The 144,179-nt window shown below is 45.1% G+C and overlaps 1 protein-coding gene across 2 annotated transcripts; it reads right to left on the reverse strand.

Moving 5' to 3' along the window:
* Positions 1-486: 486 nt before the first annotated feature.
* Positions 487-64,510, reverse strand: LOC115199107 (semaphorin-3aa). 2 transcript variants are annotated; one of them, XM_029761676.1, is made up of 16 exons: positions 63,871-64,510; positions 38,610-38,770; positions 35,627-35,689; positions 21,114-21,233; positions 20,280-20,373; positions 20,043-20,162; positions 16,838-16,980; positions 16,208-16,322; positions 15,990-16,059; positions 10,970-11,114; positions 10,079-10,298; positions 9,302-9,393; positions 8,871-9,070; positions 5,292-5,359; positions 4,385-4,530; positions 487-4,125 (listed from the first exon to the last, which is right to left on the reverse strand). In XM_029761676.1, exons 1-16 carry the CDS (start codon positions 63,977-63,979, stop codon positions 3,307-3,309), a joined length of 2,685 nt encoding a protein of 894 aa, XP_029617536.1. In that variant the 5' UTR covers positions 63,980-64,510; the 3' UTR covers positions 487-3,306. The 2 variants fall into 2 exon arrangements, with proteins under 2 accessions (XP_029617536.1, XP_029617537.1); XM_029761677.1 differs by lacking the exons at positions 35,627-35,689; positions 38,610-38,770; positions 63,871-64,510 and adding an exon at positions 21,528-21,660.
* Between the last annotated feature and the right edge of the window lie 79,669 nt (positions 64,511-144,179).

Below are 144,179 nucleotides of genomic sequence, written 5' to 3' on the forward strand. Positions count from 1 at the left end.
GCCCAATTCTGATCTATTGACACTAATTGGTATTTTAATCAATCAGATCAGATCTTTAGCCAATAATATCAGAATTGGGCTGCCTCTGTGTAAAGACAGCCACAATGATTCAGCACATACCTTAGAACTGAGTCACATCTTCTTCCATGGTCTGGGTTCAGATGGTATCCTCTGGTGAAGGAGCAGGCTTCACTGTCTGTTGGAAAGTATTTTTAAAAACGTTTTTAAAGAAGATATAATACTGTGTAATTCACCATAATATAATTCCGCTAAAAGTATGTTTTTCATCAGCTCAACCTTTTATCTGTGTGTTTGAGTGTGCAAACTGACTGCTCCCAGTCCCACCTGTGACTAAATGTGATAAAATGGCACGATTTGAAATGACTGTACAACACAAATAAAATACATTTTGTCAACTCAGATTCACATGCATCATACTGTACCATATATAACTGGACAGAAGTTACAAAACAACAACAACAAGGCTAGGTTTTACAGGAAATGTTTAATTAGACAACTGAACGCATGCCAGGAAGAGCCATGTTACAGCAGGGGTATCTGTTCTCTCCTCGTCCACACTGTGAGAGACCGGAAACATACCACAAACCACCAGGAAACCTTGCTATCTGCTGTCCATTATTGCATTGACACATCAGTCTTGTTGTATACTGAGGGGGAAACACATTGTTGTATGAAAAGTTGAAGGTCTTAATACATGTTTTGGGGTTGGAGAAACATCACTAGGGTGTATTCATTAGCAGACACCATAGCAAAACGTTTAGCTATAGAAAACGATTTGCAACAAAAATGTGCGTTTGTTATTGGACAAGTTCAGGTTAGTCCCTCCCTGTTTCGGCCTGTTTGCTTCTGTTTGGTTCCTAGTGAATACACCCCTGGTACATGTTGGTATCTTTGTTTTGGCAAAAAGGAAGAATATTCACATCTCTCTTACACATGTTGCCTACGGGACTTTTACCTCTCACAGGAAACATCTAGAGACAATAGAAAAGATGCACTTAAGTAGCATTCACATGCAGCTTTAACTCAGCGTCCTCAGACTAGGTTTAGATTGAACCTTTTCCTTACTAGTTCTTACATAGAAATTCACAGCTAATGTTTATCAGGTTTTGGGTAGTATTATCTTACATAAAATGAGTATTTGGGATGAGCGAATGAAATAGGTGGATGGGATTCCAAACTCCAACGAAGAAAACTCCTGGGTAGAAAAATCCCCCATTTACGAAAAGACCAGAAGAGACAGACACGTAGAAGAGGGCTTGAGAAGCTTGTGCTTATCATCCTGAAGGCTCTCAGTCTGGATAGTGTAAAACACACAACAATCCCCTGCTCCCACTCTCAGTCTGGATAGTGTAAAACACACAACAATCCCCTGCTCCCACTCTCAGTCTGGATAGTGTAAAACACACAACAATCCCCTGCTCCCACTCTCAGTCTGGATAGTGTAAAACACACAACAATCCCCTGCTCCCACTCTCAGTCTGGATAGTGTAAAACACACAACAATCCCCTGCTCCCACTCTCAGTCTGGATAGTGTAAAACACACAACAATCCCCTGCTCCCACTCTCAGTCTGGATAGTGTAAAACACACAACAATCCCCTGCTCCCACTCTCAAACCCGTGGTTCACTTCCAAAACACGCCCCCCGGAAAAAAAGGAGGTCCTCTGTCTGTGTTTCTCAACGTGCCGCAGTTTCTTTTCTTGATTATTGATGAGCCAAAATACCAGAATATCAAAAATAAATGCAACCCTTTCACAAAACAATGAGAAATAAATAATCAGTGGTGTTCTGGTTGTATATATTTACATACATAAAGAGTCGTTTTGTTGTTGTATGTATATGTACAGAATCAATAAGCAGTCTGTTTTCCAGACTGAGCACGAACATATGACTGGAATTAGAAGTTCACACGCAACTCCAGGAGAAAGCAAAGAAAGAAAAATAACTTAAAGGGACAGGTCAAAAATTCTACTACATAATTGTTTACCCCAACAGGGGTGCAGTGGTTTGTAGGGAGAGAGAGAAGTAAATATCAAATTAAAACAGAAAGTCGATTTTTCTTTCATAAGACTCCTTTAACATAAAAAAAACCTTACATAGCGAGTAACTAGCGAGAAATAGCTTATTCAAATCATGAACATTGATTGACTACGACATGCACAATGCTTTTCAAGCCTTGGGAGGAAGAGAAGCTTGATTTTGCTGCACAGATCACAGGCTATTGTGGATTTTGTCGTTTTATATTGAATAATTCTGTTATTGAACTACAAACAATATGCAGGGCATCGTTGTGGATTGTTAACCAGCTAACTGTGCCCCATTTAATCTGTTTGACCTATAAGACAGTCAAGCTCTATGTACAAGCCCAAAGTGCTCATTCATGAGAGTCATTGTGAATCGAATCAGTTGAATAAAGTTGAGCAGACGAACTGCATTGTGGGAATTGCAGTTCACTCTCTGAAAATGACTGTGCTTCTTTTGATGTATTTCGGTTCTAGTTTGCAATCAACAGGACAAATTATTATTTTTCCTTATAGTTCTTCCAGTCTCTATATAGTGGACAATCCTCTTCCTTCTGCGCATGTCAACAAGGCCAGTAATGGACGTCCCTACTGAACTTTAAAGTCTTAATCCCTTCTGAAATGTCTTCTGAAATGTCCTGTAGGGGCCATTGTCCAAACTTGCCCAGAGGTCTGAATATGTAACATGTATCATCCTCACTTAAAATGAATGTTTTTTTAACCCCATCCCAGTCCTATAAGGAAGTAGTGTCTGTACAGGAGGGCTAGATAACTCGGTCCCCCTTGCAACACGGACCTGGACTACACAGTTCCTCAAATTGTAACCCCTGGGCCACTATATCCACATGGTTAGCATGTACAGTACGCATACGATTCCAGTTTAGCCTCAGTCTTCAATGTCCTGTTAGTCGCCAGTCTTCTCCAAGTCTTCACAGGGTATTTGCAGTGTGTGTGTGTGTGTGTGTGTGTGTGTGTGTGTGTGTGTGTGTGTGTGTGTGTGTGTGTGTGTGTGTGTGTGTGTGTGTGTGTGTGTGTGTGTGTGTGTGTGTGTGTGTGTGTGTGTGTGTGTGTGCTTTATATGTATGTTGTAGAGCATTCCATTGGGACGGTATTTTTCTGTCTACATATTATGTGTGAATGAGCATATGTCCATGACCATGAGTATTGCATTATGTGGGTTCCTACAGTATATCTTTATGGGATAGCAAGTCTATATTTTAATGTACAATATGTGTGTAAGTGTGTGTGTTGCTGTGTGTGTGTCTCAGACACTCCGCGGGGGTCTCTGTTGCTCGTGGGTCCTCCTGTTTCGCCCCTTCTTATTCTCCTGCATCCGCCTCCACTTGGCCGTGTGCTGGGGTCCACCTCTGGCCCCACTACCAGGCACCTGGGTTCCCCCCAGGGCGCCTTGGCCCTTCTGGGTGTTGGGCGTAGCCTGAGAGTTCTGGGCATTCTGGTTGTTGTTTTTAGGGGCCTGTGCCTGGGTCAGCGTACCCACATGGTGTTGCACCTTCTGGGGGTTCGTGCTCCGGGGGCTCCCTTCTTTGTTCTGCTGCTGCTGCACCGTAGGATGCCCGCTCTGCTGCTTCTGGGCATTGGGTGCGCCTGCGCCAAGAGGACTACTTTTAGGCTTTAGGCCTGAGCTTGGAGCTCCGCCGTCAGGCCTAGCCAGACTTTGGTCATTGGTGGTGATGGTGGGGGTTTTCAGACGCCGCTGCTTGCGCTCCTTCCGCCACACACGCTCGCAGAACTCCTCCACGCTGTTCAGGTCAGGGTGGTCGAGGAGGGAGAGGAAATCCCTGTACCACAGCTTGTGTTTTGTCGAGTGCCCTGTACCAGCAGGCCCACCTGCACCACCAGACCCACTACCTGCGCCACCAGACCCTCCAGCTCCACCCTGAGGCCCACCAGGCAGCAGCTCACCCAGCCTCTGTGTGGGGATGACCTGGAGGGAGAGGCGGAGGAGGGGCTGGATGAAGCCGTGCTCCACAGCGTGGCAGGTGTAGACGCCTGAGTCGGCCTGGGTGAGGATGCGGATGAGCAGGCCCTGCTCCGTGCGGATCACCCTGTCCTCCGACTTGATCTGGACAGAGAGATGGAGAGGGAAATGAGGGGGAGGGGAGGAAAGGGAGGGGGAATTGAAAGGGTGGGGTGGATTCAATATCCACTCAATATGGTTACATTTGAGTGCATGGCAATTGATTATTAACAAACTGAAGCAATTTCGGGTAATCATTTGTGAAGGTTTAGTGTGATTGCAAAGTTATTGAAAATGATTGGGACGTTATTGAGAATGATGGTGAATAGGACACATCTTGCATGCAGAGTGTGTGTGTACCCACCTCATGTTTGCGGTCCTCGTTGGGTCTTTGGAGCTGCCAGTAGATGAGGGCTCTCTGGGACTTGGGACTACACTCCAGGAACATGCTGCTGTTCTCCACTCCGTACACACTCCTGTCCTCCACATGACCCAGCCCGTCCACGTCATCTACACAGACACAAGGATAGGGTTACCAGAGAAACACCACAGTGGGTGTGTGTGTGTGTGTGTGTGTGTGTGTGTGTGTGTGTGTGTGTGTGTGTGTGTGTGTGTGTGTGTGTGTGTGTGTGTGTGTGTGTGTGTGTGTGTGTTGGGGGAGGGTGGTGCATGCTCCTGAGTGGCACAGCGGTCTAAGGCACTGCATCTCACTGCTAGAGGCATCAGTACAGACCCTGGTTCCATTCCAGGCTGTATCACAGCGGTCTAAGGCACTGCATCTCAGTGCTAGAGGCATCAGTACAGACCCTGGTTCCATTCCAGGCTGTATCACAGCGGTCTAAGGCACTGCATCTCAGTGCTAGAGGTATCAGTACAGACCCTGGTTCCATTCCAGGCTGTATCACAGCGGTCTAAGGCACTGCATCTCAGTGCTAGAGGCATCAGTACAGACCCTGGTTCCATTCCAGGCTGTATCACAACCGGAGTCCCATAGGGCGGCGTACAATTGGCCCAGCGTCGTCCAGGTTAAGGGAGGTTTGGCCGGGGTAGGCCGTCATTGTAAATAAGAATTTGTTCTTAACTGACTTGCCTAGTTAAATAAAATAAATACAAATACAATGTATGGGTTTTATGTGGGCACACGTGTGTATTGGGGTGAAGGTTGCGTGTGTGTGTGTGTGTGTGTGTGTGTGTGTGTGTGTGTGTGTGTGTGTGTGTGTGTGTGTGTGTGTGAGATGAAAGCGTCAAATAAAAATCTAAAGAGTTTGTACCATGATGCTGCAGGTCAGAGCACTGGGAGAGGGGATCTCCATTCCTGATGTCCTGGCGTCTCGTTCTCCTATGAAACAACCAAAGAAACATTCACACGTTAGATTGTGTTCCCAGTGAGTTAATAAACGTCCCTCACACACAACATATCAACCTGTTTGTGTTGGTCAGGCCACTCACTACTCTGTTTCCTCAGACTTATTTCCCTCCTCAGTTCCATCGGGAAGGAGCCAGTGATTGAGGGCTCTATGTACTGTGACGTTTCTACCACTAGAGGGCAATCTTAACCAGTGGCACAACTGACACGTGTGTGCAGTACAACTGAAGAACAGAGCAGAACTGTTTATTTCACCATCAGTCCTCTGTTAAGTCTGATGCTATTGAGTGGGTGGATAAATAACAAGAGAAAAAAATCACATTTAAAAACATGTCAACCTTTTGCTTCTATTAAAGGAATGATTCATTGTGATTTATCATTCAGGGACATGTCATTACTAAACATGAAAATCCTGACTATGTCCTCCACGACTTGAAAGACCCTTTAGTCCATACAGTGTGTGTGTGTGTGTGTGTGTGTGTGTGTGTGTGTGTGTGTGTGTGTGTGTGTGTGTGTGTGTGTGTGTGTGTGTGTCTTTCTGCTCCATGTACTGTACATGTTCATGCCGATTGCGTGTCCGAGTCATATTATAAGCCGTGTTTTTACAGCTGCGTTGTGGACATTTTCACAACCTTGCTTTGTACTGGCTAACAGATAACATGCTTCCCTGTGCTCCCTATGTTTGTCCTGGTTCTATGGTTCCCTGGTTCATCACCACTAAGATCATAGGCTCTTACGTGTCATAAAAATCTGAAGGGAGAGAGGGGAGCACAGCCAAAGGTGGAAGTCTCTAGGTCTCGTGTCAGGGTTTCTATAACCGTACAGGACATTTATAAGAGAGAGAGAGAGAGAGAGAGAGAGAGAGAGAGAGAGAGAGAGAGAGAGAGAGATTGGAGGAGCTGCAAAGGTGAAACAGATGGAGGGAGGTTTGGTTCAGGCTGATCATTCCTGTATTGGATAGTCAGATTGCTCTTCTCACTCTCTCTTGCGTTCTTTCTCTCTTTCACAAACGCACACACACACTCATGCAACAACTCACACCCGTCCAACCACACACACACAAATATAAACAACATGTACACACACCCATTTACCCACCCACACACACACATAAATACACTTACACATACATACATCCCCTCCGACGCACACACCCTGCTCCTACCCAACACACAGACACACAGACACACAGACACACAGACACACAGACACACAGACACACAGACACACAGACACACAGACACACAGACACACAGACACACAGACACACAGACACACAGACACACAGACACACAGACACACAGACACACAGACACACAGACACACACACACCCTGCTCCTACCCAACACACACACACACACACACACACACTCTTCCTACATTTCCTCCCAAGCATTCCTGTCTTTGGCTGTCTGAACACGTGCAGGGCAGTCCGAGTGCCTGCTGAGCTGAGCCCGGACGTCTGGTTCTCATTTAGCTGGAGAATAAAATATTTGGAGAGTACTGGAGCGCCCCAGCAGCCCTGACCAAGGGTGTACCACCACCCCTCTACTGCCCTCCTTCTGAGGCTCCTAGTCAATTCTCTCATACTTCCCTAGCGTAGATGTTGATCTTAGGTCAGTTTTTGTATTTGGTGTGTGTGGCTATGTGGGTGTTTTATAACTCTTGGCTGTAGGGTGAAGTGGTTCTAACACTGCTACTGGCCAGGACTGTGTGTGTGTGCGGGGAAGCATGTTTTTACCACCCCTGAGCTGTGGAATGCACAACAATCACACAAATTGAATGTGTGTACCAGTGTATTTGTGTACGTGTACAAAGGCAAGAAAAGTATGTGAACCTTTTGGTTTACCTGGATTTCTGCATAAATTGGTCATCAAATTTGATCTGATCTTCATCTAAGTCACAACAATAGACAAACACAGTGTGCTTAAACTAATAACACACAAATTGTTGTATTTTTCTTGACTATATTGAATACATCATTTAAACATTCACAGTGTAGGTTGGGAAAAGTATGTGAACCCCCTAGGATAATGACTTCTCCAAAAGATAATTGGAGTCAGAAGTCAGCTAACCTGGAGTCCAATCAATGAGACGAGATTGGAGATGTTAGTTAGCGCTGCCTTGCCCTATAAAAAACACTCACAACATTTGAGTTTGCTATTCACAAGAAGCATTGCTTGATGTGAACCATGCCTCGAACAAAAGAAGACCTAAGATTAAGAATTGTTGACTTGCATAAAGCTGGAAAAGGGTATTTACCTAAAAGCCTTAATGTTCATCATTCCACGTTAAGACAAATTGTCTATTAATGGAGAAAGTTCAGCACTGTTGCTACTCTCCCTTGGAATGGCCCTCCTGCAAAGATGACTGCAAGAGCACAGCGCAGAATGCTCAATGAGGTTAAGAAGAATCCTAGAGTGTCAGCTAAAGACTTACAGAAATCTCTGGAACATGCTAACATCTCTGTTGACGAGTCTACGATACGTAAAACAAGAATGGTGTTCATGGGAGGACACCACAGATGAAGCCACTGCTGTCCAAAAAAAACATTGCTGTGCGTCTGAAGTTTGCAAAAGTGAACCTGGATGTTCCACAGCGCTACTGGCAAAATATTCTGTGAACAGAGGAAACTACAGTTGAGTTGTTTGGAAGGAACACACAACACTATGTGTGGAGAAAAAAGGCACAGCACACCAACATCAAAACCTCATCCCAACTGTAAAGTATGGTGGAGGGAGCATCATGGTTTGGGGCTGCTTTGCTGTCTCAGGGCCTGGACAGCTTGCCATCATCAACGGAAAAATGAATTCCCAAGTTTATCAAGACATTTTTCAGGAGAATGTAAGGCAATCTGTCCACCAATTGAAGCTCAACAGAATTTGGGTGATGCAACAGGACAACGACCCAAAACACAGAAGTAAATCAACAACAGAATGGCTTCAACAGAAGACAATACGCCTTCTGGAGGGGCCCAGTCAGAGTCCTGACCTCAACCTGATTGAGATGCTGTGGCATGACCTCAAGAGAGCAGTTCACACCAGACATCCCAAGATTGTTGCTGAACTGAAACAGTTCTGTAAAGAGGAATGGTCCAAAATGTCTCCTGACCGTTGTGCAGGTCTGATCCGCAACTGCGTTTGGTTGAGGTTATTGCTGCCAAAGGAGGGTCAACCAGTTATTAAATCCAAGGGTTAACATATTTTTTCCACCCTGCAGTGTGAATGTTTACACCATGTGTTCAATAAAGACATGAAAATGTATAATTGTTTGTGTGTTATTAGTTTAAGCAGACTGTGTTTGTCTATTGTTGTGACCTAGATGAAGATCAGATCAAATTTTATGACCAATTTATGCAGAAATCCAGGTATTTCCAAAGGGTTCGCATACTTTTTCTTGCCACTGTATGTGATATGTGGGCATGTGCGTGTGTGTGTGTGTGTGTGTGTGTGTGTGTGTGTGTGTGTGTGTGTGTGTTCTTACCGCTTGGCGGTAGGGAAGTAACGGGAGCACTCTGTTCCATCCCAGGCACAGTAGGGGTCACGGGCCAGACAGCACTCAGCGCAAGCCTTCCCGTACACCTCACAGCGGTGCAAAGGCATCTGGGAAACGCCTAGCGCCGAGCCCAGGTACAGCTGTTGCTGTTTGGTGGAAAGCTCCATTGCTGTGATGGGGGTGGGCTCCTGCAGAAAGACACAGTTAGAGAAGATATAACACTCTGATTCATTTAGACACCCCCCTCATAACTCCCAATGGATTTCCCCACTCCTCCCTTTTATTTCAGAGCTAGACATTGATCATGTACCCTTCCCTTCCCAACAAAATGACAGATGTTCTATTAGACTTCCTTGAATATTTGCCTTGTAAATGCAATCAATTATGACCATAACCAGTTTCCCAGTGTGTGACCGTACCCTGAACACGGTCATCTCCTCCAGGACCACCTCTTCCAGGTCATGCCAGCTCTCTCTTGGGATGGTAACCACCTTCAGGACCGTGCCCAGGTCTACAACAGGAAACATACGTCAGTATTCAGTTATCTATCTGACCCTAACCACCTTCAGGACCGTGCCCAGGTCTACAACAGGAAACATACGTCAGTATTCAGTTATCTATCTGACCCTAACCACCTTCAGGACCGTGCTTAGGTCTACAACAGGAAACATACGCCAGTATTCAGTTATCTATCTGACCCTAACCACCTTCAGGACCGTGCCCAGGTCTACGACAGCACACATATGTCAACATCAGTGTTTATTATGCATGAATTATCAGGTAACATACCTTAATTGTACATATTCTAGACATTCATTTCAGTTGTCCCTTACATACTTCATAGTATATTTCCATGGAGAGAACACAGAAGGAATTATAGTTCCACTTCAATGCATGTCCTTGACTTCACATTGCTTGTATTCAATACACTACAATATAACTGTACAATCACTCAAGGTCAAAAGAAGGAGGCAACAAATCATTGCAGGATTTCCTTTTTTAGTTGATGTCAAGGTGAGCTTCGCTCAAGGGGACATTTGAATGGCTTTTGCGCTCACGCAGCGTAACAACCTTGAGCACAAATCCTAAATTCCCCCCCAAAAAACATGGACTTTTTAATGAGCATTCAACCAGTTGGATTGCTAATTTTAATAAAAAAGGATAATCTAAAAATAAATGAATCATATCTCACTGACCTGTTCCAATGAACATGACGTCGTACTGTCCGTCCTCGGCCTCCACCTTGTCCACCACTAGCTGGGAGAACTGGTAGTCCACATCAGTCCTCACCACGATGGGACGACCCCCGATGGGGTGCACAGGGTTAAACATGGCCGGGTGGCCCCGCGCAAAGGTGATCACATCATCAGGGAGGTCCTTGGTGGAGTCAAAGCCCCCAAACGTTTTACTGGGGCACTATGAAGAACAAGAGGCTATAGGTCAGTTTTAATACATCTATGTGTCTGGAACTGAGGTCATAGCAGGGGCACTATGGATAACAGGAGATTCTAGAGTTAACAAGTCACATTTAATACATCTACGTGTCTGGAACTGAGGTCATAGCAGGGGCACTATGGATAACAGGAGATTCTAGAGTTAACAAGTCACATTTAATACATCTATGTGTCTGGAACTGAGGTCATAGCAGGGCACTATGGATAACAGGAGATTCTAGAGTTAACAAGTCACATTTAATACATCTATGTGTCTGGAACTGAAGTCATAGCTGGGGCACTATGGATAACAGGAGATTATAGATTTAACAAGTCACATTTAATACATCTATGTGTCTGGAACTGAGGTCATATGTATTTCATGTTGAGCCGTGTTATAATTAGTAGGAAATATGGTTATTGAGATTATTGTGATGAATACTAATGTTACGTTTCCCTTTTGTAAGTCACATTACCTTGCTATAACTATTGATCTTCACCACTTCTATAAAACTAGACATGTGTGTCATCAGTCACTTGCAACTTCCATACGTAAATATGGGTTCTAAGTATCAGATTAAATGACTTTGTCTATCAGCTTCTAAGTAGCAGCTATGAGGTGCTATAACCTGTCATAACCACCATATGACTCACCGTGCCAGGGCGGGGGTAGGGCACCCTCCCCTGGAAGGGTACCCACTGGTAGGTGGGCCCATCTCGGTGGGCATAGGGACCCAGGAAGACCCTCCGGATGTCTGCCATGTTGTACATACACACTGCCGAGCCTTTGAATATGTTACTGTAGAGGGGGAGTAGGGAGGGAGGGAGGGAGAGAGAGAGGATGAGAGGAGAGGTAGAGGGAAAGAAAGAGAGAGGGAGAGAGAGAGCATGAGAGAGAGAGGGGGGAGAAAAAGGCTGTGAGACCCATCACCATCACAACATAAGACAATAACAATATCCAGATTTGATATTATAGCTGTAGAAGAGGACAGAATCAAAGCTCACCCTGACATACAACAGACAGACCAAGAAGAATGTTGTCATCATTTAATGGAGAGGATGACGGTGAGGAACATGGCTGTGATAGAATCCAGCTTCCAGAGAATGGACAGGAATTTAGGCCGGTTACCAGCGAGCGAGACCGTAATTCACCTCTAATGGAACACAGTTGGCGGGAATGATGGGAATGCTGTGTTGCAGTATTCCGCCACTGTAGGTTTTCCAATGGACAATTCCATAATGTGTTTCAAGTGGTAAAGTGTATCCGTGTGAATCGTAGGGCTGGACAGAATCATTTACAAGAAATTATTCAAGACCATAAAAATTCCTCTAGAATGAATTGAAACAAATCCATATACTGCCATAAAATATAAAATAATACATTTTAATTGACTAAATGCACATAATACTGATTATTTATGGACATGCAGTAGTTTATTGGTACATCTCAAACTGTACCCTATTCCCCTGTGGCTTGGGTAAAGTAGTGCACTGCGCTATACAGAGAATAGTATCACTTGAGATTAGAGCTGGGCGATGTGAAAAACAATCCATATCACGATAAATTGCCTGAATTGATGCGATAACGGTAAATAGAACAATTATGTTTATAACAGCAGTGGTCAACTGCACAAATATTACAAAAATAAAAAAGTGGAAAACATATTTCTTTGCAACAAGGCCTATTGAGCAAATGACACTCACTGGAGTATCTGACGTAGGCTTTGGAAAAGCAGCTGCGATTCGGCGACCAGTGCAGCGAGTGCCGCTGGCTGTTGAGAAGCTTTCTTGACATGGACATAATGCTAACTATCACACGGCTAAACTTTGTTTAACCAGCCAAACAGCTGCTCTTAGTGAAAATCTTTCTAAACCCGAAAATGGACACAATTCAATGGTTATCAATCAACAAAGAGGTAAGAATATGTAGGTTATAAGAATATGCTGAAGGCTCTAAGAATATGTTGAAGGCTATAAGAATATGTTGAAGGCTATAAGAATGTGTTGAAGGCTATAAGAATATGTTGAAGGCTCTAAGAATATGTTGAAGGCTCTAAGAATATGTTGAAGGCTATAAGAATATGTTGAAGGCTCTAAGAATATGTTGAAGGCTCTAAGAATATGTTGAAGGCTATAAGAATATGTTGAAGGCTATAAGAATATGCTGAAGGCTATAAGAATATGTTGAAGGCTCTAAGAATATGTTGAAGGCTATAAGAATATGTTGAAGGCTATAAGAATATGTTGAAGGCTATAAGAATATGTTGAAGGCTATAAGAATATGTTGAAGGCTATAAGAATATGTTGAAGGCTATAAGAATATGTTGAAGGCTATAAGAATATGTTGAAGGCTATAAGAATATGCTGAAGGCTATAAGAATATGTTGAAGGCTATAAGAATATGTTGAAGGCTATAAGAATATGTTGAAGGCTATAAGAATATGTTGAAGGCTCTAAGAATATGTTGAAGGCTATAAGAATATGTTGAAGGCTCTAAGAATATGTTGAAGGCTATAAGAATATGTTGAAGGCTATAAGAATATGTTGAAGGCTATAAGAATATGTTGAAGGCTATAAGAATATGTTGAAGGCTATAAGAATATGTTGAAGGCTATAAGAATAAAGCTGAAGGCTATAAGAATATGTTGAAGGCTATAAGAATATGTTGAAGGCTATAAGAATATGTTGAAGGCTATAAGAATATGCTGAAGGCTATAAGAATATGTTGAAGGCTCTAAGAATATGTTGAAGGCTATAAGAATATGTTGAAGGCTATAAGAATATGTTGAAGGCTATAAGAATATGTTGAAGGCTATAAGAATATGTTGAAGGCTATAAGAACATGTTGAAGGCTATAAGAATATGCTGAAGGCTATAAGAATATGCTGAAGGCTATAAGAATATGTTGAAGGCTCTAAGAATATGTTGAAGGCTATAAGAATATGTTGAAGGCTATAAGAATATGTTGAAGGCTATAAGAATATGTTGAAGGCTATAAGAATATGTTGAAGGCTATAAGAATATGTTGAAGGCTATAAGAATATGTTGAAGGCTATAAGAATATGTTGAAGGCTATAAGAATATGTTGAAGGTTATAAGAATATGTTGAAGGCTATAAGAATATGTTGAAGGCTATAAGAATATGTTGAAGGCTATAAGAATATGTTGAAGGCTATAAGAATATGTTGAAGGCTATAAGAATATGTTGAAGGCTATAAGAATATGTTGAAGGCTATAAGAATATGTTGAAGGCTCTAAGAATATGTTGAAGGCTATAAGAATATGCTGAAGGCTATAAGAATATGTTGAAGGCTATAAGAATATGCTGAAGGCTATAAGAATATGTTGAAGGCTCTAAGAATATGTTGAAGGCTATAAGAATATGTTGAAGGCTCTAAGAACATGTTGAAGGCTATAAGAACATGTTGAAGGCTATAAGAATATGTTGAAGGCTGGCTGTATTGGGTGCAGATGACTGAACTGCTCACTTTTGTGTCTCTTCAATGAATATCCCATAGGCCTCTACATTATGGACAAGGTACGTGTATGAAAACCATTATCAAAACAGCTTTTTTCATTCACATTTACCACAAAAACCAAGGTATGAATACTGTTGTATGTATGTTTTGTTAATCATCTGTATAATGACTATTTTTGGGATTCACAGACTTCACCCTCCCTACACCTCTGATGAATATATCAGGAAACCTGTTAGATCACCATGCACTGATAAATCATTCTGGCTATGGGTACGGAGAACAACAACACATTAACATCAACACGCCAGAGGATATACACATTGGACTTGGGCCTCTGCTGGGAGTTTACCTCATATTTAGATGTATTAATTCTGCTTTGCTACTAAAATCGTAAAAGACACTGACAACTACAATATGATGTTATTGTTGTTATTGTTATGCATATTATTATGATTATTAATAATAATAATACTACTATTAATAATCATAAAAGGGGAGGGGAGTTAGTTAAAAAATGTACTCCAAAAGGTTCTTCAAAAGGTTATTAGAGGAACCATTAAAAGGTGTTGTTAAAAGGGGTTATTTGAAGAACCCTTTTAAAAGGGTTACCCGACAGGTTCAATTTGAAGAACCCCTAAAGGATACTCCAGGAACCTTTTCTTTTTAGAGTGTTCCGCACAAACTGATCTGGGACCTTGGCTATGAAGCACAAACTGATCTGGGACCTTAGCTATATAGCACAAACTGATCTGGGACCAGGCTAGCAGTGATGTGGGGGGTACAGGAGCATCTGTCCCCCCAGAACCCCAGATATCAGTAAACCACTAAAGATTAATGGAGGAGCTTTTGTAAAATGTTAATTAGGGAGAAATGTAATTAACCGCTGGGCATACACAAACACTCCAATCCCTGACACGCCTGAATGGTGGACATTGAATATTGAATACACACACACATAGACACACACACACACACACACACACACACACACACACACACACACACACACACACACACACACACACACACACACACACACACACACACACACACACACACACACACACACACACACACACACACACACACACCACTGGTATCAGTACCATCGATCTATCAGCAGCAGCCTATGGGCCTCATTAAGTGGAATATTAAAAGCCAGTCCCCTGAATCCCCGGCTCTATTCATCTCTGAAACAGGCCACTTACAAAAACAATTAAACCAGTCTAATTCCTCAAAGCCTGTAATTGAATTTTCAAGTGCTGTGTTACACTACATGTATTAGAGATGGTGGAGAGGAACAGACCCGCACAGTGATTGGTTAAACAAAATGATGGGCCTGTTTTGTTTGTTAACGAGCTTGGCCTCTCCCTCTCTCTCCCCCCCTCTATCCACCTCTCCCTCTCTCTCCCCCCCTCTATCCACCTCCCTCTCTCTCCCCCCCCCTCTCTCCACTCACCTCTCCTCTCTCCACCCCCTCTCTCTTCTCATTCTCTCTGTATTCATTCTTATTATTCGGTCTGTGATTAATGATGAAGTGTTTGTCCTAATCGTGCGGCGGCGGATCCAGACAATGCCGCTCGAACACGGCACGCCGAACGCCGCCAGCCGCCTAATCCATCATCTGAAGAAGCACCCCTCGCCACCATTGTTTTTCGCCTCCCGCCGCTTTTAACTCGCTTATTTCATCTCGTACTGCCCAACAGTGTGTACAGTACAATAGAACCACGGCTCTGGAGGCTACCTCTGTCGAGGTTTGAGCGTCGGCCAGGGAGAGGGAGACGTTCCCTGGGGAGCGAGGATTGTGTCCCCCCTCCCCCACCCCACTACATCTCCACCACTTAATCAGATTTAGCTCCAAGGTTCCACAGAGTTTTACAATGAAAGGGGACAGGTAGCAGAGAATGGGGAATAGGCTAAAAGGGATTTTCAATTTGAGGAGAAGGTAAGTGGATTAAAGGAGGCAAAAAGGATTTTATAAAGGATTGTTTAGGGATTACATAAAGAGAGAGAGGACAGCAGAGATATGAGTTTTGTGTGTTTTAGTAATTTGTCTAGAATGGCTTCACTGTTATATAGTACAGATAGCAAACATAGCACATAGCAGCGTATGTGTACTATGATCAATAGTAGTAGTATTGAATACACACACAGGCACAGTAGGTTTTATGAATCATACATATCTAGATCATTACCTAGAAGTGGTGAAGACAGCATAGATCACTGGGTTCTTAGGATCTTTGGAGCTCATCAGAAAGACATCCTCTGAAACACATAGAAACCACATCAGAACATTAGCACAACCATCCCAACACCATACAGTGTTTGAATGAAACGATGCTACGATACGTACCCCTCTCGGGTAGAAAGTACCCACAGAGAGGCTCACACACACACACACACAGTTCCTTACGCAGCTCGTCGAAGTGTGTGTCGATGCCGTTGAGGCCTGGCACTGAGCAGGTCAGTCTGGCCTTGAGGAAGGTGGTCCACTTGTTGACCAGACTCCTGTGACCTCCCAGGTCATTCTGTAGGGACAGGCACACACAAACACACACACACGTTACACACACAAACACACACATGTTACACACACAAATAAACACACACTCACAATACACACACAAATAAACACACACACGTTACACACACAAACACACGTACGTTACACACACAGATAGTCTACAGACAGGCATGAAAATCCACAATATATAAGACTTGTGTGAATTCAGCTTTGGTACTGGGGAACCAAATGAGAATATTACATCTGTGTATGTGACATATTTCTGTGTCCCTGTGAATGGAGCTGTGTGTGAGAGTTTAATATATCCATGATGTGTGTGAGTTTAATATATCCATGATGAGTATGAGAGTTTAATATATCCATGATGTGTGAGAGAGTTTAATATATCCATGATGTGTGTGTGACTGCATGCTAGTTTGTTTCTGTGTCCATGCGTCCATGTGTGTTTGTGTGTCTGTCTGTGCATGCCAGTGTGTGTGCATGGGATGCTTGTGGGTGTGTTTGTGTGTGTGTTGTTACCTTACACAGTTGTCCTATGCGGGCGATAGTGGCCTTGCCAGTGTGTTCTCCATCCATGGCGTTCTCTTTGAAGAAGAGGAAGATCTTATCATCCTCAGGGTTGTCACTCTCTGGGATCAGGTTTACACCTACAAACCTGGGGTCTGACACACACAAACACACACACACACACACACGTTAACAACTACACGGGTACAAACACACACATACACACACACACACACACACACACACACACACACACACACACACACACACACACACAGACACAGACACACACACACACACACACACACACACACACACACACACACACACACACACACACACACACACACACACACACACACACACACACACACACACACACATGATCACACATTCAAACACATATGTGCAAACACAGATACATGAGCACGCAAACAAACACCAGCTTGATAAACAAACAATGACTAATTTTCACCAGGGCTTAACCATGAAACCCTAATATCCACATTAAACCAACCGCTATTTAATTCCACCATGTCCTCCATCCTCCAGTCCTCCATAACCCCTATTAGAAGACACCTCCATCCTCCAGTCCTCCATAACCCCTATTAGAAGACACCTCCATCCTCCAGTCCTCCATAACCCCTATTAGAAGACACCTCCATCCTCCAGTCCTCCATAACCCCTATTAGAAGACACCTACATCCTCCAGTCCTCCATAACCCCTATTAGAAGACACCTCCATCCTCCAGTCATCCGTAACCCCTATTAGAAGACACCTCCATCCTCCAGTCCTCCATAACCCCTATTAGAAGACACCTCCATCCTCCAGTCCTCCATAACCCCTATTAGAAGACACCTCCATCCTCCAGTCCTCCATAACCCCTATTAGAAGACACCTCCAACCTCCATCCTCCATAACCCCTATTAGAAGACACCTCCATCCTCCAGTCCTCCATAACCCCTATTAGAAGACACCTCTATCCTCCAGTCCTCCATAACCCCTATTAGAAGACACCTCCATCCTCCAGTCCTCCATAATCCCTATTAGAAGACACCTACATCCTCCAGTCATCCGTAACCCCTATTAGAAGACACCTCCATCCTCCAGTCCTCCATAACCCCTATTAGAAGACACCTCCATCCTCCAGTCATCCGTAACCTCTATTAGAAGACACCTCCATCCTCCAGACCTCCATAACCCCTATTAGAAGACACCTCCATCCTCCAGTCCTCCGTAACCCCTATTAGAAGACACCTCCATCATCCAGTCCTCCATAACCCCTATTAGAAGACACCTCCAAACAAACCATATGACTCTGATTCTATGTATTATACACTTCAGCATGTGTCCCAAATGGCACCCTATTCCCTATATAGTGCACTTCTTTTGACCAGGGTCCATAGGGTGCACTACATAGGGAATAGGGTGCCATTTGGGACACAACCCTAATAAATCGATTGCAGCTTTCGGAGTGCGAGGAAATCAAACTCCTAAATGACTTGAGCCAAGAGCCTAGGGCTTGAATATCCACAGCTAGAGGGATAGAGCTCTTTACGGAAAACTGATCTGGGAGCAGTCAGTCACGGAGGCGTCGGCACGGGAAAGGCGAGATGGCGTTTCGCCAACCCAACTGAGTTAGAGAGAGAGAGCAACAAGCGGGGCAGTGTTACGGTGGTGGTAAGCTCCACACACACACACACACACACACACACACACACACACACACACACACACACACACACACACACACACACACACACGCACAAGGGTGCGAATATATTTGGCCACAACTGTATATACACACACTCACACAATACAGGATGTGGCCGTGAAAAGGGAGACCCCTGGCCAAAGCAGGACCTTTACCCTGCCAGATTTATACTGTCTCCATGTGAGTGGGAGTCCCAAACACAGATATGCAAGTACACACACACACGCACACACACAGCCATTCAATAAATGCACAGTGTGCGAGCAGACGGATGCACATACACACACAATCCCCCCCAAACACACACACACACACACACACACACACACACACACACACACACACACACACACACACACCACAACGGCTGCACTCATGCCATTCAATACATTTAATGTCGGACAAAGGCCACTTCATTGGTCGTGGGCTTAACTATAAACCCGAGTTAGGAGTGTTAACAGATCGGGAGGATGTGTAAATAAATCAGTCTGTCTGGCCAACCTAGGGTCTGAAGCCTTCTGAAGTGCATACCTATTCACATAGCCATTAAGGATTCTCTCTGAAGTATGAACACCATGCTTACCATTCATACTAGTCTAGAATCTAGAATAGAATAGAATCCATTTTGGTAATCCCCAAATTACAATAACCAGAGAGGATTTATCCGGAGCCAATGGATGGAGAAGCCAACAGACAATAGGAGGATTAAGGTGAGAAGATTACCTTTTGGGTAAATCACTCTTTCTGAATATGTCACGGCATTCATCACCATGGAGTGGGTTTGGGGGGTTCACTGTTCTGTGAATGGGAGGTGGGGCTGTAAAGGGGTGGTGGGGGGTTGAAATTTGACGTCGCTGCCGGAAAACAGCTGAGGGGATTAACTCCATGGGAAAGAATATGGACGGCGGGGGAAAAAAACATAAATTGACCTTTTGTGCGGCAGCCATTAAATCCTTGGCTATGCAGGCAGACTGACAGAGTAAGGGCTCCTCTCCTTCCCACCCCTGGCTAATCTCCCCAGCACCAGCAGCCACACACATTCATATACACACTGACTTTATGAATGGGATCTGATATCTATGTCTGTCTTTGAATGGGAATCATCAGAGATACTCACGGCTTATAGATAGGACTAAGCTCTGTCCGACAGCTATTTAAACCAATGAATGGCGTCCTCTCGCCAATTGACCAATGAGAAGGTTCCTTTGATGCGCTTTAACGGATAAAGTGTATCATATCTATATTATACTATCAAGAGCCCCCTCTCCTATCGACCAATAAAAAGGGCTGATTCATTTCAGCCTATAAAGGTTGTTTGACCTACTGTGTCATATCATCAACGGTTCCCTCTTGTTCATTTCAATCAGTTATACCTCTACAAACACAATTTCATCAGAAGTGTCTTACATGATCTCTCCCTTGGAAAATAGCTCTTTGCTTTAATGTGATCGAGCTGTATAATTAAGGATGAATAAAGAAGATATTAAATCACTGTGTTGTACCATTGAGCCATCTAGAGTCATGTTGCTCAGTCCTGATAGGATGATGCTCCCCCAGGGTACGGAAGATGGCAAAGTCCCTTCCCATGAAGTCTGCCGACGTGCCAGAGTACAGCTCCCCATCTGCCAATCAGAAATCAGGGTCAGTAACAAGCAGCCAATGAGATTAGAGATGTTAAGTGTCAGGAAGTCCACTGGCAAACTCCAACCAATCACAAGTGGGATTAGAGTCGAACTCACCTAGCATGATGGACGCAGAGAGCATCTTGGGGTCGTAGGGGCTTTTCCCCCGGCCGTTCTCGAAGTGGGACATCTCCAGTCGAAAGATGTTGTCCTGAAGGGAAAGATCAGTGTTTAAGAATAGCCCGTAGGAAGCCCATCTAGAACATTCCAAAACAACACGCAAATGACACAGAAGTTGAGCACTATATAGGAAATAGTGTCATAATATTGCACTACAGAAGGAATATGGTTTGCAATAAGTTCACTAAATGGGGAATAGTGTGTCATTAGAGACCTGAAACCACGTACTGTGGAGTAGAGCTGTACCTTATGGACCCTTGTAGATGTTTATTAATAACTGACAGACCCCGTCAATCTATGTAAAATAGCACCATGGTATACACACACACACACACACACACACACACACACACACACACACACACACACACACACACACACACACACACACACACACACACACACACACACACACACACACACACACAGACCCCATTATATTAATGCAGGACAAGATAGTGTTTCCCCCCCTTTCCACAGTTGAACAGTTACACTGTGTGGGAACATTGATTAAGCTGCATCTGCTTATCAAGATGATTGATTAAACTGTTGTGTGGGAGAACGATTTCCGCTTGTTAATGTGGACCTGTGTAATGAGCTTTTTTCCCTCACTTTGCACAAATGAAATCATTGATTACAAACACTGAATGAGTGGGAAATAGTCACAACAGAAAATAATGATCTAGTCCCTTGTCTTGGTGCAATTTAGATTCTACTGGAGGTTAGAGGGGGTGGTGTGTGTGTGTGTGTGTGTGTGTTGTTGCCCCTTACCTCTGCCCGTTTGCCCATCTCCAGGTAGGCACAGATGGGGTGGAAGGCCCCTGTACCACAGATATACAGGTGGGTGGAGTTGTAGGGCTGGAGCACTCGGATGAAGTTGGAACATTCTTTCTGACAGGAGACGAGAGACAAACACCTCATCAACATCTCATCAACTTGGGCTCCCGAGTGGCACAGCGGTCTAAGGCACTGTATCTCAGTGCTAGAGGTGTCACTACTGACCCTGGTTTGATTCCAGTCTGTATCACAACCGGCCATGATCGGTCTCAAAGGGACTCTAACCCGGCCGAACCCTAGGCCGTCATTGTAAATAAGAATTTGTTCTTAACTGACTTGCCTAGTTAAATAAAGGTTAAATAAAAAAACATCTGATCAGTCTCAAACTCTCAAACAACCAACACTCACATGTTAAAGCTGGAATCCTTAATGATGAAACAGCCATGTCTGTTTGGGATATTACAACAACAAAGAAGTTACTGGAAACAGAAGAGCACACTATGTACTGCTATTTGTTTTTCCATGCTGCATGACGCTCCTCAGCTCGGCAACAAAAACAATAACACCGGTGGTGTGGCCAGTGGCGCTGTTACCCCATACTGCGTAGTCCATCGTTAAGTGTCCACATAGCATCTAGCATTTATTGTATATGTGTAATTATATACAGCTACAACTAAGCAAATTAAGCAACGATTTAGTTAATATGCGAGTAACTACTTCGAACCCGTATTTGTCCAGTCTTGCTGATTGCAGTTCAATCGTTATTTTAAGTGCCTTATCTGCAGTTATCTTGATCAGCTGAGCTACCACATTCTGCCTACCAAAGTAGCTCTAGAATAGAGAGGTAACTACAGGACATAGTGAGGAAAATATGTGTGTGCGCTTCAGCTGTCTTAAAGTGCTGTAGGTGCAACCTAAAACAACTTCAGATTTGATCACTCCAGGCATGAATAAGACTTGGTAGTTGACACTACTGGAAAGCTCCTGCAATCTGAAGTAGGAGTTTCCAGTTCCCGTTGCTGTGGTAAATTGCTTGTGAAATGAAGTGGCGTTCAGTTTTGCTGAAGGAAATGCCACCTGTGAGCTAAATCAGGCCATGACAGTGTCCTAAATGCACCCCGTTCCCTCTACAGTACACTCTGTTTGACCAGGGCCCATAGGTAGACCCAGAGGTCATATGGTGCTATTTGGGATGCATCCCATGTTCACATCAGATCTCTAATGACCCGTCCGTCCGTGTGTGTTTCCATGTGTGTCCCGTCCGTGTGTATGTGTGTGTGTGTGTCCGTCTGTCTGTCCATCCGTGTGTGTTTGTGTGTGTGTCCGTCCGTTCCTCCGTCCGTGTGTGTGTATTCCCGTCAGATCTGTAGTGATCCATCTGGTTGAATTTACTGAAGGTATTTGGACTCCCAGCCTCAGCACATGTGGATAGTCCCAGTGCTGGGAGACTGTTTATGCTAACCCTAATGAATGGGATTTGTTCATGTTCTAAGCCTCTGGTAAGTCTTCTACAGGGTTCAGTAGGGTACACACATGCTAAAAAGATGAAGGTACGATTCATTGATGAGGAATACACACCTTGAGTTGACTGACACACACACACACACACACACACATACACACACAGACACAAAGCCCATTCCAGGTTAATACACACACACACATATCTCTTTCCCGGGTCATTAAGTAAATAAATATGGACCTTCTGTGTCAATGAAAATCCTAAACCAAAGGTTTATGTTCCGTCTGCACAGAGCCACCTCTAGTCTCAGGGATGCTAACTGCTCAGGCTTCCCTGTCCCTCACAGCAATGAGACATTTCATTTCTTTCCTTGCTTCGCTAATAAGTAAGCCAGGACAGTGAAAGGGTCAAAAGGTTTTTCAGAAAGGCTGATAGTTCAACAAACAAGAGAAAATAGAAAATAAACCATTCATGGAGTATATCACTCACAGAAGATATAGTATGTATACCTTGGCCTATCTTACATTAACTTAGTGTGTAACCTGTTTCCACCATAAGGTCTTCCTCTGTCAACATGAAATACCAGATTTTGAATAACTAGCCTTTTTGTGTGGTGGCTGCTAAAAGTCATTGATATCTAACTGGACAGGTTGAGTAAAACTTTAACTGTCAACCCAGGATATTATCACTAACCCATAGTCACAACAACAGGTCACCCCAGGAGAGGATATTATCACTAACCCATAGTCACAACAACAGGTCATCCCAGGATATTATCACTAACCCATAGTCACAACAACAGGTCACCCCAGGAGAGGATATTATCACTAACCCATAGTCACAACAACAGGTCACCCCAGGATATAATCACTAACCCATAGTCACAACAACAGGTCACCCCAGGATATTATCACTAACCCATAGTCACAACAACAGGTCAACCCAGGATATTATCACTAACCCATAGTCACAACAACAGGTCACCCCAGGAGAGGATATTATCACTAACCCATAGTCACAACAACAGGTCACCCCAGGATATAATCACTAACCCATAGTCACAACAACAGGTCACCCCAGGAGAGGATATTATCACTAACCCATAGTCACAACAACAGGTCACCCCAGGAGAGGATATTATCACTAACCCATAGTCACAACAACAGGTCACCCCAGGAGAGGATATTATCACTAACCCATAGTCACAACAACAGGTAAACCCAGGATATTATCACTAACCCATAGTCACAACAACAGGTCACCCCAGGATATTATCACTAACCCATAGTCACAACAACAGGTCACCCCAGGATATTATCACTAACCCATAGTCACAACAAAAGGTCAACCCAGGATATTATCGCTAACCCATAGTCACAACAACAGGTCACCCCAGGATATTATCACTAACCCAAAGTCACAACAACAGGTCAACCCAGGATATTATCGCTAACCCATAGTCACAACAACAGGTCACCCCAGGATATTATCACTAACCCAAAGTCACAACAACAGGTCAACCCAGGAGAGGATATTATCCCTAACCCATAGTCACAACAACAGGTCACCCCAGGAGAGGATATTATCACTAACCCAAAGTCACAACAACAGATCACCCCAGGAGAGGATATTATCATTAACCCATAGTGACAACAACAGGTCACCCCAGGATATTATCGATAACCCATAGTCACAACAACAGGTCACCCCAGGATATTATCGCTAACCCATAGTCACAACAACAGGTCACCCCAGGATATTATCACTAACCCATAGTCACAACAACAGGTCAACCCAGGAGAGGATATTATCACTAACCCATAGTCACAACAACAGGTCACCCCAGGAGAGGATATTATCACTAAGCCATAGTCACAACAACAGGTCACCCCAGGATATTATCACTAACCCATAGTCACAACAACAGGTCACCCCAGGAGAGGATATTATCACTAACCCATAGTCACAACAACAGGTCAACCCAGGATATTATCACTAACCCATAGTCACAACAACAGGTCACCCCAGGAGAGGATATTATCACTAACCCATAGTCACAACAACAGGTCAACCCAGGATATTATCACTAACCCATAGTCACAACAACAGGTCACCCCAGGAGAGGATATTATCACTAACCCATAGTCACAACAACAGGTCACCCCAGGATATTATCACTAACCCATAGTCACAACAACAGGTCACCCCAGGATATAATCACTAACCCATAGTCACAACAACAGGTCACCCCAGGAGAGGTTATTATCACTAACCCATAGTCACAACAACAGGTCACCCCAGGAGAGGATATTATCACTAACCCATAGTCACAACAACAGGTCACCCCAGGATATAATCACTAACCCATAGTCACAACAACAGGTCACCCCAGGATATAATCACTAACCCATAGTCACAACAACAGGTCACCCCAGGATATAATCACTAACCCATAGTCACAACAACAGGTCACCCCAGGATATAATCACTAACCCATAGTCACAACAACAGTTCCATTGTTCCTGTTTGTGTTCAACCAGCATTCACTTCCCACATTACAAGTATTTCTGTGGTTAGACCAAACCAACAACCTCTAAACCCGGATACGCTCCACCTTATATGTTTCACAACCATGACCGTTACAAGGGTTACTGTGTAAACGTCTTCTTAATGACTTTACCTTATGGGCTTCCTAACATTCCGGCAACGTTCCGGCAACAACAGGGCAATGGAAGGAGCAATGTCTTCCTCCATCATTCTCACATTGCTATTATATACATTGTAAACTGTCTCATTAATTATCTTACTGACAGACAGAGATGTTTAGGTTTTCTCATGGTCGTTAGACTCATTTCCAGCCAGGCATTTTGTGTCTCTGTGTGTGTGTGTGTGTGTGTGTGTGTGTGTGTGTGTGTGTGTGTGTGTGTGTGTGTGTGTGTGTGTGTGTGTGTGTGTGTGTGTGTGTGTGTGTGTGTGTGTGTGTGTGTTTGTGTGTGTGTGTGTGTGTGTGTCTGTGTGTGTGTGTAATATTGAGTGCATGTTGAGTGTGTGCCAAGGCACTGACAGACATTTACTCAGCCTAGTCAGACATGCTACTCTGCAATTTTCTAGGTGAAAAATGACTTCTCTACACACAAACTGTGTCGTTACCTTAATACCACTGCATCCTCTGGGGAGAGAAGGATCATTATTGGGAATAACTAATTACTTTCCCTTGAAAGGAGGGGGAATTAGTAGGCAGCTTTGTTTAAGGTAGATGGTTGACTGTGTTTTGAGAGCACACAGTGAACCTAACATGCAACAGTCTGCAGATAAAACTATAACTTCTGGACTAAATGAGAATCATTACTCACTCTGCACTGTGTTGAACCATTCAACATTTTCTGCATCACTTGTCTGTTAGGGCTGGGAATTTCCAAGGAGCTCACAATATGATATTATCACAATATTTAGGTGCAGTGTGTAGTGTGATTCTATATGTATTGCGATTCTATATGTATTGTGATTCTATATGTAGTGTGATTCTATATGTAGTGTGATTCTATATGTATTGTGATTCTATATGTAGTGTGATTCTATATGTAGTGTGATTCTATATGTAGTGTGATTCTATATGTGGTGTGATTCTATATGTATTGCGATTCTATATGTATTGCGATTTTTTATGTATTGCAATTCTACATGTATTGTGATTCTATATGTAATGTGATTCTATATGTCTTGTGATTCTATATGTCTTGTGATTCCATATGTATTGCGATTCTATATGTATTGCGATTCTATATGTATTGCGATTCTATATGTATTGTGATTCTATATGTATTGCGATACTATATGTATTGTGATTCTATATGTAGTGTGATTCTATATGTATTGTGATTCTATATGTAGTGTGATTCTATATGTATTGTGATTCTATATGTATTGTGATTCTATATGTATTGCATTTCTATATGTATTGCGATTCTATATGTAGTGTGATTCTATATGTATTGTGATTCTATATGTATTGCGATGCTATATGTAGTGTGATTCTATATGTATTGTGATTCTATATGTAGAGTGATTCTACATGTATTGTGATTCTATATGTATTGTGATTCTATATGTATTGCGATTCTATATGTATTGTGATTCTATATGTATTGTGATTCTATATGTATTGCGATTCTATATGTATTGTGATTCTATATGTATTGCGATACTATATGTATTGTGATTCTATATGTATTGTGATTCTATGTGTAGCGTGATTCTATATGTATTGTGATTCTATATGTATTGTGATTCTATATGTATTGTGATTCTATATGTATTGCATTTCTATATGTATTGCGATTCTATATGTAGTGTGATTCTATATGTATTGCGATTCTATATGTAGTGTGATTCTATATGTATTGTGATTCTATATGTAGAGTGATTCTATATGTATTGTGATTCTATATGTATTGTGATTCTATATGTATTGTGATTCTATATGTATTGCGATTCTATATGTATTGTGATTCTATATGTATTGAGATTCTATATGTAGTGTGATTCTATATGTATTGTGATTCTATATGTATTGTGATTCTATATGTATTGAGATTCTATATGTAGTGTGATTCTATATGTAGCGTGATTCTATATGTATTGTGATTCTATATGTAGCGTGATTCTATATGTAGCGTGATTCTGTATGTATTGCGATTCTATATGTATTGTGATTCTATATATATTGCAATTCTATATGTATTGAGATTCTATATGTATTGTGATTCTATATGTAGCGTGATTCTATATGTAGCGTGATTCTATATGTATTGCGATTCTATATGTGTTGTGATTCTATATGTAGTGTGATTCTATATGTATTGTGATTCTATATGTATTGCGATTCTATATGTATTGCGATTCTATATGTAGTGTGATTCTATATGTATTGTGATTCTATATGTATTGTGATTCTATATGCATTGCGATTCTATATGTAGCTTGATTCTATATTCATTGTGATTCTATATGTACTGTGATTACATATGTATTGTGATTCTAAAAGTATTGCGATTCTATATGTATTGCAATTCGATACTTGATTTTATTTGATGTTTGAAACATTTTGCCTTCATAAAGTACTTATACCCCTTGACTTATTCCACATTTTGATGTGTAATAGCCTGAATTCAAAATTGATTAAATTGACACAATACCACATAATGAACCCCAAGTAAAAACTTATTTTTAGGTTTTTTGCAAATTTATTGAAAATAAAATTAAGAAATATCTCATTTACATAAGTATTCACACCCCTGAGTCAATACTTTGTAGAAGCACCTTTAGCATTGATTACAGCTGTGAATCTATCTTGGTAAGTCTCTAAGAGCTTTCTACTCCTGGATTGTGCAACATTTGCCCATTATCTTTTTCAAAATTCTTTAAGCTCTGTCAAATCAGTTGTTGATCATTGCTAGACAACCATTTTCAGGTCTTGCCATAGATGTTCAAATAGATTTAAGTCAAAACTGTATCTCGGCAACTCAGGAACATCTGGCCTTGTGTGTTAGCTTATTGTCCTGCTGAAAGGTGAATTCCTCTCCCAGACAGAACCAAATTTTCTTCTAGGATTTTACCTGTGCTTAGCTGCATTCCGTTCACAAACAGTGAATTGCTTTGCCACATTCTTTGTTTGGAATATTTTTATTCTGTACAGGCTTCCTTGTTTTCACTCTGTCAATTAGCTTAGTATTGTGGAGTAACTACAATGTTATTGATCCATCCTCAGTTTTCTCCTATTAAACTCGAACTGTTTTAAAGTCACCCATGGACTCATGATGAAATCTCTGAGCAATTTCCTCCTCTCTGGCAACTGAGTTTAAATGTTAATGTAATGTCGTCCAACAATAATATCACGATATGTAACTGTATCGATCCCTCATCGCTATAGTCAACTCTCTCAGATCTCCACAAGTCCACATGGGCTATGGGATTGGGCAATAATCCATAACTGAATCAAATGAGTCACGTTCCTGACTGAATCATACCAAACCTATTGAGTCATATTGTACGAAGCCCAGTGAATCACCAGTAAGACATTTGGGCAGAGAGTGCTGTACTGTTGCATTTGTTCCAGGGCTTCAAATTGGGTGGAGAAATTCAACACTTAGGAGCTAGGAATGCTCTTTTGTAATGTCCTAATCAAGCATTCGTGTCCACAAAAACGCAGCTTTCATCGCCTCGTTTTCTAGAGTAAACATTTTTGCAGCATGCAAATGCCTCATCAATGTGTGTGTGTGAATGCGCGCATGCATCTGTGTGTGTGTGTGTGTGTGTGTGTTATAGAGTACACGTGTGTGTATCTGGTCATGTGTACAGCAGGAATGTCTGTATGTATCTGTGTTTGGGCAGTGCTGTGTTTATATCCCAAAAACCTGCCACAGACTATGACCCAAGTGGAACCTCTGTGATTTATGGACTGAACTACGTAATCCCACATAATCCTAGAGCCCCCTCCCCTGCACTGCATGTACACTCAGCCATGAAATTAGAAGCAGATACAACACGAGGGTTGTGTGTAAACCCCACATGAGATAACACACACAATCTGATAAGTAACACACAGACTGTCTCTCTCTCTCTCTGAGATAACGCACACAATCAGACGGCACACCCACACACACTCACTTCATCTCTCTCTCAAACACACAGACACACACACTGAGTTCAGCTGTGCATGCAGAACATTGGTAGATAAATAAATAGAGTGATGTGATGTACTGCGTTCTTGCCGCCGTGCCAACAGGCCAACAGCGAGAGGAGAGTTGTGTGCCCTCTGAACCAACAAACACACACAGCGGGGAAGGAACGCTTCCAGGGGACCACAAGGTCATGGAAACTACTAGCAACGACAGCTATGCTAGTTTGCATCAATGTCGCTATAATGTTGCTTCCACATCATTTCCACAACAAACATCTTCTAAATGTTTCCATCTGACAACATTGAAACGATGTGGAAAAATATTATTATTAATGTTTATTCATAATTAATGGTTATTATGGGTTATTAATGTTACAGGTAACACACTAACAACATGTCAGACAAGCTAGTTACATGGGTTACTAATGGTAACACACTAACAACATGTCAGACATATTAGTTACATAGGTTACTAATGGTAACACACTAACAGCATGTCAGACATGCAAGTTACGTAGGTTGCTAATGGTAACACACTACATTTACATGTTTACATTTTAGTCATTTAGCAGACACTCTTATCCAGAGCGACTTACAGTAGTGAATGCATACATTTATTTATTTTTTTCATACTGGTCCCCCGTGGGAATTGAACTCACATCCCTGGCGTTGCAAACACCATGCTCTACCAACTGAGCCACACGGGACTGTGTCAACCATACTAGTTACGTAGGTTACTAATGGTAACACACTAACAGCATGTCAGACATACTAGTTACGTAGGTTACTAATGGTAACACACTAACAGCATGTCAGACATACTAGTTACGTAGGTTACTAATGGTAACACACTAACAGCATGTCAGACATGCTAGTGACGTAGGTTACTAATGGTAACACACTAACAGCATGTCAGACATACTAGTTACGTAGGTTACTAATGGTAACACACTAACAGCATGTCAGACATGCTAGTGACGTAGGTTAGTAATGGTAACACACTAACAGCATGTCAGACATACTAGTTACGTAGGTTACTAATGGTAACACACTAACAGCATGTCAGACATGCTAGTGACGTAGGTTAGTAATGGTAACACACTAACAGCATGTCAGACATACTAGTTACGTAGGTTGCTAATGGTAACACACTAACAGCATGTCAAACATACTAGTTACGTAGGTTACTAATGGTAACACACTAACAGCATGTCAGACATACTAGTTACGTAGGTTGCTAATGGTAACACACTAACAGCATGTCAGACATACTAGTTACGTAGGTTACTAATGGTAACACACTAACAGCATGTCAGACATGCTAGTTACGTAGGTTAGTAATGGTAACACACTAACAGCATGTCAGACTTATTAGTTACGTAGGTTACTAATGGTAACACACTAACAGCATGTCAGACATACTAGTTACGTAGGTTGCTAATGGTAACACACTAACAACATGTCAGACATACTAGTTACGTAGGTTACTAATGGTAACACACTAACAGCATGTCAGACATACTAGTTACGTAGGTTACTAATGGTAACACACTAACAGCATGTCAAGACATGCTAGTTACGTAGGTTAGTAATGGTAACACACTAACAGCATGTCAGACATGCTAGTTACGTAGGTTAGTAATGGTAACACACTAACAGCATGTCAGACATGCTAGTTACGTAGGTTAGTAATGGTAACACACTAACAGCATGTCAGACATACTAGTTACGTAGGTTACTAATGGTAACACACTAACAGCATGTCAGACATACTAGTTACGTAGGTTACTAATGGTAACACACTAACAGCATGTCAGACATATTAGTTACGTAGGTTACTAATGGTAACACACTAACAGCATGTCAGACATACTAGTTACGTAGGTTACTAATGGTAACACACTAACAGCATGTCAGACATGCTAGTGACGTAGGTTAGTAATGGTAACACACTAACAGCATGTCAGACATACTAGTTACGTAGGTTACTAATGGTAACACACTAACAGCATGTCAGACATGCTAGTGACGTAGGTTAGTAATGGTAACACACTAACAGCATGTCAGACATACTAGTTACGTAGGTTGCTAATGGTAACACACTAACAGCATGTCAAACATACTAGTTACGTAGGTTACTAATGGTAACACACTAACAGCATGTCAGACATACTAGTTACGTAGGTTGCTAATGGTAACACACTAACAGCATGTCAGACATACTAGTTACGTAGGTTACTAATGGTAACACACTAACAGCATGTCAGACATGCTAGTTACGTAGGTTAGTAATGGTAACACACTAACAGCATGTCAGACTTATTAGTTACGTAGGTTACTAATGGTAACACACTAACAGCATGTCAGACATACTAGTTACGTAGGTTGCTAAATGGTAACACACTAACAGCATGTCAGACATACTAGTTACGTAGGTTGCTAATGGTAACACACTAACAGCATGTCAAACATACTAGTTACGTAGGTTACTAATGGTAACACACTAACAGCATGTCAGACATACTAGTTACGTAGGTTGCTAATGGTAACACACTAACAGCATGTCAGACATACTAGTTACGTAGGTTGCTAATGGTAACACACTAACAGCATGTCAGACATACTAGTTACGTAGGTTACTAATGGTAACACACTAACAGCATGTCAGACATACTAGTTACGTAGGTTGCTAATGGTAACACACTAACAGCATGTCAAACATACTAGTTACGTAGGTTACTAATGGTAACACACTAACAGCATGTCAGACATACTAGTTACGTAGGTTGCTAATGGTAACACACTAACAGCATGTCAGACATACTAGTTACGTAGGTTACTAATGGTAACACACTAACAGCATGTCAGACATGCTAGTTACGTAGGTTAGTAATGGTAACACACTAACAGCATGTCAGACTTATTAGTTACGTAGGTTACTAATGGTAACACACTAACAGCATGTCAGACATACTAGTTACGTAGGTTGCTAATGGTAACACACTAACAACATGTCAGACATACTAGTTACGTAGGTTACTAATGGTAACACACTAACAGCATGTCAGACATGCTAGTTACGTAGGTTACTAATGGTAACACACTAACAGCATGTCAGACATGCTAGTTACGTAGGTTAGTAATGGTAACACACTAACAGCATGTCAGACATGCTAGTTACGTAGGTTAGTAATGGTAACACACTAACAGCATGTCAGACATGCTAGTTACGTAGGTTAGTAATGGTAACACACTAACAGCATGTCAGACATACTAGTTACGTAGGTTACTAATGGTAACACACTAACAGCATGTCAGACATGCTAGTTACGTAGGTTAGTAATGGTAACACACTAACAGCATGTCAGACTTATTAGTTACGTAGGTTACTAATGGTAACACACTAACAGCATGTCAGACATACTAGTTACGTAGGTTGCTAATGGTAACACACTAACAACATGTCAGACATACTAGTTACGTAGGTTACTAATGGTAACACACTAACAGCATGTCAGACATACTAGTTACGTAGGTTACTAATGGTAACACACTAACAGCATGTCAAGACATGCTAGTTACGTAGGTTAGTAATGGTAACACACTAACAGCATGTCAGACATGCTAGTTACGTAGGTTAGTAATGGTAACACACTAACAGCATGTCAGACATGCTAGTTACGTAGGTTAGTAATGGTAACACACTAACAGCATGTCAGACATACTAGTTACGTAGGTTACTAATGGTAACACACTAACAGCATGTCAGACATACTAGTTACGTAGGTTACTAATGGTAACACACTAACAGCATGTCAGACATATTAGTTACGTAGGTTACTAATGGTAACACACTAACAGCATGTCAGACATACTAGTTACGTAGGTTACTAATGGTAACACACTAACAGCATGTCAGACATGCTAGTGACGTAGGTTAGTAATGGTAACACACTAACAGCATGTCAGACATACTAGTTACGTAGGTTACTAATGGTAACACACTAACAGCATGTCAGACATGCTAGTGACGTAGGTTAGTAATGGTAACACACTAACAGCATGTCAGACATACTAGTTACGTAGGTTGCTAATGGTAACACACTAACAGCATGTCAAACATACTAGTTACGTAGGTTACTAATGGTAACACACTAACAGCATGTCAGACATACTAGTTACGTAGGTTGCTAATGGTAACACACTAACAGCATGTCAGACATACTAGTTACGTAGGTTACTAATGGTAACACACTAACAGCATGTCAGACATGCTAGTTACGTAGGTTAGTAATGGTAACACACTAACAGCATGTCAGACTTATTAGTTACGTAGGTTACTAATGGTAACACACTAACAGCATGTCAGACATACTAGTTACGTAGGTTGCTAAATGGTAACACACTAACAGCATGTCAGACATACTAGTTACGTAGGTTGCTAATGGTAACACACTAACAGCATGTCAAACATACTAGTTACGTAGGTTACTAATGGTAACACACTAACAGCATGTCAGACATACTAGTTACGTAGGTTGCTAATGGTAACACACTAACAGCATGTCAGACATACTAGTTACGTAGGTTGCTAATGGTAACACACTAACAGCATGTCAGACATACTAGTTACGTAGGTTACTAATGGTAACACACTAACAGCATGTCAGACATACTAGTTACGTAGGTTGCTAATGGTAACACACTAACAGCATGTCAAACATACTAGTTACGTAGGTTACTAATGGTAACACACTAACAGCATGTCAGACATACTAGTTACGTAGGTTGCTAATGGTAACACACTAACAGCATGTCAGACATACTAGTTACGTAGGTTACTAATGGTAACACACTAACAGCATGTCAGACATGCTAGTTACGTAGGTTAGTAATGGTAACACACTAACAGCATGTCAGACTTATTAGTTACGTAGGTTACTAATGGTAACACACTAACAGCATGTCAGACATACTAGTTACGTAGGTTGCTAATGGTAACACACTAACAACATGTCAGACATACTAGTTACGTAGGTTACTAATGGTAACACACTAACAGCATGTCAGACATGCTAGTTACGTAGGTTACTAATGGTAACACACTAACAGCATGTCAGACATGCTAGTTACGTAGGTTAGTAATGGTAACACACTAACAGCATGTCAGACATGCTAGTTACGTAGGTTAGTAATGGTAACACACTAACAGCATGTCAGACATGCTAGTTACGTAGGTTAGTAATGGTAACACACTAACAGCATGTCAGACATACTAGTTACGTAGGTTACTAATGGTAACACACTAACAGCATGTCAGACATACTAGTTACGTAGGTTACTAATGGTAACACACTAACAGCATGTCAGACATATTAGTTACGTAGGTTACTAATGGTAACACACTAACAGCATGTCAGACATACTAGTTACGTAGGTTACTAATGGTAACACACTAACAGCATGTCAGACATGCTAGTGACGTAGGTTAGTAATGGTAACACACTAACAGCATGTCAGACATACTAGTTACGTAGGTTACTAATGGTAACACACTAACAGCATGTCAGACATGCTAGTGACGTAGGTTAGTAATGGTAACACACTAACAGCATGTCAGACATACTAGTTACGTAGGTTGCTAATGGTAACACACTAACAGCATGTCAAACATACTAGTTACGTAGGTTACTAATGGTAACACACTAACAGCATGTCAGACATACTAGTTACGTAGGTTGCTAATGGTAACACACTAACAGCATGTCAGACATACTAGTTACGTAGGTTACTAATGGTAACACACTAACAGCATGTCAGACATGCTAGTTACGTAGGTTAGTAATGGTAACACACTAACAGCATGTCAGACTTATTAGTTACGTAGGTTACTAATGGTAACACACTAACAGCATGTCAGACATACTAGTTACCTAGGTTGCTAATGGTAACACACTAACAGCATGTCAGACATACTAGTTACGTAGGTTGCTAATGGTAACACACTAACAGCATGTCAAACATACTAGTTACGTAGGTTACTAATGGTAACACACTAACAGCATGTCAGACATACTAGTTACGTAGGTTGCTAATGGTAACACATTAACAGCATGTCAGACATACTAGTTACGTAGGTTGCTAATGGTAACACACTAACAGCATGTCAGACATACTAGTTACGTAGGTTACTAATGGTAACACACTAACAGCATGTCAGACATGCTAGTTACATTCCCCTGCATAAGCTGTGTGCTGACAAGTTAAAGTATAGCCTGCAGGTAACATACACCACATGTATCAATCCATTGTGTCAGGCTACATAAGAGTGACATAAGTGGTTATAAGGTGACTCGCAGAACTTACCCCGAGGTCTTTCCCCGCCCACTTGCACTCGTCACGCTTTGAGGGCGTGGCTGGCCATGCGATCTATGGAGAGGAGGAGAGAGGGAGTGTTATAATTCGGAACAGAGGAGAGAATGTGTCATTGAGAGAGATTATTAACAACAACATCATTGAGTTTTATCTCAATCTCTTCATTCGAAGATTCAATCATGGACACTCTTACTGACAGTTGTGGCTGCTATGTGTGATGTATTGTTGTCTCTACCTTTTTGCCCTTTGTGCTGTTGACTGTGCCCAATAATGTTTGTACCATGTTTTGTTCTGCTACCATGTTGTGTTGCTACCATGTTGTTGTCATGTTGTGTTTCTACCATGCTGTGTTGTCATGTGTTGCTACTTTGCTATGTTGTTGTCTTAGGTCTCTCTTTATGTGGTGTTGTGTTGTCTCTCTTGTTGTGATGTGTGTTTTGTCCTATATTTATAATGTATGTATTTTTTTGTTTTAATCCCAGGCCCCCGTCCCCGCAGGAGGCCTTTTGCCTTTTGGTATGCTGTCATTGTAAATAAGAATGTGTTCTTAACTAAATCATTTAAAAGTGAGGGAGTGGTATACTAAGGAACAGAGGAGAGAATGTGTCATATGAACAGAGAGAGTGAGTCATCATATAAAACCAGAGAGAGGGAGTGCACAATAATTTTCTGGGGTCCATTCAGGGGGTAGTCTAACCAGGAATTTAACCCAGGTTCATGCAAATGATAGTCCAACACATTTGTCATTGCACCAAAGTGTTTGAACCTCTGGATGAGTATGTTAAGTGTTGCACGTAGCTTGCTACCTTGTTATGCTGAAGGGAAGTGAGTTTTGAACAATGAAGTAAGAGACAGATAGCTTTAAAGGGAGTACAGTGTAAGTCACTACCAGTTTAGACTGGCTCCTAGCTAGCAACATCAGGCCTAGTCTTATTCACTTGCTGGGTCAAAATGAATTCCCCCCCAAGTCTTTAGGTGGACCCAGGTTCAAAAACATTTGGGAACCCCCTGTATAAGCTTAGTTTTACACTCCTGAACGTTAAATAACCAGAGCATTCCTGAGGCCCTTTGGAGGGTCATTTACGACGTTCAATTAAAGATGGTGGTCCTTATGGTCTTACCATCTGTCACATTCATGTGTGTGTGTCCCGCCAGTGTCCCCTGAATTATAGAAACAGATCGTGTGTGTGTCCCGTCAGTGTCCCCTGAATTATAAAAACAGATCGTGTGTGTGTCCCGCCAGTGTCCCCTGAATTATAAAAACAGATTGTGTGTGTGTGTCCCGCCAGTGTCCCCTGAATTATAAAAACAGATCGTGTGTGTGTCCCGCCAGTGTCCCCTGAATTATAAAAACAGATTGTGTGTGTGTGTCCCGCCAGTGTCCCCTGAATTATAAAAACAGATTGTGTGTGTGTGTCCCGCCAGTGTCCCCTGAATTATAAAAACAGATTGTGTGCTGGGGCCCTGCCAGTGTCCCCTGAATTATAGAAACAGATTGTGTGTGTGTGTCCCACCGGTGTCCCCTGAATTATAAAAACAGATAGTGTGCTGGGGCCCTGCCAGCAAACACACACACTCACACACACACACACACACACCACGCGGGCACACACACCATGCGGGCACACACACACATCCTTCTATTCATAGCGTATCTCTCTTCAGGATCAGCTGAGCTGTTCTGTCAGACCAAGGGGACCTGCAGTGCACATCTGGGTAATTGCATTAGATTTGCTAAATCACCACTTTTCCACTTATCTTTCTCTGCATTATCAAAGATCTGAATAGGGAAAACACATCCGCGCCAAGGGCCCAAAAGAATTATGTAATTCTCTTATATTTAAATAACCTCTGCAATTCATACTGTGTGTGTGTGTGTGTGTGTGTGTGTGTGTGTGTGTGTGTGTGTGTGTGTTTGTGTGTGTGTGTGTGTGTGTTTGTGTGTATTTCAGCACTTAAGGGCCTTTGTAGTTTCTCCAGTGCCTCAGTGCTTCTTGTTCACATCAATCTCCACGTCTGTGATAGCTGTCAGAATCAGATAAAAAGACTCTTAACTCTCCTATAACCTGTTCCAGGTGGACTGATGGAATTATAAACAGGCCTGTCTGGAAAAAGAGACAGAGATGGAGAGAAAGGGATGGAAGGAGGAAATCACAGTAATGGACTCCAGAGAGATGGAGAGAGGAGCAAGAGTGGGTCTCGAATAACAAAGGGCTGGTGCTCAATCAAAGATGTTTTTTAATTTGAACACACCATGTTCACTAGCCAATCAGCATCATACTCTGGGCTCACTAGTCAATGAGCATGACCTCTGCACTCAGAGATCCAAATGTCCAATTAGGATAGGTTTGGATATAACGTGAACCTAAATCCTGATCATGCAGATCTAGTCAAATGGAATCCGGCTCGCCAACTGGTTTAATTACATTTATTCAATTATATTCCTGTCCCCCAACCATCTGCACAGAGGAAAATCATCCCAATGAAAAACATGTAAATACATAGCTCTGCCATATACAGCTGAGAAGTGCATTCTAATTACTCAAGCATCCTCACTTCCTTTTGCTAATTATTCATACAGATCATCATAGGAAAGTTCAGACAGCTTTCAGCTTTCCAGTATTTATGGGAAATGCGGTCCAAGTCTTCTTCGCTCAGAGTTTGATTTGGCAGTGAGGTCCCTTCCATAGCTCCATAGATTTGCTATTATGTGTTTTCATTGGCAGTTACTAAATGGACGGCTTGGCTATACACTGGACCTCCTGTCTGAATCAATATCCACTCCTTAAAAGTGGGTTTATTTTATTTCATTTATATGTGCCTTTTACTGGAAGGATTGAGAATAAGCGGTCCATTGTATGTCTGTATTGATGCAAGACCCATAGAGCAAATGTTGTTTTTGTGTGGTCTGTGTGGTCATTGTGTTGTCTTCATAACGTTGACCTTGTGTGCGGTCGAAGAGTAGGACTCTTACCTGTTTGTGCTCTCTGTTGAGATTGACCAAGTCGAAGGAGAAGACATGGTCCTCGGCACCCACCAACAGTCTTCCTCTCTCCTCGTCCAATAGGAAGGTGTCGTAGCCGGAGCTGTTGGTGAGGCCGTTGAAAGTGATGAGGTTACTGGACTCTACCATCTCTGAAACACACACAGAGGACAGAGCATGGGTGAGTCTAAAGCAGATAGACAGACAAACGGATGGATGGAAGAGGAAGAAAGGTGGACAGATGGATGAATGGATGGGTGGGTGGGTAGACAGACAGAAAGACAGACTAGGGTTAAACAGTTCCAGTAATTTTCCCCAAATTCCCTGCTTTTCCAGAAATCGTGGTTGGAGGATTCCTGGATTTCCAGCTTATTCTCTCATAATTCCAGGAACCTCCCAACCAGGATTTCTGGGAAATACAGAGAGTTTTGGGAAAGTGACAGGAATTAATTAAGCATGCCTAGAATAGACAGACAAAAATATCTAAAGAGCTTCAATTTAGATACGCTGTCACGTCCTGACCAGTAAAATAGGTTATTTGTTATTGTAGTTTGGTCAGGACGTGGCAGGGGTGTGTTTGTTTTGTGTTGTCGGGGTTTTTGGGTTGTGTTCTATGTTTTGTATTTCTATGTTCTATTTTCTAGTTTTTCTATGTCTAGTTTATTGTTTTGACCTTCAATTGGAGGCAGCTGTTCCTCGTTGCCTCTAATTGAAGGTCCTATTTAGCAGGTTTTTTTTCTATGGGATTTGTGGGTAGTTGTTCTTTGTATAGCCTAGTAGCCTTACAGGACTGTTTTGTCGTTGGTTTTGTATACGTGTTTATTTTGTTTTCCTTCTTCAATAAAAAAGATGAGTATACATATTCCCGCTGCGTTTTGGTCCAATTCATACGACACCCGTGTACGCTGCATGTCCACAGTCAATGTTACAGTTATAACCAACAGCAAATGAATTGTTGCACAACAGAGTATTGTATGACTGTGTTCCTGGTAAAGTGACATAGACAGATGAAGAATTTCAGTTCTGGGAGTTCAAATTTCTCAAGCTAGACACTTCTAATAAGGTTCACCAAAAACTGTCCATTGGGATGTCACACAGATCTGGTCAGGCATGGCGTGAGGCCTCTAAGGTGGACACTGCGTGACCCAATCTCAGCATGGCGCAAAAGCTGCCCAAGCATGTGATTGGCTGAATCATTTATAGGCATTCGGGACAGGGCTGTGTGTGGTCAGTTAAGATGTGTAGTACAGTGAGTGCAGAGGCATAGCGATAAACAGCAGGTGGAGGCAGGACAGTAAGTTCCTATAAACCTGTCAGGTCAACGAAACATCCTCCAACCTGAGACAAACCTCTGAAACGTTTCTCACCAAAGGTAACTTTTGATGACACATGCAGTAGTAACAGCATGTTGAGACTGCTGAGATAAAGCCGAGCCAGCCTTCATTACACCAACAAAAATAACCAACTCAGAAGACAACAGTGTTGCTATGTTTTTGCCTCTGGTTCCTCAATACAAATCAGAATTGCTACTCAACCAAACAACCTGGTTGAAAAACGTTCCTAGAAAACCTAATAGAATGATTAAGATAAGTGAGCATGATGATAAATAATTGATGCGTCTCTAACAGTTTTTCGGGGGTTGGATTCTGCCCTTCTACGTATCTGCTTCCATTCAGACTACACTCCTGGACACACCTGGACATACTGTAGACATATGGACTGTACAGAAATTACAGGTACATTAAAAACCCATGTCTCAGCACCATGCAACACCCTAGCTCTTCCATCACCGTCCCCACTGGCAGTCTGGACTGTGATCTCCTCTGAGCCCTGATTGACGGGCGGCTAGAATATCGCCCTAAATGGCACACTATTAACCCTACATAGTGCACTACTTTTGACCGGGGCTCTATGGGTCCTAGTCATCATTAGTGTACTATGTCGGGAATAGGATGCCACTTGGAACCTTAACCCCAGAGAAGCCATCTGCGCCCACTCTCCCCGGGTATTGTGGGTAAGATCGTGGACATCTGTGTGTATAGAGAGAAGAGGGAGAAGAGAGGGGGGGGGGTGTCAGTGATCCTCTCGTCTGTGTCAACATCGCTCCATATCAAGTGTTCCATGGTATTCCCAATGGGATGAGGAGGGGAAGAGAGAGGGATGAGGGGGGACTGTGGATCACCCAATAAAGAAGCTCACAGCTCATCTAGGTCGACTAGGGCCGCTTCAAGGCTGAATGTGAGGCTTTTCAAGACGTGTGTAGTGGTTGGTGTTACAGTACTGATATTGTGCTGTCTGTATCGCCTTTATGGCAACCTGTGTGTGTGTGTGTGTGTGTGTGTGTGTGTGTGTGTGTGTGTGTGTGTGTGTGTGTGTGTGTGTGTGTGTGTGTGTGTGTGTGTGTGTGTGTGTGTGTGTGTGTGTGTGTGTTTGTGTGTGTGTGTGTGTGTAGTTCATAGGTATGTCATTATACAGTACCTGTGTGAAATTCTGTATGCATGTCCATCAGTCATCTAACAGCTTCTCCAACAGTTAGAGCAGATGCAACCAGAGAAGAAATGTCAAGTAGACAAACAGAGACTGGCTGACTGATCCAGAGTCTGGAGACATCGTCAGTGGCTATCAGATAACCCTTTACTCCTAATCAACCAATCAGTTATGACAGCCCCGGGACAGGAAACAAGTTATAGTGAGCACAAGGAAAAGTGCTTTACAGTGAAGGTAATGCTTGAAGAGGTGGACTTCTATTACATACAGTAAGTAAAGGGGAAAATGGAGAGAGTTGGTCAGAGAGGAAGGGAAGAGATGGAAGTTAATAAGTCACATATTGAACTGTGATGGTTTTTAATGGAGATGGTTTGTCACTGATAACCTGAATACAACTTCTGCTTCAAAAACAAAAGGTGAGGAAGAGAGGGTGAAAGAGGAGTATGGAAGAGGGAAACTTATGAGAGACCACAGGAGGTTGGTGGCACCTTAATTGGGGAGGACAGGCTTGTGGTATGACTGGAGCGGAATCAGTGGAATGATATCAAATACATGGTTTCCATGGTTCCCAGGTGTTTGATGTCATTCCATCTGCTCCGTTCTGGCCATTATTATGGACCGTTCTCCCCTCAACAGCCTCCACTGTGAGAGACAAGAGAACAGATAAAGAGAGCGAGACGGATATACCAAGACAATGGACAGAGACAAAAATAGGAAGAGCAGACGAGATCTGCTCATCTCAAAACAGAACAGAAAGGTATGCAGCTATACTCTCTGCCATTTTGGCTCTGGATCTGACACTTCCCGCCCCTTTAAAAGCCCTCTAAAAGTGAGCGACTGTTGAACTCTGGAGCCAGGAATTTGCACGCTCTCTCCATAATGGCAGCCGTGGAGATCCATCGCGAAAGGTTTCCCCCAGATGGGCCGGAGATTAAACACATGCCACATATTTCAACACGTCGTGTTCTCAGAGTAAGACAAGTTGGGATGGTAGGCTGAGCGAGGCTTTATCGTAGCTGAGGATCGCCAAGGCTGCGAGGCCGATGGAACTGGGGCGAGACACCTAAGAACCCAAGAGGTAAAGACGGACACGCTCGTTTGGAGACATGTTCACACACAGCACACACACAGCACAACGGCCTTTCTCTCAAACAAATGCAAGGGAGCAGATGTACAGTCACACACACACAGAGATATACACACTCTACAAACACACACACAAACCCCAAACACACACACTAGCATGTATTACATACTCTCTGTCTTTCTACGCGCGTGCGCACACACACACACACACACACACACACACACACACACACACGCGCGCGCGCACGCACGCACGCACACTCCTCTTCCCAGACTAAGTTGTAATCCAATCAGTGTTTCTGCAATGGCAGCATTAACCAGTGGAACACTGAGCCCACTCAGCAGTTTCCGCCGCACACACACACTCTGCCCCACACCACCACACTCCCACCTCTCTCAAACACACACACTCTGCCCCACACCACCACACTCCCACCTCTCTCAAACACACACACTCTGACCCACACCACCACACTCCCACCTCTCTCAAACACACACACTCTGCCCCACACCACCACACTCCCACCTCTCTCAAACACACACACTCTGCCCCACACCACCACACTCCCACCTCTCTCAAACACAAACACACACACACTCTTCCCCACACCACCACCTCTCTCAAACACCACCACACTCCCACCTCTCTCAAACACTCAAACACACACACACACATACACTCTGTGCCTGCACCACCACACTCTCACTCGAACAAACACACACACACACCACCAACACACACAAACACACACTCCTTATAACGTCTTTCACTCAGACACGTGCGTACACATATCCTTTCTCTGCTGCCCATCTCACACACTCACTTATACAAACCTCCTTCTCTTCATACACATCCTCTGTTCTCCTGCTCTCCCTCACACACAGAAGACAGGGAGGTGTGGCTGAATCTGGACCACAGACCTGTCTGTCCGTCCGTCCGTCCGTCCGTGTGTGTGTGTGTATACCTGTGCCTGCTCAGGCACACATCTCTCCATGTGTTCAAGCACTCTTTCTACGCGTGGACATGTGTTCGCATTAAGTACGTCCTCGAAACCGATAAACACTCCTGATTCATTCAAATAAATTATTCGCTCCCTATTGTACGCCATTATGGAAAATAACCAGGCTCTTGTTTTATTTTAAAAGCCTCTGGGGGAAAAACTATCCAAATTGAATTCACAAGTGTGATTGTTAGGAAGAGTGCACTTCATCTTTCCATTCTCTAAACAGAGGCCTTTCAGCTGCCTACACCCTCTACACTCAGCACAACGGCAGAATAACCAAACATGAAAGCGGCGAGACATTCAATTATGTTTATATATGTTTATCTGAATGACTCGAGCATAAAAGTAAGGCCCAACAGGAGAAAAGCACTTCACAAAAAACTTGCAACACTAGGTTATAGGAATAATAGCAGCGTTTATTGGGGAGTGTTGGTAGTGGGAGAGAGGTTTTCTGGCGAACAGAAGTAGAGACTACCTGTGTTTGAAATCGCCTCATTTCCTCTTTCAACATTTCATTTCCTGTCTCTCTGCCAGATCTGTGGTTGGCACTAGTTACCACAGCCACAAAGTCAGAAGGCCCGCCTACTTGACCAATCAGATGAGGGAGTGTGATGACCTGTATACCGGCGGTTCGTGGGAAACGATCGATCAGATGAGGAGTTGTGATGATACGTATGCCGACCGGCTTGCAGGAGCAGACGAGATACATGCTTTTATCTTGTGATCCGTCAATGATTTGGTTTTTATTAGCTACAATAATAAAACCAACCGTTCTAAATGCGAATTGGTAATCAAATGTCCTATTAAAACTCAGCTTGCAAGCTTAACATTGTTTGCACTTACTCACAGTTACTTGTCTTAACCCCAAATAGGTTTACTCCAATATCTGCATCAATTTTCTATTTCAAGTAATCCGCAAGTAAAAAGTGCAGTTTCACAGAAAGGTTAAAAGAAGTTTTTTTATTTTTAAAATGGAAAACTTCAGCCCTGTTACATTTATTAATTTAAAGTTGCAATATGCAGAAATCACTCCATTTCCTTGTTGCAAAAAATAGTTTGCCTAATTTCAGCTTGTGACTAAACAAGCAAGTATAGTGTAGTGAATCATTGTACCATCTAGACTGCTGTGAAATATTTTTTCAATAACCAAAACATTTGTATTTTCTGCTGTTTGAAGCTGGTGTACAAAACCAAAAGTATAAGATGCAAAAATTAAACTTAAGAACGAGAAGCATAGAAATAGGGAGTTGCTTTCAAGAGAATGATGGATCTATAACTCACATTTCTATGTGAATTTGGTCGGGTCACCCAAAAACTTACATACTGCAACTTTAACTTAACATAGCCTTGCAGTCCACCTTTTTGTCATGTCCTACCAGTTTCCGTCTCTGTACAAAGACATGGTCTTAAAGCAAAACATAGCAAAACATAATAACATACATAACAATCATAATAATAATTGATTGTACTTACAGTACATGGCACTTTTCTAGACACCCGAAGCTCTTCATAGTGTAAGGGGAAACTCTCAACCCTAACCCCACTTACATAGTATATTAGTATATTTGTATTTCTTTTATTGGCCCATCCACCCCTCCCCCTTGAAGGACAAAAGTAACTTTGTTTTACATTTTAGTTTTTTTATCAGCTATTTTGTTACATATATTGTACATTATTCATACAATTTACATGCATGGTGCTTTTATAGACAGTATTAAATGATAGGAATTGTCACGCCCTGACCTGAGAGAGCCGTTTTTCTCTGTTTGGTTAGGTCAGGGTGTGACATGGGGTGGGCATTCTATGTTTTCTATTTCTTTGTGTTTAGCCGAGTATGGTTCCTAATCAGAGGCAGCTGTCTATCGTTGTCTCTGATTGGGAATCATACTTAGGCAGCCCTTTTTCCCTCCTGTTTTTGTACAGCTCGGTGAAAGCCTGCAGAACGTGACGTTCGTTTTCCTTTGTTTGTTTTGTTTAGTGTTCTGAGTTATAATAAAATGTATCATGAGCACTTACCACGTTGCACCTTGTGGTCTCCTCTCTCCGACAAGCGTTACAGGAATACAGTTTGATATACACATTACACATCAAATGGTACTCATCATGACAGACTCTTGCAATGAGTACCATGGGATCTTTAGTGACCACAGAGTCAGGACACCCGTTTCAAGTCCCATCTTCTTCCATTTTATTGAGGAACATTACATTTTTAGTTAGCACTTCAAAATGATTCAAATGAAATTAATGTTGTAAAAGTATATAGAGTACAATATAGTGATCTGTCTTTGGACTTCTTGTTCATTTCAGAAGCATATTTCTCTTGGGCATTTGTTAGTCGGTCTTTCCGCTGGTGGCATCCATACGTCTTTGTGCCCACAACCTGAAATGGAAAACCATTGAATGGGAGACTTTTACTCTCCCAAATTAGTTGTTTTTTTACTGCCAAAGGCTGAGCATCTAAGTGGGGGAAAAAAGTATTCGATCCCCTGCTGATTTTGTATGTTTGCCCATTGATAAAGAAAGGATCAGTCTATAATTTTAATGGTAGGTTTATTTGAACAGTGAGAGACAGAATAACAACAAAAAAATCCAGAAAAACGCATGTCAAAAATGTTATAAATTGATTTGCATTTTAATGAGGGAAATAAGTATTTGACCCCCTCTCAATCAGAAAGATTTCTGGCTCCCAGGTGTCTTTTATACAGGTAATGAGCTGAGATTAGTGCTCCTAACCGCAGCTTGTTACCTGTAAAAAAGACACATGTCCACAGAAGCAATCAATCAATCAAATTCCAAACTCTCCACCATGGCCAAGACCAAAGAGCTCTCCAAGAATGTCAGGGACAAGATTGTAGACCTACACAAGGCTGGAATGGGCTACAAGACCATCGCCAAGCAGCTTGGTGAGAAGGTGACAACATTTGGTGCGATTATTCGCAAATGGAAGAAACATAAAAGAACTGTCAATATCCCTCGGCCTGGGGCTCGTGGGTTTGCAATCTCGTGGGGTTGCAATGATCATGAGAACGGTGAGGAATCAGCCCAGAACTACACGGGAGGATCTTGTCAATGATTTCAAGGCAGCTGGGACCATTGTCAGCAACAAAACAATTGGTAACACACTACGCCGTGAAGGACTGAAATCCTGCAGCGCCCGCAAGGTCCCCCTGCTCAAGAATACATATACATGCCCGTCTGAAGTTTGCCAATGAACATCTGAATGATTCAGAGGACAACTGGTGAAGTGTTGTGGTCAGAGGAGACCAAAATGGAGCTCTTTGGCATCAACTCAACTCGCTGTGTTTGGAGGAGGAGGAATGCTGCCTATGACCCCAAGAACAACATCTCCACCGTCAAACATGGAGGTGGAAACATTATCCTTTGGGGGTGTTTTTCTGCTAAGGGGACAGGACAACTTCACCGCATCATTTGACGGGGCCATGTACTGTCATATCTTGGGTGAGAACCTCCTTCCCTCAGCCAGGGCATTGAAAATGGGTCGTGGATGGGTATTCCAGCATGACAATGACCCAAAACACACGGCCAAGGCAACAAAGGAGTAGCTCAAGAAGAAGCACATTAAGGTCCTGGAGTGGCCTAGCCAGTCTCCAGACCTTAATCCCATAGAAAATCTGTGGAGGGAGCTGAAGGTTCGAGTTGGCAAACGTCAGCCTCGAAACCTTAATGACTTGGAAAAGATCTGCAAAGAGGAGTGGGACAAAATCCCTCCTGAGATGTGTGCAAACCTGGTGGCCAACTACAAGAAACGTCTGACCTCTGTGATTGCCAACAAGGGTTTTGCCACCAAGTACTAAGTCATGTTTTGCAGAGGGGTCAAATACTTATTTCCCTCATTAAAATGCAAATCATTTTATAACATTTTTGTTGTTATTCTATCTCTCACTGTTCATATAAACCAACCATTAAAATTATAGACGGATCATTTCTTTGTAAGTGGGCAAACGTACAAAATCAGCAGGGGATCAAATACTTTTTTCCCCCACTGTATTTAGTTATTTGATCCTCAAACTTGAACTCGATTCGCCATTTCAAAAAAATTAGGTGTTTCCCGTGAAACTTAATGCGCATCATCACACTCCCTCATCTGATTAGACAGGGAGGCGGGCCTTTGGAGACGGCGTACGTGTCATTACACTCCCTCATCTGAATAGTTGAGTAAGTGGGCTTTCTGACATTGTGGCTGTGGTAACTAGTGACATCCCAGATCTGTTGGCATAGCTTTCTGTTTCCTGGATGGGGTTGACAGGAGGAGTGTATGTCGATGTGTGTGTGTGGTCTTGTTCTTCTATCTTCGTGGGGACCTGAAATCCCCAGAAGTCCCCACAAGGATAGTAAAACAAGGAAAATTCTCCCTTGTGGAGAACCATTTTCCCCATGAGGAAAATGGCTATTTTAAGCTTAGGGGTTAGATTTAGGGTTACAATTAGGGTTTGGGTTACAATTAGGGTTAGGGGTTAGGTTTAGGCGTTAGGGTTAGGTTTAGGGGTTAAAGTTTGGGTTAAGTTTAAGGTTAGGGGTTAGGGAAAATAGGATTTTGAATGTACATCAATTTTAGGTCCCCACGAGGATAGAACAACTAGTGTGTTTGTGTGTGTGTGTGTGTGTGTGTGTGTGTGTATGTTGTGTGAGATTGGGGTGTGTGTGTGTGTGTTTGTGGGAGCTTTGTGTGTGTGTGTGTGTGTGTGTGTGTGTGTGTGTGTGTGTGTGTGTGTGTGTGTGTGTGTGTGTGTGTGTGTGTGGGAGGTTGGGGTGTGAACATGTGTGTGTGCATGCCTGTGTGTGTTGCGTGCGGAGAGTGTATGGAGAGAGAGGAAGAGATTGAAGATAAATCTGAACAGATCTTGCAGATGATTTGGGAGCTACCTGTTTATCTTTCAAAGAACAATAGCAGACTTTGGAAAAGAAAAACGCCCTTCTCCCACCCAACACCAACAGTCTGGTTTGGCATCCATCTCTGTCTCTCTCTTTCTCTCACTCCATTCTCTGTGTGGTTTTGTCAACGCTCTCACGCCGACCTCCGCTGCAGAGCAAGCACAGGTGGTGGACGCATTTCGATGGAAAGGTGGGGGAGGCTTAGAGCAACACATTTTTTGAATGTTATCTTAATTAAGCCCTGGGATATCCACAAGCCTTGATGCTTGGCTTCTCTTCTCCTTCCTCCTTTTTCTGCACTTCTTCTCCCTCTTTTGCAGCTGCTGGTGTGTGTGGCAGGTTGCCGCAGTAACGGTTACTATAACAGAAACGTCCAAAACCGATGGATTAATCCGAGACAACGATTGACAGGCATTGAAAACGGCTGCGAGTGTAAACAGGAACTTGAAATACAGGTGTCTTGCCCTTAGTGACACTGACACACCATTTAAACACAGGAACTATTAATGTCTAAACCCAAGGACTGTTGAGGGTTTAGACACTTCAAAGTGTTCCATTGGACAGAACATCTGGATGAATGTTTCATGCACATTCAGTTGGTTCTCCATTTCATGCACCTGGTTGGATTCTGAGGTCACTCTACTGTACTTATGCATGGTTTGACACACTTTTTCTTTAAAACTGAACCAATCATTATAGCCTTGATTTCTCCATAGTGGTAGCTATTCCTTAGAGAGTAACCATCCTGTATGATTTCTCCATAGTGGTTGCTATTCCTTAGAGAGTAACCATCCTGTATGATTTCTCCATAGTGGTGGCTATTCCTTAGAGAGTAACCATCCTGTATGATTTCTCCATAGTGGTAGGTATTCCTTAGAGAGTAACCATCCTGTATGATTTCTCCATAGTGGTAGGTATTCCTTAGAGAGTAACCATCCTGTAAGATTTCTCCATAGTGGTAGCTATTCCTTAGAGAGTAGCCATCCTGTATGATTTCTCCATAGTGGTAGCTAGAGAGTAACCATCCTGTATGATTTCTCCATAGTGGTAGCTATTCCTTAGAGAGTAACCATCCTGTATGATTTCTCCATAGTGGTAGGTATTCCTTAGAGAGTAGCCATCCTGTATGATTTCTCCATAGTGGTAGCTAGAGAGTAACCATCCTGTATGATTTCTCCATAGTGGTAGCTATTCCTTAGAGAGTAACCATCCTGTAAGATTTCTCCATAGTGGTAGCTATTTCTTAGAGAGTAACCATCCTGTATGATTTCTCCATAGTGGTAGGTATTCCTTAGAGATTAACCATCCTGTATGGTTTCTCCATAGTGGTTGCTATTCCTTAGAGAGTAGCCATCCTGTATGATTTCTCCATAGTGGTAGGTATTCCTTAGAGATTAACCATCCTGTATGGTTTCTCCATAGTGGTTGCTATTCCTTAGAGAGTAACCATCCTGTATGATTTCTCCATAGTGGTAGCTATTCCTTAGAGTAACCATCCTGTATGATTTCTCCATAGTGGTAGGTATTCCTTAGAGAGTAACCATCCTGTATGATTTCTCCATAGTGGTAGGTATTCCTTACAGAGTAACCATCCTGTAAGATTTCTCCATGGTGGTAGCTATTCCTTAGAGAGTAACCATCCTGTATGATTTCTCCATGGTGGTAGGTATTCCTTAGAGAGTAACCATCCTGTATGATTTCTCCATAGTGGTAGCTATTCCTTAGAGAGTAACCATCCAGTATGATTTCTCCATAGTGGTAGCTATTCCTTAGAGAGTAACCATCCTGTATGATTTCTCCATAGTGGTAGCTAGAGAGTAACCATCCTGTATGATTTCTCCATAGTGGTAGCTATTCCTTAGAGAGTAACCATCCTGTATGATTTCTCCATAGTGGTAGCTATTCCTTAGAGTAACCATCCTGTATGATTCCTCCATGGTGGTAGCTATTCCTTAGAGAGTAACCATCCTGTATGATTTCTCCATAGTGGTAGCTATTCCTTAGAGAGTAACCATCCTGTAAGATTTCTCCATAGTGGTTGCTATTCCTTAGAGAGTAACCATCCTGTATGATTTCTCCATAGTGGTAGCTATTCCTTAGAGAGTAACCATCCTGTATGATTTCTCCATAGTGGTAGGTATTCCTTAGAGAGTAACCATCCTGTATGATTTCTCCATAGTGGTAGGTATTCCTTAGAGAGTAGCCATCCTGTATGATTTCTCCATAGTGGTAGCTATTCCTTAGAGAGTAACCATCCTGTATGATTTCTCCATAGTGGTAGGTATTCCTTAGAGAGTAACCATCCTGTATGATTTCTACATGGTGGTAGCTATTCCTTAGAGCGTAACCATCCTGGATGATTTCTCCATAGTGGTAGCTATTCCTTAGAGAGTAACCATCCTGTATGATTTCTCCATAGTGGTAGGTATTCCTTAGAGAGTAACCATCCTGTATGATTTCTCCATAGTGGTAGCTATTCCTTAGAGAGTAACCATCCTGTATGATTTCTCCATAGTGGTAGGTATTCCTTAGAGATTAACCATCCTGTATGATTTCTCCATAGTGGTAGCTATTCCTTAGAGTAACCATCCTGTATGATTTCTCCATAGTGGTAGGTATTCCTTAGAGAGTAACCATCCTGTATGATTTCTCCATAGTGGTAGCTATTCCTTAGAGAGTAACCATCCTGTATGATTTCTCCATAGTGGTTGCTATTCCTTAGAGAGTAACCATCCTGTATGATTTCTCCATAGTGGTAGCTATTCCTTAGAGAGTAACCATCCTGTAAGATTTCTCCATAGTGGTAGCTATTCCTTAGAGAGTAACCATCCTGTATGATTTCTCCATAGTGGTAGGTATTCCTTAGAGATTAACCATCCTGTATGATTTCTCCATAGTGGTAGCTATTCCTTAGAGTAACCATCCTGTATGATTTCTCCATAGTGGTAGGTATTCCTTAGAGAGTAACCATCCTGTATGATTTCTCCATAGTGGTAGCTATTCCTTAGAGATTAACCATCCTGTATGATTTCTCCATAGTGGTAGCTATTCCTTAGAGTAACCATCCTGTATGATTTCTCCATAGTGGTAGCTATTTCTTAGAGAGTAACCATCCTGTATGATTTCTCCATAGTGGTAGCTAGAGAGTAACCATCCTGTATGATTTCTCCATAGTGGTTGCTATTCCTTAGAGAGTAACCATCCTTTATGATTTCTCCATAGTGGTAGCTATTCCTTAGAGAGTAACCATCCTGTATGATTTCTCCATAGTGGTAGCTATTCCTTAGAGAGTAACCATCCTGTATGATTTCTCTATAGTGGTAGCTATTCCTTAGAGATTAACCATCCTGTATGATTTCTCCATAGTGGTAGCTAGAGAGTAACCATCCTGTATGATTTCTCCATAGTGGTTGCTATTCCTTAGAGAGTAACCATCCTTTATGATTTCTCCATAGTGGTAGCTATTCCTTAGAGAGTAACCATCCTGTATGATTTCTCCATAGTGGTAGCTATTTCTTAGAGTAACCATCCTTTATGATTTCTCCATAGTGGTAGGTATTTCTTAGAGAGTAACCATCCTTTATGATTTCTCCATAGTGGTAGCTATTCCTTAGAGAGTAACCATCCTTTATGATTTCTCCATAGTGGTAGCTATTTCTTAGAGTAACCAACAATTGTTTACAGACAGATTATTTCACTTATAATTCACTGTATCACAATTCTAGTGGGTCAGAAGTTTATATACACTGAGTTAACTGTGCCTTTAAACAGTTTGGAAAATTCCAGAAAATTATGTCATGGCTTTCAAAGGTTTCTGATAGGCTAATTGACATAATTTCAGTCAATTGGAGGTGTACCTGTGAATGTATTTCAAGGCCTACCTTCAAACTCAGTGCTTCTTTGCTTGGCATCATGGGAAAATCTAAAGAAATCAGCCAAGACCTCCTTTTTTTAGACCTCCTCAAGTCTGGTTCATCCTTGGGAGAAATTTCCAAACACTTGAAGGTACCATGTTCATCTGTACAAACAATAGTACGCAAGTATAACACCATGGGACCACGCAGCCGTCATACCGCTCAGGAAGGAGACGCGTTCTGTCTCCTAGAGATGAACGTACTTTGGTGCAAAAAGTGCAAATCAATCCCAGAAGAGTAGCAAAGGACCTTGTGAAGATGCTGGAGGAAACAGGTACAAAAGTATCTATATCCACAGTAAAACGAGTCCTATATTGGCGTAACCTGAAAGGCCGCTCAGCAAGGAAGAAGCCACTGCTCCAAAACCGTCATAAAAAAGCCAGACTACGGTTTGCAACTGCACATGGGAACAAAGATCGTACTTTTTGGAGAAATGTCCTCTGGTCTGATGAAACAAAAATAGAACTGTTTGGCCATAATAACCATTGTTAACGTTGGAGGAAAAGGGGGAGGCTTGCAAGCCAAAGAACACCATCCCAACTGTGAAGCACGGGGGTGGCAGCATCATGTTGTGGGGGTGCTTTGCTGCAAGGGGGACTAGTGCACTTCACAAAATAGATGGCTTCATGAGGGAGGAAAATTATGTGGATATATTGAAGCAACATCTCAAGACACCAGTCAGGAAGTTAAGGACAACAAAGTCAAGGTATTGAAGTGGCCATGACAAAGCCCTGACCTCATCCTATAGAAAATCTGTGGGCAGAACTGAAAAAGCGTGTGCGAGCAAGGAGGCCTACAAACCTGACTCAGTTACACCAGCTCTGTCAGGAGGAATGGGCCAAAAATAACCAAACTTATTGTGGGAAGCTTGTGGAAGGCTACCCGAAAAGTTTGCCCCAAGTTAAACAATTTAAAGGCAATGCTACCAAATACTAATTGAGTGTAAACTTCTGACCCACTGGGAATGTGATGATAGAAATAAAAGCTGAAATAAATCAATCATTCTCTCTACTATTATTCTGACATTTCACATTCTTAAAATAAAGTGGTGATCCTAACTGACCTAAGGCAGGGAATTTTTTACTTGGATTAGATGTCAGGAATTGTGAAAAACGGAGTTTAAATGTATTTGGCTAAGGTGTATGTAAACTTCCGACTTCATCTGTATCTACAACTCATGCTTTACGTTCTAACACGATGTGCGTAGGTCAACTCAACCCACCATAGGATATGAATCAGCCACCCTAACAAGACATCCCCAACCACAAACTCTTTACATGAGTGGGCTAAGAACAGATAGAATTTCAGCTTACAGTGATACTCAGCTTTCTTGGGCGAAATAATATATTTCTGAGTAACTGCATGACATTCCTGTTTTTCCTTGAGCTGCAGTGGGAGAGAAAGAGGGAGTAAGAGAGAGGGAGAAAAAGAGAGTGAGAGAGGAGAGAGAGAGAGAGAGAGAGAGAGAGAGAGACAGAAAGAGGAAGGGAGAAGATGAGAAAGGAAGAGAAAGAAAAAGAAAGAGAAAGAGAAAGAGGGAGGGATAGAAAGAGAGAGAGAGAAATAGAGAGAGAAATAGAGAGAAATAGAGAGAGAGAAATAGAGAGGGGGAGAGGGACCGTATGTGGAACCATTTAATTAGTTGGATTCTCCGCCTGACACTGGGAGTAGACCACAGAGAGTAGTTTAACCAGCCCATGACAACAGAAACGGTTCAACCTTAAACCCCCCATGACTGCAGAAACGGTTCAACCCTAAACCCCCCATGACTGCAGAAACGGTTCAACCCTAAACCCCCCATGACTGCAGAAACGGTTCAACCCTAAACTCCCCATGACTGCAGAAACGGTTCAACCCTAAACCCCCCATGACTGCAGAAACGGTTCAACCCTAAACCCCCCATGACTGCAGAAACGGTTCAACCCTAAACCCCCCATGACTGCAGAAACGGTTCAACCCTAAACCCCCCATGACTGCAGAAACGGTTAAACCCTAAACCCCCCATGACTGCAGAAACGGTTCAACCCTAAACCCCCCATGACTGCAGAAACGGTTCAACCCTAAACCCCCCATGACTGCAGAAACGGTTCAACCCTAAACCGCCCATGACTGCAGAAACGGTTCAACCCTAAACCCCCCATGACTGCAGAAACGGTTCAACGCTTAAACCCCCCTTGACCGCAGAAACGGTTCAACCCCAAATCCCCCGTGACCGCAGAATGCACACTCATGCAGGACTAAATGATCCTGTTACCCCAGGCGGGTCATTGTTATCCCTGTTCTCAATTATGATGAAATCATGCACGCACGCACGCACGCACGCACGCACACACACACACACACACACACACACACACACACACACACACAGGCAGTTGCAAAACCACACACAAACACAGCCACTAAGCTTTGCTGAAAGGGAAAGATTGGTGGATCATTAGACCCACTGATGGATTGGGTTTTGGAAGACAGCGGTGGTTGGTGAGGTTGTGTCTGTTGCCCTCCACTGTTAGTATGATATGTCTTTAGTCAAGCATAATGTTCAACATTACTAAGGCTTACCAAAGAGTTTGAGATTACACCAAGAGACTCACGCTCACACAATGAACATATACACAAAAGGTGACACAAACACATAAACAGACTGACAGAGACAGAGGAACAGACTGACAGAGAGACAGACTGACATACTGACAGAGAGACAGAGAGACAGACTGACAGAGAGACAGAGAGACAGAAAGACAGACTGACAGAATGCCAGTCTGACAGACTGACAGAATGCCAGAGAGACAGACCGACAGAGACACAGACTGACAGACTGACAGAGATAGACTGACAGAGACACAGACTGACAACTGACAGAGAGACAGACTGACAGAATGCCAGAGAGACAGACTGACAGAGACAGATTGACAGAGAGACAGACTGACAGAGAGACAGTCGGATACACACACACCCATGCACACACACAGACAGACAAACATAGACTTTTACACAAGCACCACACATGCACACACACAGACAGACAAACAGAGACTTTTACACATGCACCACACATGCACACCATAGAGACGTTAGCCTGGGTGAAACTTGACCTTGGAGCGGCGCTCCTTGTGGCTGACTGACGAGCCTTAGCAGCTGGGTCTGATCCACACACACTGCTGCAATGCAATGTCCACTCAGTAACCAAACCCTCTATACATAAAACACAGGAGTCATCCCTGTCACACACTGGACCCAATGTCCTCACCGTAACCATAGTCAAAATTACAAGTATACATCCATTCCATAAGGATAAACTTCCGCCGTACCTTACTTAATTGTTAACTTATAGACGTACGAAATACCAGACCCGCACTCAGGGATGGCTAACTCTTTCAATCTCCACTGAGTTGGGTATATCTGCCTTACGTGTGGAATGATCTTCAATGCATTTTCAAATTGGAGGAATAGGTGCCTCTGTTTAGGACATTTCAGACAGCTGTTAGGGGACCTTTTCACTGAAGAATGTGTCTTTTATGACTGTGTTTTGCTTTTCACGTATTGGTGTGTATAATAATGTGTATTTTAATGTGTATATTGTATTTTGATGTGTATTGCTGTGTATAATAATGTGTATTTTAATGTGTATATTGTATTTTGATGTGTATTGCTGTGTATAATAATGTGTATTTTAATGTGTATATTGTATTTTGATGTGTATGGTTGTGTATAATAATGTGTATTTTAATGTGTATATTGTATTTTGATGTGATTTGTTTTGTATAATAATGTGTATTTTAATGTGTATATTGTATTTTGATGTGATTTGTTTTGTATAATAATGTGCATTTTAATGTGTATATTGTATTTTGATGTGATTTGTTGTGTATAATAATGTGTATTTTAATGTGTATATTGTATTCTGATGTGTATGGTTGTGTATAATAATGTGCATTTTAATGTGTATATTGTATTTTGATGTGATTTGCTGTGTATAATAATGTGTATTTTAATGTGTATATTGTATTTTGATGTGATTTGCTGTGTATAATAATGTGTATTTTAATGTGTATATTGTATTCTGATGTGTATGGTTGTGTATAATAATGTGCATTTTAATGTGTATATTGTATTTTGATGTGATTTGCTGTGTATAATAATGTGTATTTTAATGTGTATATTGTATTTTGATGTGATTTGTTGTGCTAGACCGGTACGTCTTCAAAAAAGACCTTGGTCTCAGCATTGACTTCCTGTAAAAAGAAAGGTTACATAAAAACGCTCCAAACTCAAAGTCGTCTTCTGTGTAGTTGACAATGAAAGGTCTACATGGAATTTGCTTTGGGGATTGCATGCTTTGCCTAGGCTAAATAAACATATTGGGAGATGCACTGAACTTGACCAAAACTCATCAACACCAAACCACAGCTTGTGAATGTCAACGTAACTCCATAGAGCACACATTTCTCAACACAAATATGAAAACATCCCATTCCAAATAAGGAACAGAAATGAAGTGGAAAGGTGTCTAAAACACAAGCCACACATTGTGTCTGTGACATACCAGCATGTTAACCCTTGCAAGGCTGCCGGCACAGACGTGTGCAGACCAGCAGTCTGGAGTGTTTATGGTCATATTCAATCTCTCCCAGTCAGTTTACCCCACTTGCTTTAACCCTAACGTTGATGTCCGCGCCCCCGCGGACACCCCGCGGACACCCCACGGACACCCCACGGACAAAGTTTAAGCTAGAGATACACTTCCACATCTGCAGTGAAAGGTGACAGAGCTACAGCGGTGTTTGTCAGACCATGAGACATCCCGAAAATCAGTCTTCTCAGGAAATGGTCTGTAGCATCTGTAGTGTATTCAAGATTTAAAAGACTTCTAAAGTTAGATTTTTTTATCAACCCCCTACAAAAATGTCCATTAATTATAATCTACATAATATTTTCCATTTTCTGTTGCTGCAGGATTAAGATACAACATCTGTAGCCCCATCACAAATGTTCAAGCAACACTATAAAACATGCAAGGGTATTGCACAGATCATTAAAAGCTTTGATTAATGACTGTTTGTTCTCCAAAGCCATCATGTCATTGTGTAACCCTGTGTGTTATACACAAGCTGACTCATTCTGCAGTATACAAACTGGCCCACAGTAATGGGAGTTGCCCAGTGTTGTGGTTTGCTCAGAGTACTGACATTATTCTGCCAGGGATGGGGGGGGGGGGGGGGGTATGCTGCTCTTTCCTGCTAACTAGGCTGCCTGGTGCAAACAATAGATGTGGCAATATAGTATTTGTGTGTGTGGGGGGGGGCAGTGTGAGAGAGAGAGAGAGAGAAAGTCAACTGGAGGAGCCTGACTGAAGACTGTACTTAGGGGCTGCGGTATTGTGAGCTGCCTGAGAGCGACTAAACTGAGGGAGGAGGAGAGGAAGGAGAGACGGAGGAGAAGGCAGACGTCTCTGGGGTCGGTCGGTGCGTTGGGAGCACACCTTATAATTATCCACATCCGCTCTGTCAGTGGAGGCCCACAGAATGGACAGATCCACCAGAGAGAGAAGGAGAGAGAAGGAGAGGGAGAGCAAGAGAGAGGTCTCTGTGGAACTCGACGGGGGTTATTATGGGTTAGCTCTACTCCAGACTGTGTTGAGTTGGAGTGCGGTTCCATGCCGAGAGAGAGTGTCTATTTTGAATGGTTCCGAGTGAATTCCGATGGCGGGCTAGCCTCTTCCCTCTATTACAGTTCCACCCATCCGAAACGGGTCACTGTGGGACGACCAGGGTCTTCATTAAGAGGTTAAAGGGCCCAGTAATTACCCCAGAGGAGAGTAATTATCAGGTTGTTTAACAAGCCTTCTAATATTCCCCCAAGCTCCGTGAGAGATGTGTCTTTTTAACAATCACAATAGTTTTATGAGTCCCATCTCTCATGCTGCTATGGTTCATCTCTCGTTCACTGTCTTGGTCTGTCTCTTGCATTCTCTCTCACATTCTCTCTCTCTCTCTCTCTCTCTCTCTCTCTCTCTCTCTCTCTCTCTGTCTCTCTCTCTCTCTCTCTCTCTCTCTCTCTGTCTCTCTCTCTCTCTCTCTCTCTCTCTCTCTCTCTCTCTCTCTCTCGCTCTCTAATGTGTGCTCCCTGTTCACCCACGGCCACGTGGCTTTGCACGACACCAACTCAATCATCTAGTCTGCTGACGACACCACGGTTGTAGGCCTGATAACCAACAACGACGAGTCAGCCAATAGGGAGGAGGTAAGTGAACTGGCATTGTGGTGCCAGGACAACAATCTCTCCCTTAACATCAGCAAAACAAAGGAGTTGATTGTTGACTTCAGGAAGCACAGGAGGGAACAAGCCCGATCCACATCAATGGGACTTCAGTGGAGAGAGTCAGCAGTTTGAAGTTCCTTGGCGTCTACATCACCGAGGACTTGACAAGGACCAGCAACACCACCACTCCTGTCAAGAGGGAGCAACAGAGTCTCTACTTCCTAAGGTGGCTGAAGAAAATTGACATGTCACCCCGGAAACCTCTCCAAATACTACCACTGCACCATCGAGAGCATCCTGACCGGTTGCATCCCGTCCTGGTAGGGGAATTGCTCCGTCCATGACCGTAAGGCCCTCCACTGGGGCCGTGTTCCCATCCATCCAGAACATCTAATGAAACGGTGCCTGAGCAAGGCACGCAGCATCATCAAGGACCCCACACACAGCCCAGCTCCGAGTTGTTCACTCCGTTACCAACAGGCAGACGGTATCGGAGCATGAGCCAACAGGCTCAGAGACAGTTTCTATCTACAAGCCATCAGACTGCTGAACACTTGAACTGGACTGTCCACCTGTACTGACTCTCTGCATCTTATCACACATACACTCACTCACTCACTCACTCACTCACTCACTCACTCACTCACTCACTCACTCACTCACTCACTCACTCACTCACTCACTCACTCACTCACTCACTCACTGCTACCAGACTCTTATTCACTATTTCTAATGGTGCACAATTTAAACACTTGCTCCCACATCCCCCCTTTATCTGATACATGTGGAAATATTGGACTATAAATTGTGCCTTCCTGTATTATACTTACGCTAAAATATTTATTCTGTTCATTTTCTTATATTTTATTGTTTCTTGTTGTTGTTGCGTTGTCGAGGAGAAACTTGCAAGTAAGCATTTTGTTAGGCAGTGTATATGATGCGTATCTTGTATATACACAATATATACAAAAGTATGTGGACACACCTTAAAATTAGTGAATGCGGCTATTTCAGCCACACCTGTTGCTGACAGGTGTATAAAATTGAGCACACAGCCATGCACTCTCCATAGACAAACATTGGCAGTAGAATGGCCTTTTTCAAGAGCTCAGTGACTTTCAACGTGGCATTGTTATAGTATGCCACCTTTGCAACAAGTCAGTTTTTCAAATTTCTGCCCTGCTAGAGCTGCCCCGATCAACTGTAAGTGCTGTTATTGTGAAGTGGAAACATCTAGGAGCAACAACGGCTCAGCCGCGAAGTGGTAGGCCACACAAGCTCACAGAATGGGACCGCCGAGTGCTGAAGCGCGTAAAAATCGTCTGTCCTTGGTTGCAACACTCACTACTGAGTTCCAAACTGCCTCTAGAAGCAACGTCAGCACAATAACTGTTCGTCGGGAGCTTCATGAAATGGGTTTCCATGGCTGAGCAGCCGCACACAAGCCTAAGATGTGCAATACCAGGCGGAATAACGGTCTGGGGCTATTTTTCATGGTTTGGGCTAGGTCCCTTACTTCGAGTGAAGGGAAATCTTAACCCTACAGCATACAATAACATTCTAGACAATTATGTGCTTCCGACTTTGTGGCAGTTTGGGGAAGGCCCACTTCCGGTTTCAGCATTGCAATGCCCCTGTGCACAAAGCGAGTTCCATACAGAAATGGTTTGTCGAGATCAGTGTGGAAGAACTTGACTGGCCTGCTCAGAGCCCTGACCTCAGCCCCATCAAACAACTTTGGGATGAATTGGAAAGCAAACTGCGAGCAAGGACAAATCGCCCAACATCACTAATGTTCTTGTGGCTGGATGGAAGCAAGTCCCCACAGCAATGTTCCAACATCTAGTGGAAAGCCTTCCCAGAAGAGTGGAGGCTGTTATAGCAGCAATGTTCCAACATCTAGTGGAAAGCCTTCCCAGAAGAGTGGAGGCTGTTATAGCAGTAAAGGGGGAGAGGACCAATTCCACATTAATGCCCAGGATTTTGGAATTAAATGTTTGACGAGCATGTGTCCACTTACTTTTGATCATATAGTGTATGACTAATAAAACATGAAACTTGAATGTGTGTGCTTGTTGTAACCTGCAGGGGTCAGTGTTTCCCAGGTTGAATATTACTGGGATGACCGTAATACAGTACAGTATGTCCAGGTACAGTATGTCCAGGTTGCACTGCTGAGTGAAAGACAATGCTGTAATAACCTATACCTTGATCTGCGTTAGAGCATAATCAATTTAATGACATTGAGCATTAGAATTCATATTTGGCTAACGGTGACTTGCTTTGTCTCATGATCCATTCAATGCTTGGGCCGAGTTGCGGCCTATCGACAACCTAAGCAACGTTATTCAAGAAACTGTAAACGATCACCTTAACTTGGACTTAATCTCCAGTTACTTGAGAGAGAAAAAAAATCATTAACTCTGATAATTACTCTGGCACTCTGAGAACAGATCCTTCACTGGGAATGTCTCACTGACTGACCCCACAGGGAAATCATTCACTCTGGACTCGCTTCGCCAGCCTTCCCAGGAGAAAGGTCACTCAATGTGCTTTAGTTTCTCCGTTCTTATTTTCCTGCACAAACTGCTCATTTCGCATTTGTTTGACTGTCCTTCCCGGGGACTGGGACTGTCTGATATCCCTCCTTGGGGAAAGAGCTCTCCTCTCGCTTGATGATCCTTCTCCTGGGAAAATGTTTACTCTGTGCTCGTTTGACTGTCCTTCACTGGAGAATTCCTCCTCGTCGTTTATTTGATTTAATTACTATGCCAGATTCACAGAGGGAGAGAGAATGAATGGTACTTCACTTAACAACCAGTCTCTCTCCCGCCTAGTCTACTGTAAGTCTGCCAGCACCCTTCATTAAAGCAACGCTTCCCTCCCTCTCTCATCTCCTCCTTTCCCTCTTCCCTCTCTCCCTCTCTCCATCAGCCAACGTGTGGGTGTGAACAGAAAGGTTTCAGTCGACAGGCATCAAGAGAGCCATCCAACACCTGTGGACCCCTCTTCCTCTGAGACTCACACATGTACACACACACATTCATGCGTATGAGCATACACAAGAGCACACAAACACACACACTGCGCACAAACTCGCACACACACTGCTCACAAACACACTGCGCACAAACACGCACACACACTGCGCACAAACACGCACACACACACAGACACACACACACTCGTCATCACTTTCAGCCAGGTGTGTAATTATCTGTGTCTGTGTCAGATCTGACACATCCCACCTCGTCTGAATACACACACGCCACTTTCAATCTGAAGAGGAAATCACGTCGTCACACACACCAAGCTGCAGCAAGAACGTTAAAGACAGACAGAGCGACAGACAGGCAGCTACTGATGTGCTTTGGTTGGTCTGACTACACATTTCAATCACCCACTGTTTACAATGCAGTTCAGCTTTGTATCACCTAATGACACCTTTCATCAATGACACATCAGACAGCAACATGGCGACCTGTCAGAAAAACGAGTGGGGGAGATCAGAGAAGACCAGTATTGTTGTTCTAGTCAACTGACAGATGGCTCAATCTTGGAAACCGTTTGAATGAAGCAAAACACCTTTTCCCATGATGCCTCTGGGCTGTTCCTGGTGTAGATTGTTACCTCGGGAGGATGTGACGCGGTGGCGGCGCAGGTGGAGCTGAGTTTTACGGCGGTTTTTACAGCACACTACTTGACCCTTGACTGCACAGAGAAACATCTTCAACATAGTGCCCCCTAGAGACAGACCAGGGTCTTACAGTACATACCACAAATAAGTGCATGTATACTTATACATCCTGTATAGCCATATAATGGTAGCCCAGTGGTTAAGAGCGTTGGGCCAGTAACTGAAAAGTCACTGGTTTGAATCCCAGAGCCAATTAACTGAATCATCTATTGATGTGCCCTTGTGCAAGGCACTTAACCCTAATTGCTCTGGTATGCTGCATTGTATAAGAGTGTCTGCTGCATGTATACTTTGATTAACAAAACTGCTGATAAATGTTATTTAATCTCTGATAAAAAAAATGTTATGTCATGTTCATACAGGCCTTGCTGTGCACAAGTTAAATCTAAACTCAATGAAAAGACCCAAAGATGAATTCACCACTCACAAAATCTCATTCTTCTCTCATTGGATTAAAAATAGCGTGACACTCATTTCAAAGCAGTAACACCCCTCTAAACCAGAAGCACTATTTTCCTCCACAACCTAACCTTATTCCCAGCCTGAGAAAAAAGGACAAATTGCCCATGTTTGTAAATTGTAGGAATGTATATTTTTTTAAAGGAGACGAAGAGAGAGAGAGCGGGGAGAGAGAGAGAGAAAAGGAGAGGGAGAGAAAACGGAGATACCACACAGCTCTCTAGCCGTGTACTTTTGGTCATGTTTTGGACAAGGAACCGCAACAGCTCGCCTCTCAGACGACCGACATTAAACCAAACGTCCCAAAATATGGCAAAAATGTCTGTGTTTTATTTTAGTCCCGAGATGAAAGGTCTGCCATTACAAAGAGCTTGATTTAGTCTAGGGTGTGAGAGAGAGAGGAGAGAGCCGGCTCTGAGGTCTCTCCACAGCCTTCTACCTCAAAATAACACAGAGGGAAGGCAGAATAACATGTTGACTCGCCCGACAAAAGCTCACACGAGCACCGTATGAACGGTACCCGGCCAGATGTGTGACTGATGAGTGATACACTCACCTGGGTGTAGTCCATAGGGGACCTTATTCTATATCATAGAGACGGTCATGAATATTCTGTAGAGGTGTGCCGTGAACAACCCCCTGAATCCAGTGCATATCTTTTCCATATGCAGTATATCTGTTAAAACAGTAAGATGTGTGTGTGTGTGTGTGCAGACTTTCTCCTAAGCAGAAGCAGAAGTACTTGTTGACTTTAGAGAATAGCTGGTAAATCGATTTTGGGGTTAATGAGAACTAGGGAGACCGGATTACCCCCTTAAAGTGTGTGTGTACAGAATTCGCATGTCCGTGTGTGTGTGTGCTTGTTCGTGTCTATGCGTACATGTGTGCCTCTGTGTGTGTGTGTGTGTGTGTGTGTGTGTGTGTGTGTGTGTGTGTGTGTGTGTGTGTGTATTGATGTGTTTCACGGCAGTGCAGCGGTAGTTCTGAAGGGGACAGTGGAAGGGGAAAATAAATGCGAGGGCCAATACATACATTTAACCAAGCCCCCTGCCCGCATTTGGAAACAATCTGACCGTAAGGAGAATACAAGGCTAAGGAGAAAGCATTATTCTAAGTGGGAGAGAGAGAAATAAAGAGAGAGGGGAAGCAGGAGAGTGAGTGAGAGAGAGAGAGAGGGAGAGAGAGAGAAAAGATTGAGAGAATTGAAGAATTAGAGAGAAATGATTGAAGAAAGAGGTACGTAGATAGATGTGCAGACAGAGGAAGATACACCGAAGAGTGAGAGGGAAAGAAAGAAAGAAAGAAAGGAGAGAGTGCACACAAAGAGGAAGAGTAACTCAGACAGCACACATAATATCTCCTGGAGCCATGCTGGCGGCTGTAGCAGAACCAGAGAAAGAACCAGAGAAAGAACCAGAGAGCCGGGGGGGAGAGAGAACATACACACTTACCCCTGTAGGAGAGCTTTAACCTGGGGACACTGTGCTTGGGCTCCCCCTGCCCTGGCACCACCACCCCGCAGAACAGCAGCAACAGTACAATCCCAGGTAGGTAATCCATGGTGCTGGAGCGCTGGCCTCCAGCCCAAGGGGGGCACACACCCCACACTTGCCCAGAGAAGAGTGTCTCCCAGCCGGGTATGCAGAGACCTGGCAGTCCCTCCCTTCCCTTCCTCCTCCTGCAGCTAGAGAAGATCCACAACCTCAGGAGGGGGTTTCAGGCAGGGGGAATACAACCCTTGGTTTCAATCCCGATTCAGAGCACCGATTTTGGGGGATTTCAGCAGCGCAAGGGGGTATCACATGGCTCCCTGTGTGGAGGTCCGGGTGGTAAACCCTCTGTGCTGTTCATATGTCCCCCTGGTAAGGGTTGGGTGATGAGGGGTCCGGTGGGAAGTATGAGGCTCGAGCTGGTTGAGGAAGAATTCTGATTGAAATATTGAAGAGGTATCCAGCAGAGATACTGCTACTATAGATCTCTCTTCTGCTCTGCTCTCCTCTCTTCTCTTCAGTCTCTCTCTCTCTCCGCAGTCACTCACTACTAGCCTCCAATCCTGTCCACGGCTCCGCCAGACAGAGAGGGAGAGAGAGAGCTACACCATCCACAGGAGGGGAGGGAGAGCAGCTGAGCGAGAGAGAGGGGGAGTGTGTATGAGAGAGGGGGGAGGGAGTGAACTGAGCAACGTTGAAGTACTGTGAAATAGAAGAGAATCCTGTGCACATGGTTCTGTCTTCCTCTATTCTCTCTCTTTTGTTTTTCTTTCCTTCCTTCTGCAGTCCCTGGTCAGCCCCCAGCACCCTTACTCTAGAGGTGTGACACATTAACAGACTCACACATGCTTACCCTCTTCTCTACCTCATGCAGTTACAGACAAACTGCATAGCATGCAACTCAGCAGGTAATCTCTGGTCAAACCTGGTTTTGATATGCACTAGTCTAACGCCCTATCCAATGAAAAGCACTGAGCTGGCATTCAGGATTAGTTAAACATGTATATTGTTCCTAGAAAGGCATGCTTTAATGAATAAATGTTTGTTGTACTGCACTTCTATGGAGTGCAGGAGTCCAAACATATGAATTTCACAGCAAATAAAGAATTACATTTGTTTTTTGACTTGTCCAACAAACCAGGGAAAACGGGTTTGATTGAATGTCACAGACTAGAAACCTGGCCCATATGGAAATCTGAAAACATGGCTTTCTAGTAAAGCAGGTCTGTGAGAGATCCTGTCACTGCTAAAGTCATTCTATAGTAAACCTGGTCTGGGTCTGTGGCATTCCCCTTCCCCAACTCTCCACCCCTCTGCCCCTGCAGGTGTGACCCCTTCTGTTTCTTCTCCCGGTTTGTGACGGCAGGCAGCTAACAGCACTGAGGTGATGGTGATAAAAGCTGTGATAAACACAAGCATTTATGTGTCAGCTCACACACCTCAACACCACTGCAACAGTCACAGAACAAAACCACATCCCGGCAGTAGATACTGCATGGCTATAGTGTGTGGGGGGAGGGTGTGTGTGTGTACTGGTGTCTCTGTCCGTGTCTGTGCACCATCGTATTCTCAACACTCCCAGCAATGCTTTGTCCCTCTTAACAACTCCACAGAATATGTGTGCGCACGTACGTGTTCCCAAGTGTGTGTGTGTGTGTGTGTGTACGTACGTACTTGCACCCGAGTGTGTATGTGTATATGTGCACTCCCACTCCCTCATACATCATCACCCCTTTAGTCTTAACAGGCTTTTTAGATGTTTACCCACAACAAAGAATGTGCAGATAGACATAAAAGGATCTCTCTCTCTCTCTCTCTCTCTCTCTCTCTCTCTCTCTCTCTCTCTCTCTCTCTCTCTCTCTCTCTCTCTCTCTCTCTCTCTCTCTCTCTCTCTCTCTCTCTCTCTCTCTCTCTCTCTCTCTCATATCTATTGTGGGGATTAATACCTGTATTAAATACCTGTATTAATCCCCACTGGGAGCAGGGAGGCGAGATATGCCGCAACACGCCTAGACAGCCCGCCCTTTAGGAGATGCGGCCGGCAGCAGCAACAGGACCCATCGCCACCAATCTATTTGTGATGCCTTGGGCGGGACGGGAGCGCAATGCTGCTGAGTAAGGACATCTTAATAAATTGTGACATGTTGTTGACCGCATAATGAGCAGTCATTGACAAGGAGCTTCCAGAAGCTTTCAGCGCCTGCCGGTAAAAATAGAAGAGAGTCACCCTATGCCCCGGTGTGGAGGTACAGTAATACAGGGATGGACCCTATACCCCGGTGTGGAGGTACAGTAATACAGGGATGGACCCTATACCCCGGTGTGGAGGTACAGTAATACAGGGATGGACCCTATACCCCGGTGTGGAGGTACAGTAATACAGAGATGGACCCTATACCCCGGTGTGGAGGTACAGTAATACAGGGATGGACCCTATACCCCGGTGTGGAGGTACAGTAATACAGGGATGGACCCTATACCCCGGTGTGGAGGTACAGTAATACAGGGATGGACCCTATACCCCGGTGTGGAGGTACAGTAATACAGGGATGGACCCTATACCCCGGTGTGGAGGTACAGTAATACAGAGATGGACCCTATACCCCGGTGTGGAGGTACAGTAATACAGGGATGGACCCTATACCCCGGTGTGGAGGTACAATAATGCAGGGATGGACCCTATACCCCGGTGTGGAGGTACAGTAATACAGGGATGGACCCTATACCCCGGTGTGGAGGTGCAGTAATATAGGGATGGAACCTATACCCCGGTGTGGAGGTACAGTAATACAGGGATGGACCCTATACCCCGGTGTGGAGGTACAGTAATACAGGGATAGACCCTATACCCCGGTGTGGAGGTACAGAAATACAGGGATGGAACCTATGCCCCGGTGTGGAGGTACAGTAATACAGGGATGGACCTTATACCCCGTTGTGGAGGTACAGCAATACAGGGATGGACCCTATACCCCGGTGTGGAGGTACAGTAATACAGGGATGGACCCTATACCCCGGTGTGGAGGTACAGTAATACAGGGATGGACCCTATGTCCCGGTGTGGAGGTACAGTAATACAGGGATAGAACCTATGCCCCGGTGTGGAGGTACAGTAATACAGGGATGGACCCTATGCCCCGGTGTGGAGGTACAGTAATACAGGGATGGAACCTATGCCCCGGTGTGGAGGTACAGTAATACAGGGATGGACCTTATACCCCGTTGTGGAGGTACAGCAATACAGGGATGGACTCTATACCCCGGTGTGGAGGTACAGTAATACAGGGATGGACCCTATACCCCGGTGTGGAGGTACAGTAATACAGGGATGGACCCTATACCCTGGTGTGGAGGTACAGTAATACAGGGATGAACCCTAAACCCTGGTGTGGAGGTACAGTAATACAGGGATGGACCCTATGCCCCGGTGTGGAGTTACAGTAATACAGGGATGGACCCTATACCCCAGTGTGGAGGTACAGTAATACAGGGATGGACCCTATGCCCCGGTGTGGAGGTACAGTAATACAGAGATGGATCCTATGCCCCGGTGTGGAGGTACAGTAATACAGGGATGGACCCTATACCCCACATGTCTAGGAGACAGGGATGAATGTGAGAAACATGAGAAACATGTCTAGAAGACAGGGGTGCATGTGTTTGTGGGTGGGTGTGGTGTTGCTGGCCTGTGGTATGACAATGTAAAATATCTTAATCTCACTGTCTGATGGAAAGCACTGTTAAAGTTGAATTGTGTGTTGGGGTTGAATGACGGGAACCCGGTTACCGAGATTTATCGGGATTTCCCGCCAAAAACACTCCCTTTTTCTCGAGATAAATTACTGAGAGATGGTAACTTTTGTTCTTGGTACAGGCAGGCCTACATTTCCTGCAGCATAGTCTATGTACGCTACAGTAATATAAAGACTGCTCTACTCTATGTATTTCCTGCAGCATAGTCTATGTACGCTACAGTAACATAAAGACTGCTCTACTCTATGTATTTCCTGCAGCATACTCTATGTACGCTACAGTAATATAAAGACTGCTCTACTCTATGTATTTCCTGCAGCATACTCTATGTATGCTACAGTAATATAAAGACTGAATTCCATCTCCATCTGGCTTTTGGGGGTCACCTTATTCTTTTATTGTAGCTGCAGAGTTTTAAAACAGCCTATCACTCGAATATAGTTGCTTTTAATCAGTGCACGCAGGCACTCTCTGCAGTCTCTCTCTCTCTCCATCAACTCCCAAGAAATTGTATCCAAAATAGATAATCACATACTAGGTTGATATACAGCCCTATACATAGATGTCCTAGCCTACCTCTTTCAGGTAATACGCTCAATGCAGTATTAGCCTTATGTTTAGATAATTCATGAATTATGCATAATAAGATTCTAACTTATAGCCTCTGTCTCTTGCGCAATACGCACACACCTGTGCTCCGCTGGACTCTCTCATTAAAAAATGCTCCTAGGCTCTTGGAGACCCCTGCAGGAAAAGCTAGAAAAGAATAGCTTGCTGGACATAACGTAAGCTCTTGTTTGCTGAATGTTAAATACAGTAGCCAATAGAACTCACAGGTAGTTTGAAAGAAGAGAGAATGTGTGGTGGCGGTAGGCTATAGCAGGTATTTATTCAGACCCATAACCATTCAATCTTTGTGAGGAGAAGTGAAAGCATTCTGCATCTAATTCTAGTCCTATATTATTCAACGATGTCATTAGAATGATGAAGATAAGGACAACAAAACTTATTTCATTTAACTGTTGAAAGTGAGTTAGGACTGAAGCAACTATAGTGAGAAAGTGGAGGTTGGCTAATAACATCAGGGGAAATATTATGAAAGATATATAAAGTGCTAAAATGGACTACATTCTTATTTCCCCAGACCCGTGCCTCGACACAATTCTGTCTTGGAGCTCTATGGACAATTTCTTCGACCTCATGGCTTGGTTTTTGCTCTGACTTGCACTGTCAACTGTGGGACCTTATATAGACAGGTGTGTGTCTTTCCAAGTCATGTCCAATCAACTGAATTTACCACAGGTGGACTCCAATCAAGTTGTAGAAATTGTTTCAATGGAAACAGAATACATCTGAGCTCAATTTCGAGTCTCATAGCAAAGGGTCTGAATACTTACGTAAATAAGGTATTTCTGTTTTTTATTTGTTATAAATTTGCAAACATTTCTAAAAACCTGTTTTCGCTTTGTCATTATGATGTATTGTGTGTAGATTTATGATGATTTTCTATTTATTTAATTCATTTTAGAACAAGACTAATGTAACAAAATTTGGAAAAATTCAATGGGTCTGAATACTTTCTGAATGCACTGTATGCGTCAGCCTACTAATAATAAAAATAGGCCCTATAATATTTCCAAATTAAAATGAAATTCGCTAGTCTATACTTGTAACTTTTTAGACCGCATGCGCAGCACCAGAATCACATGTTCTCTCCCTGCTTAATCAAGGTTTTGAACGATGTGTGTAATTCCAGTGCATATAATACAGTATAATAATAAAAAAAATACTTATTCTCGGGATGGAACATTGGTAAAATACCAGGAAAATATTTAGCCCTAGTGTGTGTGTGTGAGTGTGTGTGCATATGTGGCTGTGTGTGTGTGTGTGTGTGTGTGTGTGTGTGTGTGTGTGTGTGTGTGTGTGTGTGTGTGTGTGTGTGTGTGTGTGTGTGTGTGTGTGTGTGTGAGTGTGTGTGCATATGTGGCTGTGGGTGTGTATGCACGTGACATGAGCCCATGGATGACCATGTGCTTGTGAGTGTGTGTATCACCCTCCACCAGCCCTTCCACAGAGAAGGACCTAGGATATGACCCACCAGTCACACCCTACACCCTACCTCCTACACCCTAGCAGAGTACTAACTGCACCACTCACATCCTAACTGGGAGTCTGTGACCCCAACTTCCTGATGACACGATGGCTCTCCCATAGAGATGGATAGAGGACTCATCTCTGTATCTGTGCCATTATAGCTTCTGTGACAGCATAGGCAGCGCCATTGAGGCCATTTTAAAGTTGTTTTCTTCTTCACGATTGGCTGATCCCTCCTGATGACCAAGTTGGAAATGACTCCAACAAGGTCACTCTGAGGGATCAGCCAGTTCTGTTAGAAGTCCCATCAAGTTGATTACATTCAAATGTTGGAAGCCTTCAATGGCGCCGCCCATGCTAATACAGTCTTTTGGCCACTAGAGGCCTCTATCATTCTCTATGGTCTCTCCCTATACAGTATTACTAATAACCATGCCGATAAGTGACGTCTGTGGTTCAAGGTTCCACATGGTGTGACCATCGCTCCCTTCCTGTTTCAGGGGTTGCACTCCTGTTTCTGTCCGACTCCCACTCAGGTCACTGGAGGTCTCACTACACCCCCCTCTCAAATGACACGAGTCAGCTGATAACTGTCAGTATCACTGTGTGTGTGTGTGTGTGTGTGTGTGTGTGTGTGTGTGTGTGTGGGTGACAGTGTACGTACGCACATAATTGTGCGTAGGGGAAAGGGTGGTTGGTAACAGTAGCTGGGGTGGTTGGCTGGTGTTATGACAGCTCAACCTTGCTCACTTCCTTCTGTGTGACGGTAGAGTGGAAACCAAGGCCATGCAGCTCCCTTTTATTTGGCATGTTCAGGCAGACACGATGATACCCACAGGATTAGAGTTCCTGCTATACAGGAATGACACAATGAAAGACATACAATATGAGAGAACTATTGGTGAGACCATGATTGATCATTACTACATGTATGTTTAATAAAACGGTTGGTAAGACCTACCTATAGAGTTAGATGATAGACCACACGGTCGAGACCACGCGGTCGAGTACTTTAGCACGTAGGGCTTACCGAAGAACCATGATGCAGTGCAAGGCAGATGTCCCAAAAGGTCCCGGATGTCAAAACATAATTCACAATCAAACATTCGTCAATGTTTTAGTCTACAAAGACAATATCTGCTCAGCTCATTATAAACATAAGCAATACAGTGTATAGTGAACTGGTGTCTTTCGGAGTCAGTCTAAACACAGGAATATATCACAGGAAATGGTGCCTGAAACAACGTCCCCCGCTACCGCGTGAAACTGTCAACCTGGGGCTTATAACGTTATCAAACTCCAGACACGGAGCAGTGTTGGATAGCAGATAACTTTAACAGACTACTGACTACAACATCTGTTTGGAGGATGGACAGATGGAAGGGAATGACGGACATACAGAATACCGGGGGCCGGACAGCTAGGTCCACTCTGACATGAAGGACACAGTTGATTCCAACATAGAAAGGAAACCACATTTGTCAGGACGGACGGAAGCACTGAAGGACATACCAACTGTTGGGTGGCCAGACAGACAGGTCCACTCAGACTAATTCATGAAGGACACAGTAGATTCCAACCTTGAAAGAAAGCCATGTCCATCCACTTACCGTCCAGGTCAAGTGCTGACACCTGTTTCAGCACCACCATGCTCTTTTTCCTCCCTCCCTTAATCTTCCCCTTCAGACAGGGCGGTGGTTTCACTTGGTTTCATTAAAAAGCCACTCCAGAGCTCATTACTAATGCTCCTACTGAACCGGAATGGCCGCCCAACCTCTGCGGAGGGAAATGGGAGTTTCCCTCCCATTTCATCAGTGCTCAAAAGGTCAAAGGTCGACCTTCGTTTTACAATGGGGTCGCACCCCCATCGCGTGAGTGACGGAGGTTGGGTAATGTCTTTCAGCGGCTCTTCCACCTACACACACATTGATGGATGGCCGCACGCACGCGCGCACACACATTTTCCACATCCACTCGGAGAAAGTACATGCAAATGACTGTGAAAATAAACAATCAAAAAGTGTAACCACATTGCACCATGGGAGAGGAACCACAGTGGGTTGTTGTGGGAAGTGTTGCCTCGTTGCGAGCAAGAGAGAGAGAACGAGTATTTATTTATCAGTGAGATGTTTCCATCCATCTCCTTGACGGAAGACTCCCACTGACCTGCTCCCACAGATGTGTAGGTTGCTCCATCCTCCCGTTGATGGGATATGGGAGGTTCAGGAAAAGGATTTACAAGAAAGGAGGATGTTTGAGTGAAAAAAGAGACACTGATTCATAAAATGGAACTATATATTGAGCGTTGTAATAGGTTGACGTATTCTGAGGAGGGGGAAGCTGTGGATTTTGAGTATGAGTGTTCCGTACAGATTGGTTTTCTCCCATGAGTGAAGCGGTTAAAAGGAGTCAGTTTAAACTTTGTGATTATTGTTCCATTACTAGTTTGACATAAAAGATAAGCAAGGCCATGGAGATGTACCTGACAAAGTGACGCTGATCATAAGCATATGGATTCCTAATCAATAGCTACATCATACTAATACACTTTAATATGGCTAAATACAACAAACTATCTTCTTCTACTCTAAACTCTCAACAACACCGTTCTAAAGTATACTGATTTAGTTTAGTGGGACCGGGGACATCCGAAGGACTGAGGAAGCTCAACTCCAGGATGAAAGACAACAAGACCCTTGCTATTGTTTTGCCCAGAAAAGCTTTATCGATGCGGAAAGGTCCAAGAGGGGGGTTCCGAAGGGGGGAACTAATCCATGACCCGGAGGTTCCCTTTAAATCTCATGTATATGTAAGTTGTCAAAGCAGCATCGGTGAATGCAGCGGCGGCCGGTTTAACTCGGGGATGAGCTGAGACAACAGAAGAGCTCTCATTATTCCCCTATGCAACCTAATCAGGCAGCTTAGGCTCGCAGAAATCCCCCTCCCTCCCTGCTCAAGGTGAATAGGACCTCAGAGATTCTCCAAAGAGCATTAACTTCTCCGCTTGGCTGCTGAAATGAAAATGTAACCTAATCAAATCAAGTGGGAGTATTTACACCAGGGTTAATGATGCCACTGATACCATTACAGGGACCTTGTTTTGAGGTGAAACCGCCCGCTGGCACCAGCCATGTTAGAAGCTAGCACAAGGAATGCCTACTTTCTCAAAGTCTATCACTATTTTGGGGGGCCAAAACATTCAATGGTAACTAAGGAATTCAATGGAAGAAGTAGGACAATGTTTACTACACTCACTCTAGTGTTTGAGAGATAAGCAGCATGTTATTATGCACACCTGGTTAAAATGGTATGCAGGTGTTCAGTGCGTAATATTAGAAATATGTATCTGATTGCATGCGCATAGCTAAATTGGCAGGCCCTCATTGGTTGTTGCCCAGGGTATTCAAGTGTGCTTCCTTTGAGCGGGAGCAGATGGACTCAGCTTGGAAACGGTTATGTTTTATCTGCTGTCATGTTGGAAATAAAGCGTCTTTGTGATGTTAATGCTTTATACTGTTGAGTTTCTCTTTGCAATATCTAAAAATAACCCGCTTCCTTTAACTGGGGATGCAACACTCACAAGTGATCTTTAGTTTAGAAACAAACAAGAAATAACGCTTCAGCCAACATGGTCTTCATCGGGTTGTGAGCGTGATCTTATTGCTACAGCTGCTTAAGCCTATTTCTCTGTCCAGCCGCGGTGCCCAAAACTGAATAAGTCATCCCCAATGAACCAGACAAGTCAATGAAACAGACAGATCATTGAAACACAAAGAATGTTGTATGTTGGGATTACGTTAACAGGGTGACAACTAGCACATCTAAATCGACAGCAACATGAGGCGACATGCATTTGAGGTAAACATGCCTTGTATGCTTTGTGGTCATACGATCTGAGCCACTTGACCTGGAGCACTCTGAGAAATACGGTTAAGAATAAGTGGAGTCCATCAATCACCAGTCTTGCGCGTCATAAATTCCACTTGTCATGGTGACAGTGTCTGGGTGTCTCTCTTGGGGCTTGTCTCTGGGTAGACGGGGCAGACAGAATGACACAGCACTCCATCCTGCCATTCCATTAAATATTTACATGCTTGTGAAACGTATAAAACTAACCGCCGGCGCTCGCATTACCGCTCCGGCAGAGGAGTCATATTTAATATGGCTCAGAGATTTTTCCAAGATATGGCTCTCAAGAGAAGACAGGCTATGTGCACACTGCCCACAAAATGTGGTGGAAACTGAGCTGCACTTCCTAACCTCCTGACAAATGTATGAACATATTAGAGACGCATATTTCCCTCAGATTACACAGACCCACAGAGTTCAAAAACAAATCAAATTTTGATAAACTCCCATAGCTATTGGGTGAAATACCAGTGTGCCATCACAGCAGCAAGATTTGTGACCTGTTGCCACAAGAAAAGGTCACCCAGTGAAGAACAAACACCATTGTAAATACAACCTATATTTATTTATTTTTCCTTTCATACTTTAACTATTTGCACATCATTACAACACTGTAGAGAGAGAGAGAGAGAGAGAGAGAGAGAGAGAGAGAGAGAGAGAGAGAGAGAGAGAGAGAGAGAGAGAGAGAGAGAGAGAGAGAGAGAGAGAGAGAGAGAGAGAGAGAGAGAGAGAGAGAGAGAGAGAGAGAGAGAGAGAGGTCCTGCCCGAAGTGATCTTAAGACAGGTGTGGAACAGAGATTTAGGAATGAGGATTTTTAGACAGAGTGAAGGTTCAAATCCCAGGCGGGGAAGCTGTACTTGTATCTCTTGGTAAACTGTCAAAATTGATTTTGTTTAATAGAACACATGGGGGAAACATACCTGAGCTTAAGTCTGTCTGCTGGCTGTCACGATGAATTAGTGTGTCAACTAAGACCTTGAGAATGTGTCCCTGTGAGAAAAATAAGCATGTCACTAGATGCATTATACATGTATTTTAGCACAGTCATTCAGATAATGCAAGTCTGACTCATCGTACATCATCTCACATCTGTAGGGTTGCTCTCGCTCTCCATCATTACATACTTGTTTCCATCCTGAGAAATCTCTGAGTAAAATGGTGGCTTGTTTCCTGTGGATGTTGAACGTCTCCTCGCAGAGTCACAGATGCATGGTGGCATTCGGGTGACTCAACCGCCCTGCACTTCGTCGTGGTGATTCGGCCCGGCTGTGGGAAACAGGCCCACACTTCCATTCCCAGAGAGAAAACATTGCTGTGTTTTATCAAGAGAAGAATAACCAGTCAGTCCAGTGCCGGTACGAGAGGGCTGAGTAACATAGCCCAGGGGTGGCAGAATCTTCCGTCACCTTCCATTAGTTAACTGCCCCTTTTCCTCAGATAAAAAGTGGCTAATTTCAGGGATATTCATTGCAACAACATAATTAACTTATTTTATTTATTGTTCTAGGTTGTTCCCAGAGCCATTAGCACAATATTATCAGTGCAAGTGTCTGGGAGAGGTCTCACCTTTTACCAGCACCCCAAACAACTCACAGGACCTTGGGTCATTCAAGTCTACAGTATGTCTGGCTATTGAAGTGGCTCGGGTCTACTCTAGTCTGTTTTATGCTTTGTTATGCGATCCAGGTCATGTCACTTGGCTACTTCAAAACAACACTGTGACCACAGGGATGTATTCTCCAGTCATCACTCATATTTTGCCTCATATCCACCCAGTTTTACTGCAGTCCTCGGTCCTAGAGGAACCTGTGTGAATATGAACCATCTGTGTAAATAGAGACTTGTGACAGGCTGCCAGTGAGCGATGGGTCCCACCTGTACTGACGCTTTAAAGCCCTGCACGGAATTCTGGGAAAGTCTCTTGGGCATGTTTAAACTGTTGATGTGCACTTACATATGCACTGTAATATGTGCACACTCATGCAGATGAATAGAGTACACTAACTCATACACAGCCATACCAATGCACATACACACCTACACAAACACAGACCAACAGACCACACATACATACAGAAATGAGTCTCCAGCCAGGTTAGATAAACAACTTCACAAGAGTCCAGACAGAGTCACTGGCAATTAGAGTAACGGTGGAAATGACTCTGCATGCGTCAGTTGCCGCGGGAGATGACTGAAGGACATCTCTGCATGCTAATGACTGATGGCTCCTGCCATCGCCTCTCTCTCCCCGGAGCAATCACACTCCCGCAAATTGATGTTTCACATTTGATGTCCCTCAGACACCGTGTAAATCAAGTGTTATTGACAGACATGAGGGATGAAATGCAAAGCGGTGGAACTTAACGACTCCATCAGAGACAGGTCCATTAAGACATCCTAGGTGACAGATGTTTGTTGACAGATGTGTTGGGTACAAACTCTGTACTTGTTAATAAGCTGACTGTATGAATGCTGTATTTTATCAATGTCAAATTGATGCTCCAATATGCTTTCTTGTTAATTTACACAATATGATAATACTTTTTCACATGTTAAACTTTGTTCAAGGATCCGAGAACAAGCCTGACAATTTAATCAAATATCCATAGTAATTCATCAATCCATAGTAATTCAAACTCCCAGAGGGTACGCCCTTCTCTATTACAGAACTTTCTATAAGCTGTCAGAAGTCTTCTTATTCCCAGGTGACCAATACAGAAGAACTTCCTGGTTCCTACTACTTTTCCCTATCTGCTTCCCAGACCTCATTCCTATACGACATCAGGGTTTGCCTCCCTCAACTCCAACTGGCCGGGAACTGGGAACCGCTCACACTACTGGTGTCTGACCATAAAACATATTGGACAGATGGATTCAAAGCACTATCCTCAGAGTGATTAGGTTTCATTATACCAAATGAAACACCCCATTAGGCTTTATTGTCCTATAATAAATGTCTTGAAAGAGTGTCCTCATGTACAAAAAGGTGGGCCCAGGGATCACAAGGAGGATGACATTGATGCTGACTTTGGGAAATGTGCATGCTAACCAGAGAGAGAGAGAGAGAGAGAGAGAGAGAGAGAGAGAGAGAGAGAGGGAGAGAGAGAGAGAGAGAGAGGTAGAGAGAGAGAGAGAAAGGAGAGAGCATTCTGGATTGAAAATGAATGTCCCTGGCATGTATCTGTCTCACTGATCCCGAGACCTTGTTAAATTAAATAAGATGGTATGTCGTTTGTGTCTTCTGTTTCTGGACTATGTTCAGTCCATCTGGGGCCTCTTCGGGAGTGTTTTACCCCTTTTTCTCCACAATTTTGTGATATCCAATTGGTAGTCGGGAGTGTTTCTGCGGCAACACAAAGACCCAGATTCAACAGCCCTATAGCTGGAGGAGACACCAGACACAAACCAACACATTCAATTTACAGTGCAACCAGAGCTGTGGTGGCTGTGGTCGCATTCAAACACTTTTTCTACCAGTTAACATGACAAACAGAGGCCTTTTATGACAAAGTCCTGACAAGCTGACGGTAACTGATACCCATCTAATAGGATAATCCTCCATCCCAATAATTGACCACTTTGGAAACATAACATTTCCTCAGCCACGTCGGTTTGCGAAGCCCAGAACGCAGTGATATTTTGTTATCAGCACAAGTCCAGAAATTATTAGGGCTTTCAGAAATTGTAATAGTGCAATGGGGAGTTGGGGTGGGGTGGTGGGGTGGTGGGGGCTTGCTAGAAAACCGACACTGCGGCCAAATGCATAGTCGTCCCCAGCTGAGCTTCATGGCAGAGGATCAATCCCATTCCTCTCTTAGAGTTTGAGTTCCTTTTCTCCTTTTCTCTCTCTCGCTGTCAGCCAGACGTTTGAGGGGAACTGATGCACGGCAGCTTTGAAAACAGCCTCTGGTCCTGCTGGTGAGAACTGGGCCTGTCAGCTTCAGAGACGGACCGTTCATCTGCTCCACACACGCTGTGCCGCTCGCGCTGTACTCAGAACAGCCCTTATTGTGTCAACCAGAAAGAACCAACAAGATACTGTACAATACTGACATTCCAGTTCTTCAGATGTGGAGATTTGAGTGGCATGCTGCTGGAAGGTTTTCTGGGAGGTTTTCTATTAGATGGATACAGTAGGTGCTGGTAATGGAATAGATACCGATGGATAAAATGAATCAAGCAGATACTTCATAATACGTGCAAGCGCATTAATCATACCTTCAAAGATGTGTGGTACTAACGGTATGGAAAACCACACCAGTCACCTGCCGTGGTGAATGAAGCCTCACGCCCCCACAACATTCACATTGTGAGATGTGAAAGGTCCCCCTCGGTTTCGTCCAACTTTTTTAAAAACCTCTGAAGCATGCGTTCTATTCATCGGCTCATCTCACTGACAATGCTGCATCCGGGCCAACTTTTCGCTTACTAGCTGTCTGTTTGTTAAGCAAAAAGGAAACACAAATAAAAGAGAAAGAAAACCTTTTTGTGAGGCTCACACACATGTGGCCACCACTCTGATAATATTAGAGCAGTGCCTGGGACAATGTTAGTTCAGAGATAACCCCAGGCCCCAAAACCATCGCAACATCCTGTTTTTTACTGATTGGGGGTTGACAATAGTCGCATCTCTCGCTCTGTGTTTTTGTTCTGGGTTGATTCTTGTTGGATGATGGGTGAAGCAGTGCCCTCTTGTTTCCCTCAGATGTTCGGGAAGGATTAGCCTGTTAGCTCAGCAATGTTTTTGGTGGATTTCACCCCTAAGCTCTGTGCTTCTGTCTCACTGTGGTGAAAGACAGCCTGTTGGTATTGGCTCAGAACGCCCTCTGACTCACTCGCACAGGTGCACTATGGGGAAATGATTCCACTTTACACGCTGCATGGTCTCTTGTTCGGACATCTGTGGTATCGATAACTTTCTCAAAGCTGACATTCTGAGCAGAAAATCACATTTTTTGCTGAAAATCAATGAAACACTTCTGCAGGTCTGACTATTGACTTTTTATACTGTGCCAATATTACAGGCTGCTGGTTCACAAGACAGAGTAGCACAACACATGCCATCTCTCTCTATCTATAATCTACCCACTGGGCACATACGTCAGTTCAACGTCTAGTTTTCATTTACATTTGGTTGACTTGTCAACTGATGGATTTAAGTTAAAAGTTGGGTGAAAAAAAGGATCCTATGTTGATGACTTTTTGCAAATCCAATCCGTTTTATACATTGATGCAACATCATCACATTGATTTGTCTGGTTGAAATGAAATGGAAACAACATTGATTAAACCAGTTTTTGCTCAGTGGGTAAATTCTCTGGAAAAAACAAACATCACTCAAGTTTCAGCATGAAAAACCTGATTTGGGGAAACACACTGAATTTACAGAATTTAGTCCTTTAAAAAGGGCTAAGAAAGCTAAAGCAAACTGTTCTGTTTATACTTTGGTTACAGGCCTTAGCACAGTGGACAGGTTTATTCTCTGCTGCTAATCCGGTTGTGATTACCACGTCTTATTGTTGTACAGGAGGGGATAATGTTAAAACAACAATTGTCAGCAGGAAAAATGTCAGCGTAAACCTACAGCACAAAACAAGACACGCCCTTGGCCTACACATCTCTTACCTTGTAGAATCACTGCCATTATTCACACCGAATGGAAAGATTATATTGTACATGTCAACACAACATTGTGCGGCTCTCGGCCATGGCTTATAAAACCTACAAGCTCTCATTCTCACGTCAGAATTAGACGTTCATCCATGTTTTTCAAATGTCAAATTTCAAGGTTGTTCCAAGCGTCACATTTCAAAGAGTTTAAGGTTAAGTTTAGGCATACACTTCGAATGGTTAAGGTAAGGGTTAATGTTTGGGATAAGCTTAAAACAGAAATATAAAAAACTACTTTTTATTGCCGGATTCAAACGTGCAACTTTTGGAATCAGAGGCAGACGCTAACTTGAAGGTAACAGCGCTCACTGTTGCCCCAAGTGGCCGGTTTACACGTCATCTCCTGCCCTCCTCAGACATGGATGGACGTTGAATACTGACTTGTATCACGGGGGACCTGCCTGTATAAAACACCTGCATGCTACAGGTGTGTATATTATGTGGGTGATCAACATCATGAAATTAACATGAATCTACTGCAGCGACTAATGACATTCATAATTGTCAACATGAAGCATGTTTAACTAGCATAAGTTGTTTAAGTGTATGATTAGAGGCAATGTGTTTGAATGTTTTGAGGTAACACTCTCTTCCACAGTATGGAAAACAGCCCTGTATCTTGCCAACTCCATTGATCCCATAATGCATCTGATTAGCCGGGTGGCCACAAAGGGAAGGAATTTAAAAAATATGTATTTACAGAAACGATCAGCGGTTTACCGGCCAAAACATCAGTTCATGACGGTCAGGGTCAGGTGAGATCTCATCATCGGGGTCTCCCCTTCCTACCTGTCCCTACCACAGGGGCTGGTAGCAGCGTCGGGGGCGACCAGGAGTGGTCAGCTAACCATTTCAACCCAGGGGAGCGCTTCTGAAGAAGGGGGATTACCTTGATCCAGCCCCCAACACGCCAGGCCCAAACAAAAGATGGAACTCCTGAGCTCAGAGCCCCTCGAGCCTCCGGTCCGTTAATCTCATTCTAGCTGGACACAATCCGTCTGGCCGGAGCCCACACTGAGGCACTAAGCTCCCTTAAGAGGCTTGGAGGAGAGGTCAGACAGCTCGTCAAGGATGATGACTTAATTAGCCATGCAAAGTCAACCTGGCTAATTGAAAAGATCTCATCGAGTGGCGTCCCAAGAGAGGAGCGCGCTCTTGTTTACTTCGTTCCAAGGTGTTTTGTTGCTTTGTGCCGAGAAATGCCAGAGATGTGGATGAGGTAACCCGCTGCTTCACATGTTGGCCGAGTCCAAAGTAATTCTGATGAGAACCAAGGCTTTGCCAACATACTGGATCTTGGACTTCTACAGCTAGTCTGGCATGACTGGATTCATCTATGGGGTACGGACATTTTATTAGAGCAGATATGGAGGGATTCTTGTCTTAGTTATGTTATTGTGGTCAAAAGGAGTATTTGAAGAGTTCACACAAACACATTAGGCAGTGTCTGTGTGTGCACCAGGGAGTATCTGGAACCAGTGAGACATATCACTAGAGTTAATTATCTTGTTTGTTTATCCAAGGCGAGTTGATGTCAGAACTCAGTCAGCACTCACCTGGTAGACAGAGAACACACCTCAGTAATGTAAAACAGAATAGCTCTCTATCTCTTTCTCTCAATAAAATTTAAGGGCTTTATTGGCATGGAAAACATATGTTAACATTGTCAAAGTAAGTAAAGTACATAATAAACAATACAAATAAACAGGAAACATTTCACTCACAAAAGTTTCTAAAATAATAAAGACATTTCAAATATCATATTATGTGCAAATAGTTAAAGTACAAAAGGGGAAATGAATAAACATAAATATGGGTTGTATTTACAATGGTGTTTGTTTTTTACTGGCTGACCTTTTCTTGTGGCAACAGGTCACAGATCTTGCTGCTGTGATGGTACACCGTGGTATTTCACCCAATAGATATGGGAGTTTATCAAAATTGGGTTTGTTTTCAAATTCTTTGTGGATCTATGTAATCTGAGGTGAAATATGTGTCACTAATATGGTCTAATATTTGGCAGGAGGTTAGGAAGTGCAGCTCAGTTTTCACCTCGTTTTGTGGGCAGTGTGCACATAGGCTGTCTTTTCTTGAGAGCCAGGTCTGCCTACGACGGCCTTTCTCAATAGCAAGGCTATGCTCACTGAGTCTGTACATAGTCAAACATTCCTTAAGTTTGGGTCAGTCACCGTGGTTAGGTATTCTGCCACTGTGTACTCTCTGTTTAGGGCCAAATAGCATTCTAGTTTGCTCTGTTTGTTTGTTCATTCTTTCCAATGTGTCAAGTAATTATCTTTTTGTTTTCTCATGATTTGGTTGGGTCTAACTGTGTTGCTGTCCTGGGGCTCTGTGGGGTCTGGTTGTGTTTGTGAACAGAGCCCAAGGACCAGCTTGCTTAGGAGATTATTCTCCAGGTTCATCTCTCTGTAGGTGATAGCGTTGTTATGGAAGGTTTGGGAATCGCTTCCTTTTAGGTGGTTGTAGAATTTAACGTCTCTTTTCTGGATTTTGATAATTAGTGGGTATGGCCTAATTCTGGTCTGCATGCATTATTTGGGGTTTTACATTGTACACAGAGGATATTTTTGCAGAATTCTGCATGCAAAGTCTCAATTTGGAGTTTGTCCCATTTTGTGAATTCTTGGTTGGTGAGTGGACCCCAGATCTCACAACCATAAAGGGCAATGGGTTATATAACTGAGTGAAGTATTTTTAGCCGAATCCTAATTGGTATGTTGAATTTTATGTTCCTTTGATGGCATAGAAGGCCCTTTCTTGCCTTGTCACTCAGATCATTCACAGCTTTGTGGAAGTTACCTGTGGCGCTGACGTTTAGGCCGAGGTATGTATAGTTTTTTTGTGCTCTAGGGCAACGGTGTCTAGATGGAATTTGTATTTGTGTTGCAGGACCTTTTTTGGAACCCCATTATTTTTGTCTTACTGAGATTTACTGTCAGGGCCAAGGTCTGACAGAATCTTTGCAGAAGATCTAGGTGCTGCTGTAGGCCCTTCTTGTTTGGGGACAGTAGCACCAGATCATCAGCAAACAGTAGACATTTGACTTCAGATTCTAGTAGGTGCTGCAGACTGTTCTAGTGCCCTCGCCAATTCGCTGATATATATGTTGAAGAGGGGGGAGCTTAAGCTGTACATGGATTTTATAATGTCAAATCAAATCAAATCAAATCAAATGTATTTATATAGCCCTTCGTATATCAGCTGAAATCTCAAAGTGCTGTACAGAAACCCAGCCTAAAACCCCAAACAGCAAGCAATGCATGTGAAAGAGGCACGGTGGCTAGGAAAAACTCCCTAGGAAAAACTCCCTAGAAAGGCCAAAAACCTAGGAAGAAACCTAGAGAGGAACCAGGCTATGAGGGGTGGCCAGTCCTCTTCTGGCTGTGCCAGGTGGATATTATAACAGAACATGGTCAAGATGTTAAAATGTTCATAAATGACCAGCATGGTCAAATAATAATAATCATTGTAGTTGTCGAGGGTGCAACAAGCACGTCCGGTGAACAGGTCAGGGTTCCGTAGCCGCAGGCAGAACAGTTGAACCTGGAGCAGCAGCATGGCCAGGTGGACTGGGGACAGCAAGGAGTCATCATGCCAGGTAGTCCCGAGGCATGGTCCTAGGGCTCAGGTCCTCCGAGAGAAAGAAAGAAAGAAAGAGAGAAAGAGAGAATTAGAGAGAGCATATTTAAATTCACACAGGACACCGGATAAGACAAGAGAATACTCCAGATGAAACAGACTGACCCTAGCCCCCCGGCACATAAACTACTGCAGCATAAATACTGGAGGCTGAGACAGGAGGGATCAGAAGACACTGTGGCCCCATCCGATGATACCCCCGGACAGGGCCAAACAGGCAGGATATAAGCCCACCCACTTTGCCAAAGCACAGCCCCCACACCACTAGAGGGATGTCTACAACCACCAACTTACCGTCCAAAGACAAGGCCGAGTATAGCCCACAAAAATCTCCGCCATGGCACAACCCAAGGGGGGGGCGCCAACCCAGACAGGAAGACCACGTCAGTGACTCAACCCACTCAAGTGACGCACCCCTCCCATGGACGGCATGGAAGAACACCAGTAAGTCAGTGACTCAGCCCCTGTAATAGGGTTAGAGGCATAGAATCCCAGTGGAAAGAGGGGAACCGGCAAGGCAGAGACAGCAAGGGCGGTTCGTTGCTCCAGCCTTTCCGTTCACCTTCACACTCCTGGGCCAGACTACACTTAATCATAGGACCTACTGAAGAGATAAGTCTTCAGTAAAGACTTAAAGGTTGAGACTGAGTCTGCGTCTCTCACATGGGTAGGCAGACCATTCCATAAAAATGGAGCTCTATAGGAGAAAGCCCTACCTCCAGCCGTTTGCTTAGAAATTCTAGGGACAATTAGGAGGCCTGCATCTTGTGACCGTAGCGTACGTGTAGGTATGTACGGCAGGACCAAATCGGAAAGATAGGTAGGAGCAAGCCCATGTAATGCTTTGTAGGTTAGCAGTAAAACCTTGAAATCAGCCCTTGCCTTAACAGGAAGCCAGTGTAGGGAGGCTAGCACTGGAGTAATATGATGACATTTTTTGGTTCTAGTCAGGATTCTAGCAGCCGTATTTAGCACTAACTGAAGTTTGTTTAGTGCTTTATCCGGGTAGCCGGAAAGTAGAGCATTGCAGTAGTCCAGCCTAGAAGTAACAAAAGCATGGATTAATTTTTCTGCGTCATTTTTGGACAGAAAGTTTCTGATTTTTGCAATGTTACGTAGATGGAAAAAAGCTGTCCTTGAAACAGTCTTGATATGTTCTTCAAAAGAGAGATCAGGGTCCAGAGTAACACCGAGGTCCTTCACAGTTTTATTTGAGACGACTGTACAACCATCCAGATTAATTGTCAGATTGAACAGAAGATCTCTTTGTTTCTTGGGACCTAGAACAAGCATCTCTGTTTTGTCCGAGTTTAAAGTAGAAAGTTTGCAGCCATCCACTTCCTTATGTCTGAAACACATGCTTCTAGCGAGGGCAATTTTGGAGCTTCACCATGTTTCATTGAAATGTACAGCTGTGTGTCGTCCGCATAGCAGTGAAATTTAACATTATGTTTTCGAATGACATCCCCAAGAGGTAAAATATATAGTGAAAACAATAGTGGTCCTAAAACGGAACCTTGAGGAACACCGAAATTTACAATTGATTTGTCAGAGGACAAACCATTCACAGAGACAAACTGATATCTTTCCGACAGATAAGATCTAAACCAGGCCAGAACTTGTCCATGTAGATCAATTTGGGTTTCCAATCTCTCCAAAAGAATGTGGTGATCGATGGTATCAAAAGCGGCACTAAGATCTAGGAGCACGAGGACAGATGCAGAGCCTCAGTCTGACGTCATTAAAAGGTCATTTACCACCTTCACAAGTGCAGTCTCAGTGCTATGATGGGGTCTAAAACCAGACTGAAGCGTTTCGTATACATTGTCCTATGTTTTTTTCCCCAACACCCCTTTCCATCAATTTGTATAGCAGACCCTCATGCCAAATTGAGTCTAAAGCTTTTTTGAAATCAACAAAGCATGAGAAGACTTTGCGTTTGTTTTGGTTTGTTTGTTTGTCAATTAGGGTGTGCAGGGTGAATACATGGTCTGTCGTACGATAATTTGGTAAAAAGCCCATTTGACATTTACTCAGTATCTTATTCTACTCTTCGTATTGTATAACTCTTTGTATTGTTGTTTGTTTAGTGTTTTCCAATTTTCCTAAAAGTGGTTAAAGTTTATGGATTCTTCAATTACATTGAGCTGATTTCTGACGTGTTGTTCCTTCTTTTTCCGTAGTGTAGTTCTGCTTTGTGTGTAGCTGGTGTAGTCTCCTCAGGATTTTGAATGGCCCCACAAACCGCGGGCCCAGCTTCTGGCAGGGCAGCTGGAGTGGCAGGTTTCCGGTCGAGATCCAGACCCGATCCCCCGGTGCAAACACCGGGGCCTCACTGCGGTGGCGGTCGGTGCTCGCCTTCTGCCGCCTCACGGCCCGTTGCAGGTGCACATGAGCGGTGTCCCAGGTCTCCTCCGAGCGCTTAAACCATTCGTCCACCGCAGGAGCCTCGATCTGGCTCTGATGCCAAGGTGCCAGAACTGGCTGATACCCCTGGAAGGGGGAGAGGAAGGGGGAGAGGTTAGTGGAGGAGTGGCGGAGTGAGTTTTGGGCCATCTCTGCCCAGGGGATGAGCGCAGAAACCTACCCACATCCTGGTTAACTCTCTCCACCTGCCCGTTACTCTCGGGGCAAAAACCTGATGTGAGGCTGACCGAGACCACCAGACATTCCATGAATGCCCTCCATACCCTGGACGTGAACTGGGGACCCCGGTCAGAGACTATGTCCTCAGGCACCCCGTAGTGCCGGAAGACGTGAGTGAACAGGGCCTCCACAGTCTGTAGGGCCGTAGGGAGACCGAGCAAGGGAGGAGACGGCAGGACTTAGCTAACCGATTCACAACGACCACGATCGTGGTGTTGCCCTGTGAGGGAGGAAGATCCATCAGGAAGTCCAACGACAGGTGTGACCACGGCCGTTGTTGAACGGGTAGGGGTTGTAACTTCCCTCTGGGCAGGTGCCTGGGAGCCTTGTGCTGGGCGCACACCGAGCAGGAGGACACATAAACCCTCACGTCCTTGGCCAAGGTGCACCACCAGTACTTCCCACTAAGACAGCGCACTGTCTGACCGATGCCAGGATGACCAGAGGAGGGTGACGTGTGGGCCCAATAGATCGACCGGTCGCGGACAGCAGACGGAACGTACAGACGCCCAGCTGGACACTGGAGAGGAGTGGGCTCTGTACGTAATGCCCGCTCGATGTCCGCGTCCAGCTCCCACATTACCGGTGCCACCAGGCAAGAGGCCGGGAGTATGGGAGTGGGATCCATGGACCGCTCCTCTGTGTCATACATCCGGGACAGTGCGTCTGTCTTAGCATTCTGGGAACCTGGTCGGTAAGACAGGGTGAACAAAAAACGGGTAAAAACATGGCCCACCTTGCCTGGCGAGGGTTCAGTCTCCTCGCCGCCTGGATGTACTCCAGATTGTGGTGGTCAGTCCAGATGAGAAAAGGGTGTCTCGCCCCCTCAAGCCAATGTCTCCACGCCTTCAGAGCCTTGACGACAGCCAACAGCTCCCGGTCCCCCACATCATAATTTTGCTACGCCGGGCTGAGCATCTTCGAAAAGAAGGCACAGGGGCGAAGCTTCGGTGGCGTACCCGAGCTCTGAGAGAGCACGGCTCCTATCCCAACCTCGGACGCGTCCACCTCCACTATGAACGCCATAGAGGGATCCGGATGAGCCAGCACGGGAGCCGAGGTAAACAGAGCCCTCAGGTGACCAAAAGCCCTGTCCGCCTCAGCCGACCACTGCAGTCGCCCCGGTCCCCCCTTCAGCAGTGAGGTAATGGGAGCCGCTACCTGACCAAAGCCCCGGATAAACCTCCGGTTGTAGTTTGTAATCCCTAGGAACCACTGCACTTCCTTTACGGTGGTGGGAGTCGGCCAATTACGCACGGCTGAAATGCGGTCACTCTCCATCTCCACCGCTGACGTGGAAATGCGGTACCCTAGGAAGGAGACTGACTGTTGGAAGAACAGACATTTCTCAGCCTTGACGTACAGGTCATGCTTCAACAGTCAACCAAGCACCCTGCGCACCAGGGACACATGCTTGGCGTGTGTAGCGGAGTATATCAGAATGTCATCGATATACACCACTACACCCTGCCCGTGCAGGTCCCGGAAAATCTCATCGACAAAGGCCTGGAAGACTGATGGAGCATTCATCAACCCGTACGGCATGACGAGGTACTCATAGTTCCCTGAGGTGGTACTAAATACCGTCTTCCACTCGTCCCCCTCCTGAATACGCACCAGGTTGTAAGCTCTCCTGAGATCCAATTTTGTGAAGAAGCACGCCCCGTGCATTGACTCGATCGCACTGGCGATGAGAGGCAGCGGGAAGCTGTACCTCACCGTGATCTGATTGATACCCCGATAGTCAATACATGGGCACAGACCTCCATCCTTCTTCTTCACAAAAAGGAAACTCGAGGAGGCAGGGGAAGTGGAGGGCCGAATGTATCCCTGCCCCAGGGATTCGGAGACATATGTTTCCATAGCCGCCATCTCCTCCTGTGACAGAGAATACACGTGACTCCTGGGAAGTGCTGCGTCTACCAGGAGATTTATGGCACAATCCCCCCGTCAATGGGGTGGTAATTGAGTCGCCTTCTTCTTACAGAAAGTGAAAGCCAAATCGGCATGTTCTGAGGGGATGCGCATGGTGGAGACCTGGTCAGGACTTTCCACCGTAGTCGTACCAATGGAAACCCCTACACACCTCCCTGAGCACTTTCGTGACCACCCCTTGAGAGCCCTCTGTTGCCATGAAATAGTGGGGTCATGACAGGCCAGCCCAGCACCACGGGAAACGCAGGAGAATCAATAAGGAAGAGACTGATTCTCTACTTGTGACCCTTCTGCGTAACCATGTCTAGTGGAGCGGTGGCCTCCCTAATCAACCCTGACCCTAATGGTCGACTATCTAGGGCGTGCACAGGGAAGGGCATATCCACAGGAACAAGGGGGATCCCTAAACTATGGGCAAATGAACGGTCAATAAAATTCCCAGCTGCGCCTGAATCTATGAGCGCCTTATGCTGGGAATGCGGGGAAAACTCAGGAAATGTAATAAACACATACATGTGAGCAACAGGGGGCTCTGGGTGAGCCTGGTGCAGACTCACCTGGGGTGAAATGATATTGCCCTGCCTGCTGCCTCGACTCCCTAAGGAACCCCCCCAGCACCGACCAGCAGTGTGCCCTCTGCGGCCACAGATGGTGCAGGGAATGGCCCCTCCTCCGGTCGCCCTAATCGCAGCACCTCCCAGCTCCATGGGCGTTGGAGCAGAGGTGCTGGGGGATGGAACTGACAGGCCCCGATCCGGATGTCCGTGGGTAGCCAGCAGGTTGTCCAGCCAGATGGACAGGTCCACCAGCTGGTCCAACGTGAGGGTGGTGTCTCGGCAGGCCAACTCCCGACGGACATCCTTGCGCAGACTGCACCGGTAGTGATCAATCAGGGCCCTGTCGTTCCATCCCACGCTGGCGGCCAGGGTCCGGAAGTCCAAAGCAAAATCCTGCTCGCTCCTCGTCCCTTGCCTCAGGTGGAACAGACGTTCACCCTGTTTCAGGGTGAACTCTGCGTAATGGTCCAATGCCACGTCTCCTTCACTCCATATGGCGTAGGCCCACTCCAGGGCTTTGCCTGAGAGGCAGGAGACGAGGGCGGACACTCTCTCACGTCCCGAAGGAGCCGAGTGGACGGTCGCCAGATAGAGTTCCAGCTGGAGTAGCAACCCCTGGCATCCGGCAGCCGTCCCATCATACTCCCTCGGGAGCGCGAGCCGAATCCCGGTGGAACCGGGTGAAGGAGGAGTGGACAGTGGGGTCTGCTGTAGTGGGGCTGGTGGAGGTGCTGGAAGACCTCCTCCTCTTTCCCAACGATCCATCGTCTGCAGCAAGCGATCCATGGCGGTGCCCAGACGTTGCAACATGGTCGCGTGCTGCTGGCTCCATTCGGTGGTGAGTGATTCTGTAATAAGCTTGTGTGTAGCTGATGTAGAGGAGTCAGGCGCAGGACAGCAGATATGAGTAATAAATGTAATTTACTCAAAGAATCAATAATACAACGCAATAATCTAGCCCACAATAACGGACCGTATTACATACAAACAATCACTCACAAACAAACATGGGGGAACAGAGGGTTAAATAAACAAGTAATTGGGGGAGTGAAACCAGGTGTGTAAGACAAGGACAAAACAAATGGAAAATGAAAAGTGGATCGGCGATGGCTAGAAGGCCGGTGACGTTGACCGCCGAACACCGCCCGAACAAGGAGAGGGACCGACTTCGGCGGAAGTCGTGACAGTGAAGGCGTAGACTCAGGTTTTCTGTGTCTCTATGTTTTTGGTTGGATAGGTTTCTCAATTTCTTTCTTAGGTTTTTGCATTCTTCATCAAACCATTTGTTATTGTTGTTAATTTTCTTAGATTTTCTGTTAGAATTTTTTTGATTTGACAGTCAAATATACTGTTTAGGAGGTTTCTACTGCCAAGTTTACACCTTCACTATTACAGTGGAACGTTTTGTCCAGGAAGTTGTCTAAAAGGGATTGAATTTGTTGTTGCCTAATTGTTTTTTGGAAGGTTTCCACACTACTTTCCTTCCATCTATAGCATTTCTTAATATTATTCAGTTCCTTTGGCTTTGATGCCTCATGATTGAGTATTGTTCTGTGATTTTGCTGTTTATTTATTTATTTCACCTTTATTTAACCAGGTAGGCAAGTTGAGAACAAGTTCTCATTTACAATTGCGACCTGGCCAAGATAAAGCAAAGCAGTTCGACAACATACAAAAACACAGAGTTACACATGGAGTAAAACAACATACAATCAATGATGCAGTAGAAAAAATAAGACTATATACAATGTGAGCAACTGATGTGAGATAAGGGAGGTAAAGGCAAAAAAATGCCATGGTGGCAAAGTAAATAAAGTATGGCAAGAAAAACACTGGAATGGTAGATTTGTAGTTTGAAGAAAGTTAAAAGTTAAAATATAAATAATATGGTGCAAAGGAGCAAAATAAATAAAATAAATAAATACAGTAGGGGAAGAGGTAGTAGTTTGGGCTAAATTAAAGATGGGCTATGTACAGGTGCAGAGATCTGTGAGCTGCTCTGACAGCTGGTGCTTAAAGCTAGTGAGGGAGATCAGTGTTTCCAGTTTTAGAGATTTTTGTAGTTCGTTCCAGTCATTGGCAGCTGAGAACTGGAAGGAGAGACGACCAAAGGAGGAGTTGGCTTTAGGGGTGACCAGAGAGATATACCTGCTGGAGCGCGTGCTACAGGTGGGTGCTGCTATGGTGACCAGTGAGCTGAGATAAGGGGGGACTTTACCTAGCAGGGTCTTGTAGATGACCTGGAGCCAATGTGTTTGGCGACGATTATGAAGTGAAGGCCAGCCAACGAGAGCATACAGGTCGCAGTGGTGGGTTGTATATGGGGCTTTGGTGACAAAACGGATGGCACTGTGATAGACTGCATCCAGCTTGTTGAGTAGGGTATTGGAGGCTATTTTGTAAATGACATCGCCGAAGTCGAGGATTGGTAGGATGGTCAGTTTTACGAGGGTATGTTTGGCAGCATGAGTGAAGGATGCTTTGTTGCGAAATAGGAAGCCAATTCTAGATGCTGTGATCTGATAGGGTCTCTGTAACCTAGAGGGCAACCAGTGGGTCCATCTCCTCTATACCATATTTCTTGTAGGTGAAGTCTAGGTTCCTGCTCTTTAAGCCAAAGGCAGATGACCTCAGGCCTTGCATATTCCAGGATGAGATAGTGAAGGCTTTGTGTTCCATAAAGTGTCCAATGTTGTTAGTTGTGGGGTTTTGCCTCAGACCAGTAAGTGTGAGCAGAGCCTGCTGACCATCAGGTACATGCCATTGGCTTGGGCTAGTGTAAGAGTGGGGGTTTGGCCTGTTTGCCTGCTCACGGCCTGGGTGTATGTGTGACTTTCATGTTGAGGCCCTCTTTGCGGGAGTTGGGGACATGGGGTGGGCAGGAGAGTCATAGGTCTGATCTGAGGGGGCGTAAATGGGGTGTGGGCATGGTTGACTTGGTGGGGTGTTGATTGGTTGGGGTGGTGGTGTGGATGTGGCTGGTGGTGCTGTGGTCTGGATGTAAGTCCTCTCTGCGTATGTGTAGGTCCGGGGGGCGCCTGGTCGTAAAGGCTGTTCAAGTTCAGGGTGGAGTGTTGGGCCAGGTAAATATTTGGTTTTGAGGCACAGTCACGGGAAATACTTGCGTTTACCCACTGTATGGTAGCAGGGTGGAGATAACCACTTATGTGTTTGGGAAAGTAGAAGATTTTTCAATCACTCATTTGAGTGTGTGGCCACCCTTTCCTGCTGTGCTCTCAGGTGGTTTGTGCCTGTGTGTATTATTATGTGGCTCAGTGACCCTAGTTGGTCGTCAGACAGAAGGTCTAAGGCGCACTGGGTGTTTGGACACCAGAGTTTAGACACTGTTTTTTTGGGACACTGTGTTTATTTTCTTGTATATATTTCCCATTTGAGTCCATAAGGAGTACAATCTGTGGCTTATGTATGTCCTCAGTGGGTGTGAGGGGGTTGTCAGGGTGGCTGACAGGGGGGGTGCTCAGAGGGGGTGGAATCCCCTGGGCTTGAGGTTCTTCATTTGTCTGTTCTACTGTGATGTCGAGGCTATGGTCAGGGTCTGGGGTGGGCTGTTCTGCTGTGATGTCGAGGCTATGGTCAGGGTCTGGGGTGGGCTGTTCTGCGGCGGTGGCCAGCTCTCTAATGGGTTGTTCTCTGTCACACGCCATCCTCCTCACCCTCTCCTCCAGCACTCTGATACTCTCCTCTAGTGCTCTGTTCTTCTCCTGCTCCTGCTCTTTCACCACAGTCCAGATATGTCTCTCTCCACCTCTGGTTGAGGGGATGTTGTTGAGCTGGACAATTTTTTGTGCTGACTGGAGTGTGCTCACCTGCTGTTCCAGCTCTACCTGTCTTACCTCCAGCTGGGTGAATTTATCCTTAATTTCAATGAGAGAGTAGTACCCTGTGCTCGGAGGTTGATATCTCTCTCTCTCTCTCTCTCTCTCTCTCTCTCTCTCTTTCCATCCCCCATCGTCTCTTTCAACATAATGTGTTTAGAAATGTCATATCCCCCCTCGCTCTTGACATTGTAATGTATTTGACTATGCAAACCCCCTCTCCCCTCAACATAACGTGTTTGAATATGCCACCACTCCCCAAACAGAGTGTGTTTAAAAATGTCAGTCTCCCTCCTTGGTCTCAATCACCATAATGTGTTGGAGTATGTTAGGCACCTCTTCTGCATAATGTGTTTGACAATGCTGACCCCCCGTCCCATCTATGTCACTTACACCTAATGTGTTTGAGAATATACACTCTGTATACACCCCCCCCCCCCCCCACACACACACACACACACACACACACACACACACACACACACACACACACACACACTCACACAACCACCACCAACCCAACCACCTCCATTTTTAACATATAGACTTTTGTCTTAGTGGATTGTGATAGACAATGCCCCATATCAACCCCCATAAACATAATGTGTTTTTAAGAGCATGCAGAATGTGGGAGACACTATACCTCATACTATCTACAGGGCTAGAAGTGGTTCCATCGCATACAGAGGCCATATTCCCCTACTCTACTCTGTTTGGGACTATTGGTCTGTCTTTCCCCTGGCCTCTTTCATCTTATTTCTCCACCTGTTTCTCCCTCTCTAATTTCTAACCCCTGTTTTTCCCTCAGTCTTCCCTACGACTTCCTTTCCCCTGGCTTCTATGTGTCTGGGCCTCTCAGTCTAGAATACGACACTCTGACTGACCCACAGCTGCAGAGCCGTCATCCAGAGCTGTGATGCTAATGGCGTGGATCTGCTAGGAGCTAGCCAATCCTACCTCCCCAGGGCTGGAGCCACCAGGGAGATAAGTGACAACAGGGCTGTCCAGCCCAGCCTGGTCCTCACAGACTCATCACTCACAGGTGAAGACAAGGCATGCACTAGAAAAGCCATTCAACAAGTTTCCTGAGCCAGAGAAAAAAATACTTATTCTAACCCCTTTAATTGTTTCAGTGGTAGTTCTACTTGCCTATTCGGTGGCTGTGAGGTACTGTAGCAGCGATGCCTTGGTGGTTGTCCCTCAAACATCCATCAATACTGGCATTAATGCTCTGTAAAGTCAGGGTTCACCATGGTTATTACACATCCTGCTTTCTCTCATAATACCTGCTCAGAATCCCTTGGCACATACTTTGTTAGCGCCCAATAATCTCTGTCCGCTTAATATCAAATGCAATGCTTACAGAATCAGTTGAAATAACAGCGGTGGTGTTTTAAGCAATTAACCTTTTCACAGTGTAAATGGCTTCAGGGGATATGGGGGCCCTATGGGGCCCTGCTGGGGGATGAATGTCTGCCTATCGCCCACCGGGAAACACAAACACCACATTTCAGAGAGGCCCCAGGCCCCGACAGCAGAGAGTGAGTGAGAGAGAGAGAGACAGACAGACAGACGGACAGAGAGGGAATAAGAGAGAGAATAAGAGAGAGAGAGCAAGACAGACAGAGAAAGAGAGAAAGCCTCTGCACTTCATGTGCGAGTGCATGGAGACGAGAGGAGAGGAAATCAGTGTGGTCTACAGAAGATCCCGGTGGGAGTTCAGTGTTGGACCGCTGAGAAAGGGCTGAGGGAGGGAAGAAGGGGGGGAAGAGGGAGGCATTAATAAATCCCAAATCAGGCCCATGCAGCTAGCACACATAAACACTCCATTGTCCTTTGATGTTGTGGGCTGTAGCCAGTCAGACAGCAAGTCATACATCACACAGCAGCTCTAGTAGCCCCTCCAACTACCCCCAATACACCCAGAGGATAATATTACAGACCCCCTCCTCTCCTACCCCCCAAAAACCCCTTACCTGTAGGGCTAATACCCTGGGTTTGATAATGGAGCGCTGTGTCTGAATCAGGTCTGCAGGAAGGAGACATGAAATTGCCTTCCCTATAGCCTCAGACTGCAGTATATAAAGCCTTCACCTCAATCACCAGGAGAATAAGACCTATTGTTACAGTGTGTGGACTGTGTTGGGTAAGTAAGTGATCCTCCATGATAAATGGAAGCCAATGAGTTATGGAGGTTTACATAGAGCTCAGTTTGAATCCTGGGGAGAATACGGACTCAACTGTGTGGTTATGAACAGACAATATAATGCCAACCTCAGTCCCAGCATGCTCCAGGTCCTACAAAAACACCCTTTTCATTCAAAGTTTCACTTGGCAGTTGGCATAAAGAATTGCTTTGTCAAACGGCTCAATTTGAACTTATGAAACTTGGCTCTGAAAGAGGGTGTGCCAAAGAAATCTGCCATACGCTCTGAGCAAACGTTGAAACTCAGAAGCCACGTTGAAACAGTTCCCGCCCGCTGACCCCATCCACTTCAGGTGAAAGGAGGGGGTCAGCGGATCACGCTCAGAGGGGTCCTAATGGACAGCGGTCAAATGGCCAGAGGTCAGCGAGTCATGTTTGTCCTGCCTTGGGCCGGTCACAATAGAGAGCGGTAGATAGATGGATGAATGGTTGGATGGGATGAAAGAGAAGAGTGGAAGAATAACAGTGGTCTGGCTCTTATCAGTGAGACAGACAGCAGTGAAGCTGGACAGACTGGGGAGCTAACTGTGTCTCTCTGACTGTGTCAGTAAACTACTCCATCACCCACCGGGGTGCCCACTCCACTACACACTGGCTTAAAAAGACTTCTCTACAGGACACATTAGTTATTTAACCCAGGTAAGTTGATGGATAACACATGGCAGGGGAGAGGGGTTGGGTTAGTGTTCATTGTAAGGGTACAATGCATGTGCCCTAACAGTGTTTGGTAAAGGGGGTGACTAAAGTGGGGTTTTGTGGGCTACCTCTTTGTAAGTTGGGCTCTAGGAAATGGAGGATGTGAGGACGTCTGAGTTAGTGGTTCATTAATGAGCCCCCACCTCCCACTGTAAGCTATAGACCCATAGAGGAAGGTAGTCAGACCAGACCAATGTTTGTTTAATTAACAAAGCGAGAGAGAGCTCTGGTTCTGTCAATGGCCACCGTCTGTCTGTCTGTCAACGGGCTCTGTTGTTGAGTTATTTTTCTGTGACACGGCTGGCCATTGATCCGGACCCGCCATTAACATTGAGTGACAGACAGGGAGGCGGGTTGATCCAAACCAGACCCTTTACTGACATTGACCCAGACTCCCGAGTTGTGTGTCAGCTCCAACCCCGTCGATGTCATCGATGGCCAGATCTCTCCCCTGAGGCGGAACTGGGTGGGATTGATTTGGGGTGGGGATAGGGGATGTGGAGCGGGGGGCACAAGTAGAGTGATAATCAAGTCCCATGAGGAATCGACCCCCATCCACACACAGTGACATACATCTTTGGGTTGTCCAGAGTTGTCTTCCATTACATATGAATTAATACTCAGAGTTCCCACTCAAATCGCATGACCCGTATATTGCCTGTCCTCTTGATCGAACTTGATTTAAGAATAAGTGTATAGGAAATGAAAAAGTGAAACAAATATGGATTTAATGTCAAATAGCAGATTGAATGGTTATTGTAACGTTACAAGGCAGTCGTGTGCTTCTAGAGTTACTTCACGCTCTCCTTGAGGCTAGCACGCTGCATCTCCCTCACAGACCATTCATGATGTGTTAAACCAAGGATAGGCTACAGTACAATTGCCTATATCTCTCCATCCTTCTTCTCCTGCTCTTTCTGCCTGTCCTCCTGCCTCTCCCTCTCTCTCTCTCCTCCTGCCTCTCCCTCTCTCTTTGCCTGTCCTCCTGTCTCTCTCTCCCTCCCTCCCTCCCTCCCTCCCTCCCTCAGGGGAGTCGCTCAAACAGACAGGACCAATTTTCTGCTAATTGAGCCTCAGGAAAGTGCTCCTCGTTTTAATTTACTGCTGGACATCCACAGAGACGTGATCCGCTGTCACTTTTAGTTTCTTCTCCTAAAAGCCAGCAGTGCTCAGCGCAGGTGTGAGGACGTGACACATGCAGTACAGTCTGGGGCAGAAAAAGCTCCCCTTTCCCCTCTTTGAAAGTGACACACTATCCTACAGCATCCATGTAGGCTAGTCCTAGGTTACGTTAGGTTAGGCCCCATGACATCCAGACAGTAAATATACTAGGGCAGGACGATACCAGTACTGGGATACTCGTTAATATCGTGGCAAGGAAACAAAACATGAAGTGTATTTAACCTCTTTAGGAAAACAGCTCTAATGTTGGAAACAAACATCCTTATGTTGTCATCCAGTCACATTTATTTATTTTCCAAGCGATATCATGAAGGCATAAGGCTGAAACGTACGCTTCGTTTTAGTCTTAAAGGCACTTCAAATTGTTTAATTTTTTTGAGCATGATTATATGAAGTATATTAGTTTTGCATCTCGGCCTTGGGTTAATCCTTTTCATGGTTTTGAGTGCGAGAACCTTTTAAACTCCCCAAGCTCTATCACACAATACTGTATTATCATTAAAGGACCAAAGAGTTTGGTGTGCTTTGTGTTTTCTTTTTGTCATGGAAAAAATATTCCGATACTGGTATCGTCACAGTCCTAAAATGTACTGTAACATGTTCAGAGATTAAAAGGTTACACACACATGGAGGACAGGTCACGATTGGCCTCCATCGCGAGGCTCCTATACAATGTCAAACCCAGTCGAACTCAAAATGAAGGTCAGAATATAATCGATGGGATCTTTTGTGAATGCAGCCCTATTGGGTTGAAAGCTGCTCTGGTGGCTTGCAGTCATTTGACAAACACCAACTGTCACAATATTTTAGGAAGCACCAGAGACCCTCCTGGAGCGAACAGGAAAGCAAAGTGTATTCATTGGAGATCGAGTTAACCTCTGCTATCTGGCTATCGCCGGGCGGATTTCAGGGCCGGGATGCCGAGTGTGCGTTGACATCATCCGTATCGAATGACGCTGTTCTACTGAGCTGTGATGTCTAGATAAGATAATGGCCCTACAGTGACAACACTGACACATTATAACGATAAGACGTTACTTAAAGGGACAATCTGCAATTGCTACATACATTTTTGCACTTATAAACGTATGATATATTCACATTGATTCTGGAGGAATATAACTTATAAATGCCTCATGAGCTTAGTTCAACTTTCATACCCCATCAGAACCCAGAATATAAGCTTGTTTTACTCCAATGTTGGTTAGCATTGTAAATCTAAACAAACACTGTGTAGCCTCAAAACTTTAAACTTTCATTTTGATATCTTAGTTGGTCAGTCCTTGCATCTGTCCATGAATTTGAGAGCGGTTACATTTCTTCAAGCCCATCCCTCAGCGCTTAACCAAAATATAGGCGGGTGGCTGCTTTGTTATTGTTTCAACAGCTAATTGCCCCTTTAATGGGATTAATCTGTGAACAATTACTGACCCCATTTTGAGGGGAAATGTAAACTATTCTCTGATTTCAGAGCGCTGATAATGGAAGAGATAGGAGACACCAGGAGGCTCAATTGGGTTTGCTTTGGAGTTACTTTGACACGTGCAATTGTCACACGTTTTAGAGCATGCAATGAGCATGCCTTCCATTCATTAATGGTCCAATAAGGCTAACGCTAGCCAGAGGCTGTTGAATGGTCCAATAAGGCTAACGCTAGCCAGAGGCTGTTGAATGGTCCAATAAGGCCAGTGCTAGCCAGAGGCTGTTGAATGGTCCAATAAGGCTAATGCTAGCCAGAAGCTGTTGAATGGTCCAATAAGGCCAGTGCTAGCCAGAGGCTGTTGAATGGTCCAATAAGGCCAGTGCTAGCCAGAGGCTGTTGAATGGTCCAATAAGGCTAGTGCTAGCCAGAGGCTGTTGAATGGTCCAATAAGGCTAATGCTAGCCAGAAACTGTTGAATGGTCCAATAAGGCTAGCGCTAGCCAGAGGCTGTTGAATAGTCCAATAAGGCCAGTGCTAGCCAGAGGCTGTTGAATGGTCCAATAAGGCCAGTGCTAGCCAGAGGCTGTTGAATGGTCCAATAAGGCTAGTGCTAGCCAGAGGCTGTTGAATGGTCCAATAAGGCCAGTGCTAGCCAGAGGCTGTTGAATGGTCCAATAAGGCTAGCGCTAGCCAGAGGTTGTTGAATAGTCCAATAAGGCTAACGCTAGCCAGAGGCTGTTAAATAGTCCACTAAGGCTAACGCTAGCCAGAGGCTGTTAAATGGTTCAATAAGGCTAACGCTAGCAAGAAGCTGTTGAATGGTCCAATAAGGCTAGCGCATGCCAGAGGCTGTTGAATGGTCCAATAAGGCTAACGCTAGCCAGAGGTTGTTGAATAGTCCAATAAGGCTAACGCTAGCCAGAGGCTGTTAAATAGTCCACTAAGGCTAATGCTAGCCAGAGGCTGTTGAATGGTCCAATAAGGCTATCGCTTGCCAGAGGCTGTTGAATGGTCCAATAAGGCTAATGCTAGCCAGAGGCTGTTGAAGCGAACTAAATATGGTTAAAATGTGCACTTAACTTTACATTTTGGGTGAAATAATACAATGTCGGAGTTGGACAGCGACTGCAGTGAAGGTTGTTGCAGTTTGTCGATAAGGCTGCTTTATAAATATGAAAGGGTTGTTATTCAGGTTTGAAGTGTTAGACGGCATGTCCATCCATATCTCTTCAGAATTTCAGACGTCCATTCCTGTTCAGAGTGCTGGCGGTGCAGAGAGTAATCTCAAGGTGTCAACAACAGTTAAGGAGAAACATCCCCACTTCTTTAAGTCTTCACCAATGAGCAGCTAATGGAAAATTCCTCTCTCTGTCCTTCTTTCTCACTCATCCCCCCTCTCCCTCTCTCTCTTTCTGTTTCGCTATCTATCTCTCTCACACAGACTAGTTTATTATCCCAGCACAACTGGGTAGAATTTTGCAGCAGAGATGTCAGAAAATGTTTATTTGGAATATGTGAGGTCTACCACATCTTTGACAGTTTATATGCACACACAGACAATAACACAGTTTTTAGTGGAGAGATTTAGTGGTTGGAGCTCACTTACATTTTAATTGTAGTGTATGCAACTTTGAATGATGCTCTCCGCAAATATTTCCTAACGTGGATGGGTGCCATGGTAATGAGGGCAATAGCAATGTTGAGTTTATTACTGTGAGATTCTGGCACTAACTATAGAAGCTCAGAGAGTTGGGGATAAAGACCATGGGTCCATTTCATTTACAAATGATACTCATTCAAAGATATGCAAACGTTGTCAAAACCTCTGATACATGCTGAACACACATGGTCAACGATGGAAATCACAAGCATGAGTACACACACACACACACACGCACACACACACACACACACACACACACACACACACACACACACACACACGCACACACGCACACACGCACACACACGCACACACGCACACACACACACATACGCACACATGCATGCACACACACAAACGTGTTGCGGAATGACAGAGCTGACCTTGGCTGACATTCATACAGACACATCCCATCCCCTAAAGGCTTGTTCTGACCCCCTCATCGGGTTCATCTACATAAACCATTCAATAAAGACATGATTTAACACAGAATCCCTCAATCTCTCCTGTCAATACCGACCAATGTTACCAAACACAACAAATCCATCCATCAATATGACGTGTTGTTCAACCCAAACCACCATTCATCAATGTTGGACGTTTTTCACATTTCAAAACATCTATAAATCATTAAGGCATGTTTCCAAACATTCCTGTTGGTCAATAGGTAAAAAGTCTAAAGACAATAAGGCACTGACCTCCCCTCAAGCACCCTTAAAACTCAATCGCTGCAAAGTTATTATTTTACATAGATCTCCTCCCTGTCTTTCTTATAGACCTATACAGTGGAAATTTGATAAATCAGGAAGTGAGGTTTGGGTGACTTCTAATGGCCTGTATTGATCGGTTTAGGTTGACGTTGGATCAGTTTTGCATTTCCCTCACTAATGGTTACAGTTTGGATTGGGGGAGGGAAGCTCATCGGATGTGGCAGGGCTTGCAAAGGGAAGCACAGCCGCAAGCTACCCAGTGACACGAGCCTACCAGACAAGCTAAATGACTTCTATGCTCGCTTCGAGGCAAGCAACACTGAAGCATGCATGAGAGCATCAGCTGTTCCGGACGACTGTGTGATCACGCTCTCCGTAGCCGATGTGAGTAAGACCTTTAAACAGGTCAACATTCACAAGGCCGCAGGGCCAGACGGATTACCAGGATGTGTACTCAAAGCATGCACTGACCAACTGGGAAGTGTCTTCACTGACATTTTCAACCTGTCCCTGACCGTGTCACGTCCTGAACGGTATAGAGTATGTCTGGTTATTGTGGTTTGGTCAGGACGTGGCAGAGGGTAGTTTATTTATGTATTACAGGGTTTTTTGGTCACTGGTTTATGTTTGTATTTCTATGGGTTGGTTCTAGGTTAGTTTTCTATGTGTAGGTTGGGTGCTGGACTCTCAATTGGAGGCAGGTGTTTCTAGTTGCCTCTGATTGGGAGTCATATAAGTAGGTGTGTGTTTTGTTTGTTCACTTGTGGGTAGTTGTATTTGCACTGCTGTTTGTCTAGGCTGCAAATCTGTTAGCTGTCGTTCTATTTCTTGTTTTTCCCGTTACTCACTTTAAATAATAAATTAAAGTATGAGTATTCCGGTACCCGATGTGCCTTGGTCTCATCTCTTCGACACTTGTGACAGAACTACCCACCATACCAGGACCAAGCAGCGGAAGAAGGAGCAGGTCACGAATTACATGGACTATGGCGAAGAATGGACTTGGGAGGAGATTCTGGACGGGGCTGGACCTTGGCATCAGGCTGGGGAATACCGTCGCCCACGGGAAGAGATCGAGGAGGCGAAGGCTGAGAGGCGGCGGTATGAGGCTATGTACTCGCTGGCGAGGAAGCCGGAGAGGCACCCCCAATAAAACATTTTGGGGGGGCACACGGGTAGTTTGGCTAGGCCAAGGAAGAGCCATAAGCCAGCTACCCGTGATTATGTGGAGAAGCTTAGGGAGTGGAGGGCGCCATGTTTCGCTGAGGTGCGCACTATCTCGCCCATACGCACGCACAGCCCAGTCCGCCCTGTACCAGCACCCTGCTCGTGCAGGGCTACTAGTTCCATCCAGCCAGGACGGGTTGTGCTGGCGGTGCGATTACGGCCACCTGCGCGCCTCCATGGCCCAGTCTTTCCAGTTCCTGCCTCTCGTGCTATCCCGGAAGTGAGTACCTCCAGTCTGGCACGACCAGTACCAGCAACCCGGACCAAGCTTCCCAGTAGTCAGCCTAGTCCTGTTCAGCCTGTTCCCGCTCCCCGCACTAGCCCTGAGGTGCGTGTGCCCAGACTGGCACATCCTGTACCAGCCCCACGCATCAGGCTTCTAGTGCGTCAGCCCAGCCTCGCCAGTCAGGAGCTGCCAGAGCCGCCCGCTAGTCAGGAGCTGCCAGAGCCGCCCGCTAGTCAGGAGCTGCCAGAGCCGCCCGCTAGTCAGGAGCTGCCAGAGCCGCCCGCCTGTCAGGAGCTGCCAGAGCCGCCCGTCTGTCAGGAGCTGCCAGAGCCGCCCGCCGTGCCGGATCTGCCAGAGTGGCCCGCCGTGCCGGATCTGCCAGAGTGGCCCGCCGTGCCGCATCTGCCTTAAGTATTTTAAGAGTTTATTCGGAAGATAACAGCTCTATAAACGTTCTTCCGTGGTGCCCCGACTTTCTAGTTAATTACATTTACATGATTAGCTTAATCAGGTAATATTAATTACAGAGAAATAATTTTATAAGTTAGCATGTCATATCACTTAATCCGGCATAGCCAAAGACACGACACTACCGACCTGTAGCACTCACATCTGTAGCCATGAAGTGCTTTGAAAGGCTGGTCATGGCTCACATCAACAACATTATCCCAGAAACCCTAGACCCACTCCAATTTGCATACTGCCCCAACAGATCCACAAATGATGCAATCTCTATTGCACTCCACACTGCCCTTTCCCACTAGCTGAGGAACCTGGAAGTAACACCTCCCTCTGCAACTGGATCCTGGACTTCCTGACGGGCAGCCCCCAGGTGGTAAGGGTAGGGAACAACATATCTGCCACGCTGATCCTCAACACTGGGGTCCCTCAGGTTGTGCGTGCTCAGTCTCCTCCTGTACTCCATGTTTACCCACGACTGCATGGCCAAGCACGACTCCAACACCATCATTAAGTTTGCCGACGACACAACAGTGGTAGGCCTGATCACCAACAACAATGAGACAGCCTATAGCGAGGAGGTCAGAGACCTGGCAGTGTGGTGCCAGGATAACAACCTCTCCCTCAACGTGATCAAGACAAAGGAGATGATTGTGGACTATAGGAATAGGAGCAGGGGCGAAAATCTGATATCAACTTTGGAGGGGACAATTACATTACATTTTCTCAAGAGCAATTCCTGAGGGGGACACCAAAAGTAGTGCTGTAACACATAGCCTACGTTTAATATGGTAAATGTATATTGAGGAACCAAAGAAATAAGGTGTTTGCCGTACTCCTAACTACCGGTACCCAAAACTACACAACTAATCACAACAGCAATACCATTGCCTTTAACACATCTTAGTTCAGTCACCAGTTTAAGTTGAGAGTGGGGGTATCCATGGCATTTTCCAATTATGTTCCTATTTTACAAGTAAAAAAAATTGAGAACCTTTCATAATGTTGCCAAACAAAGACTCAACAAACTTACCTGAGACTCCCTGTCTCTGCCAGTCTGTCCCTGCATATCTGTCCCCAACTCTGCTGTCTGTGTGCCATCTGTTGCCTGCTCTGCCTAATGACATCATTGTGAAACATTTCCATTAGAATTTCATTTCTTTCTTATGAACATTTTATCAACTAGTCTTTGAGATATTAGGCTACTAGGGTTCTTACTTTGCGTTTTGGTGTACTGAAAAATACTCTGATGTCCGTCTTTTTTCTGCCATTTTTCTGCCATTTTTCTACCTGGTTGGCTACACACACAGGTTATTTACAGTAGGAGATGGGCTTCTATCATCTTATCTTCTATCATTCTATATGGGCTTCGATCTAAAAGGTAGCTAGCAAATGTGAAACGGATTGCAGTGACAAGAGTTGACAGCTGTATGAGTTCACCATTTACACAACATATGCTGCAACCTTTTGTAATTTTAATCGTTTGTTTCATATTGGCTGGCTTCTAACAATAGCTGAATTTGCAAAGCTAGCGAGCACCAATTCAGTGGTGTTTGCTATAATCTTTGCTACCCGGGTTAAATAAAGGTGAAATAAAATATATAAATAAAAGTTCCCTTGCGACAATTTAGCTTTTGCAACGAGACCATTAAATATATTTAAGACAATGGTAGAAGAGAGTGTAGTTCTGTTCAGTTTATCGCTAACCTTATCACAGGGACTTTGAAGCACTAACTTACATGCATGCTGATCTTGGAATAAATTGACGATAGCAAAGATTCCATCTTTGACGACGCCACATAAATGGAATAGGTACTAGCTAGCTTAATAGTTAATATTTGCGCGCTAGCTCTGCATATTCAGCTAGTGTGTGTGCGCGATTGACTGGATTAACCTCACGTCAGTTACGTGCATTGAGTGCCTTTCAGACAGTAGATACGACCTCTACGTTACCTCGCAAGCTAAGGAACTGGCAGTGGATCAAACCATTGTGAGGCAAAGGGTGGGGGGGTCGCAATCTTTTGAAACTTAAAAACGAGCTATTAAGTGTCTATAATCAGCACAATTGCTTTCATTGCGTATTATTAATATTATTTACATAGTTATGTTTCAGTGATATATTGGGGGGGACAAATCATATTCGTGTCCCCCCCCGTCCCCCCCGGGATTTCCGCCCCTGAATAGGAGGACCGAGCACGCCCCCATTCTCATCGAAGGGGCTGTAGTGGAGCAGGTTGAGAGCTTCAAGTTCCTTGGTGTCCACATCACCAACAAACTATCATGGTCCAAACACACCAAGACAGTTGTGAAGAGGACCAGACAAAGCCTATTCCCCCTCAGGAGACTGAAAAGATTTGGCATGGGTCCTCAGATCCTCAAAAGGTTATATTGAGAGCATCCTGACTGGTTGCATCACCGCCTGGTATGGCAACTGCTCGGCCTCCGACTGCAAGGCACTACAGAGGGAAGTGCGTACTGCCCAGTGCATCACCGGGGCCAAGCTTCCTGCCATCCAGGACCTCTGTACCAGGCGGTGTCAGAGGAAGGCCCTAAACATTTCCAAAGACACCAGCCACCCTAGTCATAGACTGTTCTCTCTGCTGCCGCACGGCAAGCAGTATTGGAGCGCCAAGTCTAGGCTTCTTAACAGCTTCTACCCCCAAGCCATAAGACTCCTGAACAGCTAATCTAATCTACCCAGACTATTTGCATTGTCCGTCCCCCACCACATTTTTAAGCTGCTGCTACTCTCTGTTTTTAATCTATGCATAGTCACTTTACCTCTACCTACATGTACATATTACTTCAATTACCTCGACTAACCGGTGCCCCCGCACATTGACTCTGTACCGGTACCCCATGAATATAGCCTCGCCACTGTTATTTTATTGTTGCTCTTCAATTATATGTTATTTTGTTATTTTTCTATTTTGTTATTTTTTATTTTTTTATTTTTACTTCTGTTTTTTTAGTAAATACCTTTTCATGAAACTGCATTGTGGGTTAAGGGCTTGTAAGTAAGCATTTCACTGTAAGGTCTACACCTGTTGTATACGGTGCATTTGACAAATATGACTTGATTTGATTTGCAAGCTTATTCTAGATCTGTACCGAGAGGTAACATCCCCCCAGAGCGAATTGATCCTGATAGCACAGGGACTGATGTGTCCTAACAATCCTAACAAAGCCCCTCTAGAGCAGTCAAGAATGATCAAACTGCACTGTATGGACATGTCTGGTCACGACTCTTTTCCCCTTGCAAACACAATGAGGGGCTGTTGTAGTGACCTGCTGAGGGGCGTTGGAGAGACCTGCTGAGGGACTGTTGTAGTGACCTGCTGAGGGGCTGTTGTAGTGACCTGCTGAGGGGCTGTTGTAGTGACCTGCTGAGGGACTGTTGTAGTGACCTGCTGAAGGGCTGTTGTAGTGACCTGCTGAGGGACTGTTGTAGTGACCTGCTGAGGGGCTGTTGTAGTGACCTGCTGAGGGGCTGTTGTTGTGACCTGCTGAGGGGGGTTGGAGGGACCTGCTGAGGGACTGTTGTAGTGACCTGCTGAGGGGCGTTGGAGTGACCTGCTGAGGGACTGTTGTTGGGACCTGCTGAGGGACTGTTGTAGTGACCTGCTGAGGGACTACTGTAGTGACCTGCTGAGGGGCCATTGTAGTGACCTGCTGAGGGGCGTTGGAGGGATCTGCTGAGGGGCTGTTGGAGGTACCTGTTGAAGGGCTGTTGTAGTGACCTGCTGAGGGGCTGTTGTAGTGACCTGATGATGGGCTGTTGTAGGGACCTGCTGAGGGGCTGTTGTAGTGACCTGCTGAGGGGCTGTTAGAGGGACCTGCTGAGGGGTTGTTCTAGTGACCTGCTGAGGGGCTGTTGTAGTGACCTGCTGAGGGGCTGTTGTAGTGACCTGCTGAGGGACTGTTGGAGTGACCTGCTGAGGGGCTGTTAGAGGGACCTGCTGAGGGGCTGTTGTAGTGACCTGCTTAGGGAATGTTGGAGGGATCTTCTGAAGGGGCTGTTGTAGGGACCTGCTGAGGGGCTGTTGTAGTGACCTGCTGAGGGGTTGTTGTAGTGACCTGCTGAGGGGCTGTTGTAGTGACCTGCTGAGGGGCTGTTGTAGTGACCTGCTGAGGGGCTGTTGTAGTGACCTGCTGAGGGGCTGTTGTAGTGACCTGCTGAGGGACTGTTGTAGTGACCTGCTGAGGGGCTGTTGTAGTGACCTGCTGAGGGACTGTTGTAGTGACCTGCTGAGGGGGGTTGGAGGGACCTGCTGAGGGGCTGTTGAAGTGACCTGCTGAGGGGCGTTGGAGGGACCTGCTGAGGGGTGTTGGAGGGACCTGCTGAGGGACTGTTGTAGTGACCTGCTGAGGGGCTGTTGTAGGGACCTGCTGAGGGGTGTTGGAGGGACCTGCTGAGGGACTGTTGTAGTGACCTGCTGAGGGGCTGTTGTAGTGACCTGCTGAGGGGTTGTTGTAGTGACCTGCTGAGGGGCTGTTGTAGTGACCTGCTGAGGGACTGTTGTAGTGACCTGCTGAAGGGCTGTTGTAGTGACCTGCTGAGGGGCTGTTGTAGTGACCTGCTGAGGGGCTGTTGTTGTGACCTGCTGAGGGGGGTTGGAGGGACCTGCTGAGGGACTGTTGTTGGGATCTGCTGAGGGGCTGTTGTAGTGACCTGCTGAGGGACTGTTGTTGGGACCTGCTGAGGGACTGTTGTAGTGACCTGCTGAGGGACTACTGTAGTGACCTGCTGAGGGGCCATTGTAGTGACCTGCTGAGGGGCGTTGGAGGGACCTGTTGAGGGGCTGTTGTAGTGACCTGATGAGGGGCTGTTGTAGGGACCTGCTGAGGGGCTGTTGTAGGGACCTGCTGAGGGGCTGTTGTAGTGACCTGCTGAGGGACTGTTGGAGTGACCTGCTGAGGGGCTGTTAGAGGGACCTGCTGAGGGGCTGTTGTAGTGACCTGCTGAGGGACTGTTGGAGGGATCTTCTGAGGGGCTGTTGTAGTGACCTGCTGAGGGGCTGTTGTAGTGACCTGCTGAGGGGCTGTTGTAGTGACCTGCTGAGGGGCTGTTGTAGTGACCTGCTGTGGGACTGTTGTAGTGACCTGCTGAGGGGGGTTGGAGGGACCTGCTGAGGGGCTGTTGTAGTGACCTGCTGAGGGGCGTTGGAGGGACCTGCTGAGGGGTGTTGGAGGGACCTGCTGAGGGACTGTTGTAGTGACCTGCTGAGGGGCTGTTGTAGGGACCTGCTGAGGGGTGTTGGAGGGACCTGCTGAGGGACTGTTGTAGTGACCTGCTGAGGGGCTGTTGTAGTGACCTGCTGAGGGGCTGTTGTAGTGACCTGCTGAGGGGCTGTTGTAGTGACCTGCTGAGGGACTGTTGTAGTGACCTGCTGAAGGGTTGTTGTAGTGACCTGCTGAGGGACTGTTGTAGTGACCTGCTGAGGGGATGTTGTAGTGCCCTGCTGAGGGGCTGTTGTTGTGACCTGCTGAGGGGGGTTGGAGGGACCTGCTGAGGGACTGTTGTAGTGACCTGCTGAGGGGCGTTGGAGGGACCTGCTGAGGGACTGTTGTGGGGACCTGCTGAGGGGCTGTTGTACTGACCTGCTGAGGGACTGTTGTTGGGACCTGCTGAGGGACTGTTTTAGTGACCTGCTGAGGGACTACTGTAGTGACCTGCTGAGGGGCTGTTGTAGTGACCTGCTGAAGGGCCATTGTAGTGACCTGCTGAGGGGCGTTGGAGGGATCTGCTGAGGGACTGTTGTAGTGACCTGCTGAGGGGCGTTGGAGGGACCTGCTGAGGGACTGTTGTTGGGACCTGCTGAGGGGCTGTTGTAGTGACCTGCTGAGGGACTGTTTTTGGGACCTGCTGAGGGACTGTTTTAGTGACCTGCTGAGGGACTACTGTAGGGACCTGCTGAGGGGCTGTTGTAGTGACCTGCTGAGGGACTGTTGTTGGGACCTGCTGAGGGACTGTTTTAGTGACCTGCTGAGGGACTACTGTAGTGACCTGCTGAGGGGCTGTTGTAGTGACCTGCTGAAGGGCCATTGTAGTGACCTGCTGAGGGGCGTTGGAGGGATCTGCTGAGGGACTGTTGTGGTGACCTGCTGAGGGGCGTTGGAGGGACCTGCTGAGGGACTGTTGTTGGGACCTGCTGAGGGGCTGTTGTAGTGACCTGCTGAGGGACTGTTGTTGGGACCTGCTGAGGGACTGTTTTAGTGACCTGCTGAGGGACGACTGTAGGGACCTGCTGAGGGGGGTTGGAGGGACCTGCTGAGGGACTGTTGTAGTGACCTGCTGAGGGGCGTTGGAGGGACCTGCTGAGGGACTGTTGTTGGGACCTGCTGAGGGGCTGTTGTAGTGACCTGCTGAGGGACTGTTGTTGGGACCTGCTGAGGGACTGTTTTTTCGTGACCTGCTGAGGGACTACTGTAGTGACCTGCTGAGGGGCTGTTGTAGTGACCTGCTGAAGGGCCATTGTAGTGACCTGCTGAGGGGCGTTGGAGGGATCTGCTGAGGGACTGTTGTAGTGACCTGCTGAGGGGCGTTGGAGGGACCTGCTGAGGGACTGTTGTTGGGACCTGCTGAGGGGCTGTTGTAGTGACCTGCTGAGGGACTGTTGTTGGGACCTGCTGAGGGACTGTTTTAGTGACCTGCTGAGGGACTACTGTAGGGACCTGCTGAGGGGCTGTTGTAGTGACCTGCTGAGGGACTGTTGGAGGGATCTGCTGAGGGGCTGTTGGAGTGACCTGCTGAGGGGCTGTTGTAGTGACCTGCTGAGGGGTTGTTGTAGTGACCTGCTGAGGGGCTGTTGTAGTGACCTGCTGAGGGGCTGTTGTAGTGACCTGCTGAGGGACTGTTGCAATTATCTGCTGAGGGGCTGTTGTAGTGACCTGCTGAGGGACTGTTGTAGTGACCTGCTGAGGGGGGTTGGAGGGACCTGCTGAGGGGCTGTTGTAGTGACCTGCTGAGGGGCGTTGGAGGGACCTGCTGAGGGGTGTTGTAGTGACCTGCTGAGGGGCTGTTGTAGGGACCTGCTGAGGGGTGTTGGAGGGACCTGCTGAGGGACTGTTGTAGTGACCTGCTGAGGGGCTGTTGTAGTGACCTGCTGAGGGGCCATTGTAGTGACCTGCTGAGGGGCGTTGGAGGGATCTGCTGAGGGGCTGTTGGAGGGACCTGTTGAAGGGCTGTTGTAGTGACCTGATGAGGGGCTGTTGTAGGGACCTGCTGAGGGGCTGTTGTAGTGACCTGCTGAGGGGCTGTTAGAGGGACCTGCTGAGGGGTTGTTCTAGTGACCTGCTGAGGGGCTGTTGTAGTGACCTGCTGAGGGGCTGTTGTAGGGACCTGCTGAGGGGCTGTTGTAGTGACCTGCTGAGGGACTGTTGGAGTGACCTGCTGAGGGGCTGTTAGAGGGACCTGCTGAGGGGCTGTTGTAGTGACCTGCTTAGGGACTGTTGGAGGGATCTTCTGAGGGGTGTTGGAGGGACCTGCTGAGGGGCTGTTGTAGTGACCTGCTGAGGGGTTGTTGTAGGTACCTGCTGAGGGGCTGTTGTAGTGACCTGCTGAGGGGCTGTTGTAGTGACGTGCTGAGGGACTGTTGTAGTGACCTGCTGAGGGGCTGTTGTAGTGACCTGCTGAGGGACTGTTGTAGTGACCTGCTGAGGGGGGTTGGAGGGACCTGCTGAGGGGCTGTTGAAGTGACCTGCTGAGGGGCGTTGGAGGGACCTGCTGAGGGGTGTTGGAGGGACCTGCTGAGGGACTGTTGTAGTGACCTGCTGAGGGGCTGTTGTAGGGACCTGCTGAGGGGTGTTGGAGGGACCTGCTGAGGGACTGTTGTAGTGACCTGCTGAGGGGCTGTTGTAGTGACCTGCTGAGGGGCTGTAGTAGTGACCTGCTGAGGGGCTGTTGTAGTGACCTGCTGAGGGACTGTTGTAGTGACCTGCTGAGGGGCTGTTGTAGTGACCTGCTGAGGGGCTGTTGTAGTGACCTGCTGAGGGGCTGTTGTTGTGACCTGCTGAAGGGGGTTGGAGGGATCTGCTGAGGGACTGTTGTTGTGACCTGCTGAGGGGCGGTGGAGGTACCTGCGGAGGGACTGTTGTTGGGACCTGCTGAGGGGCTGTTGTAGTGACCTGCTGAGGGACTGTTGTTGGGACCTGCAGAGGGACTGTTGTAGTGACCTGCTGAGGGACTACTGTAGTGACCTGCTGAGGGACTGTTGTTGGGACCTGCTGAGGGACTGTTTTAGTGACCTGCTGAGGGACTACTGTAGTGACCTGCTGAGGGGCTGTTGTAGTGACCTGCTGAGGGGCCATTGTAGTGACCTGCTGAGGGGCGTTGGAGGGATCTGCTGAGGGACTGTTGTAGTGACCTGCTGAGGGGCGTTGGAGGGACCTGCTGAGGGGCTGTTGTAGTGACCTGCTGAGGGGCTGTTGTAGTGACCTGCAGAGGGTCTGTTGTTGGGACCTGCTGAGGGACTGTTGTAGTGACCTGCTGAGGGGCTGTTGTAGTGACCTGCTGAGGGGCTGTTGTTGTGACCTGCTGAGGGGGGTTGGTGGGACCTGTTGAGGGACATTTGTAGTGACCTGCTGAGGGGCGTTGGAGTGACCTGCTGAGGGACTGTTGTTGGGACTTGCTGAGGGGCTGTTGTAGTGACCTGCTGAGGGACTGTTGTTGGGACCTGCTGAGGGACTGTTGTAGTGACCTGCTGAGGGACTACTGTAGTGACCTGCTGAGGGACTTTTGTTGGGACCTGCTGAGGGACTGTTTTAGTGACCTGCTGAGGGACTACTGTAGTGACCTGCTGAGGGGCGTTGTAGTGACCTGCTGAGGGGCCATTGTAGTGACCTGCTGAGGGGCGTTGGAGGGATCTGCTGAGGGACTGTTGTAGTGACCTGCTGAGGGGCGTTGGAGGGACCTGCTGTGGGACTGTTGTTGGGACCTGCTGAGGGGCTGTTGTAGTGACCTGCTGAGGGACTGTTGGAGGGATCTTCTGAGGGGCTGTTGGAGTGACCTGCTGAGGGGCTGTTGTAGTGACCTGCTGAGGGGTTGTTGTAGTGACCTGCTGAGGGGCTGTTGTAGTGACCTGCTGAGGGGCTGTTGTAGTGACCTGCTGAGGGACTGTTGCAGTTATCTGCTGAGGGGCTGTTGTAGTGACCTGCTGAGGGACTGTTGTAGTGACCTGCTGAGGGGGTTGGAGGGACCTGCTGAGGGGCTGTTGTAGTGACCTGCTGAGGGACTGTTGTAGTGACCTGCTGAGGGGCTGTTGTAGTGACCTGCTGAGGGACTGTTGTAGTGACCTGCTGAGGGACTACTGTAGTGACCTGCTGAGGGGCCATTGTAGTGACCTGCTGAGGGGCGTTGGAGGGATCTGCTGAGGGGCTGTTGGAGAAACCTGTTGAAGGGCTGTTGTAGTGACCTGATGAGGGGCTGTTGTAGGGACCTGCTGAGGGGCTGTTGTAGTGACCTGCTGAGGGGCTGTTAGAGGGACCTGCTGAGGGGTTGTTCTAGTGACCTGCTGAGGGGCTGTTGTAGTGACCTGCTGAGGGGCTGTTGTAGGGACCTGCTGAGGGGCTGTTGTAGTGACCTGCTGAGGGACTGTTGGAGTGACCTGCTGAGGGGCTGTTAGAGGGACCTGCTGAGGGGCTGTTGTAGTGACCTGGTTAGGGACTGTTGGAGGGATCGTCTGAGGGGCTGTTGGAGGGACCTGCTGAGGGGCTGTTGTTGTGACCTGCTGAGGGGCTGTTGTAGTGACCTGCTGAGGGACTGTTGTAGTGACCTGCTGAGGGGCTGTTGTAGTGACCTGCTGAGGGACTGTTGTAGTGACCTGCTGAGGGGGGTTGGAGGGACCTGCTGAGGGGCTGTTGAAGTGACCTGCTGAGGGGCGTTGGAGGGACCTGCTGAGGGGTGTTGGAGGGACCTGCTGAGGGACTGTTGTAGTGACCTGCTGAGGGGCTGTTGTAGGGACCTGCTGAGGGGTGTTGGAGGGACCTGCTGAGGGACTGTTGTAGTGACCTGCTGAGGGGCTGTTGTAGTGATCTGCTGAGGGACTGTTGTAGGGACCTGCTGAGGGGCTGTTGTAGGGATCTGCTGATGGGCTGTTGTAAGGACCTGCTGAGGGGCCATTGTAGGGACCTGCTGAGGGGCCGTTGTAGGGAGGGACCTGCTGAGGGGCTGTTGTAGGGACCTGCTGAGGGGCTGTTGTAGTGACCTGCTGAGGGGCTGTTGTAGTGACCTGCTGAGGGGCTGTTGTAGTGACCTGCTGAGGGGCGTTGGAGGGATCTGCTGCGTGGCTGTTGTAGGGACCTGCTGAGGGGCTATTGGAGGGAGGGACCTGCTGAGGGGCTGTTGTAGTGACTTGCTGAGGGGCCGTTGTAGTGACCTGCTGAGGGGCGTTGGAGGGACCTGCTGAGGGGCTGTTGTAGTGACCTGCTGATGGGCTGTTGTAAGGACCTGCTGAGGGGCCATTGTAGGGACCTGCTGAGGGGCCGTTGTAGGGAGGGACCTGCTGAGGGGCTGTTGTAGGGACCTGCTGAGGGGCTGTTGTAGTGACCTGCTGAGGGGCTGTTGTAGTGACCTGCTGAGGGGCTGTTGTAGTGACCTGCTGAGGGGCGTTGGAGGGATCTGCTGAGGGGCTGTTGTAGGGACCTGCTTAGGGGCCATCCGGGACAGGATCTCAGTGAGGGGAAACTAAGGGGACCGGAATGGCAGCTCCAATCGAAACACACACATACAAATCTAATGGTAGACCGGGGCTACACACACACACACACACACACACACACACACACACACACACACACACACACACACACACACACACACACACACACACACACACACACACACACATACACACACACACAAAGGATATAATAGCAGATGAGTCCCAACACACACACACCCTGAGCTCATTACAAATCCCCCCTCTGCGCTGACAAACAGTTGCACCCTCGACTCGTTTTCACAGTTATCAAACTTCCTCACCCCTCTCCTCCACACATCAACTCTCAGTGGAGAGGATATGGCTCTCTGAAGCTTGTCTGCTGCGATAGAAAGAGGTCAGTACTCCATCTTATCAAGGCGCGTCCCGACCAACTCCTATCTCAGCTGTAATTGTTCCCACTAGCTATCTGTCCTAGCAGCAAACCAAGCAGCTACGCTCTGTAACCTTTGAGAGACGAGTTGGGAACTTTTTTTAATAAGAAAGTGAGTTAGTCTCCCGTTCTCCCCTTAAAGCCAAGGGGTCTGTCATGACTAATATCTTCAATCACACAGATGGCTATCTGTCTCCCGGGGCCTCTTTTCCACTCTCCCAGTCTTTGTAATAAACATCACGCATCAGTCAGGAGCTGTGAATTACGGCCGCCTGTGTGGGGCCTAATGCCTTAAACACAGTGTAAACCTCAGTCAGAGATCCACTCTTGCCTGGCTGGCATCACCTTTAAATACAATATTATCTAAAATGGATGGAGGTAGGATAACCAAAGGGAGTTTGGGGGATGGGGACGGGGACGGGGACAGGGGTTCCTGTGGTGTTGGTTTGGGGGATCAAAGTTTTATTGGTGGTGGTTGAGGTGAGTTTACCACTTTACTATGTGCTAAACTTAGAGCTAATGGAAATGTGCTGAATAAATCCTGTCAATTATGGATTTTAACTAAATAAATACCACAATAACAAGAACAGGACGAGGGAAAGGGGCACTAACAGACATCATAGTACAGTTTCAGTATCTACTGAAATCTGTTGGAGCTTTTGAAGTTTTACCTCAGAGTGTGTGCCGACTTGGAGGACAATGGACAATGGAGTGACCCCAAAGGAGAGGTCAGACCAATGGCCAGCAGAGCACCAGAGTTCTGTAGTCTACAACAATAAAACAATGCAGCTCTGCAGTAACAACAGAGAGATAGAGCAAGGCGTCTGTAAACAAAGCACTGCTACACTATATAATATTAGGCCTATATAATAATGAAAGTTATTTGACCATTTAACCCATGTTGGAATCAATCCTATAACTCTAATTTTACAAGCACCATGTTCTAACCAACTGAACTATTGGAACCACAATAAATCTGAGTCCACCAGGAAGTGGTCATAGATAATGTGTGCTCTACTCAAATACCCAGAGGGTACAGCAACAGAGACCACAACCTCAATGACCTGGGGTGTCCTGTACAAGACTGTATCTCCACCTGGGTGGTTTCACAGTAAAAGGGTGAGATTGAGAGATCAACAGGAAAGAATGCTGAGGATTTATGCATGTCAAGTATCTCCTGTCAGGAAAAAAAGGGATGAAATACAGGCAGGGCTCCATAATAAAGAGAGAAGGGTGTGTAAACTAACCTTCTGTGGCATAATGAAGGAGTTACGACCTGTATCTCTCCCATCAGTTAAATAAAGGTTAAGTAAAATAAAAAAATACAAATCTCTCCCATCATATCCCCAACAGTGGCCTGAAGGGGGAGAGACTGTGACAATCCTGGAGATAGTGGAGTTCATTATGGCTACCCTTGGGGCTTCTGCAGAGAGATTCTGGGGAGAGATTCTGTTTTACTTTACTGAGGTGTCTTGTCTGTCTGCCAGCTGAGTGCTGACTGAGTTCTGACATCAACTCACCTTGGATAAACAAACAAGATAATTAACTTTAGTGATAAGTCTCACTAGTTCCAGATACTCCCTGGTCCACACACAAACAGCCTAGTGTGTTTGTGTGAACTCTTCAAATTCTATTTTTGCTCACAATAACATAACAGAAAAGAATCGCTCCAAAAACTGCTCAAATAAAATGTCCATACACCATAGATATAGGGATGAGAGGGATGGATGGACAGAGAGAGAGACAGAGATAGAGAGTGAGTGAGAGAGAGAAAGAGAGAGGGGGGCGCGAGAGAGAGGTAGACAGCATGTCCTTTCTCTCAACCTCACCCCACCCAGAGGCAGCTATTCCTGTTCATCTCTTAGAGAATTCCCCCCTCCCCTTCCCATCCTCTTCCCAACCCCTTCCCATCCCCTCCCCGGGACACAGTCAGTGGAGGGACTCATTCCTCTAGAACAGTCTATTGACAGTGTGAGGTGGGGATCAGAAATCTATGCGAGCCCACTCCTACCATCACCTGTCATTACCTGACCCAGGTAATTCACTGGGACAATCTGTACGTCCCTCAGGGTTGTTTTTAGTTGGCTAAGCGACTGCCCTCCCCCCTAAAATATCACTGAGTACCCCTGAGGGTGGGACTCCCTAACCTTTGACCTAGGGGTCCTCTGGTTAATTACTCCACACCTCTCCAGAATTCTGGAATGTTCTGTGCCAAAGGCCAGAACATTGGGAAAGGGGAAACTGTCAAGAGTGTTTCCTGAACTCTTATCAGGGAAGAGGTGAGCTACTGCTCAAGTTAAAGTTACGGGCCTGTCGTGTGAACCTAGTGTGTACTACACAAAGTGGGTAAACTACTAAACGTGTGCAATACCATGGGAGGGGTTGAACCCAGGATTTAGCAAATGAGAGATAGGAAATAAGAGATGGATTCAGGGTCCCTGGGGAGACGGACACTAGCTTGGAGTGTGTTGACAGTAAACATGGTAGAATCATCCTCGTCAGCCCAGTAGTATGTATGCAGGCTGGTTGGCACTATAGTTGCCCCCCAAATGGCAACCTATTCCCTACACTGTGCACTACTTTTGACCAGGGCCTATTAAGGGCTTTGGTCAAAAGTAGGGCACTATGTAGGGAACAGGGTGTCATTTGGGATGCAGCCATCTTCCTGACAGGAATAGTGCTCTTTCCCCAGAGGAATGCTAGCTCATTCCCATTCCCAATAATGTGACAGTATATGTTCTGACAAAGGGGAGAGGGGACAGCCAAGCGGTAGGATGATCTATATAATGGTCCTGTGTCCTGCAGCGTTTATTGGCTTCTCAAGGACATAATGACAGCCAACGACATACATTACATTTCATTACTGTAGTGCCCTCGTCTGATCCAGTAGAATCATGCTTCATCTTCCTCTGCGTCATCCCTGGAGCCAATAGGGGCTTCCTGTGTCGTCTATGTCATTGTCACTCTCCACACGCCCTCTATGGTAGAGGAATCAACTCAGAGCCACCTTGACACAGAATTCACCATGATTGATGATGATTGCTTTTCATCAAAAGTCGTGTAAACCTACATTTTCTTCCATCTACCCTAGTGAGAATATTACCCACACTGTGACACCATCCATTTGCGTTTCATGACACGTCCAGTCCTCCATGCTAATGAGTTAATTATGCTGAAGACATGGCACGATTCATTGGCCTATTTAAGTCATATAAGGTAGAAGTGGGCCAGGTTTGCCGGGGATAAGAAGTCCATTGTGTGTGTTGGATGAATGAGTATAAAATAGGGGAAGGCATTTGAAACTGAAAACAGATGTGTATGGTGCCAGTGCTCACTCTAAGGGTTTGCTGGCCTGTATAGCCAGGGCAGTGATTTTTTAAGGAGCATGTGGTTTTGAAACAAGTCTGTTTGGTGTAATTATGAAATGAATAATATGGGGTAACACGGTAGGGGAAAAAAAACACAACTTGAAGTTTTCTAAAGTAATTTCGTTGTGTTCTTTCCTCCCTGAGCTACTGAAAAAGGGGATGGATGTTGGAAACGAAAATCCATCAAGGCCTATCTGCTGCTCTGACACAGAACTCATTTGAGGAAGGGAACGTCAAAACATGACATCCTGAATTCACATCACACTAACAAAAGATGGGCCCGCCAACAAATTCATCCCTTGCATGACCTGCATGATAATAGTGGGCTTACATAAATATTATCCCAAAATATCTTCCATTGGAAGAGAGAAACAAGGTTTGCTCTATCCAAAACTGTTCTGCCCGAATAGAAGTTCTACAGTGTACTAAGTGGACCAGGTTAATGGGCACAAAACCTTTTTTGTCCCAGTAAATTATTACAAAATGCCCCTGCTCTGGCAACAGAAAAAGGAGGTTATTTCGAGGGCAAGAGTGCACGGTGCACTCAGTAGTCCCAACTCAACTCCCTCCAGCTTGAACATGTTCAACTGTGACAGATCAGATTGTTCCAGGTGTGTCATTGAATTGGGGGCAGTTTTTCTACTCAAAGCAGTGCAGAGAGCTGTGAACGGGAAGTGTGACTGCGTACAGGCTTTGTAATGCCTTAAAGGACTGGATAGAGGGGTTCTATAAAGGCGCTGTGCCCTCTTTCACCCCAACTATCATGTTTTATTGACAGGTGTCTGGTCACCTGATCACTAATACACATGTTCCGTAAACGCCATGTTGGAACAGACCAGATGGCTAAAAGAGAATGAAGAAACAGATGCTGTCTACAGACAAGTCACATTCAGAGGACTTGAAAAGTTTAAAAGCATTATAGAATATAATGTGGTCATTCAGCGATTCACAGTTGATTCAGTATTGGGGAATCAAATCCCCAACTCGGGTCATTCCAGGACCATGCTCCGTCAGGAGCATCACATCCACGTAAAGTAGGCTATCATTCATAGTTCTCCACATGTCTTGTGTTCACAGATGACTGTTTTACACAATGTTCTGATATCCCGTCCTGTTTTATGCTTCTCTCAGTCTCGAAGTACAGTATCTATGGTAGAACTGGAGTCCAATCTGACCAATGAATCTCTTTGACCCACAGCTTCTTCTTCACCTTTTGAGGTTTCCAGTGAAAATCCTACCAAACGGCATGTCTTATGGAGTGCTGCTTTCTCTCCGGGGCTCGTCAGCTGAAACCTGAGGAAAAAAGGGGTCAGCACCACATATGGAAAGATTTAGGTGAGCGGTAAACTCCTTTTTTAGGGAACTTATGTGAAACACCTGTATGTCTATGCACGGACATCAGCCACACAAATCAAAACCCTGAACACAAAACTGGGGGGCAGAACGCACAAATCAAGCACTCATCATCACACAAACAAGCCCTGAACACAAGTATGAAGAGCTGAACACAGAAAGCAAGCCGTAAACACACAAACTAAAGCTACAAAAAATACAAATCAACATGATTGAAAACTGAAAAATGTAGAGCTGAGAAAACACAATTGAGAACTGAACACATAAATCAAGCACCAAACACACAACTGAGAACTCAACACGTCATCAAGAGCTACTGTAGCAACAAAATTGAGAAATGAACACAACTTCAAGCTCTAAAAACACAACATAGGCCTAAATCCTGAACACAGTGGAAAGCTATACCAGACACTAACCAAGGCCCGAAAACACATCCGAGATCGAGGAACCCAACCCACAATCAAGCTGCAGGAAAAACCTTCTGAGGCTTCTCGCATCATTTCACCTCTGTGTTTATTCCCAGGTTTTTTCCTGTCTCGTTTGGTTGTGTTATAAATCATTTAGTGTGAGTGGGCTTCAGTCTGTATTTTTACAGGGCAGTGTTTGATTGAAGTCATTAAGCCAAATCTGTTCTACACTATCAAACCAGGGGGAGAAGGCAAGGATCGGGTCTCGCATTGCATCTAGGCTAATACTTGGCCTATGCTTCCAAAACTTTTCTCCTCGAAACTAAACTGTCGTTTAGAATCCGTTAACATTGCCTCCAGGGCATGTAGGGTGAAGTTAAAACATTGCCCTCACACTGCCCTCACATTGCCCGCTTGGCCTATTTAAATGCTTAAATAGCATGCTGTTTAAGAAATGAAATGAAATAATAGAAAATGCTTCATGATTTACATTCAGTTAATGAAACCTAATTAAAGTTGAAGAGAGTGTGACCAATTTCAATTTCGTCCTGTATAATAAAAACAATTATTGCGAAATCTCAAGTGGTGATCTTCAATTTCCGAAGTGTAGAGAAGACTCAGCTGCTGGCAAATACAATGTGAAAGGAAATGAAACACAAACGTCCCTCAACCCAGGTTCCGGAAGGTGATTACATTACCATTGTGTCCTTCACCCTGTATGGCCCTGTCCTGTATGGCCCTGCCCTGTGTGTGTGTGTGTGTGTGTGTGTGTGTGTGTGTGTGTGTGTGTGTGTGTGTGTGTGTGTGTGTGTGTGTGTGTGTGTGTGTGTGTGTGTACGTCCGTGGGTGTGTGTGGAGCTATGAGTGGGGAGGCAGTCAGTGAGTTGCTGGTGATAGCAGTTGTCATAGCCAGCGTCTAAACTTGCAGCGCTCACTTTCCACTTCCAGTCCCAGGAGAATGTTTGACCAGAGTGCAGTCACAGCAGTGTTCCTTTAAACCAGACAGTCATCTGACCTTATGAGCACACTTCGTACAATTCTGACAAGTGTCATGGAAGGAACATTCTAGTGGTCAGTGGAGTCTACTTAGAGAAGGAAGGGGAGGACCATCCTCTAGTGAATTTCACAAAAATTGAATTGATGAAACATGGTGGAACAAGCTCCCTCACGACGCCAGGACAGCGGAGTCAATCACCACCTTCCGTAGACACCTGAAACCCCACCTCTTTAAGGAATACCTGGGATAGGATAAAGTAATCCTTCTAACCCCCCCCCCCCCCCCCCAAAAAAAGATGTACTATTGTAAAGTGGTTGTTCCACTGGATATCTTAAGGTGAATGCACTAATTTGTAAGTCGCTCTGGATAAGAGCGTCTGCTAAATGACGTAAATGTAAATGTACATTTTTAGAAGCAACTATACTAAATATATTCACAAAAAATGGTTGAATCAACATTGCTTCCACGTCATTTCAAAGCAAAAAAATAATTGTATCAACGTGGAAAACTGATTGTATTTGCAAAAAGTAATGAACGTAAGGGCATTTTGTTATTTTTTTAACCAAACTCTTAACCTAAATCCAATGACATGGTGTTTTTTTTTACATTTCATGTTGAATTCACGTTAGTTGACAACTCAACCAATGTAAATCAAAACTAGATGTTTAACTGACGTCTGTGCCCAGTGGGATGAATCAGTGAAGTGTATTCGGCCATGAATCAGAGGAAAGTTCCAACCAAAGAAAGTTCTGACACCTGTCATTTCTTGTAGACATTCATCATCATTAACCTCTTCAGAATGACACTTCCCCAGAAAATGATTCAGGTGCTACCGCTACATACTTGCCTCATCATTTTGAACGGTGGTCAATGAGAAAAATACAATGCACTGTTTTATAAAAAGGTTGACCAAAACGTTAATTGAGCTATGAACTTTGTGAAAACGTTTTTTTCCTAATGTAAAAGGGGCATTTAAAAAACTAATTCAGATGGGAAAGAGCATACAGGAACCGTTAAAGTGTGTATGTTAGGCAGGAGGTCGGTATATTGTAAGGTTATTATTAGTACTGTAGAGCAGTATCATCATGGGTTATCTGACTTTGAACTGTTTTGCTCTTTAAAACTCAATTCAGCACAAAATGTCAACTCAACAATGGCTCTTCCTGTCCTAGGTCAGAATGAGGCCTACAACGCACGCACGCACACACACACACACACACACACACACACACACACACACACACACACACACACACACACACACACACACACACACACACACACACACACACACACACACACACACACACACACACACACAGGGTCAGCTCAGCTACTGAAGAGCTCATACATCAGGCTAAATGCAGTGTGGAGCCAATGGCAGGAGGAAAACAGCATGTATTCCTACTACTGGTGAGCTTTCAAAGAAAACAGTCCACAGTCCTGTTGCAGAGAAGAAGCCTGTAGTGAAGTACTTTTCACTGCAAAGATGACCCAGCTATATGCCTCAATCCCAAATTAATGGAAAAGATGGCAACCATCTGAAATTAGATGGTGCCTATTTTTTCCAATTCCTTTTGGATTGAGGCATACTGTATACAGTGCCTTCAGAAAGTATTCACACCCTTTGACTTTTTCCACATTCCACATTTCGTTTTGCTATAGCCTGAATTTAAAATTGATTACATTCAGATTTTTGTTTATCACTGGCCTACACACAATACCCCATAATGTCATAGTGGAATTATGTTTTGGAGCTTTTTTGCAAGTTAATTAAAAATGAAAGGCTGAAATGTCTTGAGTCAATAATTATTCAACCCCTTTGTTATGGCAAGCCTAAATAAGTTCAGGAGTAGAATCTTAACAAGTCAGATAAGTTGCATGGACTCACTCTGTGTGCAATAACAATGCTTAACGTGATATTTGAATGGCTACCTCATCTCTGGGGTCTCCTGAGTGGCGCAGCGGTCTAAGGCACTGCATCTCAGTGCTAGAGGTGTCACTACAGACACCCTGATTCAAATCCAGGCTGTATCACAACCGGCTGTGATTGGGAGTCCCATAGGGCGGCGCACAAATGGCCAAGCGTCGTCTGGGTTTGGCCGGTGTAGGCTGTCATTGTAAATAAGAATTTGCTCTTAACTGACTTAAATAAAGGTTCAATTTAAAAAATACCCCACACATACAGATAATTGTAAGGTCCCTCAGTCAAGCAGTGAATTTCAAACAGAGATTCAACCACCAAGACCAGGGAGGTTTTCTAATGCCTATGGGTCAATGGGTAAAAAAAAGCAGACATTGAATATCCCTTTGAGCATGGTGAAGTTATTAATCATACTTTGGATGGTGTATCAGTACACCCAGTCGCTACAAAGATGCAGGCGTCCTTTCTAACTCAGTTGCCGCAAAAAAAGGAAACCGCTCAGCGATTTCACCATGAGGCCAATGGGGACTTTAAAACAGTTACAGAGTGTAATGGCTGTGACAGGAGAAAACTGAGGATGGAAACAACAGTGTAGTTACTCCACAATACTAACCTAAATGACAGAGTGAAAAGAAGGACGCTTGTACAGAAGTAACATTTTCAAAAACATGCGTCCTGTTTGCAACATGGCACTAAAGTAATACTATACAAAATGTGGCAAAGCAATTCACTTTTTGTCCTGATTACAAAGTGTTATGTTTGGGGCAAACCCAATACACCACATTACTCAGTACCACTCTCCATGAATGAATTTACCTTTCAGCAGGACAATAACCTAAAACACAATGCCAAATCTACACTGAAGTTGCTTATCAAGAAGACAGTGAATGTTCCTAAATGGCTGAGTTAGTTTTGACTTATTGTAAATCTGCTTGAAAAATATATGGCAAGACCTGAAAATGGTTATCTAGCAATGATCAACATCCATCTAGTCAGATCCCAGGGTAAGGTTCATGGCGGTACTCCATCTAGTCAGATCCCAGGGTAAGGGTCATGGCGGTACTCCATCTAGTCAGATCCCAGGGTAAGGTTCATGGCGGTACTCCATCTAGTCAGATCCCAGGGTAAGGGTCATGGCGGTACTCCATCTAGTCAGATCCCAGGGTAAGGTTCGTAGTGGTACTCCATCTAGTCAGATCCCAGGGTAAGGGTTGTAGTGGTACTCCATCTAGTCAGATCCCAGGGTAAGGGTTGTAGTGGTACTCCATCTAGTCAGATCCCAGGTTAAGGGTTGTAGTGGTACTCCATCTAGTCAGATCCCAGGGTAAGGGTTGTAGTGATACTCCATCTAGTCAGATCCCAGGTTAAGGGTCGTGGCGGGGCTCCATCTAGTCAGATCCCAGGGTAAGGGTTGTAGTGGTACTCCATCTAGTCAGATCCCAGGGTAAGGGTCGTAGTGGTACTCCATCTAGTCAGATCCCAGGGTTAGGGTCGTAGTGGTACTCCATCTAGTCAGATCCCAGGGGTAGGGTCGTAGTGGTATTCCATCTAGTCAGATCCCAGGGTTAGGGTCATAGTGGTACTCCATCTAGTCAGATCCCAGGGTTAGGGTCGTAGTGGTACTCCATCTAGTCAGATCCCAGGGTTAGGGTCGTAGTGGTATTCCATCTAGTCAGATCCCAGGGTTAGGGTCGTAGTGGTACTCCATCTAGTCAGATCCCAGGGTTAGGGTCGTAGTGGTATTCCATCTAGTCAGATCCCAGGGTTAGGGTCGTAGTGGTTCTCCATCTAGTCAGATCCCAGGGTAAGGGTCATAGTGGTACTCCATTTAGTCAGATCCCAGGTTAAGGGTTGTAGTTGTACTCCATCTAGTCAGATCCCAGGGTAAGGGTTGTAGTGGTACTCCATCTAGTCAGATCCCAGGGTAAGGGTCGTAGTGGTACTCCATCTAGTCAGATCCCAGGGTAAGGGTTGTAGTGGTACTCCATCTAGTCAGATCCCAGGGTTAGGGTCATAGTGGTACTCCATCTAGTCAGATCCCAGGTTAAGGGTCGTGACGGTACTCCATTTAGTCAGATCCCAGGGTAAGGGTTGTAGTGGTATTCCATCTAGTCAGATCCCAGGTTAAGGGTCGTTGTGGTACTCCATCTAGTCAGATCCCAGGGTAAGGGTCATAGTGGTACTCCATCAAGTCAGATCCCAGGTTAAGGGTCGTATTGGTTCTCCATCTAGTCAGATCCCAGGGTAAGAGTTGTAGTGGTACTCCATCTAGTCAGATCCCAGGGTTAGGGTCGTAGTGGTACTCCATCTAGTCAGATCCCAGGGTTAGGGTCGTGGCGGTACTCCATTTAGTCAGATCCCAGGGTAAGGGTTGTAGTGATACTCCATCTAGTCAGATCCCAGGGTAAGGGTTGTAGTGGTACTCCATCTAGTCAGATCCCAGGGTAAGGGTTGTAGTGGTACTCCATCTAGTCAGATCCCAGGGTAAGGGTCGTAGTGGTACTCCATCAAGTCAGATCCCAGGTTAAGGGTCGTATTGGTTCTCCATCTAGTCAGATCCCGGGGTAAGGGTTGTAGTGGTACTCCATCTAGTCAGATCCCAGGGTTAGGGTCGTAGTGGTACTCCATCTAGTCAGATCCCAGGGTTAGGGTCGTGGCGGTACTCCATTTAGTCAGATCCCAGGGTAAGGGTTGTAGTGATACTCCATCTAGTCAGATCCCAGGGTAAGGGTTGTAGTGGTACTCCATCTAGTCAGATCCCAGGGTTAGGGTCATAGTGGTATTCCATCTAGTCAGATCCAAGGGTTAGGGTCGTAGTGGTTCTCCATCTAGTCAGATCCCAGGGTAAGGGTCATAGTGGTACTCCAATTAGTCAGATCCCAGGTTAAGGGTTGTAGTTGTACTCCATCTAGTCAGATCCCAGGGTAAGGGTCGTAGTGGTACTCCATCTAGTCAGATCCCAGGGTAAGGGTCATAGTGGTACTCCATCTAGTCAGATCCCAGGTTAAGGGTCGTGACGGTACTCCATTTAGTCAGATCCCAGGGTAAGGGTTGTAGTGGTATTCCATCTAGTCAGATCCCAGGTTAAGGGTCGTAGTGGTACTCCATCTAGTCAGATCCCAGGGTAAGGGTCATAGTGGTACTCCATCAAGTCAGATCCCAGGTTAAGGGTCATATTGGTTCTCCATCTAGTCAGATCCCAGGGTTAGGGTCATAGTGGTACTCCATCTAGTCAGATCCCAGGTTAAGGGTCGTGACTGTACTCCATTTAGTCAGATCCCAGGGTAAGGGTTGTAGTGGTATTCCATCTAGTCAGATCCCAGGTTAAGGGTCGTTGTGGTACTCCATCTAGTCAGATCCCAGGGTAAGGGTCATAGTGGTACTCCATCAAGTCAGATCCCAGGTTAAGGGTCGTATTGGTTCTCCATCTAGTCAGATCCCAGGGTAAGAGTTGTAGTGGTACTCCATCTAGTCAGATCCCAGGGTTAGGGTCGTAGTGGTACTCCATCTAGTCAGATCCCAGGGTTAGGGTCGTGGCGGTACTCCATTTAGTCAGATCCCAGGGTAAGGGTTGTAGTGATACTCCATCTAGTCAGATCCCAGGGTAAGGGTTGTAGTGGTACTCCATCTAGTCAGATCCCAGGGTTAGGGTCGTAGTGGTATTCCATCTAGTCAGATCCCAGGGTTAGGGTCATAGTGGTTCTCCATCTAGTCAGATCCCAGGGTAAGGGTCTGAGTGGTACTCCATTTAGTCAGATCCCATGTTAAGGGTTGTAGTTGTACTCCATCTAGTCAGATCCCAGGGTAAGGGTTGTAGTGGTACTCCATCTAGTCAGATCCCAGGGTAAGGGTCGTAGTGGTACTCCATCAAGTCAGATCCCAGGTTAAGGGTCGTATTGGTTCTCCATCTAGTCAGATCCCGGGGTAAGGGTTGTAGTGGTACTCCATCTAGTCAGATCCCAGGGTTAGGGTCGTAGTGGTACTCCATCTAGTCAGATCCCAGGGTTAGGGTCGTGGCAGTACTCCATTTAGTCAGATCCCAGGGTAAGGGTTGTAGTGATACTCCATCTAGTCAGATCCCAGGGTAAGGGTTGTAGTGGTACTCCATCTAGTCAGATCCCAGGGTTAGGGTCGTAGTGGTATTCCATCTAGTCAGATCCAAGGGTTAGGGTCGTAGTGGTTCTCCATCTAGTCAGATCCCAGGGTAAGGGTCATTGTGGTACTCCATTTAGTCAGATCCCAGGTTAAGGGTTGTAGTTGTACTCCATCTAGTCAGATCCCAGGGTAAGGGTCGTAGTGGTACTCCATCTAGTCAGATCCCAGGGTAAGGGTCATAGTGGTACTCCATCTAGTCAGATCCCAGGTTAAGGGTTGTGACGGTACTCCATTTAGTCAGATCCCAGGGTAAGGGTTGTAGTGTTATTCCATCTAGTCAGATCCCAGGTTAAGGGTCGTAGTGGTACTCCATCTAGTCAGATCCCAGGGTAAGGGTCATAGTGGTACTCCATCAAGTCAGATCCCAGGTTAAGGGTCATATTGGTTCTCCATCTAGTCAGATCCCAGGGTAAGGGTTGTAGTGGTACTCCATCTAGTCAGATCCCAGGGTTAGGGTCGTAGTGGTACTCCATCTAGTCAGATCCCAGGGTTAGGGTCGTGGCAGTACTCCTTTTAGTCAGATCCCAGGGTAAGGGTTGTAGTGATACTCCATCTAGTCAGATCCCAGGGTAAGGGTTGTAGTGGTACTCCATCTAGTCAGATCCCAGGGTAAGGGTTGTAGTGATACTCCATCTAGTCAGATCCCAGGGTAAGGGTCGTAGTGGTACTCCATCTAGTCAGATCCCAGGTTAAGGGTTGTGGCGGTACTCCATCTAGTCAGATCCCAGGGTAAGGGTCGTGGTGGTACTCCATTTAGTCAGATCCCAGAGTAAAGGTTGTAGTGATACTCCATCTAGTCAGATCCCAAGTTAAGGGTCGTGGCGGTACTCCATTTAGTCAGATCCCAGGGTAAGGGTTGTAGTGGTACTCCATCTAGTCAGATCCCAGGTTAAGGGTCGTGGCGGTACTCCATCTAGTCAGATCCCAGGGTAAGGGTCGTAGTGGTACTCCATCTAGTCAGATCCCAGGGTAAGGGTCGTAGTGGTACTCCATCAAGTCAGATCCCAGGTTAAGGGTCGTATTGGTTCTCCATCTAGTCAGATCCCGGGGTAAGGGTTGTAGTGGTACTCCATCTAGTCAGATCCCAGGGTTAGGGTCGTAGTGGTACTCCATCTAGTCAGATCCCAGGGTTAGGGTCGTGGCGGTACTCCATTTAGTCAGATCCCAGGGTAAGGGTTGTAGTGATACTCCATCTAGTCAGATCCCAGGGTAAGGGTTGTAGTGGTACTCCATCTAGTCAGATCCCAGGGTTAGGGTCGTAGTGGTATTCCATCTAGTCAGATCCAAGGGTTAGGGTCGTAGTGGTTCTCCATCTAGTCAGATCCCAGGGTAAGGGTTGTAGTTGTACTCCATCTAGTCAGATCCCAGGGTAAGGGTCGTAGTGGTACTCCATCTAGTCAGATCCCAGGGTAAGGGTCATAGTGGTACTCCATCTAGTCAGATCCCAGGTTAAGGGTTGTGACGGTACTCCATTTAGTCAGATCCCAGGGTAAGGGTTGTAGTGATACTCCATCTAGTCAGATCCCAGGGTAAGGGTTGTAGTGGTACTCCATCTAGTCAGATCCCAGGGTTAGGGTCGTAGTGGTATTCCATCTAGTCAGATCCAAGGGTTAGGGTCGTAGTGGTTCTCCATCTAGTCAGATCCCAGGTTAAGGGTTGTAGTTGTACTCCATCTAGTCAGATCCCAGGGTAAGGGTCGTAGTGGTACTCCATCTAGTCAGATCCCAGGGTAAGGGTCATAGTGGTACTCCATCTAGTCAGATCCCAGGTTAAGGGTTGTGACGGTACTCCATTTAGTCAGATCCCAGGGTAAGGGTTGTAGTGTTATTCCATCTAGTCAGATCCCAGGTTAAGGGTCGTAGTGGTACTCCATCTAGTCAGATCCCAGGGTAAGGGTCATAGTGGTACTCCATCAAGTCAGATCCCAGGTTAAGGGTCATATTGGTTCTCCATCTAGTCAGATCCCAGGGTAAGGGTTGTAGTGGTACTCCATCTAGTCAGATCCCAGGGTTAGGGTCGTAGTGGTACTCCATCTAGTCAGATCCCAGGGTTAGGGTCGTGGCAGTACTCCTTTTAGTCAGATCCCAGGGTAAGGGTTGTAGTGATACTCCATCTAGTCAGATCCCAGGGTAAGGGTTGTAGTGGTACTCCATCTAGTCAGATCCCAGGGTAAGGGTTGTAGTGATACTCCATCTAGTCAGATCCCAGGGTAAGGGTCGTAGTGGTACTCCATCTAGTCAGATCCCAGGTTAAGGGTTGTGGCGGTACTCCATCTAGTCAGATCCCAGGGTAAGGGTCGTGGTGGTACTCCATTTAGTCAGATCCCAGAGTAAAGGTTGTAGTGATACTCCATCTAGTCAGATCCCAGGTTAAGGGTCGTGGCGGTACTCCATCTAGTCAGATCCCAGGGTAAGGGTTGTAGTGGTACTCCATCTAGTCAGATCCCAGGTTAAGGGTCGTGGCGGTACTCCATCTAGTCAGATCCCAGGGTAAGGGTCGTAGTGGTACTCCATCTGGTCAGATCCCATATTAAGGGTTGTAGTGGTACTCCATCTAGTCAGATCCCAGGGTAAGGGTCATAGTGGTACTCCATCTAGTCAGATCCCAGGGTAAGGGTCAAAGTGGTACTCCATCTAGTCAGATCCCAGGGTAAGGGTTGTAGTGGTACTCCATCTAGTCAGGTCCCAGGGTAAGGGTTGTAGTGGTACTCCATCTAGTCAGATCCCAGGGTAAGGGTTGTAGTGATACTCCATCTAGTCAGATCCCAGGGTAAGGGTTGTAGTGGTACTCCATCTAGTCAGATCCCAGGGTAAGGGTTGTAGTGATACTCCATCTAGTCAGATCCCAGGGTAAGGGTTGTAGTGGTATTCCATCTAGTCAGATCCCAGGGTAAGGGTCATGGCGGTACTCCATCTAGTCAGATCCCAGGGTAAGGTTCATTGCGGTACTCCATCTAGTCAGATCCCAGGGTAAGGGTTGTAGTGGTACTCCATCTAGTCAGATCCCAGGGTAAGGGTTGTAGTGATACTCCATCTAGTCAGATCCCAGGTTAAGGGTCATGGCGGTACTCCATCTAGTCAGATCCCAGGGTAAGGGTTGTAGTGGTACTCCATCTAGTCAGATCCCAGGGTAAGGGTTGTAGTGGTACTCCATCTAGTCAGATCTCAGGGTAAGGGTTGTAGTGGTACTCCATCTAGTCAGATCCCAGGGTAAGGGTTGTAGTGGTACTCCATCTAGTCAGATCCCAGGGTAAGGGTCATAGTGGTACTCCATCTAGTCAGATCCCAGGGTAAGGGTTGTAGTGATACTCCATCTAGTCAGATCCCAGGGTAAGGGTCATGGCGGTACTCCATCTAGTCAGATCCCAGGGTAAGGGTCATGGCGGTACTCCATCTAGTCAGATCCCAGGGTAAGGGTCATGGCGGTACTCCATCTAGTCAGATCCCAGGGTAAGGGTCATGGCGGTACTCCATCTAGTCAGATCCCAGGGTAAGGGTCAATTACATTTTTATGAGGATCCATGAATTCATATTCACTTCCTCAGTTGACTGAATTAAAAAGGAAAAGAACCTAAGCCTGGTCAACAGCAACCAAATATAGGGTTTCCAAAATTGTTCATTCACATGAAAATGCACACAGCCTGCAGAACGTTCACAATTCCACGTTGCATTGTTTATTGGTAAACCTTCCACCAGCCCTGCAACCCAGCAGTAGCCTGCAGAACGTTCACAATTCCACGTTGCATTGTTTATTGGTAAACCTTCCACCAGCCCTGCAACCCAGCAGTGGTCTGTCAGCACCTTTAACAGGCCTCCCAACAACCCTACAGGAACAGATTCCTGGGTCACACACACACACGACCAAAAACACACACACACACACACACACACACACACACACACACACACACACACGCACACTGCAACACAACAACCTTTCAACGCGGATACCTGCAAGGCTTCTCCTTTAGCAACACGTCTCCACACAACACTGTGTGGACAACATCCATTAGAAAGAAAATGCTTATTTTTCTCAGTCGCTCTGCTCTTAAGAAAACTGCACCGATATCAAAATGGAACACATCCATCTCTGTCTGGGCGGCTCTGATTAATAAATACTGCCAGGACACGGTGTGTGTGCTGTAAGAAAATATGATGAAAACATTTCTGTGTGTGTGTGTGTGTGTGTGCGTGCGTGCGTGCGTGCGTGTGTGTGTGTACAGTATGTGAACAGCTCTAGCCCAGAGGACAGTAGAAGTCACCCAGCCCGTGCTCCACTGTGTTAGTTATTATAGTTGTTGTAGTGCTGGCTCAGCAGGCCTGGGTCAGGATCATTCCCTCCCCTGATTGCCATCGGCCTTCTGTCCACCTCGCCATTGATCTCCAGCCCCAGCCAAGCACTTTCCACACCCCACCCCCACACCCCCTTTCCCTCGTCTCCCAATACTCCCCTATAGAGCTATTGCAGAGCCCTCCTGAGCTGCCTTAGTGCTGGTATTAGCATGTTTGAACCCGTGTCGGCTAGAGAGGTCAAAGGGATTGAGAGGGCCGGCTCGTCTGTATTAGAAAGGCATGGAGCCTGGCTTTGTCCACTTGATATCCTGACATGTCCTGCTCTGATGGTACAGCTGACTAACACTGACAGTCCATCAGGTCACAAAGTGCTGGTTCATTAGAGAATTAGAGATCTAGCAGTTGATCGGGCAGGTTGACAATGATGGGTGTTTGAGGCCAGACTGCAAACTGCCTTGCAGGGGATTTACTGTAAGTGAAAACTCAGGCTGTGTAAGAAGATGTACTGAACTAATTTCCCAGAAACAGCATCTCTAACATGTGGAATCAATGGGCATCGTGATACGACGTTCAAAATAGCCTACCGAAAAAATCACTTTGAAGACATCAACCATGTGAATTACACCTGAAATGTGACCTGAAACCAATATCAGTCTTCGGTAGATACTTGGCTGAAATGTGACCTGAAACCAATATCAGTCTTCGGTAGATACCTGGGCAGCACTACAGAGCACTTTCTCCTCTTTGTCAGGGCTCTTGATCTGAGAGAGCACTTTTTAATAATACCCTCACCTAACAAAGAGCCCTTCTGAGTGAAGGCAGTTCATCCCGTCACACCGTCGCCATGGCGAAATGGCATAGATGAGATGGAGTGCAGATGAGGCTGTCAGTGAGGGTAGCCCAGCATAAATACAGTGCTGTCATTTATCACGAGACAAGACAGTGCGCTCATGAAAGAAACCGGGAAACATGACACCGGACGCAGAGGTGGGAAAACTCCCCCACGCAAAATATTCCCAACAGCACAAAGGAATGCCAGCCTCCCCTTTGAAGAAGGGAAACCCAAGGAGGGAGCTGATCCTGGGGAACATATGACAGGGGAGCTTTAGCGAGACGTGTTTTGAAGTTCTCCTGCCTTCCTCTTTGCTTTTCTTCTTGTAGTTGTGTACGCTGCATATCTCCAATTCCATCAGGTGAGAACTTTGGGAAACAACTTGAGGATTTTGGACGTTGAGCACCACATGAGAAGTGTTGAGATTCTCTGCCGTAGGGTTTTATTTCTTCTACTGTAGTTGTGCACATCATTTATCTCCAACTCCATCAAGTCCACCAGATGCAAACTTGAGAATGGAGTAACGTTCTCCAATGTTCTCCATTGACCACCATACACAACCCAGAGACAGAGAAACAGAAAGAGTGGATGGAGCAGCATAAAGAATGCCTTTTAATGAATTCACTCTTACATCCCGGGTGGCACTTTATTGAAAATCAATAGTGTAATTTTCTACTTAGATAACCCAATTCCTTCAAACTGATTTTATAATTTCCTCCCCGAGCATCTTCGATTATTCAATCAAGAAGCCAATTCCAGCAGCTCCACCATTGAGATTATAGTTTTTAAATCTGTCACTCCACCCTGGGTCAGTCTAACCTCACAGGTTTACAACAGTTCAGCTGCTGTTGGAATTTCATATTCAGCAACTGTTTATAGTATAATGCCTCACATTGAGGCCTCTTTTTTTAATCAATGTGATTAACTTTACGTCTGAAGTACAAATCAATATGGTTATGAGCAAATGTAAAACCTCCCAGAGTTTCAACGCTGGTGTTCAATAAGTGGGCGGAAAGCAGTGATTTGACTACTTTTGGAACTGCTGCATACAGCCAATCAGGTCTCGGCTAATGATATTCAGACATTCAGCGCAAGGCAAAACAGGGCAGTCTTGATAAGCTTGTACAAGTCAACCAATGACCGCAAATCTATGTTCTGTCCTATTGGGTTCTTGCCCTGTACTGCCTACAGCCTTTCTCTCCATTTGAAGTGGACACATATTCCCTTGGGAAAGCATTGACCATACAGCAGTACCTTTTAGCATTGACTGAGTCTAAGTTTGATTGGGCTGGGTAACTTGTGTAGGTGTGGGGGTGTGGATTGTGTCATGCTGCTCGGTGGACTTTTGCACCATTGTTTTCTGCCAGGAAAGTCAGAATGCCAGCTGGTAATGCAGGGGATTGAAAACAATTATAAACACGTCTAGACATATAAACCAGTCTAGTTCGGGGGAAACCCAGGAAGATTGGGGCGGATTCATAACCTCATGGTAAATCAAATTGAATACAACCCTTAAGTGGTTTATGACAAATAATGTAAGAAAAGCCTGATTTAATGGGTTTAAAACAGATGAAACGTCAGAGGAAGTGAAAGAACTGATTCATCAAAGAAATTGCAGGCAGAGCCACTTACAATGTTATCTGTTGTAAACGGCAGGCCTAGGTTGCTGAATAAGGCCTATTCATTAATGAAATTCGATTACTCATCATGAAGCCTCTGCCTGCCTTTTATTGAGGGCACAAAATAAATCAGCTTTATTGCATCCAAGAACTTCCTAAATCTATCCATTCAATACTAAAGAAGGCACTTTTTCTAGGCAATGCCAAAGCGATTGAAAATCCTTGAAAAAGGATCTCCTCCGACCAGATGCCGTTACCATGAGGGTTCTGTTTCGTGTTTACGCTGCGGTCCACTCTGGGTTGAGGTAAGTGTGAGCTGATCCATACCAACAGCTGGAATGGGTTCTTTTTCATTGTATGGATCCTCTTTCTTTCTTTCTCTCACACTCGAAACAAATAGCCTACAGTGGATGGGCTGGAGTGGGAGAGGCAGGGTTGGGAATGCTATGTCTTAGGAAGAGGGGAGACATGAGAGAGAGAACAAGAATGAAAGAAAGTGAGAGAGAGGAAAGGAGAGAAGAGAAAAAAGGAGAGCTCGAGAGCCTCTAACTAGCTGACAGTCGGTCAAAGCACATCTGGTTCGGATACGTCAGCCTCCACACCAGCTTTCTCCTCCCTTCTCCTTCCTTCTCCACCCTGCTCCCTTCTTCAACCTTCTCCTCCCTTCTTCAACCTTCTCCTCCCTTCTTCAAACTTCTCCTCCCTTCTTCAAACTTCTCCTCCAACCCAAATGCATGATGATGCCATTGAACATAAGGAAAGTATTTGATAACTCTGCAGCCGTATTCAATTACAATAATATTGACACCCAAAACGACAGAACTTAAACTAAACTAATTGATAAGAGTTTCCCTCCTCGTTGGGAGTTTCTGTGCTCTGGGTTCGCTGGCACAGATTTCTCCACTCACTCTAGGCGGTCCGTTCTGTTTTGTGGGCCGGCCCTTTAAAAACATGTCTGCCATTGTGAGAAACAAAAGAGAGGGGTAAACACAGGGCAATTGCACAAACACAAACATGTCCTAGCATTTTACCACAGTTTTTTGAGGTGGTCAGCCCCAAAAATTCGGAACACGGCGGCCCCCTGTTTCCATGGGTGTGTGATTCACAGCGTGTTCTCTGGCATTATTCTAGGCTTGTTGGAAACATGAGGGCTGATATTACATCCGTGTTGTAATAATACACCGTTTCATCTCCGCAGAGATGGATCGAGAGTTCTGAAGGGCACAGCGGCCTGAAATTACATACCAGATGCTAAGGGCATCTCTCCAGAAACGTAATGAAAGCCAATAGTAATATGCACTGCTGCAGCCGCACATGCCTTCCTGCTTCCTACTCTTCATAGATACAACAGTGAAGATGGACTCTAAATAAAAGGTGGCTTTGATGATGCGTTCTCATAAATCTGGGTCCTGCATTCTCCTCTGCCACCAGGACTGACACAGATCAACTGGATTCCCAGTGAGTTTAGTTTCCTGTCTGGTATCAGAACACACAGGAACAAGTGAATGAGCCTTTGCTGTAATGGTCACATCAAAGACAATAGGTTAGCTAGTGGAATGGGGAGAGAGCATGAAAATAGGCCTAAAATTCAGCGGTCTGCAAATCAAGTCAGCCACAGACACACACAGACAGAGGACCCAGACCCAGTGGCATGCCTCTCTCAGGAATGATTATTAAGTGATTGCGGCAGGTTGTTTTTGCCCTGGTTGTCCATCTCCATCTGCTCTCCATAGCCACTCATTAGTGTGGTATTCCTAAGGGAGTGCAGCCTCAGGCCAGGGAGATCCCTGTGTGTCTGTGAACCTGAGATTTGATAACGCTGAGGCCTGGACGGGACGGGGGTACCCCTGACCTCCGACTCACTCAAGAGGGGATAAGCCATCCCAGCACTCCCTCTCCCTCTTTCCCTTTCATCCTCACTAGTTATTCATATTAACGTCAACTAACATATTGTGGTCAATGCATCGGACTGGGTGAGTCATTGTGACAACATTGTAATTGCATCAGTTCCCGGTCAGGACAGAAATATAAAAAGCCGCCCATACCCGAAATATGCTATTTCATTTTACTTGCGATTTCAGCTTGAATGTGCCATTGAGTGTGTATTGTAATATCCATGTATTTCAGTGTCTTTGAATGTCATGTGGATATCAATATAAACCTAAACTTGTTCTCCAACAAACAGCATTGAAGAGGGAGTGAAGCCTCTCAGCTGGTTTTCATTTCTCCACCGTCGTAGCAGGTCAGCGTCTCAAACTGTAGCACACAACCTGAACACGATACCCCCCGAATCCCACCAGAGCCCACTGCTATCACCCTGCATGCTACACACGCACACACACACTACACCACCCTGCTACCACCTCACCAACCTGATGCAAATCAACACCACCTTCGAAGAGAAAGTGTGTGGAACTACACACACCTCATATTCCAACGTTTCCCAAAGGAGCGTGCGGGACAGGACTGATGTCAGCGCATTCCTGTCCATATTAGAAGGATTTTCACCGCTAAACCAATCTCACCATTTGATGTGGAGGTCAGTTGTTTGCTCTGGAGTCGAAGGGGGTCAGTGTGAGTTCACGTAGGGAAGCGAAACATGCAGCCTTCAGAAGCCATTTTGCTCACCCCTGTTTGGAGATTAAGCTTCTTGACTAGCTGCTCAGTCTCACCTTGAAATAGCATGCTGATGTAACTACAACGTTAGCCTAAATATCATGCATCCATGTCTATGGAGGAAATCTCAAGTTATAAATTGGCCCAATTATATTAGGCTAGTTATATGAAACCACTCTATAATCTTCTCATATAAAATTCCTGATTATAATAGTCGCTCAAAATAACTGTTTATATATTTGTGGCGAAATACACATATTTCCATGCACTTCATCAGTACATATTGCATTCCAAAATATTTTTGTTAAAAAAACACATTCATGTTCAGCATAAACTATAATGAGCTATCGTAAAGCATAGTTGAAATTGCAGTCAGTTTATTACTGAATGGAGTTGTTCAGGTTTTAATGATCGAGACGCGCTCCTTCCAACTATTGATCAAATATACAGTTACAGTCCAACGGTTTAGTCTAACCTTTCACTCTCTGCAGTGCCAAGCTTTCCCTTAAGAATCATACACTGCCTTGATTGTGTCTAAGGCACAAAACGTGGCTGCTGGTGGACTAAACAAACTTCTCACCTTATTCTCTTCTGTCACACATTCAATCGTACATTTTGCCTCTTGGTCATAATGAATCATTGCAATGGGCAATCTCGTTGGATATTGGCAGGTGGTCAAAAATCTGGTCCGTTTTAATGAAATGTGACTGCCCATTTTAAACAGGGTGGAAAATGAAAATTCACTCTCCCTCTCCTAAACCCAGAACACTAGGAATAACCATATAAATATCTCACTTTGTGTAAATTCACCAGTTTGACAGCACACAGCACGAGTTATTGGTTCAGGCAGAGAAGCCCCATAGTGCACTGCAATAAGAAAACTTTACCCTTTTAAAAAGTCCCTCTCTTACAATCTGATCTCACTTCCATTTTGGTTATATTAAAAATACCCAGTCCCTCATGGTCTGAAGTATTCCTGGGTTTTCCCTTGTCAAGCGCAGGAATCGTAACCAGATGCGACCCGAGCCAAGCTCACGTCAGTCGAAGTTGAAGAAGAAGAAGACGACGATTGGCATTCAGCACGCTCCGAATCGTATTGAGCAAACATGACCCCGCGGTGACCCCACAGCCCTCCCTGGAGGGGCTTCTGCAGGTCCATTAGGGCTGTTCAGATACCCCAGGGCTGACCTGCACCATTTCAAACTCAATCAACATCCCAGAGGTACTCCATTATGGCCCTTTCCACGCTCATAGAGCAACGCGGCAAAACAGCACATCCACAGCAAGGGCCCCAGACACCAGAGAGGAAACCCAGATGCCTACTGGAAAAGCTCCGCTGAAGGAAAACAATTCAAGCACAAAATTGGGGTTATATATTCCGGCACAATAACCAGTGCACGCAGTGGAGGCGTGGACTTGGTCCCTGAGGAGCATCTGGCCACCAAAAGGTTATTTTTTAGTTTACACTGTGCGCTGTGTCTAAAATCAGCCCCACGTTTCCGTTATGGATTCCTATCTTGTCTTTTGACCGTCACGCTCAGCTGGTTGGAATGAGTCATAAAAACACCCGGGCCTCAGCCAATCAGAGTTGGGTTTTTTTGCGAGTTGAGTGTTTAGTTGGTGTTTGTTCTGTAATGTCTAAAACAAACCAGAGATGCGGGATGTCAACATCTGCCAGGCCCTAATCACAAACCTGCACAGTTAGAGCATTTGCCCATACCACCCACAGATTGGAGATTGGGGCAGAGGAGTGATCAGGGAGTTGGGGATGAGGAGTGATCAGGGAGTTGGGGATAAGGAGTGATCAGGGAGTTGGGGATGAGGAGTGATCAAGGAGTTGGGGATGAGGAGTGATCAAGGAGTTGGGGATGAGGAGTGATCAAGGAGTTGGGGATGAGGAGTGAACAAGGAGTTGGGGATGAGGAGTGATCAAGGAGTTGGGGATGAGGAGTGATCAAGGAGTTGGGGATGAGGAGTGATCAAGGAGTTGGGGATGAGGAGTGAACAGGGAGTTGGGGATGAGGAGTGATCAAGGAGTTGGGGCAGAGGAGTGAACAGGGAGTTGGGGATGAGGAGTGATCAAGGAGTTGGGGATGAGGAGTGATCAAGGAGTTGGGGATGAGGAGTGATCAAGGAGTTGGGGATGAGGAGTGAACAGGGAGTTGGGGATGAGGAGTGAACAGGGAGCTGGGGATGAGGAGTGAACAGGGAGTCGGGATGATGAGTGATCAGGGAGTTCGGGATGAGGAGTGATCAAGGAGTCGGGGATGAGTCATACCACAATGGTCAGTCATACCGCATCACTGCAGCCTCACCATTGGTCAGTCATACATCATCCCTGCAGCCTAACCACATAAAGAGTTTTTGAGTTGCCCTGGTGACAGAGAAACAAATTCACCTTGTCTTCATTCAGTCAAACAGGAAATGGAAAAAGCTTTCAACATCTTGGACCAAGAGCGGATAGATGATACTGAAGACAGCTGAAGCTATTGTACGCTGGGGCGCAACTTTCACTGGAGACATGTTCCCCCCACATTCTGAAATTGCATTTTTGTCCCCCCCAAAACAAGGCCTTGGTGGGTTTTAGGACCATGTGGACGCCTCGGAGCGGTCTTGTAGGCTATTTGGAGTGTTTATCTGACTGGATGAAAAAAATTACAAATATATATACAGCACCAGTCAAAAGTTTGGACACACCTACTCATTCAAGGGTTTTTCTTTATTTGTAATATTTTCTACATTGTAAAATAATAGTGAATACATCAAAACTATGAAATAACACATAATATGGAATCATGTAGTAAGCAAAAACGTTTGAAACAAATCAAAATGTATATTATATTTAGATTTATTTAGATTGCCTCGAAGACAGCTTTGCACACTCTTGGCATTCTCTCAACCAGCTTAATCTGGAATGCTTTTCCAACAGTCTTGAAGCAGTTCCCACATAGGCTGAGCACTTGTTGGCTGCTTTTCCTTCACACTGCGGTACAACTCATCCCAAACCATCTCAATTGGGTTGAGGTCGGGTGATTGTGGAGACCAGGTCATCTGATGCAGCACTCCATCACTCTCCTTCTTGGCCTGGAGGTGTGTTTTGGGTCATTGTCCTGTTGATAGTCCCACTAAGTGCAAACCAGATGGGATGGCATATCGTTACAGAATGCTGTAGTAGCCATGCTGGTTAAGTGTGCCTTGAACTCTAAATAAATCACTGACAGTGTCCCCAGCAAAGCAGCCCCACACACTCACACCTCCTCCTCCATGCTTCACAAAATATTTTTTAACACGGCACACCTGTTAATTGAAATGCCTTCCAGGTGACTACCTCATGAAGCTAGTTGAGAGATTGCCAAGAGTGTGCAAAGCTGTCATAAAGGCAAAGGGTGGCTAAAGAATCTAAATATAAAATATATTTTGATTTGTGTAATACTTTTTTGGTTACTACATGATTCCATATGTGTTATTTCATAGTTTTTATGTCTTAACTATTATTCTACAATGTAGAAAATAGTAAAAATAAAGAAAACCCCTTGAATGAGTAGGTGTGTCCAAATGTTTGACTGGTACTGTATATCCATTGCCACATAAAAAAGAAAGGGTAGGAAATTCAAAGCAATCAATCATCACTATAAAAGTGACAAACAACATCTCACTTAGCATCTAGCTTTCCACCAAAACCAGAGGGGTTCAGAAACACTCTTCACCCCCAGCGTCTTGTTTAACTTCTCTCCACCACACACAGGGAAGTAGCAGTAACCTACTTTCACTCCAGACCTGGAGGTGACTCTGCAGGGCATTATCAGCCAGAACCTTTTTTTTCACCAACTGCCAGCACTCCCCAGCAGAATCTGTTCTGACTGCAGGCCCTTAGTTCACGTGCTGCAGAGTAATTACGGCACTCTTGGAACTCATCGGCGTTCCCCTTGCTCTACAGCGACTAATTATCTATTCATGCATCACATTCCTCGGCAGAGCGTATCGATTCCAGCTGTGAAGGGCTTCTGAAGCCTCAGAGCTGTGCAGAACAACAACGGAAAGCAACCTAGAAGCCCTCCAGTTCGAGTAAGGGAGGGTGTCTGGAAGTGTCTTTACATGGCAGATTCATGGCAGAGGTGAACACACTGTCATTGCTTGAGGGTATTCACTCCATTAGTGATCTGTTACTGATAGGCCTACAATGCAAGTAGGAGTTGAACCTCTGTTCCACAGTCACATTCTTTTACAGCAATCAGGAGAGTAAATTAAAGTGAATAATTACAGCAACAAAACTGACAACAGGCGCATTATGTACTTTGGCTGAGGATATCCTCTCTTGTTCAGAAAGATAATTAGCCATCATTATACGAGTAGATTTAGACTTAGCATGTTAGAATTAAACATGACCTTAGATTGGAAAGTTTAACTTTGAAGGAAAATAGATCAATGACCGCTATCACAAATGAATCATAATGTCATAATATTCAATACCTTTGAATTTAACACCAAAAATGGCAAAATATAATGAACTTTGAATAAAGTCAGGCATAACACAATGCCATAAGCCAAGAGCTAGTCTCTTAGAAGTTTGTGAGTTGTATAAAACAAAGTGTTTGCTTTTCCAATGGTTCATCACTGGTCCTGATTGAGGGGAGGGGTGGGGGGGGGTCATAAGATGACATCTCTACTTCTGCATACCAGGTTTCACCAGCAGGGAAGTTATCTGGGGACACAATAAGATTATTTGGATCCTTGTCAAGGCTCTAAATAACAAACCACAAGCATTTCGTAGCGCTTCTACCCCAAACCCTTGACTAATCAAGAGTGAAGGACCTCTTTTCTTACAGGTACCCGAGCCACAAGGCACCCCCCAAAAGTAGGGCTGACCCACTCCACTGGCCAACACCTTTGGACCTATGAAGACCAGCGCAGCTGCCAAAGTTCCAGTCAATAGAGCGCCATGTTTTCCCATACAACCATGATAAAGTTGTAGATCTTTGTCCAAAGTTAACTTCTATAGCCACATGATTGCATAATTATGTTAGAGTGTGATAAAAATATATATTTGCTGACTTTTTAAGAGCGGTCTGCCTGAGAGCAATAAAGCCCCCACAGAAATGCCATGAAGTTATTGAATAGAGCCCAGTACTATCTGTCAAACCATAAATAGATTGCATCTTCCTCACAAACATTTCATTTGGAAGTGATTGTGAATGGTAACACCACAATCTAATAACGGTTTGAAGGGTTTCAGTGGGGGGGGCTAACAAGATTGGGGGGGAGGGTTACCGATAATTGAAAGTTTGAAGGAATCAGTATAATGTTCCTGAACTCTGTAAACACATAAGATGATATCTTCCAATCTCTATTTAATGAGCTTGTGGTGACCAGGCTTTCTTAGAGGCCCAATGCAGCTGTTTTTATATCCATTAAAATGTGCAAAAACAGCTTTTTTTGCATCAAAGAAAAAATATTTCTCAAACAATAATTTTGCTAGGACTGTCTGGGAGTGGGGAGTGGGGAGGGGGGAGGGGAACTAGCTGGTCCTGACAGAGAGGTTTGGAACTCTTTATTATTAACCAATTTACCGCATGGTGATGTCACTATGGAAAGCCGAAACTCCAACCCATGCAAACCTGCTGATTAGAGGGTCATCTGTAGATTGTGTTTTGAAAGTAATCCTGTAGCAACAGGAAATGTGAATTATTATGTGGATTATAATTAATTTACATTTTTGTAGGGGTTGATACATTTTTGTTAGGGCAGCAGGTAGCCTAGTGGTTAGAGCATTGGGCCAGTAACCAAAAGGTTGTTGGATCGAATCGCTGAGCTGACAAGGTAAAAAGCTGTCGTTCTACCCCTGAACAAGGCAGTTAACCCACTGTTCCCAGGTAGGCCGTCATTGTAAATAAGAATTTGTTCTTAACGGACTTGCCTAGTTAAATAAAGGTAAAAAAATAAAGTGGAAATTACAAAACTTTAGAAGCCTTTTAAAACTCAAATACATTACAAGTTTGTGTTTCAAAATTCTCAGCAACATAAGAGTGATCAAGTTAAGATCCTACATCCAGTGCTGTGGAGTAACGGATTACAATAAACTGTAACTGTAATCCGTTATATTACCAGCAAAAATATTGTCATCAGATACTGTACTTTGGAAAAACTAGATGATTACTTCTAGGATTACTTTTACATTCAGAAAGGATGTTTTCTCAATGGCGTTCAAATCAGCATTGAAAGTTTGTTATGCCTGAGTAAGTCTGATCACTAGTCAGAGAGCACCACTATGATGACACCAAATCCGTTTGATGGATCGTGGGAAAAGAGCAGGAATAGGCTTTTGTAGGTTATAGTCCATGCTATGTCTTCCAATGGTGTGACTGCTGGCGGCATCAAAAGATTATACAACTTCAATAAACGCTTGGGGGTAAGGACGACAGCAGTGATGTAGCCTACGGGCAATACAGGTATCACTCATTATTGATATCTAGGCTACACAGCATATTGATGTGAATCACACTGTTGGTCTCTCATTTAGCTATTTGCACCTTACAGATTGTGGTTGTTGTGGATGGCTGTTCACAAATGTATGTGTATTTTAACCCAATATTGGTTGAATTTACGAAGTTTAAACTGCCTATCAATCATTGTTTTTGTGACCAGGGGTGTACAATATTCATTACGGAAACCGTTTACTGTTTGAAAACCAAACGGAAGAAAACAGAAAAACAAGAGTTTCTATCAAACAAATTCAGATAGGTCTGTTCCCTGTTTTATTCCGTTTGCTTCTGTTTATCAAACTTTTTGCAATAGAATCGGCATAATGAATACACCCCAGTGTACAGCCAATTAAAAATGCACTCCTCCCTTCTAAACTCCCCGTGGTATTGTGGTCCATACTGTCAAAAAACAGTTTAATTTAAGACTACGAGTAGGGCTTTTATTGCTCAATCTAATTTGTGCTGATTCAAAAAAATAATTTATTGGCCAAAACGGACACATGCTCAAACTCGTGCACTTTTGATAGACTTAAACAGCTGTAAATTATTGAGATATTAAAGTGTCACCAACAAAAACATAGACAATAGGCCTTTTCACATGCAAATAGTAGTTTTCGGTAGTACTCAAAGCATCCCATTCTCTGAGAAGCATTTCTTTTTCATCTCCAAACAATGAGCCCAATCAGTCCTTGACAACAAAATCATAAACAACAGATCAGGCTAATTAGTCCTTTGTTTTTGGGTTATGCGCAGGTAAAACTATTTGGCTAATCTATATTTACAAGTCCTGTTCTTGAAGATCAAGGTGTACTAAATGAATTGCAATGATTGGAAATCTGACAGATTCTGTTTTTTGTGTAAATATTTAGCCTAATCATATTATTATCTGTAGTAGCAAGCAATGGGTTAGAAGAAGCCTACATAACCAACCCATAAAGTAAAATGCAACATCCATTAATGGTCAGCTATGTAAATTATAACATTAATTTATCCTGCAATAGATGTTGTTCAATTGGTAATATTCATTTTTGTCTTCTTCTCTTAAGCAGGTTGACATTTATTGGGATGAGTCGTGTCCTTGAGTCAAACAGCGATTTACGCCAGATGGGCCAGCTGCAAAGTCAAAATTGGCTATTGTAAAAATGTATGAAAACAAACATTTGTTTTTTGGTCTTAATTTAAGGTTAAGTTTAGGAATTAAGGTTCGCAGTGTGGATAAGGTTAGGGTTAGGTTTAAAATCAGATGTTATTACTTTGTGGCTGTGCCAGTTACTAACCTGTGCCTCTTAAGGAACATTACATTACTAGTAACTGTAACAGATTATATTTAGAAAGTAACCTACCCAACCCTGCATCTATTGTAGAGTAACCTATCCGGTGCCGACAGAGATGGTCGCCTCGCTTCGCGTTCTCAGGAAACTATGCAGTATTTTGTTTTTTTATGTATTATCTCTTACATTGTTACCCCAGGAAATCTTAAATTGGATTACATACAGCCGGGAGGAACTATTGGATATAAGAGCAACGTCAACTTACCAACACTACGACCAGGAATACCACTTTCCCGAAGCAGATCCTCTGTTTGGTCCACCACCCAGGACAATGGATCAAATCCCAGCTGGCGACCCAAAACAACAGCGCCGCAGGAGGGGCAGAAGAAGTGGTCTTCTGGTCAGGCTCATTATGCACCGTTCCCAAGTTTACTACTCGCCAACATCCAGTCTCTTAACAACAACATTTTACATTTTAGTCATTTAGCAGACGCTCTTATCCAGAGCGACTTACAGTAGTGAATGCATACATTTCATACATTTTTTTTTCTTCTCCGTACTGGTCCCCCGTGGGAATCAAACCCACAACCCTAGCGTTGCAAACACCATGCTCTACCAACTGAGCCACACGGGACCTACAAGGCAGACGAAATCCAAGCAAGGGTTGCCTTCCAGAGAGACATCAGAGATTGTAACGTTCTTTGTTTCATGGAAACGTGGCTAACTCGAGACAAGCTATCGGAGTCGGAACAGCCACCTGGTTTCTTCACGCATCACGCCGACAGAAACAAACATCTCTCTGGTAAGAAGAAGGGCTGGGGGGTATACCTTATGATTAATGAGACGTGGTGTAATCATAACAACATACAGAAACTCAAGTCCTTTTGCTCACCTGACCTAGAATTCCTTACAATCAAATGTCGAACACACTATCTACCAAGAGAATTCTCTTCAATTATATTCACAGCCGTATATATCCCCCCCAAGCAGACACATCGATGGCCCTGAATGAACTTCATTGGACACTATGTAAACTGGAAAACACATATCCTGAGGCTGAATTCATTATAGCTGGGGATTTTAACAAGGCTAATCTAAAAACAAGGCTAATCAAAAAATCCTGGACCATTGTTACTCTAACTTCTGCGACGCATACAAAGCCCTGCCCCACCCTCCTTTCGGAAAATCTGACCACGACTCCATTTTGTTGCTCCCAGCCTATAGACAGAAACTAAAACAGGAAATACCTGTGCTCAGGTCTGTTCAACGCTGGTCCGACCAATCTGATTCCACGCCTCAAGATTGCTTCGATCACGTGGACTGGGATATGTTCCGCATAGCGTCGGACAATAACGTTGATGAATACGCTGATTCGGTGAGCGAGTTTATTAGCAAGCGCATCGGTGATGTTGTACCCACAGCAACTATTAAAACCTTCCCCAACCAGAAACCGTGGATTGATGGCAGCATTCGTGCAAAACTGAAAGCGCGAACCATTGCTTTTAATCAGGGCAAGGCGACCAGAAACATGACCGAATACAAACAGTGTAGCTATTCCCTCCGCAAGGCAATCAAACAAGCTAAGCGTCAGTATAGAGACAAAGTAGAGTCACAATTCAACGGCTCAGACACGAAAGGTATGTGGCAGGGTCTACAGTCAATCATGGACTACAAAAAGAAAACCAGCCACGTCGCGGACCACGATGTCCTACTCCCAGACAAACTAAACAACTTCTTTGCTCGCTTTGAGGACAGTTAACACATTTAAATGCTTTACTCATGTTGGCTGCGGTGAAGGAGAGCCCGCAGGTTTTGGTAGCGGATTTCCAACGACACGGCCCACTACCAAAACCTGCGGGCTCTACTTCACCGCAGCCAACGTGAGTAAAGCATTTAAACGTGTTAACCCTTGCAAGGCTGCCGGCCCAGACGGCATCCCTAGCTGCGTCCTCAGAGCATTCGCAGACCAGCTGGCTGGTGTGTTTTTGGACATATTCAATCAATCCTTATCCCAGT

The sequence above is a fragment of the Salmo trutta genome, chromosome 8, assembly GCF_901001165.1.
Source record: "Salmo trutta chromosome 8, fSalTru1.1, whole genome shotgun sequence".
Taxonomy (NCBI): domain Eukaryota; kingdom Metazoa; phylum Chordata; class Actinopteri; order Salmoniformes; family Salmonidae; genus Salmo; species Salmo trutta.

Bases quoted from the DNA above. Each gene is read 5' to 3' on its own strand.
- LOC115199107 (XM_029761676.1), bottom strand. From the start codon at position 63,979: ATGGATTACCTACCTGGGATTGTACTGTTGCTGCTGTTCTGCGGGGTG. The intron at 35,690-38,609 runs GTAAGAGTCCTA...TCCTCTCCATAG, and splicing joins TCAACAGAGAGCACAAACAG to ATCGCATGGCCAGCCACGCC. The intron at 4,531-5,291 runs GTACAAACTCTT...GTGTCTGTGTAG, and splicing joins CTCTGACCTGCAGCATCATG to ATGACGTGGACGGGCTGGGT.